Genomic DNA, 107,016 nt, shown 5'->3' on the forward strand with positions numbered 1-107,016 from the left:
CGTTAATCTGATCACTGTCCACTTATATCTACTCTTTTTATATTTTGTATTTTTAAGTTAAGTCTAAGCTTTAAGTTGTATTTAAATTGACACTTTATATTTAGGTTAAAATGTTTTGTTTACTTGCACTGTTGTTAATTTACTGCTCTGTGTGCCTTTGAATTGCCCCCCGGGGACAAATAAAGTTTTTTGAATTTAATATTGAATTGAATTGAATCACTCCAATCTTAAGTCTGTACTGCTGAGATTTTACAAGAATGTGGACATTAAAACAAGGGACAGCAAGACACTTGACCAGGTATTCACAAATATCCCTGGTGCATACAAGGCACACTCATCCCCCCATCTTGGACAATCTGATCACTTATCCCTGTTCCTGACACCAGCATACAAACCCCTCATCAGCAGATCAAAATCCACGGTAAAGACAGTGCAGGTCTGGAGTGGTGTAAAAACAACAACCTGCAACTCAACACAACACAAGAAAACCAAGGAAATAATTATTGACTACAGAAAAAAAACAAAAAACACTCCACGACAGTCTGCACATAAACCAGGAAGAGGTGGAACGTGTCTCCAGCTTTAAGTTCCTGGGAGTGCACATCTCAGAGGACCTGAGCTGGAGCCTCACACATGAGGACCCTGAGACGTAACAGACTTCTTCGCATTCTGTTGAAGAACTTTTACTGCTGCACAATCGAGAGCATCCCGACGTACGGCTGTACTCTCTGGTACTCGAGCTGCACTGCAGCAGAAAAGAAGGATCTTCAGCGGATCGTCAAAACAGCTCAGTGGATTGTTGGCTCCCCTCTCCCATCCCTCAGAGACACCCACTCGCACCGTCTCCACAAGCGGGCCTCAAACATCCGGAACGACACATCTCTCCCCGGACACTGTATGTTCACCACCCTTCCCTCAGGCAGACTCAGGACCATTCGCACACGAACAAACAGACTAAAAACAGCTTCTTTTCCCAGAGCTGTGGACAAACTTCCACTGATAACAGTTCAATATTACTTGTGCAATAACTTTGTAATTCACTGCTTTATAATTGTTTATTTATTTACTCAGTCACTGCACTTTAACTGTCTATTTATTATTCATTCATTGCACTAAAACTGATTATTTACTCATCCAGTCACTGCACAATAATAACTATATATACTCTTTCACTGCACTATATCTTCACTTATTTGCACTATATCTCGATATTTATATTTGTTTACCTAATCAGCCACTGCACAATAATAACTGTATGTACTCTTTCAGTCACCTCAACTGTCTATTTATTTATTTATTTTTATTATTCATTCACTGAACAGCAATAGCTCTGGCCACTTTTCACAAACATATTTATCTTCATATGACCACAAATATATTTTTACAGAGGTGAACTGTTTTTTGGAAAACGCTGATGTATAGGATTGCTGCTAACCAAGTTTCGTTGTATCTATCTATCCATCCATCTATCCATCCATCTTTTTACTCACATGAAAATACGTTTAAGTGAAATGTTTGAGCAGACAAGGCCTTGAAATAAATCCCAGCAGAAATGTGAAAAGACTACAGCATATGGAAAAAAAAGAACAGCCTTTTGTTGTTCTATCACAAGGACATTGCTCTTGTATGAGGATGAAAAATAAGAAAACCCTATGCACCTTGCAGAACTTGTTAAAAAGACATGCATATATTTGTTAGTGGTGTTTTTTATGTTAGGTTTTAAGAAAACAGTCTGTCCCCCAAACGATGTTATTCAGTTTTGACTTACACGAAGTTGCTGATAACTGAAATGGCATTATGACTTGTCTAATTTGTTGTGCATGCAATGATTTCTATTGGATGTTGGATAGGCCAGGGGCCTATTATTGACCATTTTTGTGTTTGTACACAAGTGATGAAATGTTTCTTAGGCGGAGCCCAACTGATGGCAGAAAGTTAGCGGTTTAGCCTGCGATCAATACACATCAGATATGTATACTATAGACCATCTGAACACCTTCTCCAATAATTCAAATAATTTAGCAGCGCAAGACAAGTTATCTTACAGCGACAAGTTAACTCGTAGCAATGGGGTGAGGTCACTTTAAGGTCAGTTGGTCAAGGATCCAACCAAATGGCCTCAGTTACAGAGAAACCCAGCATCTCTATACTAAGGAGAAACTCAAGGACGCTGTTGACACTTACAATTTTGTACTTAGAGGTCATGTTCAGGACATTGAACACTGAGATTTGTCCGATTATATTTTGGATTTTAAGAACCAACATACTTCCTAGCCAACAGCAATGACATAAATCACAGCTATACAAGACGTGGGCTAACATTAACTATCAAACAAATACATTCTGGCGGCAAACTGCACTTCTATAGCTGGGCTAGTAATAACTCTTTCGTTATTTCATGAATATTAGAAACATTTAAATAACTACAGGCTACCGTTTCTCTGTGTTTCTCTCCTCTAGCTTTGGATGTTTTTTGCCCCTAATGGCTCCCGCAACCAGAATGAAACTATTTCTGGTGCCGAGATTATATAAGAACGGCAGCATGGTGTACATCTCTAAAACAACTGCTTATAATCAGTCAGTACACATTTTTTCAGACTTTTGTTTGAATTGCAATACATTTTAATGAAACGCAGTGTAGTCATGCAGTTAAATGTAATTCGGTCACATTGTTCTTGTTCTAATGTTTTCGATAATGAGGTGTATTGCTGGAAGGAGAATTCAGTGCTGCAGGGTGTTGAACAGATTCCCTCCCTTCCTTCTTCTTTCATGATATCAATATTTGACTACAACAAACTACAGTAGTGGGTTTGGCAGCTGTGACTCATCTCATGTCAACCCAAAAAAGATGACCCATGAGACGTCTCGCTCCTCTCTCTCTCTCAGGCTCTCCGTCTCTCTCAAAGTGCAATCTCAGGAGCACAGATTAAATCACCGCCCATCATTTCGACAGCCCTTACATAGACAGATAGCTTTTAAATTGCTGTGGAAAATCAAAGAGATCATCAAAAGCGTTCCTTGTAATTCACACTTTTTACCAGAGAAATGATACAGTGGAGCCAATAAATTTGACTCGTTACGAGACGTCTGAAGGAGTCGGAGCGTACCTGGCGGCTACTCTGCTGTGGAAGAAATATGATCTTGGTCTTTGGCTAAAGGATGTTACAATTGGACTGAGTAAAAAAGGTGACTTTAGCAGAAATTGAGGGTGTGGAAAAATGATGATGCAACCGCTGTGAGTGTGATCTTTTTTTTCTCGTCATCACTATCTCAAGTGATAATTCTTGGTAATTACACCTCAGTTCTTGAGCGTGAAAGTTTATCTTGACCTTGAAGTTGACAATGTTATGATGAAATAGCGGCCTAGTGGCCGATGCTTTTGAGCCTAACATCTTATTATCCTCACCTGAGCTGTCTTCATGATGACTCAGAAGTCCATCTGATTTAGCTCCCCATGTACAGAGGCTGCAGTCCTCAAAGCAGGCAGCCCCCCCTGTGGCTCCTTTACACATGTCATTCCTCACTGTGTCTTTACCTTATTCACAACTCTATTCAATGTCTTTACACAATAAGTGTATTGTTTTTTGAACCAGATTGTAAACACATTTTTTTCTGAGTTCTGAAAATGAGCATTTTAATATGGGAGTGAATAGGACTTTGGGGCTTTTGCAGCCAGCCTCAAGTGGACGCTGAAGGAATTGCAGTTTTTTTACGCTTGCTCATTGGCTTCACTTTTCAAAATGAGAGGTTGCCACTTGGATGTAATAAAGGAAATAAGACATTATAGACACAAAGGTCTGTTACAGTTGTTATAAATAGAATGGATTTTTTTCTTGAATTTCGAACAAAATTTGCAGAAAAAACATGTGTCTCTTATCTGCCAAAGATAACATAATTTCAAAATAAAATGTAGGTTAATTTATAAGACATACAGTCCGGGGAGCTAAATGCTCACGTTAAGAGTTAAAGAGTTTAAAGCAATATCTAGCGTCATAGAGAATCTCTTAATATATTGTTTGCTGCATAATGTAATATATGATCATCAATGAAGAATCTCTTAGTCACTTTAATGTCTTTATTGTCATTGTTTAGTCACTGTATGCACTGTTTTTCGTAGAATCACTGTCATTTCTAACACTGTCTTTTACTTATTGACTGGAAAGCATGTGCACAGAAGAGTTAACCTTGGTGTTTTTAATAAGTTAATCTTGGTCTTTTAGGTTTGTGTCCTGTTATTGTGTTGTTATCATTACTGTTGGTATTGTTATCATTTTGTCATTGTCTCTTTGTCATATTGCTTTAAACTTTTGCATAATGACATTTTAATTTCATGTTTATGTGGACCTATGGTGACATTTGGATGAACTCACTAAAACTAAACCTCCAAGTACTGTGATGTAGATAATCTGCTGGTTAACAATCCGCATGATTGTCCGTCTGCTCTTCTTTCACGTCCTATTGAAAGTGGTTGTACGTCACAATGTTCCCAGATCTTAGCAATTACTTTGGTGAGTATAATATATTTAAAATCACCCAATGGGAATGACGGCCAAAGCTTAAACATATAAGACCCACGTTGATATAAACCAGATTCATCCTTTAACTTTCTGACACTAAATAACTTCACAGTCATGCAAATACCTCCAGTTTAAAGACACCCCAACTTTTAAATCCTCTGCAGAGAAAGTTAGTCTATAGCACTTGCCGCTGCAACTTCACCATGCAAGCCTCTTTTCTCGCCTGCCCTACATTCAGCAGCCATATTGTTTGCATTCAAAGGCTGTGCCCACACAGCTGGAGGATAAGCCAAGTCTCTCGGCAGATAAAGTACGGCGCCACTGGCTGCTGCTGCACCCTCTTTTCATTTCCCTCTGTCTGCTGGGGTGTCAGAGCCTCCTGGCCACAGCTGGAAGATGAATAGTGCTGCACCACTCTACTTTGTCATGGTGTCCAAGAAGGCTCTAAATGGCATTGAGAGACTCTCAGGCTCTTACAAATGGGATCTCTGCAGCCGTGGGTAACCTTGTATGCACAGTACTGCCTGAATCTTTAAAGTTGTCTGATACAAACAGTCCCAGGAGATTTAAAATCTCCTGTGGGTTCTGTTGCTTGCTTTGACTACAAGCTGTTTAAAGCTGGATTTGTACAGTAACATGCCAAGCTCAATACACTTTCATTATTTTGAAAATCATGCAGCGAAGGAAGAGATAATTACGGGATATGTCTGCATTGTCTTTATGCAGACCCTGACATGCAAGATTTTCCAAAGTGTATATGTCTGTGATGGTAAAGCCGAGCACTGTTTTCATCTGTTTGCACATGTACAAGGCCACACGTCTGCACAAATCAAGCCATGTATTGAATTGCCTCGCAGTACTTGAGCTGGAAAGACATAGATAACAATAATCTTCCAGTACTGCTGCGTCTCTTCTCAGTTTGGTTGTTCCTACACCAGGGGCAACAACACCTACCTGCTCTGTCTCGCTGTTCTCATGGAAACGCATCAAAGGAGCAGAAAGATAGACAGAAACTGAGAGAGAGGGAGAGAAAACAAGCCTGAGATACTTTGTTACTCGACTGTTGCACTCTTGATTGTCCCTGTTGCTTTTCTCGGCAGTGACAGAAAGCCCTGTCATACATCTCTTTCCCTGTCTGTTGGAGGTGAAGACCAAAGCGGGAAACAATGTGTAGCTGCTGTGATGCTATGTTAAAATTCAAGGCAGCCGAGTCACCCACTCAACCAGCACAAACTGCACACTTTTTTGTCGGTTTCAGGGTACACCTATACATATTTCAGTGTTTTGAAGGTATTCCTCCATGTTTGGTTTTCCTCGTTGTGATGAAAGCAGGACTGACACAATGGAGAGCCGGCGGCCGGGGGAGTTTGGAACCAAGATAAAACTAGAGACGGCCCTAGGCCTACAGGCGGGGATTACAACAGCACCAATTAAAAGCAGACTTGATGGAAATCCAAAGCGGCATGTCTCTATTGGGTGGAGACAGGCAGGGGGTGCGTTCACGGACGCCTTGTAGACATAAGGTAGTTGTTCAATGTTGAAGGGTTGAGTGTTAGTGATAGTGGAACTTCTGCTCATTTATTTACATGCACAGTTAAGTCGAGCTCCTGTTATAGCTTGATTAATCAATTTACCTGGATTACTGTCCTAAATCGACTCCTAACCCCATATTCTATGTAGTAGGTGTCTTAGTGCCACTTTGAGAACTTTTGTATGATTTCAGTAGGACTTACAGTACATGTTTGCATGTATTTTAAAAGTCCAGATTTGTTTTTGGACTAACACTAAATCTGCTTTTTTTTTAACATCATGTAAATAACACTGACTGTCACAGCAGTTCCTCCAGAAGAATTGAGACAACAGAAAAAGACTATATTTTTGAGGATGAGGCATTAGCTGTTCAGTGGTTTACCAAACTGTAATCATATTTATTTCTGCTTTAATGTTGGGCTTTTAATACGGCGTCTAATGGGGATTTTTGTTTTTTTGGGGCCACTGGAGAAACTGCAGCTTTTGCACTTTTGCATTGACTTTATCTGTCAATCGATGGGTTGGTACTTGTTTAAAAAAACACTAATGAACAAGTTCCCTGATGTCTACTCCTCTTACTAAAAGTGTATAGACACCTTGAACACTTTGAACTTGCAGACTGAACCACTGCAGACTTCAGTGACATGATAACACTCATTATCATTATTTCAGATCTGTTAGGGCTCTGGGTTGCTAGGGCATGAGATGTGAAATATCCATTTCCAGGCATACAAGTGCCCATTACAAACCCTTTCATCAGTCTCAAGGGTTTTAAACATGATTCTGTAGGGTATGGACCTTTTCTAATTCATGCTGTACAAGTTTATGATCTTCAAATTAACTTGTAAAACTTAGATAAGCATCATCAAGGCGATAAAAAAATATAGTTCTAATGTTGGACAACATAAAATTCAACCTCTATGCTTAGTTGGCTTTCCTTATTTTTACAATTATTCATTTCTTTTACCGTCACAGCCCTCATGGGAACTCTCCACTTAAAAGTGACTCTGGAGGTCAGTGGGAGGTTCATTTAAGGGTTGTCAGCTTGGCCGAGGTAGGACCCTGCTGACTTGATGATTTGTGAATTTGAACATCCCTCAGTGCTTTAGGATTTCCCTGAAACACGCCTGTTAAGTCTGCAGGCCCAGACATATAGAACCAGTTCCACTGTCCCCGTTATGACCTCACAGACTTTGATGTGTGGTTTGGCAGGTCGACACAGTGTCCCTCGTGATACCTTTAAAGTTGATGATTCTGCACCTCAGGATATACCTCCAATGCAGATATTGAGCACTGAGAAGAGTTACAGCCCCACATGGAGTTGTTTTAAGCCCCTCATGCACAATTTATTTAAGTCAGCAGCAAAAAGCAAAGCTCCCTCCCAAAAAACAACACTCATGATCATTTACCTTCATGTACAGATCTGCATATTTCCCCTGGTTCTACTATTTTTAGTTTTCTGTTTGAATTAAAGGAATTTGCAAAAGAATAAAATGAATGAGATTGTATACAACATTTCTGCCAACCGCTCAACTTCCAGAGAAAAAATGTCTCATTCAGGCATTTTATTCACAGAGAATGACAGCTGGTTGAGAAAACAAAAAGCAGCAGTATTTGTACAAACTCAAATAGTACAATAGCAGAATACTAATGTTTCAGAAATCAATATTTAGTGAAATAATCTAGAATTTTTAATCATAGCTTTCATGTATTGTGGCATGCTTTCCTCCAGCCATTCATATTGCTGTTGGGTGACTCTTGGCTAAAATTCAAGCAGCTTGGCTTGGCCCACCTGCACTCACACATCATCAGTGATGTCACTGGTGATGACATCATTAATGTCTTCAATTGGGAAATTTAGGGACATTCAGGGTGTCATCACAATGTTACTGCCAAATGGACAATGGAGCATACATTTAGCATACATCCTTATTTACTCTTGTTTACAACCTAATTAGAGTAGTTATTGATGCATTTAGTGGATGACACTGGGCGTTCTTAGGGTAGAATGGCTGTTCAGGCTTTTTCTTTCTTTTTGCATTTACTGCATTGATTTTGACCAGTTTTATTGAATCTGGTTCTGTTTATTGTTTCCTGTTCATTGGTTTAACCTCAAGTGAAGCTAGTGTAAATGTCCTGCTTAACTAACCTTGTAACTTGGTTTGAAAGAAAACCAGGCTAACTTGGAATATTTAACGACAAACATCACTGTGTCAACAGGTTATGGACAAAGAATTATGTCCAATTAATTAAATGTTTCAACAAACAAAGCATCTCTTCCTCCTATATCCTAATGGACATAGGAGCTTTGACTAGAGGAAATGAAGGAGGCATAATGAATGAGCACAGAAAATGAGGAGGCGGTCAAAGGGGGAGGGAAATTGAAGCAGGGGAAAAGAAACCTTTCATTGCCTGCCATAGTTAATGCTTCTGGTGTGTCAAGGCAGCAAGGCGAATTAAGGTTGGGAGCTACTGGACGTAGAAGAAAAATCCCTGTTCATCGCTGACATTTCCAGTACAATTATTTCTGACACAAAAACTTTGCACATGTAATCATGTGAATCCTCTCCTCCCAGTGCTGGCTGGAGAGCTCACACCAACAGGCCCATAGAGGAACAAAAGATGGTTGGCATTGTGCCTGGCCTGTCAAAGTGTTTAACTGAACTGTTCCTCTTAGCTCTGACAATATGCTGTGTGAAGATGTGAAGCCTATCATTTGATCCAGTCTGTAGAGGAAAGTGTTCCATCAAGAGGAAGTCCTTCAGTTTGTTAACAAGTGAGTTCATTATTTCCACTTAGTGTGAAGAGATGCGGGAAGGAGCCCCACGCCCTTGACTGCAAAAAAAAGAGCAAAAACTGTTTTCCTCACATTTATTATTCCATGTTGCACTCAGAGTCCTATCTGCCTTACCAAACTACAATTTGAGACATATCGCTCAAGACACCCAAGTAATAGTTCAAGGTTTTTCAAAAATAATTTAATGTGTCTCTAGTCCATCTGCAAACCCCCCAATGATGAGAAAAGTCCATACACTTTTTTTTTTTGCCTGCTCCACTTTTTAGAAAATGTGTGCTCGAACAGGCCATTTGGAGATTTTCCCTTTATGACATCACAAAGGGCAGTAAACCCTGACACTCCCACAGCTAGGGGTTTGTTCTGCCCTCTGAGTCTGCCTTCTCACCGTAAACAATACAGCATGTTGCAAGAAAGCCCGAGCCAACCAATCCCTTCCAGAGAGGGGGCGTGGTCAGACACAGCTCATTTACATTTAAAGGTACAGACACAGAAACAGCCTGTTCTGAGCAGGGCTGAAATAGAGGGGTTTATAGGCATGATCAAATACAGGATCAGAGTGGATTTACATCAATAAACTTAAGGGAGCTCTGAGACTTATTAAAACTTGTTGAAAATAAGTATGATATGTGACCTTTAAAGCCGATGGAAACCCAAGTACACAACAGCTTTCAAACTCTGTTAATTTGCATCCTAGGTACATGATAGTGACCATCTAAATAGTAATAGAAAATTGTATTCAATACCAATTGGAATTATTGTCATTTAGGTTTCTGTTCAGTTTCCTGACATCGTGTTTTAAACGTGCCTCTTTAAGCTTCGCTGTTATAACAAAATGAAATGATGGGAAAAGTAGAATGGCAATTTTTACACTCAGCGTTTGTATCTTCAGTTTGCCAATTGTTCAATGTGCTCAGTGTCTCTGTTACCTTTGTAGGTCATAATGAGACATCCGTATTCATTTTAGTCTGTTTCATTAACAGCTAAAAACTCTCATCATAGAGGCTTTAATTTGTTTCCTAACTTTAATTTTGTAAACCCACTTTCACTATTGTAAGCCAAATATCCAGAGACTTTAATGAAATACAAAACAAAATGTAATTAATAAATAAAGATGCTGTAACATGGCAGGAAGGTAACAAAAATGCAGCTCCTTCCCCCATGATGTTATTTTTAGCCTAACTACCACAACAAGGATACTTCAAGATGCCACCAAAGTTTCTAGTGTTATTGAAAGTCCCACCTAGGAGGATTTAATTAGCGCTTTGAATGAATAAAATTTCAACCATTTCTCTCTCTGTCCCTGGTAATCAGTTCTGGGCCATTAATGTGAGGATGACTATCGACTGGAGGAGCAGGCTGCTGATAATTGAATGTGTGGAGGCCATTAAACATTCCTAATCAAAAACAAGCACTCCAAAGCCATGGTTCCTGCAGAACAATAAGATGCAACAACAACTGAAGCATGTTTGTGGAAAGCTGAAAAAAAAAGAAAAAAGAAGCTCACTATCTATCCTCGTCTACATCGCTTAAGTTAGTGTTTTCTTTATTCGGCTATCTGTGCCAAGATGTTCAGAATGTGACAGGCCAGAAAATAGGCTGAATTTCTTGGGGCATGGCACCATATTGAATTTTCCAAGTTAGTGTTTTGATGCAAACAGCTGAGAGGGGACACATAAGAAAAACACTGTAATTGAAACGTTCTCAGAGGCTCCATTCCACATGCAAAATCACTAAATCACTAATAGTGACCACAATGTTGGACATCACTGGCCTTCTATTGACCTGCCACGATTGATCTAAATTCTACATCACCACAACTCATGAAGTCTAGAGTCAATATTACTGGCTGACACACACGACCCTGCGCGGCCTCTTCTCGAGCCTTGTTTATGTCCAGCTGAAATGTGCAATAAACTCTGCGTGTTTTCAAGTCTTCATGCTTGTGGTTCTCTGATCTTAGTGTTTTTCTGTAGAGTTTGTTTGACTCCTGTAGAGATGGGGCTGGCAAAGGTTCACATGTTCTTTACAAAAAAAAAGTAAGGATACCTGTGATTCAAGTGCTGAAAAGTGAAAAAAGTGCAGGTTTTAAAAAGTACTCGAAGGCAAAGTAGCCCTGTCAAAGAAGTTTCTTCTGGCTGTGTCTGTGCAGAGCTATCCGATCATTTTGTCATATTTGGTAGACCATTAAAAGACTTACCGAAATGAGCATTGACGTTGGTCTAATGTTCAAATCAGTGAATGGGGATTGCGTCTCTGGATCTGCTACAACTTCCTCTTTAAGTTGGTTACTTAATCTTCATCCAAATCGATCTAGTTTCTAAATTTTGGTCGCAAGCGTCAGACCCAGTAGCGATTTACTTTTCAGTCTTGTCATGTTGTTTCCATCATGTTACGTCTGTCAGCACTGATATGCACTGATACATACTGTACACCTTGTAATTGTATAGCCTACAGTAGGTGTTATTGTTCCATGCATTGAGGTTGAATTTCGTCCTGATGATGGTGAGGCGTCCTGCAGTGACGCAAAGTAGAATTATTAGTGATTTCCCTCAAATGCTTCAGAGCTTAAGTAAAGATAATGGTTGGAAATTTTCAAGAATAGAAATGTTAAGTGGATCCCACAATTACAGATAATGGGGACAATTTTGGTCCAATTCCACCCATACGATAAAACTTCTCAAAGTCCTGATTTTCTGATGGTTCTAAAGATGATCCTGTCAGATTTAATGTGGTGTCAGGTGTGTTAAGACTAATCTGCTCGTAAGAGCATTAGCGACGGACTGATTCCAAATCTCAATTATTTAACACCTTTAATATTTAGAATCTGATCTCCTGTTGTATGGAAGGAAACCCGATGACTGCTGAGCACTCTGAATTTCATAAGAACAAAACTATAGCCAATAAGAAAGCGAGCTGACTGAAAAAAGAAGCACAACAACTGCAGCAAAGGCATTTTTACCTCCAGATCCCACTACATGTACACTTTTTACTGAAAGTTACTGTAATGAATTACAGTTACTTTCAGTAAAAAAAAACTATGATTGTCAATTCCTCCTTCCCATTGTCGGCCATTTGTGTTTGTTTGTCTAAAATGGCGTTTTAATGTGAGAGAATGTGAGATTTCCAGTTTTTAGAGATGTGACTCTGCTTGTTGGTAAAGTGAATCTGTTAGTTTGTGGAGTACTGTTTTGGTCAAATCATTACTCTGCACATTTTTGAAGAGGACAGATGTTAAATCTATTGTTACCTGTTGACGTAAGTGAGATCTCTCACATTATCAACATCTTTTAAGATATTAAAATCTTTCAGTGTGGGCCAGACTTTAGAGATGATGTTTGAAATGTGAGGCATAAAAAATATAACTGGATTATGGATATATAACTACTTTAAAACTCTCCATAAAAACAACTGAAAAGTATTTTTACATGCTCTGCCCAGAGATCCACAATTTGCCAAATGAAATGTGTATTATTACATCAAACATTGTGATACTGTCATTGGTTTAGTTGTTTCTTTTGTGAACATGTGTGAAGCTGTCAGACAGCTGTTACATGACTTTATATTGTTGTTAACGATCATTGATTAATTCATCACATGAGCATGTATAATTGACGAGTGTGTTATTCCTATTCCCGCGTTACTACTATAAATATGTTAATGCATGCTAATGTTGTTATATGCAAATCTATGGAGGCCTATTAGGCTTTTATGGTGTGCTGAAAGGATTATTGGCCCAGGGTTATTGGAAGAGGAAATGTAAACGCCCTCACAAACTTCCATGCTGAATCAGAGGGTTACATCTATCAGCATGTGAGATCAGATAAAGACACGTATCCATGGGAAAATGTCATTTTTAATTAACCTTGTGATTGTCTCATTAGGTATGTACAGTCAGACATGAGTGTGAAGGCTGCAGGAGATTGATTTTCTTGAAATCAGCCGGTGATGATCCATAGGAAGAAGCTTTAGAGGGGTAAAACTCCTCAGTCTGAATCATTATGAGGAGCACGTTGCATCTTCAGTAATTACGTGAGGGACCTCGATGTTGCACTTGAATTTGTTTGTGTTGTTCTTTCAAGGTCCGCTGCGCCTCAAAAGGACAGACGCTGCTTTGCCTTTCTGCAGCAGCTTGTCAACATGACTCGCTGTCCAGCGGAGCAGAAAAAGGGGTCCAGCCCGTGTCCCGTCTGACTGGCATGCGGCTCACAGTGTCCGCACGAAAAGAGCAAGAAGGGAGTTCTGCTTGTAAAATCCGAGCAGAAATCCATGTGGAACACGGAGTTATTTCAGAAGACAGAGTCGACTGCAGCAGTAGGTCAAGCTTGTATAATACTGCCGGGGTCTGAGGGCTCACCTGATTTGCACATTTTTATCATTTTGAAATATGGAAGCTCTTTATCTGTACGCTGGAGCAGAGCTGCTGTTAGGGGCGCTGCATTTCTTTTCTTTTGCATTTGCAATTGATAGGCTATTGTGCTTACATGATTACGTACTTATCAAGTTTGATTGCAAGCTTTTAAGTGAAGATTTCTGCACCCGCACTACCGCACTGCTAGGTGCTGGAGCTAAAGTATGAACATTGCAAAAGGTGACAGAAATGATAATCATGTTATAGTATAGTATGTATTTTTTTTACTTTCAAATAACAGGTTTAGACTTTCTTGATGCATTCATTTGAAAAGGGGGGAATGGTTCTTCTTCCACTCCTGCTCTGCACTCTTAATCCGTGTTTCTGCTCTAACCACAGGTGAGCTGTAGGTTCTGCTTCGGGAAGCACCACATTGGTTAGATAGAAAGCCCTCAAAACAAACATATCCCTTCACCATTCTGAACTAGGTTTTCTTCATGGCAGAGTCAAAGATACTGAAGAAGCAGAGGAATTTCTGGCACAACTTCACCAACTACCAAGGTGCATGAAGAGTGAAAGGCTTACTGCAGAAGAGGTCAAAAATCTCCAGCAACACAGATCAACTTTAATAACAAATTAGACCGATGCATTTCAGCTTGTGGCCTCCATCAGGGTCATCAAAAAACAGATGGCAGATCATTTAAATAGAGCAGGTACAAAATTGAATGAAAGGAGCAAAATTCAAAAAGGTAAAGACAACCAATCAAATACATCCACATTTACTGTATGTATTTCAGCCAATAGGGAGCATGCAAAGGTGGGCTGGTTAGTTTTGTTGGCTAGATGACATGGAGGTGAGGGGCGTGTCCAACAAAAGCAAGGATGACACCACACCTGGTCAACAAGTAGGGATCAAGGAGATGGTTAAAAGCCTGCACAAGAATCGTTTAGAACGCTCCAAACAAAAAGAGTAAAAGATAGCAAAAGAAATGGTTGAGAGAATGGGTCGAACAGATATTTCAACAAAGAAAGGAGGTCTACTGTACTTCTTGAACATGTGTTTCTCCAGTATAGCCCGGAACCACGAACCCAAACACTGGCTCAAAGGAGGACATTGTGGAATTGTTTGCAGAAATTTACCGGAGAAGGTGAACTGAGGGGTTAGCAGTGTTTCTACTGGATGCCACTAAATCTAACAAATCTATCCTGAAAAGTAACCTCTGTAAGGTTTATTAATCTGAATATTTTGCTCACACATTTACCATCACTTTACAGAGTTTGATACGGACATTTTGATCAGATTCATGCATTCAGAAGAACTTTTAGTTTGTGTGGATTTTGACGCCCCTTATGGACAAAGAAGTATCTCTTATTTCTTTCTTCTCTTCTTTGTAAGTACTTAAGCATACACATCTTGTACTGCTTTATTTTAACCGTCAAATGTTTCACTCACATTTAATCTTTGCAATGAAAATTGAACAAAAAGGATATTTCTGCAGGGTGCTGTGAAGAACCTTGTCTGAAACCTACCCCATGGCTGTAAAAATGACATTACAGAGATTATAGAGTCTTGTTGCCATAGTTCTGGTTTGGTTTTTAAGGCCAAATGAGCATCAGTATTTAATTGAGTCTTTTCATAAGCAGCTAAGATCTCCACACAGGAGCTTTAATAATGGGTGTTCTGAGAGAACATGGGGGGTTTTAAGAGTGGGTTTGATTGGATTCAGAATCATTCAAGAGAAATTACTACACCTGAATTCACCCCAGCAAGAACTGCTGGGATGATGCATCTGTTGACAACAAAAAGGTTTCACTTTGTAGGGTTCTGCTACGTAAATGTACAGAGTAGAGAGTTAAAAGACAAGAGAATGAAGGAAAGCAGCAGAACGAGGCAGAGTTTTGTTGAGTTCTGAGTTCAGTCAGAGGATGAGCTGCACTCAAACGTACGGTCGGTCTCCCACAAACTCAGTGAGTGTGTTCGTTTGTTGGCTAAGTTTGGACTTAATGGGCCGGTCTAGTTCCGACACAGACCAGTATCAGTATGGAACTTGGCACTGGTTGCTGGAGACTGCTGATGTCCCCTTAAACGAGGCACTGAACTCCCCTCCACTGGGGGCGGTGTTCAGTGTGCAGCCCCTCACTCTGACATCTCTCCATAGTGTATGTCCATAGGATCCATAGGATATTTCTTGCCTATGTGTGTATAGCATGTTCACAAACAGAGTAAACATTTCTTATTTCCCTTCAGGTAATAATAAAGTATGCCTTCTTCTTCTTCTTCTTTTTCTTTTACAAACTGGCAGTCCAGAAGTCAAATTTTGCGAGCTGAAGTCTGAGCCTCCTTTCATGTGCTCTTCTCTTTTGATGTGCTTAATACTTCCTGAAAGGTTTTTATAGAGGCTCTAATGAGAGGAGATTTTATCAATTTGCCAGTTTTAACAATAAAAAAGATCTAAATGTACATTCATGCACTCTGTCACAATGCTCAGACTAAAAAAAAAGTATTACAACAACAACTTCCTGTAATTCGCATTCGTTTCCAGCTTGCAAAAAAAAGGAATTGGCCGCACAATGAATGAATGGAAGCTTTGTAATTTGCCAACTCTGTCCAAACTAACAACATATCTCTCCTTAAAGGTGCAGCAGGAGTGGGTTGAAGTGTCTCTGCAGAAATCCTCTACAAACTAGTAACAAACATTTAAGAGGCTTGAGTATTACTTACAGATCCCTTTGTAAAAACAAAAACCACAACTTCAAAGTGTTCAGTTTTGAATCTTTTAATAAATGTACAGTAGTTCCAGCATCCGCCCACTGTTTCAATATTTAGCAGAAGAAAGGTCCATTTGAACAGATGCTTTGAGGCACCATATGCTCCTCTCCGGCGTGTAAGTAAAGCCTGTGAACAGGCGGTGACTGGAAACGAGAGGAGTCGTCCGTATGCCTGCATATCCTTATGCTCGTGCTCAAACTTTTGGGGTGTCTCTAAATTGCTTTTTGTCACCAAATGAAATGAAAAATGTTTCAAATTTACTGTAACAAATTGTCCACCTGTTCCAGTGAAACCACGTTAATGTGCAAACTAGTTTACAGGAATAATTGACAGAACAAAACATGAGCTACAGAAGAAAAGATTGTGGACAGTGAAATACTTAAAATATGTCTTTGCTTGGAGTTTGCGTTCTAATGTTTCAGTCTGAACTCAAACCACTACCGCCCTGTCATCTGATCTACAGCTTCAGTGTTGGCCACGACCTCTGACCTTCCTCCAACTTCAGGTACAAACACACATAGGCATATCATGACATTACTCATGGATAAAGTGAACAAACGCTGCATTTTGTATCTTCGGCTCAGAAATGTCACTTTGAAGAATAACACATGAAAATCATTTGTCTTTATTCTTCCTTCATGTCTCTCTTTTTATCGGCAACCTTTTGGTAACTGTACAAGGTGGAACATGGCATTCAGTGTTGAGATTATTCTTTGTGGCTTTTCATTTGTGTCTGCAGAGTGAAATGAAAAGTGCTGCAGCTTCCTGAACCTCAAACTCACAATACGGTTAAAATAGTTTTCGATTCTTACAAATTTGCAATGTGCTTCCATGATTTGTTATGATGTCTTCATCATGATGCAACTTCATAAAGGGACATCAACTTTTGTTCTAGCATGCATCTCTCAAGAACTTTAAAATTAAAGCAGCCTAATAAGAATTCAGCCCTTATAAAACTTTTATATAAACTTCATAAATGACACTTGATTCAGATTCAAATTCAAATTCCAAAAAAACGTTATTTGTCCCCGGGGGGCAATTCAAAATTGATTTCTTGCATTAGTGCCAAAAATGCTTCCAAAAATAATCAGAGTTGCAAAATAGCCATGCATGAGATAATAACTGGCTTTACAGCAGCCAAAGGGGACGAGAGAATCAATATTTTCTTTATTTTTTCTCCCCTTTGGCTCTTTTGGGTATCCACCATCTACTAAAAAAACACCCTGCTTTTTCCCTGCCATGTGCTCCACTATGTTCATAGACTAGACGATAACTTTGTCTTCTGTTTGGTGCCATGCAGCGGGCATAGCCTGGTAAAAAAACATGTTGGTTCATGTGGTGAAATGTTTACAGTAAAATGTTGTAGCCACTTTTGTTTAAAGTACAGAAGTAAATGCATTAAAAAAGTACACAAAGTAATAAAAAAAAACTATGTTACAGTTTGATAATATTTAACTGGATTACCAATGTAAACAGAGATTTCCGGTTTAGTTGGAAACAAGTTCAAACAGTCGTACAGTTAAAGCCATGCTTATTTAAAAAGGATGATTACATTTTAAAACATGATATTCTGTTGACTCAAACTGTAGCATGTAAGAGTAGACGTTTAACTCAGTATATGATGATTTAATCATAAAATCTAAACTTTTTTGCAGATCAGTGCTTTAGTTTATTTGCTATAAATACCCTCCTCTGGAGAAACCACACACACACACACACACACACTGACATTTAGTCCTGATCAAAGATGGCAGCCAAATGACACACTTGCATGACTGACATAAGAAACACAATAATCACAATGACAGTTATAATGCGTGTGCTCAAGCATCGCGCATGAATAAATCATAATTTTACTCCATTTTTTTTCTTTTTTACAAACACAGCTTTTTTTGAAGGGCATGCAAGTGTGTCACCGACATTGCTATTATTACAATCCACGTATGCACAAATGCAATTACAAATAAGTCTGTGTATTATTGGTAAACACTGAGATAGATATGATGGGTGAAAATAAACTGGCAGAATTTTTACAATCCTGCCAGTCACTGTGATTTATGATGATTAATTACATCGCAACCCCAACTGGGACGTCAGTTTGACAGTCTGAAATTGTGGTTCTCAACTCTGATAACTGGCTGAGCCCTGCTGTAGACGAGACAAGAAAACAAACGTCGCCTCAGCCCAGAAACTCTCCCTGTAGTTATTCCACCATCGGCCTTGTAAAGTAAAGTGCTGCAGCTGGTTAAAGGGGTGCAGGTTTAAAGATATGACCCTCTGATGTGGCAGTAAGGTGGAAAAATCTACAAAAAAAAATCATTTCAAGACTCAACAAATGCATCGACTGTGCCGTGTGAGTCTCAGTCATTTTTCATATAGTGGTGATGTGACAAGCCAATACGTCATCATAAAAGCCATTCAGTGGAGGGCTGATAGCACAGCAGCACACTGAGGGACTTTCTCCATCTGCTAATAAAGTGCACATTCACTGGTCATGGAATTTAGTGTGTGTATGTGTGTGTGTGTTCAGTGCGGGCAAGAGGGGTTTGAGTTATAGTAATGGTCCTCAAGTGGCAGGGGAGTCTTAAATGGTCCTCTTTCAGAAGATAGACTGGCATCTGCAGGGCTTTGGCTCTCTCTCTCTCTCTCTCTCTCTGTCTCTCTCTCTCTCTCTCTCTCTCTCTCTCGCTCTCTCTCACACACTCTAACACATAATGTGATTTTATGCCGTAAATTATAATGGAACTTGTGCTGTAAAGAGCTCTGAGGCTCTGCACATGTTATACCTGTCAGTCCCAGAAGGAACAGACCTCTTACATTTTCCCAGAATGCAATGGCAATGCGGTGCTGCTAAATGTTAACAGTATACCATGCAGCCCTAAAGGGTGTTTTCCACCTTTGGAAGAAGATATAAAGACATCAAGAGGAAAGTCGTAATGAAGGAGGAAGGCATGGTGCTGCTTTGTGTCTGGCTTTAGGCTGAGATGGGACATGTAACTGTGTAAACAAGAATCATCATCTACAGTTTGGATTCATAGCCTGGGAGCTCAAAGTTTGCTTCTCACTTTGCTAAAGGAATTAGGGCACTGTACGTATGTGTGTGCGTGTGTTTGAGGAAGAGGGAGAGTGAGATGGAGAGAGAGAGAGAGAGCCGATGGAAACATTGTAACTCAAGGCGAGTCAGGGTGCAGCAGCAGAGGCAGAGTTTCTTTCCATGGATTGAAGAGGAGGGAAATCCTCTTCCTCAGCGTCGCCTGCATGTAAATGAAGCAGACCGGGACAGAAAAAAGGTTTAACACACTCTCATCTGTAACCAGCACTTGACTTTGTGAGGAGGAGAGCTTTTTTTTTCTTCGAGCCCGGGGTGCCAGGCATCATCACTGACAATTTTCCAGAGCCTTCTCAAAGGCTCATACAGGTGACAAGTGTGTCTAACTTCACTGCAGCGCCTGGATCGACGCGCTCACAGTGCGCTTTGTCCAGCGGCACTTGCGCTGCGTGAGACCCGCCGTTTTTTTTGTTTTGACGTGACATTTCGCCTTCGCTGCTGTGCATATGTGGCCACATATGACGCATATGCGCCTTGAGCTGTTTTTCCAAACGCTTGTTTTAGAAGCTGGAGAGATGCGTTTTTGAGGACAAGTTTCCGCGCTGATTGGTATGTTCGTCATGTCTGCGCGGGTTAACTTGCGCGTTTCTCTGTAGAGTCACACACAGACCCGGGCTCTGCTCGGCGCTGAAGTTGGTTGGGAATAATATTAATAACCGTGCGGAGCGCAGAGGAGGGGGAAAGAGGCGACAGCGGCGTTCAGGGGATGTTTAGCGGCTAAATTTTTTACCAACATCATCAGCATCACCGAGTGAGGATCAAAACTGCGGGGGTCTGCTGCCGCTCACTCCTCTTCCTCGACACACTTCTAGTTTTTGCAGAAGCCAGTCTGTGAATTCCAGTCCCTGAAGCAGCAGCTGCGTAAACTTGGCCAGATCTGGTGACACTGTACCCTATGTGTGTGTGTGCGTGTGTGTCTGCCGATCAGCCCTGGATGGATATGCGTCTCACCGAGGGGATTTGAAAAGCAAGGGGGGATTTCTATCAGTCCCTCTTTTATTATAACCTCAAAATGGATGCCGACGACAGGCTGTGGAGACGCCACTGGATTAGCCACTCTTCCACTGATCTGTTTGACATCTGAGCTGCTCCAGGGGTTCAAAGTTTGGATAATCTAAAGAAGGTTGAAGGTGTAGGATGCAGTCTGGAGCGAAGACGCTCTCCGCAGGTGGAGGTGCGTCACTCTGCTGCCTGCTGCTCCTCTGGCTCATCTACTCCCATCTGCTCAGAGAGGGTAAGAACTCTTAGAGCTATTTATTACTTTGTCAGCAGCATCATTGTCTCAAAGGGGGTTTTAATGTGATGCAGCTGCACATGGTGTGGTCAGGTTCCCTGAGCCTGTAGAGAAGTCTCTATAATGTTCAAAATAACCCCCCTGCAGGGACTTCACATGTCTCTGCTCATTATTTGTCAATTTGTGGTGACCTTGTTGTACCTTATGGTATTTTTTGTAATCTGATTTAATAGCTCTATAATCATATTTGTGTAGTGAGTATATGATACCAAACAGCTTGATGTAGACTACATTTATTTTTCATTACTGCACTCATCATCTTTTATATTTCTAGACGCCTGTAATATAATGAGGAGGCCAAAAAAAGTTCTTGCATCATTAAAACAGAGAATTTTGTATTCAGTATTTCAAACATTTGTGCTAAACTAACCTAATGTTAGTCAGGTTTCTGACCTTAGCTCCTCACTCCCCCTCAAATGATAATTTGAGAAGCTCTAACAGATCTTCAGGTGGAGAAGCAACAAGGTTTGCTCGTTTTAGTTCCAAGTTTAGACTGAAAAAAGGGCCTGACTTCTGCCTTCAGAGCTTTATAAACTCACTGGGGTTAAGGCTATATTCAACCACAGCATGCTTTCCTCTTGAATAATACATCTGCTGGTGCAATTACACCTCCACCCTGACACAGAATAGAAAGCAAAAGGATGTTTCCCTGCACTTCATTGGCTGTTGTCCATGATGAAAAAAATGTGGATTCCAGCGTTGCAACAACACAGAGAAACAGGCTTAAAGCACTGGATCTTGTTGGGAGATGTTGAACACAAAGTTTGCAGATTAGATCTTTTAATCAAGCACTGGCCAGCAGCGTAATTACTGCTGTGGAGGAGGGATAGTGCCTACATCAATGTGTTTGGCAGCCTGCCGAGAACAAAAGTAGACACTGATGTGAAAAATGAACTGCCTGTGTGCTGAAATGTGCTCCCTTTGCCTCTCATTTGCAGTGTTTTCCTCCCAAAATGCTGCTGTCACCGTCCTCTCATTGCTGCACCGTGAACCGCATCTTATCCAAGGAGAAAGAGCAGCCCTCCCCTTCCCCTAAGCTATTTACTATTGACTCATTTTTGTATGAAAATGATCTCATTAATGCATCATAGTACAAAATCGTTCAATCAGCCTCTTGTGAACTCTGCTACCCTTGATGTGTCATGATTAAACAGAGGCTACTGATATTTAAAATCTCTGGATGAGATTTGAGCTTTGACATTCCCTGTACGTCACTAACTCATCACCCCAGCTCTGAGCTGAATTTTAAGAATGGAATACTTTTTAATCCATAATCTTCAAATCTTATTAAAATCCACTTTGAAAGTGGTCGCTTTGACCAGCCAGGTCGCTACAGAAGTTCTGACCACTACTGATTTTGTTATTTCATCAGCTAGTATAACTCTCATTTGAAAGGATTTTTTAAATATTTAAGACCACTCCCAAATATTTAAAGTCACATCACCCATCACCCATCAGAGCAGCCCCTTTCTTCACCACTTCCGCTCCTCTACCACGGCCCCTGGGGGCCCTGAAAGCAGCAACCAGTGTTTTTTGAATGGTGGGCAGAGAGGTGAAGCCTTGTGGTGGTGAGAGGCTGCATCACCTCCACCCACTCTGTAACCCATCTGTCATGGCGGTCAGGACAGGAAATCAAAGCGCAGCGGCCCTGTCCGCGCACGCCATTGGGCCAGCAGCCGCCACGATGAATGGCCTGTCAGCCGCTCTCAACGTTGCCAGTTTATTCAACGATAAATTTGGAAATGTCTGGATTTCCTCACTGGACCACATTCCGGTTCAGTGGTGCAGTCAGAGAGCGATGGCAACTCCTCCCCGCTTTGTCAACCTCAAACCTTTGGGACGGTGTGTGCGTGTGTGCGTGTGTGTGCGTGTGTGTGTGTGCGTGTGTGCGTGTGTGCGTGTGTGCGTGCGTGCGTGTGTGTGTGTGTGTAACAAACAATGAGAGGTGGACCATTTTGAACCACATTTGTAAGTTGGAGGTGGACAGACAGTTGGCCTTTGCTCTAACTCAGCTCAAAGATTTCAAACGACCCGAATACATTTAAACTTGGAACGAAAACATCAAAATTCCTCCTTCTCCTTTTTGTAATACATTATTGTGATCACAAGCTACATATTAACTTTGTCTGCCTTTTGGTCCCTGGAAAGTAAATTATGTTTTGTCTAATGCTTTTTGGCTAAAATCAACTGCCTGTTGAAACTTGAAATTACAGATGAATTGAAAATGTTCTTGGTAACCGACCTTTCACTCAGTTACATAATAGTTAATACATTTATTTTCCACTGTACAGTATGGTTGACATATGAAAATCCAGTGCAAACACACTACAACAATAAGTGTTGGCCTAACCATCAGAGACAAATGAAGAACTTGAAAATTATTTATTCTCAGATAGATTGGCTGATTGGTTTCAAAAGTGTTACCAAATGGAAGTGCCTTCTTTAAAACGACTAAAAGTGGGCCATTAAATAAGTGTATCATATTTAACCCCACCAGAATATGTCCCTATGTACTTAGTTTTCTTAATATCTTCAGACAACATTTTACTGGTGAGTTTATGGGCTCAATAGACAGTTTTAAGTCTTCTACAAGGTGCTACCAGTGATTGAATAAAATCTGAATAAAAGCGTGCAGTTGTTTAAAAATACAGTCACGGTCAAAATGCCAAACTCAAGGCTCTGAAAAGGTAGAGCTCCAACCAATGAGGTGACGCCTTATAAACAGTTTAAGCTTCTCAAGAAAGTTTAACATCCAGCATCTACAGAGCCGGAGGTTTTCTCGGGAGTTGGTCGAGTCCAAAACATTAAATTAGATATTGGATTTACATTCACCAGAAAAACTGCTTAATGAATGCTAATGCTCTGCATCAAGGTAGTTTGTAAATAGCCAATTGTTTGATGCACTTGAACAACTTTTTGAATGGATATTATTCCAGTAGTTGTGCATTCACCATGTTCTGCTGCCCCAAGTGGAAAAAGTTATGAAGTGCAGCTTTAAGGTTCTGATAGTTGGCTCTTGTTTTGTTTGTCTGCTTAGATATCACATGCTATGATAAGTAGCTAGCCCGTTTTGCATATTGTTTTTGAGTTATTGACGATCCTAATGAACATTGATTAATGATTTAGGAAGTGGGCTAATGTTATTAATATTTCATGCGACTTGTATAAATCACATGACTAGAAAGAGTCCACAGTGTTATGGTGTCATATTAGTGCAACAGACAGCAACGCATCTTTTACAACACTTGACACATGTCATAATGAACGTGTCACTTTGATTTGCTTGAATAATTCAATTAGCGCTTCTGCCCACAAATAACAGTGTCCCCAAGCCGAGATGCAGAAACTACAATCTGCCTTTGCAGTTCAAGCTGTCAATGGCAATGACATGAGATACGTCTACAGGCTGTGCCGCTAAATCCTGAGATACGTCTACAGGCTGTGCCGCTAAATCCTGAAATGATTCACTCCAGCTCCACAATCAAAACAGAGCTCCATTGATGACGATCTCACTCAGTCAGTCTGCTATTTGCATTGTGCTGTATTACAAATTTCATTCTCAAACTCACTGAAAATATTCTGCATGCTATACAACGACTTTATCCATCTTTAACAAATCCGCTGTTGGAGATAGCAAATCTTCATGGGGCGACAGAGTGATGAATTTAAAAATCTTGAGTTGGTATTCTCTTTTAACTCAGGGAGCAGGGCCTATCCATCCAAGCATTAAACTAATCAGAGTAGCTCAGAATTACGGACTTTTTGAAGTGAAAAGGATGATTTCCATTCCAGTCTTCTTCAAGGCAGCATTAGGCATGCAAAGGGAGCCCCGCTTTGATTATGACCTTGGTTGTAAATTCTAAGCAAATCATTGAGGCCTGCTGCTATAGGCGGCGGAGCTGTAAAAGTATGAGCATCTTTATGGAACAAAATGAAAAGAATTTTTACAGCTAAATCAATTTGGCAGCACACAAAGCTCATATTTCATAGCTCCCTTGAATATGAATTCTTTCCCGGCGTCAGCTTTGACCTCCCTTGTGGTTGAGTGTAGTGCACTGCTCAGTGTTTTCCTGCATTGTTATTTTCTCTACGGAAAGCTCCGGGCTTGAAACTGCTTCATCATTGGCAGAATGGTGTAAATGATCGTAGTTATGTGCCTTCAGTCTTTTGTCCTGTTCTATTTTTGCCTGATGCCATGATGATGATTTTCTGAGAAGGCTCTTCTTGAATACTAAAGCTGCAGTTCAGACAAACACGCAGTACTGTACAGTACACACGGGGTCATAATAGTCTTCTGTTGCTTACCATTTTCTCTGTGTTTGCATTAAAAGAGGGCATCCTGGAGGGCTATCTGAGTGAGATTTGAAGTGAGTCACCGTGGCTTTACTGTCCTCTCTGCATTTCATTCAGCAGAGCCACTGTTTGCTTTTGCAAGGCATATTGCACAATCATTCTTTATGCCTCAAGCCTGTGTTCATCCACAACCAATTGTCTGAGAGTACTCCACATTATAATATCTCTGCAGCCCAGACCGTGCTGCATCACTGCAACAGAAATCCATCATAGGCCACCTCCATCATGTGTGCCGAACGAGGCATGTTGCAGAACAGACCTGAATTACAGTGTCAGTCCTAGCAGAGGATGCATGTACTGGGAATATTTTCTATTTTAATGCAGCCCTCGGCAATGTCAAACAATGGCAAAGCTGATTGTTAGAGAGCGTTAACTTTGAGACGAATTGTACTGCAAAGACCCAAAAGTCCTGTGATGTGTTGTAAGCAAACTCTATATGTAGCCGCTCCTGCTCTCCAATGAGAAAGGAAACAATCTAACAGTGTTATGTCGGGCTTCCTCCCAAGGGAGCGCCATCCTACTGCTGCTACGAGAAGTTTCAATTTGTCATTCCCTGTGGGTGAAGTAGTGCACACACCTGACACAAGAATTAAATTTGGGCAAATAGAGCACATTTCCTGCTTCTCAGTTGGTGGGGATGCTATGCTTGTCTCTGTCTCTCCCTGCTGTAGCCCCACTGGGTGTTCAGGATTGCAGAAAAAATCGAGCACTGTGCAGCTTGAAAAAATCCCCTCTGCATTTGGAAACAACACAGGTACACTTTTGAGTACATCAAGAGCTTTTTAGAGCAGAAAGTCCAACCTGTATTGTCATCAGGATATAAGAGCTGCTCCTCTGAACATTATAATGTGGACTGACTCCAGGCCAACATAGTGCTTTTTGTATTGCTCGTGGATAAATGAGCCTCATCCAGTAATGGCACAACGCAGCGATCATCTTCAGAAGTCACTCTGGCTGCTCCCACACTTCCCTTTTCCGTCGTTCCTGATTCATTTCTGGCAGCTTCAGATTAAATTGCATACTTAAGCACCATTACAGGTCCTTGGACTTCAGCAGAGAGTAGTTCACCAGCATAAATATTGATCGTTCTACTGTAGAGTATTCAAATAGCATGTGAAATCAAGCAGCTATATTCCCTTTAAAACCAGGCCTATTAATATAGAGCACATGTTTCGCTCCAATGCTCTGCTGCCCCACTTGTTTAGCGGCAGAAGATCACGGCGGCGTCAGGAAGCGTATAGCATGGGGTCAGTCAAACATCTGCCTCTCTCACCTATTAAATGCTACCTGCTGCTATGCACGCGTCAAATGGTGTTAAGGTAATGAGAAGCACTTGGCTGTGGCTGCCTTGACTAGCATATGCTCAGTCCAATAAGATTGCTGTTTGATGTCCTGAGTCGTTAATAACACAGAGAGCTGTGAGATCAGAATGGGAAGGATGGGAAGATAAGGTCGGAGCTCTGCCATAAAAAAAAAAAGCAGTGGAGAGTAAATCCAGATAAACACATTTAGATTAGGCTTTTTATTTGCAGAGTTGAGATGATTAGCCTCATAATATTTTACTGAACAACACAATCGTGTCAAAGTTAATGGTAACAAACCTCAGCATGCTGAAAGAGGGGCTGACATCTAAAATCAATAAAATGAAAAGTAGATCTTGAGAGAAATAATGGTGAATAATGTGATATTATATGCTTTTTTTGTTCTTCTCCTCTCATGGGAGTGATGTACAGATCGAGCTGTTTTGCCCTTTGCTCCGTTGTCTGAGTTAATGAGCAAGAAGATTGAGCTTTTAAAGCTGAACATGCATGAAACAGACGTATAAATTGGACTACAGATTCTGTGATTGCCTTCTCACAAGGTCAATGAATTTATTCTAAACGAATCAGCTGAATGGTTGATGGAATTGTGTAGTGTGCTCAAGGGCACCTCAGCAGCAACCAAACCAACTTCAATATTACGGTCCGCATCGGCGACCCTCCGGTTCCCTGTCCAAGTCCCTACGGACTGAGCTACTGTGTTATAATCCATATAGCACACTCTGCTGGTGACAGCCAGAAAGAGAACTGTAAAACTCAAATCAAATTCTATGTGACTGGTGAATAAATCCAGTTATAGCAGCACATATCTGCGAAAGAATAAGCTGCTACGATAGTCACTTGATGTGCTAATATCCGACGATATTATCGGCTGGCTGATGAATCGGTCGGTCTCTAGTAATGAGTCAGAGGTTTTTGTAGAAAAGTTAAATTCAATCATTCCTTCAAGTGTTTTTTGTTGTGGGAAATAGTTGAACACAAACCGAAATGAACACATAAAGAAAGATAAATTCCTGTATGTCAAACATCAAGTGGACAATTTGTCAATAATCTGATTAGTCACTCTGCAGAGAAATAATGTGGGACTATTTCTTTATTAATTAATTAATGTTATTCTATAAAAGAAACCTCCCTAGAGCGTCTAAATTGTGAGGATAAGCTCCCTTTTGTTTTCATAAATGCTGGTAAACTGAATGCTTTGGGAGCTTGAGGAAATAAGCAGGTTTTGAATTGTGTGACATTGTTGTGTACAAAGACTAAGCAGGGATTGATTGTAAAGATAATCAAAAGATTATTCAATAATGGAACATAATCTCTTACAAATAATCATTCGTTGAAGGCTTAAATTTCATCCTTCACGTCTCTCTCTGATTTTAAAGATTTGCTCATTTGAGTCTTCCATCGGAGTCAGTTCACCTATTTAACTGCAAACACCTGTCTTTGATCACTCGTTTACACCTGATGAATACCACCTGTTCACGAGTGTTGCTCATTTAAAACATTTATTTATTCTGCCTCTCTAAATGGTTTCATAAGGTTTTTTTTTTCTTTCTGTGGGAGCGCTTCATTCACAAAAAAAAAAAGTTCAAATGGAAATGTTGAACTCCTTTTAGACACCAACAGATGAAAACATTACAAATACAGCAGCAGCATCAGTAGTCGTATTAAGAGACCAGAAAACATCGGCTGTCATTATGATGTCCCTGCAGAGCTGCTGTTCTGACAGAAATTAAAGGGAATGCTTTGGCATGGAGTAACATGCTAAAAAAAAAGATTGAATGGTTTAAACGGCAACACCATTGTCTGAGTCAGCATTTCCTGATTCAGAGAAAAACGTCTAATGTAATGAGACAGATATTAGAAAGAGAAAAGAGAGGAACATTTAATTACAGGTTGTGTTACAGCATAGGTTTTCAACCCTGCTCACCTAGGCAGATATCAACATGCTTTAAGGTTCTGATCCTCGCATCCACATAACATCATATAACAAACAAATTAGACATGATTAGTACTCTTATGTTTTGAAGATTTAATTTTGAGGGGAAGCCAGTCATCTAGTGGTTGGTGTGAGTGCCCCATGTACAGAGGCTGAAGCTCTGGAAGGCAGTCGACCTTTGGTTCCTTTTTCACATATCTTTCCCCGCTCTCTCTCTCTCTCTCCCCCAAATCCTGACTCTGTCCACTGTACTCTCGCTCGATAAAGGCATAAAAAGTGCCCTCAAAAATGGTGGGAAAACAATGGATAGAGTAGGACAGTGGGGAGAGAGAGTGGGGAATAACATGCGGGAAAGGAGATGCAGGTCGGACTTGAACCTGGTGGACCAGCTTAGAGGACTACAGCCTCCGTACATGGGGCAACACCTAACTGCTCGTCTATCAGCACCCCAAACTAAACATTATTATTTAGGCTTCATTTAGTGTTCAGTTAAGTTTTTTCCAGTTACCTACAGTATTTAAACCTTTTGGATTAAGGCAGGTTGATGTTAAAGTCAAAAAAGCGTTATTTAAATAGTAAATTAAACTGCATAGTCAGAAAGATATCTGAAGCACTCTTGTCACTTGTTTGTATCCAACAAGAGACATTTCTTGAATGCAAGAAAGCACTTACCTCTTCAGCACTTACCGCTGTTTGTTTGTTTGTTTGTTTGCTTCTTACAAGAAGATCATTCTCTGGTATACACTTTTGACTTGAGAGGATTTGCTGCTTTTTTAGTGCAAAATTTGAATTATGTGGCAATTTGGACTGTTTGTTCGACAAAGTGACACACTATTTTATTTCACCATTTTGCATTGGCTGTTCTCCCATGTGAGCATCGGGCAGACGGGCGGTCATCAATAAAACGTTAGTTTGCGGTTTGATTTCTGCTCCTAACATCTTCAAAATGTCTTTAAGCAAGATGCTGATCCCTCAATTTCCCAGTTTTGGCCTGTGTTTGAATGCATCACTGAAATGAGTCATTTTGAACTGTTCAATTACTCCAGAATCGATAGCTATGATAATCATAATGCGTCAAGAGAAAAGAATAAATCTAAGCATTGTGAGGTCACTGAAAGATGAAGATTTGTGGTGGAACTGTATTGGGGGGGGGGGGGGGGGGGGGGGGGTAGTGACTGCTCATCATATTTTAAAAATTGATAACTGCTGCCTCTGCAAATCAATTGTGCCTGATTACCTGGGCTATTAATATTCATGTGGTCTCACAATGTTTTAAATCTCCCATGAATCATCGGTTGAACACATATCTGATTTGACGTGTGTTAATATGATTGTCATGCTCTCTAAACTGGCAGCCCCATTTTCTTCCTTGATAACGGCTCTTCTTTCAAGACGGGAGCATACAAAGGAATGGAGATAATCAGGCTGACTTATTATTGTTTGCCAGTGTCGTGATTAGAGTGTGTGATTGGCTCTCTCATGGGGGGGGGCGGGGAACAACGGTTAGATTCAATGCCAGGGTGTTAAAGCCAAGCCAGCATGTAGCAGCACTGCGTTATAGCTGTGTGTTTATGGGGAATTATACCGAATACAATGCATATTGTCGTGAATAATCAACAGGACCAGCTTTACAAGAAGTGGAATTTTTCATAAATACGGTTGGACGGTATAGTTTGAAGGGGTGCTCTTTGCAATAAAACATTGTTAAAACCCGGCTTCTATCTTTAGCGGGCCCGCAAGTAATTACAATCTATAAAGGAAGATTGTTTTAATATGGAAATGGAATCCTTGTCATAGTTCATTCACTGCAGCCTGTCATATAATTTTATGGCAAATTCCCTGAGGAGAAACAGAGCCTTTCTCACAGCTCCCAATCTGGTTTCAGTTGTACGGGAGTGGTGCCGAGCTGTGTCTGATGTGTTTGTCTGTTAGATCAGATAAAGGGAGTTGTGTTTTTTTTTTTGTCACATAGGACTAGCTACTTATGTGTCTGCATCGCCTTAATTAAAGACACAAACAAAACAAAAGAGACGCCTAAATGCAGTGAGCGCTTTATTGATAATTATAACCCTCTAAATAGTTTTTCCTCAGTGTTTACAGGAGAGATGATAATTGGTTGTTTTTGTCTGTGTTCACCGCGCTTTGCCAGGGTCAACCAGCACCCAGAGTTTAATAACCTCACTGCGCACACATGTTCTGAGCCCTGCAGTGACGCACGTTGAGTCAAGAAACATTGAGAGAGCGAGTGTGCAGTGTATTTCAGGCAAGGTATTAAGATATTTCTGCTGCTGTACTTCGGTGATCTGTACAGCGTCTGATCAAAGCGCTGATATGAAGAACACAGAGTCACGTCTTTGCTTTAAGCTGTGTGTGTTTGAACCCCCCCTCCCCCCCGCCCTCCCCCGAGTGTATGTGCTGCTGCTGTGCACGTGTTCTAGTGTTGTGATGCACTGATAAGGTCATCACGCTGCCAGTCAGTACTGAGAGGAACGAGTCTCCGTCTCTCTCGGGCTCTGTATCACCTTCCTGTTCTAGACGTTTTTCCTGACGGGATCCAGAGCCTGGACAGCAGCCTGGCGCCATCCTTCATTCTGTACGCTCACCGCTGCTGCCGCCGTGCGCGCACTTCATCATGTGAAATAGAGACGAGGTCAAGTGTCTTCACGCTGCTGAGTGACAGAAACCCCCCTGTCACATGAATTAACTCCTGTATGTGTGATGGAGCACTGGCCGTGGCTTTGGGCACTTTGCAAAGCCCCCCCTCTCACACACACGCTCCCCACAAACACAACTCGCTACTTTAACTCCCCCACCCGACTTACTATTCTCCTCCTTCAGGCTCATAACATGAAGCCTATTCATCTGTTCAGTGTTGAAACATGGCACAGAGCACTGATATGTGATGGCACCTCTGTCCTCCGAGCAACCACCAAGTGTGCACGGACTCGTCTCAGCGAAAAGGAGACAGGAGGGTGGGCTGAGTGGTGGGTGGGTGGGTGCAGCCAGAGAGTCTGATGGTATGAAATGAAATGCGCATAGCTGCTCTTCCTAGAGGTGATTACTTTTTATGAGTCACAAGAAGGCTCTAGGTAATTTTCTTATGTAAAAGTGCCCCAATCTTATCAGTGTGAATGACAAAGTGCGACCGCCTCATACCTGCAGATGTCTCCTTAGTGGCAAAAGAATATCACTGACAGTAAAAAAAATACTAATACTAGCTAAAATGTTGATTTCTATATTTAATTCTGATGTCCCTTTATAGAAGCTTTGCATGATTCACTGTTTTAAAAAACCTGTCTGCACATACTCTGACCTTCCTGAGTTCAGCCTCCGTCTAAAACAAGCGTCTTTATCCCACTTTCCTCCGATTGGTCAGGCGTACAGAAGCCTGCGAAGGGGGACATTACCTGTAACCTCAGTGAGTATAGCTTGAAACTCCAAGAGTATAGTCCTGAGTGGAGCGGTCAGAAACCTTCCTAGACAGACTGATGTGGAGGGTTATCCGTGCACTTAATGTGCTGCTGTGCCCGGAGCGGATGACTGGATACAGAAGCTGATGTCAGCTCGTCTAAAGTCTGAGCTTTTGAAACCAAAAGGGATTACGCTTAAATATTTTGACCACATTGTTAAAACTTCTAATATTAACATCCTAAACTGTAACCATATGTCAGAACATAAGGACTTATGGGTCTCCTTTAAGCTTACAGGCCCTGAAGGCCACATCGTTGAGGTAGTGAACAATTCGAGGAAAACTTGAAAATGAAAATGGTTTCACCTTGTTGAGTTTACCGACCAGGCAAAGCGGGCATCAGAGCCTGAAAGTAACCTGAATTGCTGTCATTTGATTCCTTGATTTGTTGAGGGATATAGCACATCCAGATCAAAGTCAACTTCAATGAGAAGGGTGTTAAAGGAAAAGCTTGAAGTGTAATCTGCTTTCTGGATAATTGGCCAAGAACAGTTTTTATCTTAGTTTTTATGTTAGCTTTAAAATTCCTAGAACTGGCTTTGTCACTACAAATGTATATTTACTGTATTTGGATAAAACATTCCTCCATCCATCGATCCATTATCTATACCCTTTTCCTCATTTGGGCGGCTGGAGCCGATTCAAGCTGTCATTTGATGAGAGGCGGAGTTACACCCTGGACTGTCGGCAGTCAATCACAGGGCTGACATAAAGAGACAGACAACCAGCCACACTCACGTTCACATCTATGGATGGACAAGTTAGAGTCACCAAATAACCTAAAAGCATGTTCTTCTGGGTTTTTTTTGACTGTGGGAGGACGGCTTGTTTATCTGGCACACCTATAGATTATTATTTAAAAAGCACTTGAGAGTAACTCCAGTTTGTGAATCAAGATTTCATAGGGGGCTGAGCTACAACCAACCTTAGCTCAGCTTGTTTCAAGGTGCTTGGCTCGATTTTAGTCAGATTTCTTAGGGCCAGATAGACAAAAGGATTGTGCTGCTTTAGCGGGTGTTAAACCTGTGTAATGAGAGAAACAGAGTGTGGAATCCACAAAGCACGCTCAAAGGATGAAATGTGCGTAAACTGCTCACAAACTGCGCTGCCAAGCAGGTAATGTCCTGGATGTGCCTTTCTCATTTGCCTCTATGTAAATTAGGGAATATTCAAAAATTCTGTGCAAATTTGCCTTCTTCCTATTCAAATAGGAATTGTTACAAATACCATCTCATCCACAAAGTCCAGCCATAATTTCCAGAGGCAGTTACACTGGTGCTATTTAACGTCATTGATACCCGTGTATTAAATTGGTGCCATTTGTCCTTATCTCTGTTTTTTCTCTCTCTGTCCACTTACTCAAATAAATGAATAAACACAGCACATTGCACTCAGCAGGTAGTTACTGTGACGCAGTATTTATAAGCGATGTCTCATCCAAACTTTCCAATGATCAGGGAAACAATTTGGCCTTTTTATGACTTTAAATTAACGTATCTGTTAAAATCTGTTGATATTACTTTGATTAATATATTCAAAGGCTGTCAGTGACTCGACACTTTATGTTCGGGGAGGTTTGGAGCCGTTACACACGAGGATATGAGTCGTCAGCTCTATCAGCAAGTGCAGCTCTGTGCACATTAACACGATAAAACAAGAGCAGTCTGCGCGGAGCAGGACAACTTTGTGGTTGTTGTTAGCAACGGCATATCATCTCTGCAAATTCTTTTGTGGATAGGGTTCTAAAACGTGGTAGATTACAGGGGCTATTTCTGTGCAATTCTTTTTAGTGAGCGCAATCCAATCTTACTCGATCTGGCCCATTGTGTTCAGTGTTTGAAGGTTTTCTCTCTGCACTCCAAAACAAAAAGAACCAGAGATAGAACTGGTGTAGATGCCTTAAATAAAGCAATTTTCCATAAAAAAAGTTTGGTCCTCTCTTACAGTCTTTGGAGGGGCTTTGGCTTTTGCTCCAGCTAAATCCAATTCGACCGCAGAAGCTTTAGTCTGACCGACATGATTTACTCCTTGGTTTAACCTTCGCCGTAGCTGATGTGCATCAAGATTATTTTATATTTTCATTGCACGGACATTTGGAGTTTTCAGTAAAGGGGGGCCAATGTTTATTTCTGCCAAGAGGACATTTTGACCGATGATGTAACTTATAGAAAGTTACAGAAAGGTCACAGAATCAAAGTAATCAGTGGTTATCATCATCTGGAATATTTCCAAGATGTCTTACTCGGAAACTTGGAAGTCTCCACACTTAAGGAGGTCATTTGTGTTGATCAACAACCCCTTACAACCTTTGCCATTATTACATCCATTTTAAGCCGTTGAGCAGTTAGCGGCTCACTTAATGAACCTTTGAGGGTGTCGAGAAGAACAAGAAACAGCAGTATAAAGGCGATTGACCTTACAGGTACTGCAGCACACACGCTCCTCTCTGTACTCGCTGAGCTGATTTTATTTCAGTGTCGGCCTGAATGCTTTTCACTGGCAGCTGTCCATTCAATAAAGAAGAGAAGGGAGAAAGTGTGTTACTTTTTCCACATCATTACTAGTTTCCTGAAACTTTCTCTCTGCTGTATTGTTCGACCCGGAGTCAGTAAGTTGTGATAAAATCTTTAAATGACATTTATATTGTCCTTATTAAGAAATGTGCTGATTTCAAGCTGAGTTAGCTCTGATGTACTCTCACATATTATGGTTGCTCAGCCGCGGTTCAGCAGGTTATTGATTCGTCTTTTGGTTCTGCTTTGAGGCTGCAACAAACCTCCCTTTGATTTTAGATGACGAAGGTGACAAGGGAAATGTGTCATCTTCATATAATGCCACGTTTGTTCTTCCAAATAGGTTTTTTTTTAAAACATCAGACACCCTCAAGCAATTTACTGTGATTAAAGCTTGTTTATCTTTAAAGCATGTGCCAATTTACAGTAAGTAGTTTCTTCTCAAACACACCAGGAAGCCCTAAATAAAGAGACAATTAAAAATGTTCCCTTTGGTTTCTTAAATAATTTACCCAAACAAAGCTGCTGCCTTAACAATAACTGTTCAATCAAATTGTCAGCAACAAAAGGCCACAAAGAGGTTTCATTTAATGGATCCAAGCATTGAAAACATCATTGTTACAGTCTTTTTTGTTTGCTCAGTTTTCATTGTGATTCATTAAAATTTATCATTCAATCTGTGCACAAGCTACATCTACAATTCTACGCACAAAGCTAATTTCTTCTCTCTGACTCAGGTTTACTTTTTTATATATATGTAGAATTCCAAGCAGCTCTCGCTTCTAGACATTCATATAAAATCTTAAATTAATTCATCCAAGCCCATTAAAATTGGAATCTTGTTCATTTCATCACGCAATCTGCAAAGTAAAAAGTTTGAAAAGTGTTTTATCAACTCTTTTAACTCCCCTGACGTGATAAAGTCAAGATGAAGAACATTTATTTATGTATTATCTTTCCCCTCCCCAGCAGTCCATTTGGAGCTGAAACACCCTGGTGAATTGTATGTTTCTCCGCTCTGTGTAATTAATTTAGAGATTACATTCTGACAAACTTGATACTTAAAAAACTTGCAAAACCACAGGCTCCTGCCCCGGGAGTCATCCATCAATTTGTAATGCCTGGAGAACTCTAAAGTAATTCTCTTTGCTTGGAAAGAGGTATAAGAATAGCACACACACACACACACACACACACACACACACACACACACACACACACACACACACACACACACACACACACACCATGGTGATTTCATAGCAAGGTAATCATCAGAAGAGATTCTGTCCATTTGCCGTCTCAGTAGAGCTAAACTCTGCTTGAAAATTGGTCTGTTGAATGAGCACAGAGCCTGGCAGCCAATGTCATGTCAACTAAGTCACATTATTTTATCTAGTGGACCATGCTTTGGTAAAAAGTTAAATGGTTCAACTAACAATAAAAAAATTAAACCCAGATTCCTGAGTCGTCTTCCCAAAGCTTCACCCCAAAAAGCTGCTGGGACATTATTTTCAGTGGCGATTCTAGAGTCTGGTTGGGCCCTTGGCCAAAGTCAATTTGGGGGCCCTCTCTCCTAAAGTAAAGATGGATAATTACTTTCCATTTTTCTTTGTTGACTTTCATTGTTGACTTTTCACAGCAATAATGCGTTCAACGCTTGGCAACAAGAGTGATTGCTGTCAGATGGGCCCCCCTTAGGGAGGTTTACTAAAGTCATTAAAAGCTTTGCACATTTGGGCCACTGCTTTGGTTTAAGTTTGTGAGCCCTCAGGGTCCCCCATACTGATCAGGGTTCCCAAGCAGTTGCCAACCTTGCCTGTTGACAAGCAGCGCCTCTGCTTATTTTGCAGGAACTTAGTCTAAAACAAACACAGTGTTCATAAGAGGTACCGTATTTCTATGACTAATGATTCAACATCTGTTGGGACATATCTGTTGTGAATCTGAGGTGGCACAAGAAGAAGCCATGACAATTCATCATCTGGGTAACATTAATATTGCAAAATGATAATAATAATAATGGTAATCCATCTAATATTTGAGAAAATTCAGTCTTTGCCAAAGTGGTGGACCAACCAACTGGCATTGGGATTCCCAAAGCTATGCTACTAGCCTAGCCAAAAATGTTTCAGCTTGTTAGTGTCGAGGTCTAATTATTGTGAAGTTGATTAGTCCATTCAGCCATCTGTCTATATGTGTATTTTTGCCCAACATCAAGGTTTCTTAACAACCGTTGGCAAGGATTCTGTGAACATTCTTGTAAACAGAGGATGTCTTATAATTTGGGGCCCCTTTGAGCTTCCTGCCAAGACGGCCAGCAGGCCAAATTTTTACAAGTGGATACAGAAAATCTCAAAATCTGATGAACACAGCAGGTATCTGGTATTTACACACATTCAGCAGCTGTAGTTCAGGAGGTAGGACAATAATGGTTACAGTAAGAGAAACCTGACATTGACACTTTGTAGAAAACATGAAACAACAAGAAGTTTCTCTTCGTCTAATTATAGCTGTGCTTAAAATGTCAGTATTTATCACATACCCATGATTAAGTCAATGTAAACACAAGTTATTTGGTGTATTCGAGTAAATTTCCATTTCACGTCTCATAATGTATTGGTAACTGTTGGATTTTCCTTTTAGGTTCACTTTCATATTTTGGAGCTTTTAACTTGTATTTTTTGTTAACTTAATGTTAGGAGCCAAACAGAAACTGCTCTTTTTAACAGATACTCGACTTGGAGGAATGTTTCCCAAACACAAACAATGGGACAGTTTTATCAACAGAGCAGCCAGTCGTGCTGTATTCAAACTGGAGAAGCATTCAAACCTGCTGCTTGTAAAGCCCTTTAATCAGTTTTACATTTTCTTTCCCAGACCTTAAATGAGTATTAAACTTTTGAGTGGTACACAGACCAAAAAAAAAAAAGAGCCCTGTGTCCAGGCTGCCAGTGTTTTGTACCTTCGCACACCAGTTGCTCCTCTGAAATGTGTTCATTACAGTCTCATTATGCTAATGTGATGTACTTTGTTCTCGCTGCTGTGTTTGGCAGGCCAGTTGGCGGTGGGAACCTGCGAGATAGTGATGCTCAACAGAGACAGCAGCGTTCCCAGACGGACCATTGCTAGGCAGACGGCTCGCTGCGCCTGCCGAAGAGGCCAGATCGCCGGTACCACCAGGGCGAGGCCGGCATGTGTAGACGGTGAGTTGAATGACCTTTTTGGCATAATGAGAGTCGAATGTCCTGTGGAGAATATATTTTATTGTGGCCTTTTTTTTTTTCTTTTGAGGAATGCAAGAAAAAAAAAAAGCCCAAGGGGTATCAACATAAAGCTGGGTAAAACTAGAAAGGAGCAACCAACAGTGGATAAATGAATGCTTGATTAATGAATAGGGTTCCCGAGGTGGCCCTTAGGAACATAACAAACAGTTTAATTTAGCTTTAATTTAATTCACCTGAAGTAATTTCATTTACTGACGGTCCAACCATTACTATTCCTATCATATGCAGCTGTGTCTCCTCCTGTAATAACCGTATAATTCATCTCAAATGAACAACAACATGCTGGCAGCGGGTCAGATCCCTGTAATATTTGTCTTTATGGGGTCCACTGCATGGATCCCTGCCTAACAACACTCTATTACTCGCACAGCAGGAAGTTGTTTAAACTAGAATTACTCTCTGAACATTTATTTTGTTTGAGGCAAGGTTTGCCTTTAATGTGCACCGAGTGAGCACTGAATGATTGCTTGACTCCTGGATTTATTTTTGACTTAGTGGTAAATAAAAGGTAGACGATGTACTGTGAAGTTATAGATTTATGTGCGTTGAATAAATAGCTTTACTTAAGGGATAATGTATAGCGAGCACATTGTTAGAGTGGAATGGATCGAGACAAAACCCTGAAACAACGGGGTGCCGCTCACCCTGAATGGAGTTCCTCCACGATATCAACCCAATCACTATACATTATCCTACTTATTACATGGATACTTTATTAATTAATTAAAGGCAGGGTTGGTAACTTTCTCCAAATACACTTTTAAAGATTTTGGTTGAAATTGTCTTTAGGTCCTGACAGACATTAACAACTCATGTGCTCTGAAAAAGGAACAAAGAAATCTGTAGCAGTTTTAAGCCTGTAAAAACTTTGACCAATGTCTGCCACGAGGTAGCAATCTGATGAACCAGTCACACGCCTCCCTGACTCCCTGCCTGTTCTCTACCTCTTGTGTGCACGAGCCCACACTCAACGCATGAGTTGAGGTCCAGTTCTGGACCAATGGCGCTTGTGCATGTAAGTGAGGGGGCGTGGGGGAGGGGGTGGGTGCACACGGGGCACTGAGGGAATGCTACTTTCAAAATCATGTTAGTTTTCGAAAATTACCAACCCTGCCTTTAATCAGTAATTTGACATGAAATATTAATTACATTGTTTTGAAAATGAAACATTTCGTCTGCTAAACAAATAGTCCGTTGGTATCCACAGTGAGAGATGGGTATATAGTGACAGTTTACTCCAAAGCCTTCTTTAAATGACCTGAATTAGTTGCGATTACTCACATTAAACTGGACACTTCCACTGATGGTGAAGTGAGACGTGGTGAACAGATCCGTATGAATCAGAGCAGCACCTGAATGAGTGTTTCTGTCTCATCATTCATGAACTGCAGTCTGTTTAACATTTCAACATTTCACTTTGAGTCCAAGACAAATTTCCCAAAGGGGACAATAAAGTATATTGCATTGTATCATATTTTCTTTTCCATTCACCATTCTTTTAAAACACCACCATATCCCAAACCACATTCTGTTACACATTTACTTAATGATCCATCTTTAGTTTATTAGATTTCTTTGTCATAGCATACAGGTTTTGCATTTAACCTCTTTTCCCTCAGCAAATGGAAAGATGTCAAATTACCCGGACTACTTTCGGCGGATCGATATGACAACACTTAGTCCTCCAGAGTCTGTGATTAAAGCCGCGTCCTAAGCAACATCTGCTCTTCATAGTAACCGTTTGTTCTTCTTAGCAGAGGTCTGCTGTCTGGGGATAGCAGACTGTTGATATGCATATTTGTATGCACAGTATTTAACAGAGTCGTGTAATGTATTTTTGAACTACACTTTCTTAAGAGAAAGTTAGATAAGGAAAACCATACCGTATTCTCTTATCTGTACAGTAATAAGAAGCCATAGAGAGCAGCTTGTTAGCTTAGCTTAGCATAACATCAAGACTTGAAACTGATTGTAAACAAGAATTTAAAAAAAAACCCAAATCATATTAAATGATAGTAGAGTACAGCAGTGACTAAAAATAAATGTAACAAGGAGAAGACATGGCATTTAATGACATGATGAATCATGACCTCTGCTACAACATCAGTCATGGACCTTTTTTCACTGCAGACAATTTGACACAACAAGAACATCATGAAAAATCACGAGAGGAAAAGCACAGGTGTAACTGTTAATGATAACTCCTTTCCATTATTTGTGCCGTTCTAGGGAAGCTGCTGGATACACAACACCACCTTGTGTACCTGAATATATTGTAGTCATTAATGTACTGTCAGGCAGAGACACTTACATCCAAGTATTGTCCATTTATTCTTCCTTAGTCCGCCCTGATACACACAAACATGGCCATTATGTTTCGTTTAATCAACGACTCGTGAGGAGGAAGAGGATGAGCGCAGACAGAGCTGCAGCAGCAAACATTGTCCACATTAAGTGTGAACATCAGAGCAACCGTTCTTATGGGTTAGGGTTATAGGTTAAGGGTTTATTAGGCTTATAAAGTCAATGCTGTACACCTGCATGAATATGATTGGTTGTTTAAGGAACACCGCTGTGAATAAGCCAACTGTGGCAAAGCTGAAAAACTGCTGCTCATCAGCCAATGCAGGCACCACACTAATGCACTGCCTGAATCACAAAATGTATTCATAGTTCTATGAACTGTTGGACCCCTCCCCCTTTTTGTTGATTCCCCAATGCAGGTTTTTTAGATCCTAGAACCTCTTTAGAGGAACCTTTTGAGCTCCTGCATCAGAGAAGTTACTCTCCCAGCTCATGAGGGACATAAGTTTAAGGTGATTGGTCCATACGTGCGTTTACATTGATTGGTTGAACACAAGACCCAATCCAGGACCACTAACTGCCCTTTTTAAACACACTGTATGTTAAATCCGCCACCAGGGGGCTCTCAATCAAAACAATAACAAAAGATGATGCAGAGGCTGGCGGGGAATCATGGGAGTGCTCCTCTCTGCTACTCCCCCCACCTCGACCCCCTTGTGAAAACGAACTCTGTGTTGACTGTATTCAATACGAACGGGTGAAACTGACCTGAGAAAGAGAATATGTTTAGCGACGATTTATCCAGGTATAATTGACATGACGTTTTTTATCACAACAGCACATACAGCAACAGTACGACAGCTTTCAGTAGCAGCCGGTGTTTCCTTGGCAACGATATACATTATGTGTTATGTCATGGCGGTTCATCATGGCGGCTGCCGCAACAAGACACGTCCCGTTACAACTAAAAAATTACTGATTTCTCTGGCTTTGATAACTGTTGAAAAAATGTAAGGTAATGTAAATACTCAACACAATGATATATGTAACAGTATTTGAATTTAAACATTGTCATAAAGTTCTTCATATTATACCTTTAAATCCCACTAGAAATTGTCGGCCGGCTTACGTTACTTTAAGTTTCATGTCAGCCATCACCATGGTGGTCCGAATGCAGACAGAATGAAGTCCCCATGGTGTGTCGTTCTCTGGGAACTCCTGATCGGATAGTTCCTCTTCAAAAAGTCCCCAGAACTGTTCGGTCTGAAAACCCCCAATAGACAAATCATGTGACACGTTGTTCTAATAGTTAAGTACATTTTAAAGAGTTCATAGTCAAATGCTCAGACTGTCTTGTATACTATCATAAACTTATTTAAGACAATATCATCCATTTAGGCCGAGACACAAAACAGAGTGCAACCAAAAAAAGGTCCATTAGAACAAAATCTATGGGCTTCCCTCTTACTCTATTAAAAGTAACTGCCGATGTAATGTGGTTGTTTAACCAACGAATCAATAATCACTTTGCGTATCTCCCTATTTCGATGGCTCTTAGACTGTTTGACTTCCAACTATGTGTTTGGTTGTCGGTGTTAGACCATCTTCAGTTAGCCGGCGTGACATCAGCAAATTAGAAATCACTTCTCATTGTCTTTTGCTTTCTTTGGTTTGTATCTTATTGAATTTTCTCTTTCCCCCCCCTCTGGTGTTTTTTTTTTCTACTTCAGCTGAGTGTAGATAACTTGCAACTTGTTCATCCACTTTATAGATAAGATTTGATACTTTAGAGCCCTCTGTGTTATTGGACAGTATCTTGAGGATGTTGATAAGACAGATGAGAGGTCTCGTGGGGGGGGGGCACAGTCCATCTGTGATACTGATTGGATCTTACAATATCACAATCACACGCATCAGATACGCCATTAGTTCCATCACGCAATGATTCATGTTAGCCTTAATCTAATGGCCCTGACACGACACTGCAGTCCCCCTGCCTGTGTCACGCTCTCCACGCTGGTTTCAACCACCTCTCCTTCTCTGCAGATGCCTCTCCATAACACTCAACAGATGCTAATTAACTTGCAGAGAACTATGATTACAGCAGCAGGAAATTGATTATTACTGGCTTCCCGCCGCACCACACCCTGCACTCCATTAATAGCCAGTGCATTAAAGATGGAACCTGTTGCTGGCAGCCTCATTTAAAGGCTTTCTACTGTCAGCTGAAAGAGCGTCCATCATCACAAGGCTTTAAAGTGGAATTTCTGCATGAGTATGCAATGCCACTGTTCAGATATCCTCTCTGACCTTTAGCTCAGAGTTGATACCCAGTTACATTCTGTGTTTATATAAATTCCTATAAATGCCCCTTTTGCCCCTCTAAGCACATAAACTAATAAACCGACTCGTAAACAAGTTCATTTGTATCTCTCACCCAGGCTTTGGCATTCTTCACTGAGCTGTTATTAACACAGCAAGGGCTCACTGTCCTCTGGGTCAATTTAATATAAGTCTTTCACAGCAGCAGTAGCAGGAGTGGATCACTGCCTCTTTGAGATGAGTGCTGATAGAATAGTGACCTTTAATGAAAGTGGGACCACCACTGGCTGATTGTAGTGAGTGAAAAGGCCAAAATTCATATCCTCACATGAACTTTGGTAATCTGATGATTCCTCACTTTCCACACATCTCATGTTGGAATTGAATGTGAAGCTGCAAAGCCTGCTCCAGTTTGAAATAGAGTGTGTCTTTTTGAGTAACCTTAAAACTTCAAATCAAAGCCCGCCCTAATTTAAGGCCCAGTCCCTTTTACTATCCTGGTCTTGCTGCACGTTTGGACACATAAAGGCAGGCCTCAGTTAGAGGTCCTGATGTGTCTCAGTGCAGCAGGCTGCTATGGAGGGACTGTCTTACAAAGAAAGATCAAATCAGTGATTTGTAATTGAATTTGTTCATGGATATCCTACATTTTTTGTGCTCATTTAAATATTCTCTCCAGTGTCATTTTGGAGAGAAAATATAACATAGAATATATCTATATAATAACTCAACAGAAGCATCTCACAGCTAATCAAGATGGTGGTCATGTGATCATACAAGTCATTTATTCTAGGCTAACATTATGGTACATAGACTTGAGCTTGTATAGTTACTAATCCATTCATTCACATTCATACGCCGCTGATGAAGCAGCGGGAGCAATGTAGATGCAGGAGCTGGGGTTCAAACCCCCGACCTTCCCATTGAGATACGACCGACTCCACCACTGATCCACAGCCGCTTCCTCTATTATTAATCTTAGCAGAAGCAGCGCTGGAACTTTTTCTGACTATTTCTGTGTTTCTTTTCCTGTGGATAGAAAAAATGTACATTTGGTGATGTTCCTTTGTGCTTTACTGTACTCTAAAGTGCAAAGTAATGCACATCCTGAAGCAGGCACGGCCTCTCTGTGGTGAAACACAAAAACAGAAGGCAACCCTCAGCAGAGTCTGACATGAATTTTGTGAAACATAGCTCGATGTAAAAAAAAAAGTGCTTCACTTTTTTAAGGCAAAAGGGAAGGTTGCGTGTATTTCTCTTTTTGATTTATAAGTCTTAGTCATGTTATAACGCAAGCAACTTCTCCAAGGTCTGTTCATTTTCTTTTTGTCCTTTCTGTCCTCTAGAACAGAGAAAGAACATTTTGGAATATTGCCTTGATCATGACCTCCTAAAAATACAAAGCAATGTTCTCCCTCGATGTTGCCAAGGCCAGCCTATGGTGACACTATGGTAAACGTAAATTAGCTTTCATTGTCTGCAATGTAACATGTTTAATCCCAGCATTTGATCTCTTGCTCTGTGCATGGTGTGGCCTTGTTGAAGCTAAACAGTTAGTACGTAATAAATGCAAAATGCCCCCAAAAAAACTAAAGATGAAGATTTGCTGTAGAAATCATCAGGGAGACATGTGCAGGTTTCTGGTCTGTTTTTGCATCAAGAGGTGTTTATTTGTCATTGAAGGTATTTTCTGTTGTTGTTAATAAGCAAATGTTTTTCATAATTAGTTGATTCACAGGTGAAACAATACAAACCTCACAGTCTGTTCTGCACAGTGCGTCTTTGTTTGCAGCAGCAAAATGACGTCAGAACCTGATTTTTGGATTTTTTTAAAAACAGCATGAAATCGTGTAACTATAACAACGCGAAACAGGACCGAGGTACAGAAATGGACCAAACACAACACAAACAAGAAGCTTCTGGAGGAGTGGGTGTAAATAAATTACTAAACTTTCTGTAGATATCATAAAAAAACTTCTACTTTCTGATCATCCATCCTTTAGGCAACAGGACTTAGTGGAAATAAGGTCACGGAGAGCCTCACTGAATAGAAATCTAATGAATAAGAGATACACAATGAGCTGATTGGGCATGGCAGGATGATGATGCTTATCAGTTAAGGCAGCCTATTGGCCATCACTCCCAAACACTGGGATTGCATCCTGCCAGCACGAATGTTCAACAAGACCCAAGCCAGCTCCACAATCAGCACCATGGACAGCAGTCCTGACAGCTTCACTGAGTACAGACTCTCAGGTGTGTCCCAGTTTCAAACTAGATGCATGCAAACAGTATAATTATATCTGGGTGTCTTGATTTTTGAGTTTGGACACTTTTGTTTCATCTTATGAAGTTAACATGATTTTGCACACGTATGTTTGAAAACTATAGTTGTAGTCAGACTGCTGAAAATTGTTTTATGAGTTACAGCGAAGGAATGAAACATTTATTTTTGTTGTAGACGACACATAGGACAGAAAGTCTTAGGGAAAAGGGAAAGCACTGACTTGGAGCTTAAAAACGTTGCTAGCATTGCACCTTGACTTTACATTTAACTTATAGCCACACAAAAAAAAGGAATTAAGGTCAAGTATCTCTCTATGTACCTATGAAACGCAAAATGAGTCTGCAGCTAGAAGAATGTGTCTTAGTCAAAATATATTCAAAGCCAGGAGTAATCACATCACCAAAGTTCAGAGGAGGATCCCGTTCTTGCCCTTTCTACTCACAACAATCAGCCGGTGGTGGCCCCTCTTTCATTAAAGGTCACTTTTCTGTCACAACACATAAAAAGCCAGAGATTCTCTCCTGCTGTGATTGCTGCTGGGGAAGTACTGAAAGTGCTAAGAACAAACTCAAATTACTTGATTTTTGAGTGTAGTATTGATAAATATCGTCTCCCCTCAGTGTTTGTACAAAGATAAAACTAAATATGCCCAATTATAAATGGTGTGACAGCGGCAAGAAAATCTTTTTTTTAAAAATGGCATAATGAAGTATTAAGTGAGTCATTGATGTGGCAATGATGGGAAAATTCAGAATACCAATATGAAGTTTAAAACTGGATCAAAAAGGGAAAAGTGTTGAATTTGGTAATCCAACTCTGTCATGTCTGTTAAGCAGCGTAATCTTGCAGAATGGTTAAGCAACACTTAATGACATTAGCCTCCATTAGCCTCCATAAGCTGCTATTAGCAATGGACTGGACTCAGACACTATGCATCTAGCATTTAGTAACATCTAGAATCTTTTTCATTTCAATCTAAATAAGTGTCTCAATCATATGCACAAACTGTTTATTTGGTCTCTTGTGTTTTAATAGTAGTGCTCAAAGTCACAATTTAATTGGTAGTGGTGTAACTATTCACAGTTGATTCTTGATGCTTATGTGAGTCACAGATCGATGGAAAAGTTATCATCAGTGTGTAAGATAAATGTGCTGCAGCTAGATGCCGTGTGCAGAGTGTCAGTGAAGAGAAGGCTAAGTAGTGCGTGCAGGCGTCATGGAGAGCTGCTGTGCCAATGAGAAGACAATTCAGATATATAAAAAAAAAAACGTTTTTTGCAGACTTCCACACAGAAAAAGGTCGTAAAATGTTGATATTTAATTTGTCGTTTGTTTGTGTTGAATGTTTCATCTTACCCTTTCTGTATTCATCGTGCAGGTTCATCTGATGGCTCAGTTTAACTTCTATCAAACTTAACCTTTGCTGCGTTACAGCCTGTGGAAGACTGTAGCTGTAAACTTAACCAAACAAACGATGATGCACACGCTCGGTCAGACTCACATGTGCTGAAGGTGCTGTTTCAGGTGTAGACACACACATCCGCTAAATAAACGATGTGTGTATGTTATCTGGTAAACATTGTCAAAGCTCATACAGGAAAAAAATAGTTTTGGTAGATTTCAGCGAATTTGTTATTCACAGAAAGATTTCTATTTCCTGTTTGTAAAGTTGTGTCCCTGGAGGGAACACAAACTGGTATTGAAAAGATGCAGCTCTAAAAATTATCCAAAAGCATTTTCTGAAATGTAACTGCTTCTAATATTATTTATGAACCTGTAGCAATGTGCATATACAGTAGTGAAGAAAATGTAGGATGTATTTTGATTTGTATTCGGTTAAATTGCACAGTTTGAGTCATGAGCCGCGGAGAAGTAGAAAAGTTATAATAGAACTAAATATATTTATATTTTTGGGCCAATCTGAAATCAATGTCACGGGGAGATTAGTGATCATTTGCTTACATCAAGCACATTTCATATATAATATCCTGTTAGCTCACAACAGTTAATTGCATTCATGTTCCTATATTAGCTACATAAACAGTACTCATGAAGTTAATTACGAGCTTTAAACCAATGGTTCTCAACTGGTGGGTCGGGTCCCAAAAGTGAGTCGCAGAGCCATTTTCAGTGGGTCGCGAACATGTGACTGGAAAAAAAAAGGTGTAAAAAGTTTATGAAGCGCTCTTCAACATGTTGGTTATGTTCCTTCTCTTTATTCCGTCATATGTTTCATACCATTTGAGGTCCAAATTACACTTTTTTCATTCAATAAGCCGGGTTGTTTGAACAAAAATATCAGAAATTTGGGTCACAATTTTCATGAAAGAGTTAGTGGTTGGTCCTTAGACCAGTTGCGAACCACTGCTTTAAACTTTCTGATAGTGATTTGGAACACAGTGTTTAGTTTGCCCCGAGCTGCTACTTGACCGTTGTGAATGTGGGATTAAATGATTGGGCACTATTGGGTCCGCCGGCTCGTGTGTGTGCGTGCATGACTTTGATGTGCAATATCAGGTGCCACTGGCTGTTTAAAAAAAAAAAAGTAACTTACAGAAATGACTCATCTTTAAATGCTGTTCAAGCGTCTCCCCTGTCCATCACAGTGACTGACGTACTTGTGATATTGGGGGGATTACAAATCTTGAAGGTTTGACTGAAGTGGAATTTGGTGCACATACATGGAAACACCTGCATAGCAAACACACTTCAAAGACCGTCACTTTGTGACATATTGATATTTATTTCTCTCCATTTTAAATCCCTCTCCATTAGCAAAGGAACAGTAGCTGCAGCACGTGCACAGAATTATGCTAATTCTGCTTTTCACACATTTTCACTGATAACAAAAACTTTATTATATATTTCACTGTGTTTGCTATTTAGCTTTCAAATGTATCCAACTTTGTGCAGTGAGTTAAGGTTGGGAAAATCCCATTTGCACAATTATAATCACCAACAAAAGCTCTTGGAGTTGAGTCTCTTTGCTGTTTCCTGTAACACATTGAAACTCAAATCCAAGGCTTGGGTTTGACGCAGCCTTTGGGACATTTTCCAAATGTATAACAGTCTGCAGCTGGTAGTTTAAGGAAAACAATTGGACAAATATTACTTTGCCATCCTGCAACATTCACACTTCCACAATGACACACCAACCATCATTCTTAAGCCCTGCGGCGAATAAAGTTTGTGATGTGCGGCACCTTGCACAGATGGCTGCTGCTGTACAACATGTTTTCCTTGCTGCTTTTTATTCCTTTTTCAAAGAAAGAACAATTTCTCACCATTGGACAAGTGAGCCGTATTCTTCCACAAAATAACTTCCTTTGTTAGTCTTTTTTCAGGACACATTTCAAGCTTTCCTGCCCTCTTATTGTGCTGCTGTGTGTCACTGTTGTGAAGGTTTAGTCTGCACACTGTACACAGGAGGATTATGTGCTTTTTCCTTGCTTGTCTCCCTGCTCTCACTCTAATCTGCTCCCTGACTCCCTCCCCGCTCCGGTCTCCCTCTCTCTGCCTGGCCCGTTGTTGCCATGCCACCACATCACACTGTAATCGTGTGAAGCCCGATGGCCTCCGCGATAAGACTCTGCAGGCTGCAGGGAGACTGTTCATATGCCGACCGCAAGCTCCTGCTTTCACACCCGCTGAAATGATTATTGACACTAAATGAGCAAAGAGGTGATGTTAACAGGAGATTAAGCAAATGGAAAGCTTTCATCAGATTTTAAAGGATTTATTAAACTCTATATATCTAAGCCGTAGAAAGGACCTAGCCTTCGTTTAAAACAAGCTTTTATTTCCTTTAAAGATAATTGGTAGATGGACTAGAGCTTGTACAGCGCTTTGCTAGTCTTCTGACTACTCAAAGCACTTTAATAGTATAAGTAAAGTATATACGTTTAAATTTAATATGATACTAATGCTGTTTAAAGAGAATGAAAATTCCACTCTTCCTCTTTGTTTAACTGTAGTGGGGACAAAATAAGTTTAAAATACATGCACAGCTTTAAATCCACAACAACATGGTCATGATATATTTGATTAATAATTAAAATGAAACTTTTTCTCAGAGTCAAGGAAAAGCTTAAAGCCAATACATAAAATAATTATTCTACAAAGCACATAATACAAGTTCTTTGTTTATATAAAATTAGAATATAACTTAAAAAATTAGGCAGCTGTGCCGATGTTTCCAGCTGGGATTGGTAATGTTTAGGGTTGTCATGTTACCAGAGTTTAAACTTGGGGTTAAATCAGTCCGTCGGCGGTCAGCGGCTCAACTCTTCATCCACATGTATGAAGACAGTGTGGAGCTGTTACCCATGGTGACGATGTGAGTGTTTGTTTTTTTTTTCTTCCAGTTTCCCTGCTGGCTTCATTCAGGGAGGACGTTTTGCCTAAATGGGTGAAAAAAAGTTAGGGCTATTTTTTAATGTGAAGTTGCTAAACTTAAGTAAACTAAACGCAGTGTTTTTTTGTCTGAACATTTAAAGTGAGTGGTCATAATTTGTGTGGATGCGGGTGGAATTGGACACACATGTTGCGGGCGGGAGAGGATGACACGCTGTGGGAGCGGGCGGTAATTTTCAGAAATCCAATCGGAGCAGAATTAAGGGTCTACAATGATGAGTTAGAGCCCTGAGATTTGTTTTGAACCTTGAAGCTCCATGGTATAGTATCCAGAGATTTTAGGCATTGAGAAGATGCATGCATATAAAACATCAAACGCTGTAATCGATCAGGGGCAGAAAAGTAGCAGCAACAAGATGGGGTTTTTTTGCAGCAAAGGAAAGGAAAAACAAGACTTATTTCTGAAATAAAAACCCAGCCGCAACTTTAGCTTCTTAAGAAGTTGCTGGCTTATAGTAGAAAGCATATCATAAATTAGGAACCCAAGGTATTTATAAGATGATACAGACTCAAACACATCCTCCCGGGACATGCTACAATAGAAGGCAGATTCAGTGGCTTTTTCAAAACGTGGTATCTAAAAGGATCAAAACAACTCTGGCAACCTTTTTGTGTAGTACTCTTTCTAATGCTGGATAGAACCAAGATGGTTTCATTCCCCCGAGGCGTGAAGTTGTCAAACACATTCATACACAGGATGACTTCAGACAGCTTAAAGAGTATTGACTCAGCAGTCACAAACATTTCACTTACTCTGCACCATCTAGGTGTCTTTACTGATATTCTTAAAGCGTCATTATAAACTTCTGGTAGTCTGTGTAAGCCTGCAGTCTTATAGTTTGTCCACAAGTGCAATGCATTAAAATTGTGTGTGCAATAAGCTCCAAAGAGAGACCTCTTAACTCCATCTGTACACATACTAAACCTGTGTGAAGCGATGTTTGTGTGTGCTTATATCTTGAAATATTTCCTGTAAACAACATCGTCAGTCATTTTAAAATGTCTGAGTTATTTGAACCTACAGCAGACATCAAGTTTATTATCTCCATCTATGCCACAGAGGTCACAGTCTTCGTCAAGTCCTTGACCTATTAATGCATTTCTACTTCACTCTCACTTCCCGGCATTTCCTCGATCAGCAGCTGAACAACAAAAAAACATTTTTTTTTAATAGCTTAGCAGCGAAGTATAGAAGTTCCATTTTGTTCTTCCTGAAAGTGTTTATAATCCCTAAAATGCTGAAAAAGTTTATTCATTTAAAATATATAAAGCATCGCCCTCTGCACCTTTAAGAAAAAGCTAAAGACCCAGCTATTTCATGAATACCTATGACCTTAATGTTGATGATGACGATGGTCTCGATATTATTAATGATGATGATGGTAAAGACGATGGTTTTTGTTTGATAACTACGACTTATAAGATGGTTTCTATACTGATTAGAGCTCTCAAGAACTGCCGTCAGTGTTGTGCTTTGCCTCTGGTCACTTCCTGTCAGCACCTGTGTGTCCAATCAGACTCAAAGCTGATCATTTTCACTTACTGACATTGTTCCCTTTTTTTCTAGACCCTTGCTTGTGTTGTACTTACTCTCTGATGTACGTCGCTTTGGATAAAAGTTTCTGCTAAGTGAATTGTAGAATTGTAGAATCATTACCTCTGGCAGTGAAATGTAATGGTGATACCCGACTATTGTTGAGTTTAAAGAACCTATACCAATAGTGATTTAATAAAGAATAATTTATTTGATTATCCAAAGATGGAGCGCCAGTGGCCTAATGGTGAGTTCTTGGGCCCCCATGAAGCTGCGGCCTGGGTTTGGGACCGACCAGTGGCACCTGATGTCATTCCCCTCTCTCTCTCTCTCTCTCTCTCTCTCTCTCTCTCTCTCTCTCTCTCTCTCTCTCTCTCTCTCTCTCCATGATTTCCGACTCTATTAACTGTCCCTTCTCTATGAAAGGCATACAAAATAGAAATAAATCTATAGAAAAGCAAAGGTACTGTGCAGGCCACTAACTCATAAATTATGATATATTTTCAAATATTTAAGCGCAGATACCTGCCTATATCTGTTGCATTAGCTCGAGTGAGAATATTGCGGCGTTTTCCCCAAAGCAACACATGACCTGTTACTCAGGAGGGAAATCATCATGAAATAAGTTGGTGGAGTTTCATCACTTTAAATCTTAGTCATGCTAAACTTAACAACACATACGCACGCACGCACGCACACACGCACGCACTGTAATCACTGAATCAGAATCATTAGAATCATCATTTGTGATCCAACTTCTAAACTCAGAGTCATTCAGCAAGAAGCTCAAAATGCAACAGAAAAAAAAAGCTAATTTAATCACAGCCACAGCTTGCTGAACATTAAGCACGTTTTATCATGAAGTATAGAGTCATGTGTTGCTTGGCTGCTGGCTGTATCTGAAATGTGTTTGTGAGATTCTTCTGTTGTCATAATTAGGAATGAAAGACCATCAGGGCTCTGGTAGCAGGTTGTGCTGTGTGGAGGACAGAGGGTTGAAAATCTGGCCGCTACAAATTGATCCATGATTGAAGCTTAATTAACACAGAAAGCCTGTAAAAACCTGTTACAGTGTTTCTGGTGCCCAGCTAAGCTAGTGAGCTAATCTAATGGATACTTAGCAAAAGAATCATCCGTATATTAGCACGATTGTTAAGTAACCAACAGAGAATGTAGTTGTGATTTATTTGTGTGATTCATGCCTCAGTATGTTGTCTTTTCAGTGCAATGAACATCCCCTCTGTGTTTCCCTTTTTTACCCTCTGAGTTACTGTCACCGAAACTGTGTCTTTTTGTTCCTCATCTAAATACATTTTAAATGAGCTGCCTGTGGCTTTAGTAAAAATTTCATGTTATTTTTTTACATCTACAGCGGCAGAGTTTCATCAGAATAACAGTGCGTGTGTTTCAGGGCTCACTGTCGTGCCTCCTGCCCGGCTCTGAGTCGCGTCTGGCAGTGCTGTGTTGTGCTGGGCAGGGCAGGGCTTGGCACTGTGCACAGGGGGACAGATGGTCTTACATGTGATCTAGTTGGAGGTCCAGAGTCGTACTACCCCAGCAGGGACCCTGGCAGCTGACAAGCCTGGCCCCGACATCGGCGGTCCCTGGGTGGGACTCGGGCACTGACTTCAACAGGACGGGCCACCCAGGTGTTAACCAGACAGGCTGACTCTCTCTCTCTCTCTCTCTCTTCCAGCTGTTTCACCTTTGCTGCTGCCAACATCACACACAGGAAAATGCTCACACACAACACTAAACAGATACCTATCATAATAAAACCTTAACGCCAGGAATAATTCTCCTCCATTTGCACCAGTTGAGTGATCCAACAAGGCAGCTTTATTACAATAGCAGCATGTAGGAGATACTTCCACATGAAATATAACAGCCGACAGATATTTTCAGACACTTTGAGCCCAGAGCTTCGAGTCAGCTCAGGATACTGTTAATGTGTGTGTGGGCGGTTGTACCAAATAAGCTTTTTTAATGTGTCTTCTATAATGTGTGCTAACGTATCGGACAGATAAATGCGATGGATAGAGACAGGCTGCAGCCAAACTGCAGCGATGCCTCGTTTATCGTCGCTTGTGTTATTCATGATGTCGCTGTTGATGAAGTTATCACAGCAACACCCCAATCCTGATCCAAGCCAGTGCGACCTCTCCACGGCTTACGGCACCAGGAGAAATTCATCAAGTCATCATAGATCAAGTCACGCTGTCGTGGATGGCATTGAAAAAGAAGCAAGGGCGAGCCACCGAGTGCCTGGATTCTGTGGCTGAAAAATGCATTTATTTTAGCCAACCTCCGCGACTCTGGGCTGGCCGGGCTGATGCACTCCACGGTTAGTCAGCACTCCACCCGCTTTGCCAGCTCAGCTTTTATTCCCTGCCCTGGAAATTGAGTTTTGCTGGCCCTGTAATGTACTCAAAACTACATCTGCAACTGACTGATAAATCTACGCTTTGTTGCGCCTGACGGATGGCTGTGAAAATGAAAATTCACCACGGCATGTTGCTGTGTCAGGAAGAAGGTCACTTTAAATTTTCCCCCTCTCACTGAGGAACCTCTGCTCGGGGGGTGGGGGGGGAGCCAAAATGACCGTTTTGTCTGAGGTTTCAGTCGTAAAGCTTCAATATTTTCTAAGGGTGTTTGGCTCAATGAGAAGCAGGTTCCTGGTTTGTTTCGTTCCACCGCTGTGTCTCCGGGCTGCCTGCCTGAAAAAGCACCGCTCTCCTTACAATGTGACAACAATATCTATTATTTGCTGAAGGAGAAATGCTTTATATCAACAGAGCGGGTAATTTTGTACATGTGTGTCCTTACATACAGAGGGGTGCAGCTCAGCCGGCTTGATAAATACCATAAGATGACAGATCTTTATAGCAGAACAGCAGTCAGGGTTCTGACACTCCAAAGACCAATTTCAGCCTGTTAACAAGGCCTGTAGCAGGAATACCTCACAGCAAAATGTCATAAGACCCCCCTTTCCACACCTCCTTACTCTCTCTCTCTCTCCTGCCTGCTCCCTCCCTCGCCTCTCCCGTGGACATTCAATGAATTGTAGTTCCTCTCTTTCAATTTGCCGGCCATGTTACCTCGTTCCACAATGTGCAGCCCCCTGGGGGATCGTGGGGAGGCAGGAGCAGCGGCCCCGGCCAGGTCCGCAGAGAGCTGATAACCTTTCAGTGTTGCTTTAGCACACTGTGTAAAGAACAATCAGTGCTTATCAGCATCGACTACAGGTGCATGCTAATTCAATGTCACGCAGTCAGACTGCAGAGGACTAGAACTAGAGCGTCGCTGGATTTGACTCTGACAGCTTCATGTTTCCAGCAGACTTCTTGACGTTGTACTAATCTGTAATCCCCTCCCTCTTATCTATGTTGGAATATAAATAAATTAAAATATTATTAAAATGTTGTGCAAATTAATTCCAAATTCAAAAAAAGTTATTTCTTAAATCTCATTTAGATTTGTTGTCCTTGGCCGACAACTTTCACGGTTTACTTTGCCCCAAGTTACGCTACATTGTTGAAAATGTTAACTTCACCGATAGAAACAAAACAATGTGGCTGGAAAAAAGCCAACTGTAGCACAATAAGTGTGCAAATTAATAAAAATATATATCTACCAAACACTGTAAATGCACTTCTCCTTGAGGATCGTGCGAGGGCTGGAACAAATCCCATACTGGTGTAGGGAACAGATTTGTAGTTCGTCCCCTGTGACACCTGACATACTCTTTACAGACTCACATCTAAACCTATAAAACAGCATTACTAGTTTGGACGACTCTAATGTCTTCATTTTACAAACTACTTGGGATTATTTTGTTTGACATCTCACTCCCTCTCTCCTCCCAAGCTTCACGTCATGACATCATCATGTGTCCACATATTCAATGCATTCTCAATTTCAGAACGACTCTTCCTTTGCAAAGACTCAACATTTTCTCTGATGTCTTGATTGTTTTCTTTAAGAGAAATTCTTCAGAACTTGGTAAATGTTGCAGCCAGGGCTGTAAACCCGGTGTTCTTGTCTTTCCTGCCACATTCTGCAGCTACATCCACTGCTTTAAGAGATCCCAAAGATTCTTGTTATATAGCCAATGTGTCCTTCATGGTGAACAACCAGACTTGTTGAAAACATTTGAAGCTCTCTAAGGGAAACTATGTTGGGTTTAACCCAGGAACAAATGTGAGGAAAGAATAAAAGTGTACATAAAGAGCAGAAATCCAACACTATTCTGTTGTTTAATGGTACAAATTACTCCATACCTACAAATTCTTGTCTTACATACTGAGAGAAAAAACCTTTTAGTTGGAATATTCTGAGTAACAAAATGTCAGAAGGAGATCTTTTCATTCAGCCACAGTGAAAGCTAGCATTAGCGGGAGAGTAATTTATGGACTGCCAGCTGGTCTGTAAAGGTTACTACCACAGGCGATCCAGACATGGAAGTTCAACGAGGAGCTCATTAAAAAACTACAGGCTTGTAGACACATCAACATACAAAGATGTTTTCTTGTCTGGTGAGCATAATAAGGACAGTTTAGTTGTTTGTTCCAGAAAAAGTTGACATTTTGAAGCCTCTCTCTCTGACTCTGTGAATCCATCTGTCTAATTTGCCTTTCTGCCCTCTCGTCTTTTTTTTTGCCCTCCCCCAGCGAGGATCGTGAGGAGCCGTCAGTGGTGTGAGATGGCGCCCTGCCTGGAAGGGGAGGTCTGCAGCCTCCTGTTCAACCGCTCCGGATGGACCTGCACCAAGGGCAGCGGTCGCATCAAGACCGTCACGGTAAGTTACAAAATATGATTTTAAAATGCTCTATATGCACTTAACAGAATGGAGCATTTTTTTCAGCATCTGTCACCCTAGAAGCTTATGTGGAACTACAGCCCGGGGCAGGAGGCTGCACACTTCAGTTAAACAGCAGGTCAGCTCCCGGGTTTCAAAGGCTGCATCGATGCTGAATCACAAAGGCTGGCAAACTTTTGCTGACCTGCTCTCTGTGCTCACTCCAATTATTGTCGTTTTTAAACCACCTGGAATATTGCTCTGATGTTTTTTTTGCAGACAAAGCAGCTAGATTAGCTCTACACTACAAATATTACATTAACATTGTATACTGAGCCATCTCCAGCAAACTCTTATTTCTTCATGAAGCAGCTCAAATAAACCAATGAGAAACATCTTACTACTCATACAATTTCTAAAAATATTACTTATGCTACCAACCAGACTTTATGATTTATGTGTTTTGCATCATCTTCTGAGCCAAATATGCTAACACAGGAAAGATGATGTTGACCCCTGTGCTACAGAGGTCAAGGATAGATGGTATATTTCACTGCCGTCTAGTATACCATCTAATTTTTCGTGCCTTTATTGTAGAAAAAGGACAGCGGATAGAGTCGGAAATCAGGGAAAGAGAGTGGGGAATGACGTGCGGGAAAGGAGCCACAGGTCGGATTTGAACCATGGGCTGCCGGCTTGGTGGTCTATAGCCTCCATACGTGGGGCGCTTGCACTAACAACTGCGCCACCTGCGCCCCATGTATCCCATCTTTAAAAGCGGGGGGTTGAGTAATGAAGTCATCCACAATCAAGTATGCATTTAACAGAATGTTATTAAGTATAGCCATGATGCTTTTCCTTCTCGCAATGCCGCTGATTTCATCATAAACTTTTCACTGGAACAAGTCATGATGTCACTGTAATCATCGACCATCAAAGCATAGAGGCAGATGTAACCCGAGTGTTCAGGTAGGGAATAACAAATCAGGAGACAGTATGTGGGTTCTGGTTCTTGACTTTCAGCCACTGTAGTCACAGATAGACAGAAACTCATGAGCTGTGTGTGTCGGGGTTCTGCAGCAAGCATCTCCCCTGATAGAAAAAAGGTGAATCATTAATGAGGGATGATGGGGCTTCTCACCTAGCACCTTTTATTTGAAAATTAAATACAGGCAAGCAACATCCACTTGACAGTATACAATTTAACAAACAACAACAAAAAACAAACAAACAAGCAGAATTAATCTGACAGTTAGACAGAGAAAAACAAATTAGACTAAATTAAATTATTAGGATCCCTTCAGTAGTCATAAATTCAATCCCAGTACAGTTTACATACAACTCTACATGGCATGCAGAGCTTGCCCCAACCCCCCCAGTCAATCCACAGCAACTGATCCAAGTGCAACTGATGCAATGTATATAGGACTTGTAGCCATGGCTAATTTACACTCCTTTTCCCTGCTTAGGCTTTTTGGAAATAAAACATGATACAACAACACTGTAAAAAAGACATCAAAACTGACGATTGCAGCAGAAATAGATAAGCTAGTGAACCACATTTTATGTTTTTTTATGAAAGACTGAACATCCAACCTCAAATTAAACACATATCATCCAGACGAAATCCCAATAAAAACTTTCCTGCACTGGAAATGTTCAGATCTCTGCAGATTTGAGCCGCTCACTAACTTTCATCAAATACGCTGTAGATACAAAAATCTTGAAATCTGAAGTGAATTATTGGCAGATTTAACATGTAAGATGCGATGCTTTGCTACACACCAAGGTCCTGCATCCCCCTGTGGGGGTTTATTTCTGCTGTAATGCCCCCCTCCTCACTGAACATTATTATTCTTATTACACAGCTACTTTGGAAAGGAATCAATAATTAAACACAGAATATTCATCTGAAAAGGATGATTTTGATTCTCCCTCCCGATTCTGCTTTCTCACTGTAAACAAAAGGGAATGGTGCAAGAAGCTGTTCTTTTTTTAGGTTTCAGATTTCTACGAGTCCTATATAGTCAATTTTTTACAAATGTCACACAAGCATCTATTTAAACTGGGCAAATGAACAACTGTGTTTAATGGTAATTGGGGTCATCACTTTATGGTATGTGACCATAGGCACAATTTGGGGGGGGGGATTCTTTGTCATTCTTTTAAATAAGAACTGTTTCACATGTGTTGCAAGTTATCCGATTCTGCACCTCAACCGTGTAAAAAAACTCCTGACTAATGCTGCATAATGTGAATTCAAATATCAATCTGAGTGGATGATTAAATCATTCTCTCAAATTACAGATCAGAGGTTTCAGATATCTGTGCAGTGGGGATCTATAAATAACAATTGCTGACAGTCTATGACCTCTCACTGACTTTGTGTGCGAGATGTAAATGAACAGAAAACATGTTAAATATTTAAAAGCTTCAATATGGTGTCATCTGCTCTCGCTGCGCAACATGCTTTGAGTGCCTCATAGCTTGCAGAGCTGCAGACTGAGGCTTCATTTGTGATTAAAGCTTGCTTGATTCGACAGTGAAAGAATACACAGGAAACACAAAGGCATCGCAGTGTATCAGCCTGCGTGAGAGTTAGCTTTCAGTACTTTGTATGACTAGAAAGAGTGAGTGTCATTATGAATGTGTTGGAAAAAGTCAGGAGAGAAAATAGCTCTATAGGCGCCTACAGTCTGGCCAACAATCCTTCTCCCCTGGTCAGCAGCTGAGTCTCCATGGATACAGGTCTCACTATTGTGTGTGGTTCACACTTGGCAATTTAAGAGTATGCTACTTTATGCTCCAAGGAAAATGGACATCTTTGTTCCTTTGATACACTGCTGACGTGTTCACTAATTATACCTGTGGAGGTGCTGACAATTATATCTCCTCTCTTATGTATGGCTCATTTAATGCTGGTGTGAACATGTGTTTGCGTCACACAAGTTCAGCTTCTTCTATTTTTAAAATCTGGCCTGAATGTTCTCTTCTGCAGCCTCTGGTTGCTTGATCTCTGAACAACAGTTAGTGAAAAACTTGAAAATAGTTTCTGAAGCCATCTCAGCCGACATTACATTCAAGGTAAATAATTCAATAATAATATTTTAGTAAATACTCCCCTTTTTACCATAAGCACTAAACAAACATCAGGCTGTCTTTAAAGGGTCTAGAAGTAATAGGTTTAGAATAGGCAGATTTGAATCCACATTTCTATCTGTCAGTGTTAGAAACGTAGTGTGAAAACCGCCTGCAGGCATTACAGATACTCTCTGTGACTCTGGGGCGCAGCTGCAAAATCTGTTGTTCTTCTGGCACCAGCATCCTCATTGGACTCAGTTGGTGGATGCGAGAACAACAGCTGGGATTTTTATACTCTGCTTTTTTAAGGGTTTAGCAAACTAGCTGCAAAAGTACGCTATCAAGGGAACCAGGGCTTCCTAAAAACAGGGATTCAGAGGATATAAACTACAAGGATGCAGTTCAGTTTCTTGGTTGACTGGTTAGTCAGTAAGTTTATTCAAGACAACATTACTTCTCAGATATCAAGAGATCATGTGCAGCGTTTCCCCTAGGTTTACAGCGTTGGGGGGGGGGGGGGGGCATGCCGACATGCCGACATGCTGACATGCTGACTTGAAGGAATCTTGGTGTTCATGTGTTACTTTTAATGACAGATGTCCTTTTCTATCGGAAAGGTATCCTTAAATGACTTCTTCCCCTGATTTCCGACTCTATCCACTATCAGATCTCTACAATAAAGGCACAAAAAGCCCAAAAATAAATCTTTAATATATATAATGGTAGGGGAAACACTGATGTGCATTGCAGCATTGCATCTTTTCACACGTAGGCACTATACCGACATGAGAACTCAGCCGTCTCTGTCAATACAACACAGAGTGGAGACTTTATTGCTCATTATTTATTGCTTATTGATTATTTGTTTTACTCTGTTTACCATCATCACTGATTGGACATCCTCAGAAAATTGTACATCAGTATTGCAACCTTAGATATGCCCTGAAACAGGAGTGGACAATTTAACCACTGAAACCTAAATTTGTCTTTCTAAAAGCAGCAGAGCAGATTGAGCCATGCTCTGAAAAACCACGCTCACTGGAGGGGAAACATTTGGCAGAATAATATGCAGCCACGTGCTGAAAGACTGACTAAATGCAAAGCTAAAAACACAAGTTAACAGCATGTCAGCGGATTGATCGAGGTAAAAAGGTGTATAGACAAACTCCATATTGTCTCTCTGTCTTCGTGTTTACTTTCCTGTCATTGCTTTCTTTGAAGAAGTCATCCCACTGAGTGATCAGAAGTTAAATACTTTGATGTTTACATTTATTTGATGGAAACTCAAGATCCAATCATTTAACCAAACCGACATCCCTAACCAGGCTGTGTAACCTTTAGTGTTTGTTTGACCAATTTACAAAGTGTCAGAGTTCAACAGTTTTCCTCTCTTTCTTGAAAATGTTCTCGTTGTCTTAAAATCTCTTTTTTCCTGTAGACGTGCTTATAAAAACTCAGATCTGGGTTGCATTCTTTATCCTGTTGGTAGTGCACCCTACCACAGTCAGCCTTTTGATTTCCTTTAATGGCGAATGAAAGCGAGGAAGAAGCACTTTCACACAGCACAAATAATTGGATAGCCTTGAATTGTTTTCTCTTGCGGAGGGGGCGGGACTTGTTTAGTGATCTACTTTCCAAAGACATGACCACAATGCTTTTAAGCTACCTCAAACATGCAGGGAAACTAGGAATATTCATCTATTTTATGCAATGCAGTAACAGTGGCTGATGCATTACCCTGGCTGATGTGCTCAAAAGCATTTCGAGTAATTTTCTACCTCTGTTTATATAAAGTGGATAAATCTGTTCAAACAGCAGCAAATGCACGGATATCTGCCTCGGGCGAAGGATGTCAAGATAAAGAGAGGGAGAGAGAGAGAGAGTGGAAAGGGAAGAAGCAGAGCGATGTAACTTACATAGACAGAGCAAGTGAAACAGCACAATACAGCATGTTGATGTCAGCAAGAGATGACAGGACGGACAGACCAGGAGAGACTGCTGATCATCGTCAGGTACATCAGACCAAAGGTCAACCTGTGACTGGCTCTGTTGCTTTTCACTCTCTCTCTCTCTCTCTCTCTCTCTCTCTCTCTCTTTTTTATCTCTTTCTCTTGCACCACCGTCTGCACCGTCCATCCGCCCTGGGCAGCTGCGTCACATTTCACGCACGCATTCCCACTGTGCTGTAATCTACCCTGACAGCACACTTAGGTTCCTGTTTGGCTTTTGTATATACATTTAGAGAAAAATGCAGATTATGCTCCACTTTATACTCCCAATTAGCCGCTGCTGAGGAGAGTTTTATAGCAGAAGTTAATCACAAGTGATGCTGGTGTTTCTTTGAGGGGGCAGGGATAGGGAGGATTTGGCAGCAGAAGAGAGGGAGGTATCCAGAGGTATTTGTTGTAAGACCTGAAATGGGAGGAAAGCGCATTCTGGAAGATAAATGGAAATGAGAAATCTATAAAGGGGATTGATCAGACTGGAGTGTGGAGAGAAGGGTGAGAGAGAGAGGGGGAGCAGGCTGTCGCTCGGCCACTGGCCAAGCTCCCTCTGCCCACATCTGTGTTCAAGTATCCATGAGAAATAGAGTGTGTGTGTGTGTGTGTGTGTGTGTGTGTGTGTGTGTGTGTGTGGGGCACACAGGCACTTTTCAATATGTGTCTCTGATAAAAATGTTCATGCTCACACTTACATAGGATGGCTCAGTGTGAAAAAGTGGATTTCTAAAAGCTGATAGTGGCTGTGCTCATTATTGTCACTGTGCTGTGTTGGTGTGATGTGGGTGGAGTTAGATGCTGAAATGTAAAGCCACAAAATGTATCTGATGGTGGATCGCACAACTAACAGAGCATAACATCATATTGTTTCTATAATGTAAACATACAGAGCTGAGGTTGGACTGCATTTTGTAAATCCAGCATCATGTGTCCGATTGCTTCAAAAAACGATTTGTACTAAAATATATTTAACACAAAAGAGCATCTCATACAGGTGAAATATAAAACCATGAACTATATTATGAAATGCAAAGTGAGGAGGGTTTTAATGCCAAGAAACACCACCAAAAAACGAAATGAGAAGAAGCACAATGGAGGCTTACTATCGACTTCCAGAGCAGATATTCAGGTTAAAAACAAAAGCTCTCTTCCAAGCTACCCACTCCCCTCCTCTCTCCACTCCACCCCGCCCCTCCTGTGTCCACACTCCTGTTTCACTAGCAGGGACAGAGACACTTAACATCTGAATGTAAGATTCTGCGATCAATTTCAAGTAATGATATGCATCTCAAAGTTGATTCAGTTATTTTGAACAGTATATTTACATTCAGTGTATTTAACATTTATTGATATCCTGCATGTTGTATATTATATCTTTAGGTAACAACAGTAAGCTGTTAAAAGTGATGGCACAACATCCTGAAACTTCCTCTAGGTTTTCAGAATGAGCTGCCTGAATGAACACAATCAGGTGACTTTTTTTCAACAATCTGTCATCATAAGAAGAGGCGCTGCTTGTCAACAGGCAAGGCAGGCAACTGCTTGGGGCCCCAGAGCATTAGGTCAAAAACATTGGAATTTCGCAATGACTGTAGGAAACCTCCCTAAGGGGTTCCCATCTGAGAGAACTCACAATTGTTGAACGCTGGTCGGAGGGATGATTTTTGCCCAGGGCCCCATCAGACTCTAGAATCGCTGCTGATTTTAAACGTTGGTTTCTGTCACTTCGTCCTCCATGTTTGATTTCTCTAGCGTCTTTTTTTACAAAAGAAAATGAAAGTGATTATAAAAGTAATATTGTACATTGTTTTAATAAACTTAATGAATCATTAATGGATCCCATAGTATTACATATTTGCCAATTTAATATAGTTTAACTAAAGATCTAAACTATATTTTATTAATGTATCTAAAGTTTATAATGACTTAATGATTCATCTGAGATCAGAGACTCGACAGTTCAGTTTGAGTGGCAGTTTAATTAATGCTCATAATGTGAAGGGTAGCTGCATCCTGACACGGGATGAGCAGCAAAAAGATATGAAATGTTGATTAATTTGATCTGACACAGTAACAAAAAAAATTGTTTGCTCACATTGACGTTTACACCCTTTAATAAAAAAAAGCTAATTCAGAAATATGAAGTTCATATATTTGACCCAAATACCACTTAGGATGAGTTTTGGTGACTCAATTGGCCCAAGGTGCTTTTAGGGCTTTATTTCTTCATTCATGACATTGTCTGTCAAGTTCTTCCTCGTGACTTTGTACAATTATAATCTTGAAGGGATCCCCAGTCAAAAGCACCATATTCTTTACTCATTATATTATTTGATGGAAAAGCCTTTTGAATTTGTTTTTAGCCTTCTCCAGATGACATGAAACACGTTTTTTCTTTGGAAGAGATTGGGTCAATATTTAGCTCGTGTTTGATTCTCACTGAATGTTTGTTATTCACTCGTCCATGGAACGTTTAAAATCGTATGTTTTGAATGATTACCTTAGAAAATATCAGAGTAAACAGCCAGATAAAACCAGTTTAAACTTAATTATCCAGTAATAACTTTAATAAGGAGTAGTAGAGGAAAAGATGAACTGGTACATTTGAAAGCAGCTGTGTTGTGTGACAAAAAAATAAAAATGCATCTTCCTCTGGGGAACAATCTCAGTTGTCCACTCTTATTTTTCAAGAGTAGCACGCTTTTGTTTGCTTCATCTTTTTTGCGTCAGTGTTTACATTTTACATTTTGATTCTGAGTGATGTTGGCATTAGGAAAAGTGACACAGATATTTGTGGAGTCCTTAGAATGAAAGAAAAGGAAAGCTACTGGTTGCCTCTTTTTCTCAGCCCTGAAGGGATTCACTTATCAAGACTAAATATGGATGGTACAGTTTACTGAAAACTAACAGCGAGTTTCCATGGAATTGGTGGAAAATATTCATTGTACCTTATTATATTCAGTTTTGTTGTTGATCTCCTGACCATTCCTCTAGCTATCTGGCTGAAATGTAGATAAGAAATATTAAAATCTAAAATACAGGAGATTTTTGTATGCAGGTATTTGTGCTATTTAGTTCATCTAACACTTTGTGCTAAAAGACTTTTTCACTTTTTCATTGAAACGACTCCTAGTGTGTGAAGTATTGAACATTAACATTTAAGCATTCGTTCAATGTAAAACTTCCACAGATTGCTACAACATGAAACAAAAACAAGTACATTAATATGAATGAGACTGTGTTTAATCATTATATATTTCATATATTATGAGTGCACGAATGAACATGAATGTTCCAGATCATAGCCATAGGCGTATTTCCATCTGACGTCCCCCAGCGGGTCGATGGTACATTAATGTACATAGAACCTCAATACAGACAAGTAGCACAACAATTATTAGAATCCAAACAAACCAACGTAAACTGGACGTTAGTTGACAAAGACACACATGTAATAATTTTGCTTAAAATAAACCAGGGTTAGAGTTTGTGCTTTAGCATTTAATGCTAAAGCACAAGTGCTGATGTATTTCACGTTATTTGAAAGTGCTGATGGTAAATGGACTTGTTTAGTGCTTTTCTAGTTTTCTGACTACTCAAAGTGCTTTTACACTGCATGTCACGCCCTGATGGTAGAGGCTACTGTGTAAAGTGACCATCACAAGTCACTAATCCAATTCATAAACATTTACACTCTGCTGATGAAGCAGAGGGAGCAATCTGAAGTTAAGTCTCTTACACATTAGACTGCAGGAATGTGGTATTGAACCTTTAACCTCTTGGTTGAGAGACAATGATTCTACCAACTGAACCATAATCACTGACAGCTAGTTAACAGGCAAGCAGGCAAATGTTTGGGGCCCCAGACCAGAAGTGGGTCCTAGAGGGCTCACAAACTTTGAACCAAAGCCGCAACCCAAAATGTGCACATTTTCCAATGACGGTAGGAAACCTCCCTATAGGGGCCCCATCTGACAGCACCTACTCTGATTGCCCTGCCAAATGCTGGTGAGAGGGCCCCACAAATTAACATTTGCCTAGGGCTCAAAGGGACTACTACTGGTCGCTGGTTGATTACACATCATTGTAAGGGGCTGGTGTAATGGCACGTAGCCCTTTTGCACATACAGACACTCACTGTTGCACAGGGGTTGGCATACATAACGTCACGTCATGGCAGAAAGGATGTCTCTCCCGACTGCAACCTCTTTATAAAGATGACTTGTACAATCTTAAAAAATCATGACTATGAGTAAGTAATTAAGTGTCAATAGAAAACAGTTTGGCTGTTTCCTTCATTGTTGTCAAGAAGGCCCTATTAAAAAATAAAACCCAAAAACAATGAGTGTATAATGAAAACCTCCCTACCTTCAAAGCCCTCTGACAGTCAAACAATCCTTGAAAACTCCACAAGCTTGAAAGGCTGTGAAGATAAAAGAAAAAAGTTCATTGTTTTAAATTTGGTGTATTGTGTTAAATGGTTAATTAGACATTTTTTTATGCAAAAAAAATAATGACTTTTTTTGTACTTGTCTTCTGGGAAAAACCTTTTGAAAGAGCTTGAAACAAAAAAATATCAAAGCTGAATATTTAATCCAAACTTTGTGGAATCGTTTGATCGTTTAGTTCAGGGTGAGGTCTTTGAATTTGTAACATCACCCAGTTCTCTGATATCACAGCAGAACTTTATTATGAAGATCTTTAAAAAACCATCTATATTGATACAGTCATATATGGAACTAAGTGCATCACACACTGATTTTTTAACACTATTTGAAACTCTTGGTAAACACAACCACTTCCTCCTCCTCCTCCTCATCCCTGCAGCCACCACCCTGCTGTGTGTGCAGCTCATGGTGGCACTGCCAGGTCACACACTCCAGCCTAACCTGCTAATGGAGTTTGCATATGCAGCCCTCTCTCCTCTGCCAGCTAGCCATTAATATGAATCACTCTCTGGAGGCTCCCCCAAACAAGCTGGCAATTTGTCTTCACTAGTGAGCCGCTGAAAGGTCTACATATGATATTCTCCGAGGTGGAGAACGCAATTCTGAAGGGGTGGGGCAGGGTGTTGTGAGGTCGGTTTTATGCTCTTGACAAAGATGGTGGTGTGGGTTTGATTCGCTGGGTTGCACGTTAGCGCATGTGTGTGTTGGGTGTGCATTAATGTAGAGGGAGGAAGGAAAGGCCGTCAGGTAGAAAATTGATAAGAGAGACGGACGGAATTCAGGACAGTGAAATGATTTTTCTCCTTGCAGGCAGGCGAGAGGGGCTGTGAGATTGCATCACTTGCTTTGTGATAGCTCTGTTGAGAGCACGACTGAGCTCTATTATCAGCCTTTTCTAATCAAATGACGGGCAAGAAGTGAAACTAGGCTTCATCACTGCAGGATAAGACTCAACTATTTTCACAAATATTACATGCTGTGCCACAGGGAGCTTAAATAATGAAATGTAAGTATAGTTGAAACTCTAATTTGATTATATTCAGACTGCGGTTTTTACATGTTCTTCCTCCCTCAGACAATACTCGACAGTATAAAAAATATCTTCCTACACCCACACAACAAATGCCATCGCTCTGCTAGTGTGTGGCCTGGAGAGAAACAGCACAGTTGCTGTCGGGCTTTTTTTTTGCCAAACGAAGGAGAGTTGCAAAATGAGCAGCATACACACACACACTCACACACGCAGCATGACCCAGTAGGTCAGAGAGGTTTGCATCATATTTTTTAGCATTTTCTATTTCTTTCTGCTCTGGTGGCCCTCCTCCAGCTATGCACTCTTTGTTCCAGCGTCAGCCAGAGCAAAGAGCTGGTGGAGTGTGTGTAGTCCTGCCAGTGCTGCTGTAAACATGAAGACATCATAAACCCGCAGCTCGACAGGCTCTCTGAATGAACACCATACAACACATATTACTTGATTTGAACAGGTAAAAAAAAAACAGATGCATCTTTAAGAGAACTAAAGAAATAGTAAACAAGTGTTTCTGGGAGAAAGGTTACTTACTCGATGCAGACATGCAAAAGACAAAAAGACAGAAAAACTGGATTTATGGCACCACATCTAAACAAATGCTCCTATCTGCTGTAGTTAAGAAGGAGTTGTTTAATTCTCACCTCTTATGAAAGAGGTGAGAAAATGACACAGACAGATTATGTATCTTCACAGCGTGGTTATGTAACGTTTGCTAGCACCTCGCTTATAAAAGGCTTCAATGTCTACGGCCAAGTCATGTGTCTCCATGGTCACTGCTGTGCTGGCAACCCATCTGACCAGAGACTGACTTCTAATGAGCTCGCTGCTCAAAGGGAATGCCGCACGCTCCCTCGTTCTGTCAGATACACAACTGTTAGAGTTCAGACTGTGGTGACAGATCTCAGTGTCTTTGAGTGAAAGGGTAGAAAAAGACGTGGTGGTCATTAAAGAGAAAGACAAAGGAATATGGTATTAGATTGAGTCTTACATCCTCGCTGACAGAAATGTCCAATGACTTACTTTTCTAAAATCTATTTTATACTATTCGATTTCAAAGTGTAAAACCCTATTGAACCTATACCAACTATAAATATCAAATATTTTAATCAGCCACTTTTGCACTGAGCAATGTGTCTCTCTATCAGCAAGATGTAGAGGTTACTTTTGGGTCAACTATACATGCACCTTCCTGTAGCTGTAATACATACAAGAGCTTTAAATGTGTATTCATCCGCAGCTGAAAATAGACCCTGATATATGCACCATTTTCTCCTGTTTGAGGGTTTTCATCTGCCAAAAACCATAGTTACCAGATGCTTTAGAAACAGGTAATCCTACGCTGCTGAAAATAGTCCCAAATATATGCATTTCTGTTTGAGTTATGTTTGCTAAAAAGATCTTCAGCATGCGATGAACTCCGGGCTTAGGGCCAATGATAGGGAAGGAAGTCAGAAGGTAATTGTGTGAACTTACTCGTGAATTAACGTTTTGGTTTTCTGAAGGTATTGGTTGAATATTGTTAAGATATAGAAAACTAGAATAGTCTAAAGTCTTAAAGGTTGTCAGTGAAATAAACTTCAGTTGTTAGAATCTATTGCCCAATGATTTAAATGCACAGTAAGAAAATCCGCCACCAGGGGGCAGTCAATCAAAACAATTACAAAAGATGATGCCAAGGCTGGCGGGGAATCATGGGAGTGAGTCTCTCTGCTATGAAAAAGACGCTGTTGTGAGCGGGCGGCCCGGGTTCAAATCCAACCTGCAGGGCTCCTTTCTCACTCGTAATTCCCCATCTTCTCTCTCTCTCTCTGATTTCTGACTCTATCCTGTGTCCTTTCTCTCTACTAAAGGCATAAACAGCCCAGATATAAATCTTTTTTTCTAACAGTGAAAACTGCATTTGAACTTTTTTCATAATGCTTCTGCAAAATCATGTCTTTTAGGCCACAGCAATCACAGAAAAAGCCAAACTGAGACTGAACTGACGTCTAATATGTTGCTACTTGGATCTTAAAGAAACACGGTCGTTAAGGATGTCGCATAAATACATCTGAGCCTGTTGAACACAAAAATCTCAGAGAAACCATGCTCTATCTGTAAAATGAAGAAGTCTTATCCTGGGGCTATATGCTCAAATTTCCCCTTTTTCAATATGCTTCTAAAATCAAACAGATGTGGACCCTCACACAGATCTCATACATACTGTATTGCTTTCTAGCTGCTGATGCAATATAACGTCTTAAGACCAAAATACAACATTATTCAGCCAGAAGAAGAAAAAAAACCAGAGGTGCCTTTGCTCGACTGATTTATGGTCTGAAGAGCTGCTCAGTCTCTGAAACAATGAATGTATGTTATATTTAAACCCCTGATCTGCATGTTGTGATTCATGTACGCTTCATGCGTGTGCACAGGCTGATCTATTACCACAGCCCTGCGGAAAACCTGCGACCACTGTTTGTTCTCTGCTCCTAAAAAGTGATTTTCATGAAATAAATTAAAGAAAAAGTTTCTATAAGAGAAGACAAAAACCTGCTGGAAAAGCTTGAGCTCTGCTGGTGGTCACATCCCTCTTTTATCTGAGAATGTGATTTCATTTTTACAGACACATTTTCCATTTCGATTCCAGCAGATCTTTATCTAAACAACTCATCCCACAGAGAATAAAATCTGTTTCAAGAGGTCCTTCAGTGCTCTTTTGGCTTTCAGCCCAATTTGCAGCATGTACACTTCATTGCTCCGCTCTTTTATACTATTTGAGTGCATTTTTTACAAGGTTATGTAAATTGTTGCTGTTCCTTTCCAGCTCTGTATTTGTCACAAAGCTGCCTCTTGAACCCCTTGCGAACAGATTTGTATTCTCAGCGCGGTCTCATCTTTAGATAAAGTTGGTCTTTCACTTTCATTAGGTGCTTTAGCGCCGTGACCTGCAGCATCATTTAGTCTAAACAAAAGCATCATGAGAGAGAGAGAGAGAGGGTCGTTTCTTGTACTGAAGGCTCTGAAGTCTTTCTAAAACATGCAAAAAATCCAAGAAATCTCGACAGGGGGTTATTAGGGAAATGTTTGCGTCTCCAAAATGCTTTGAAAAACCGGGCCAACACATTTTCAAATATTAGGAATGCATGCTGTGCTCCGTGTCCTTCAATGCTCTGCTGGCTTTCAGTCTCATTTGCTGCAGAAATTATTCAATTCTGTGCACCAGCAAGTAAATTCCCAAAATTGTGCACCACTTATACAATATATTTCAGCTGCGTGAGGCTGAAAGAAACACAGTTTTACTTTACAGGAGTCTTTTTTTTTTTGCAGCAGTATCTGGAAGAGGAGCTGCAGATCTGTAATTAACTGAGACTATAATTTTGAATTCATCGTTAATCTAATGCCTTGAAAGCGCCGCCATTGTTTCTTTGATGCGGATAAAGACAAAAGACCATAGGTCCATCTTTTTGTTGTACTGGCTCACCGCCAGGCTTTCCTATACATTTCTGTTAGTGAAGCGGCAGCACTCTTGTCATATCGTATCTGACAGCCTCCTTCAGCGATAACAAGCTTTGCCTTTAGATGTACGTCCTATGAAGTGATTTACCTTCACAAAACATACACATGCCCCCTGCAGAACATACACAGGCTGCACAAAAGGTTACCCAAGATAAGCAAATATACTCTTTTATTTCAGTTTCATTTACACTATACTTCTATTTATCAAGTGGAGAAGAAAAATGCCCGCCTTTGGTTTCGACTCATCTGTTTGTCGGATGCTGTGGCATGATCATCAGTCTTGAGCCGATAGCGCGTGGACTGATGCGGAAAATATATTGAAATAGGTAGGATTGATAGAGACGCTCAGAGAAGAGGAAAAACAGCTAATTTGAGCCAACCTTTCCATTTCCACCCCTTTTTTGTATTTGTGTTATCACAGGTGCTGTGTTATGGAACATATTGCAGGAAGCATGATTACTTTGTGGCATCTAACATTTCCTTTGGTATGCGTTCACTGGGCGTAAAAAAAAAAAGCATGTATTGTTGTTTTTTTTGCATTGTCGTTTCGTGCCATCTTCTATTAAAAGAGACGTTTTTTTCCAGCCCGCCTTCAACAAGAACTACCTACCCCTCCCCTCCCCTCCCCTCTCTCTCTCGCTCTCTCTCTCTCGCTCTCTCTCTCTCTTCTCTCTCTCTCTCGCTCTCTCTCTCTCTCTCTCTCTCTCTCTCTCTCTCTCTCTCTCTCTCTCTCTCTCTCTCTCTCTCTCTCTCTCTCTCTCTCTCTCTCTCTGTCTGAGACCCGCAGTGAATGTGGTCCCTTCTGCTGTCACTTCCAACACACTTTACCCGGCTCCTCTATTTGAAGTTCTGTCATTGCCGGGCTTTGAACTGCCATTTGTGTTTTACCCTGAACAATGCTTGTCTCCAGAGCTTCGTCTGCTGTGAAATTGTCAAAGCCATAGGCCACATCAACACAGAGGGTTCTGTAGTAAGTTACAGACTGGACACATTCAGGCATGTGAAGCAGCATCCTTTATTACAAGCCCTGACGCTTTCTGTGACCTTTGGAACAAACGTGTGTGCTTATTAATTTGTTTGTGCTGCCGGTATGTATGCAGACATATGCAGTATTTTTTCTTTTATTGTTTTTTTGTTTAAGTTCATACTCTTGAAGCATCACCGTTTTCAGTGTCACTAAACATCTCAATAATTCTGACCTAGTAGACCTTCTGTTTAGTTTATTTACTTCACATATAAACTTCACAACATTTCATATGTCAAAATGACTTCACAATATATATTTGATAGCTATAGTTTACTGTGTTTTTGTGGGTTAAGATTTTATAAAAAAAATAAATAATGATCTGAAGATCTGTGTTCAGATATTTCAGAGATAATTATTAGACTGCGTGACATTGGCAGTGAGTGTATTTTTTGTGTGTGTTTTCCTCCTTATTTATGTGGAAGTGAAGTCATTGATTCTAAATTGGCAGATTTGTTTTATGTTGCCATGGTATTGGTTGCCAAGTGATTGTAATTGGACAGACCATCTAGATACTGCTTGCTGTCTTTTTGAGTAAGGGGCAGGGAAAATAAGATGTATTCTTCTCCCTGTTCCTTGAATTATAACCTTAAAATAGCGTGCACTATTTCAGCTAATAGTGTTAACACTGAAAACTGACCTTCATTTTGCTGCTTGACGTAGTATGAAATGATTTTCATTCTGAAATCGAGTATCTCACTTTTTTGATTATTATTATTCTTAAAATGTATTCAAGATGGCAGCATGCACAAACGCAGCAGCTTTGCTCCCTACATTCTCAAACCGTTTCTATGCCGGTGTCATCAGAGAGCTGAGCTCAAGGCTCATTTTAACAAAAAGGAATGACTTCATATATTGATCTTTGGACGGTGCAATACTGACTTTATTTTATGAGTGTATTTTAATGTGCTGTATGATGCTGCTTTTATATTTTATGCATGAATCACTCAAGAGAAGCGGCTCATTTCTTGTCCAGCTGTGCATTGACATTAAAAACATTCTGACTCTTAATGACAATACCAACAGTTTTGTCATTTTCCCACCAGTCAGCTTACTATTTTGTGTTCTCTGCTTTTACAAATCTGAACTTTTCTTTTCTTATTCTTCCATTGCAGGCATCGTTTCCTTTTCATTTATTTTCTTTGGACATGAACATTAATTTTCTGGCTTTTGAAACTTACTCTGTTTGAGTTATTCATCAAAGTCAACCTCAAGTCTGCATTAATATTTAAAATTTGATTAATTATTGTCATTTTTCTTAATGTAGATTTGTTAAATCAATCCGTGACTAACTTGCATGATTATGCACCCGTAGTTTAAAGCTAGCAAACATTTATGCAGACTTTCTGTTTCATGTCATAATCACACTTCTCAAGCCAACGGCCTTCTTATTAATTTTCATACAACACGCAACTCGTGTCGGCCTATAATGGATTTTTTTTTTTTTAAATGTTCAACAAGAAGTATTAGACTGTACATGTTTTACAGCACTCATTCAAATCTGTTCTACATCTCATGGATCAAGATGATGTCTTTTTATGTGAAAGGGTTGATTTAAAGAAACAAAACCCCAAAGATGTATCACCAACTTTGCAGTTCCTCAGTAACAGCTTCATGTAAAACATTTCTGGTACACTCACAATGTATACCTGCACAGCAACACATGGCAGACACACAACATTTGCACGCTGAAAATAGTGACGCTCTAAGAAGCTACACCGCCAAATATTCCCCCCCAGGATTTGTTGGAGACTAACACAGAGTTAGGACAGTGAATGTCGGACTTAGTTCAGCCAGGTGGCCAGCTCCAAACTTATGCCAGTGTTGTTCTTTGTCTGCTGGATGTGTAAATGAGCAACTGTAAATAAGCTATTGTTTGCTGGCACATTAGCCATTACAACTTCATTATCCCAGAATGTCACTGATATTAGCTCGTGTGCTTAGGGTATAAAAAACAAAATCAATGAATGTAGCTGCAAGTTATCCAAGGGTTTTTCCCTCGTTATTGACTTTTCTTACATTATAATGTTGCACCTTTGATGTGACTATTGTTCAATTTGTAGATGCTGGGTATTCTGTGGAAATGAAGCAGCACCTGCATCCATGCCCAAAATGTGTTTTTTGTTCATACTTTTAGGTTATAGCTCAGGGTCTGCTGCTCTGATGCTTTCGTACATCAGGGTCATTCCCTGCATGAAGCATCCACCCATAGGGTCTTCAGCTGGCTGTAGCTGTGCTTGTTAGCTTAACAACAACAGCAGGTCTAGCAGAAAGTAATGACTAGGACCTCCATCAGTCTGCAGTTAATAAAGAACAAACCTGTGCAGGAGTCCACTTGTTAGAAGAGACCCCCAGGGGGACGATTTTTTTTTTTTTGGTCGCTGCAGTGATGGCACAGTGCCTGCCTCTGGGTGGGTGGGCTCACTGGTGAGAATTTTGCAGCTTGAAGTGCTACCAAATATGCAGTGTCTGCTTTGTCTCCCCCTGAGCAGCGAGCAAACAGGCTGTCTGCTGTACCTGCACTGGCTCTGCCTCTTGGCTACAGAGGTTTCTAGGAATTGTAAGAGCGCCTTGGCTGAGTATTTTATTTTGTGTAATGCGAGGAATACTGTATCTTAAAAGTGCTTTGATCCTGAAATATGTTGTGTTGATGATAAGGGAGAGAGTTAATTGAATCCCTTAATATTTTTTGCCAATCTCTGCTGGCACTCCCTCAAAGATCCGTGCTGCACACCTCATTTGAACTGTGAAACTTTATCATTCATGCACAGTGCTCAGTGTTTACAAGTGAGGATGAAACGAGGGCACCCCGAGCTCAGAGACGAGGTCCAAATGTTTCAATTTTACCGCAACACAAGCAATTAGCCAAGCGCTTATTAGTGTGCGTGCTCCCTGATTTCTCTCTCTCTCTATCCCTCTTTATCCGTGGATCTCCCTCCTCCCTCATGCCAGCGGGAGATGAATTTGTCGGTGTTGTCCTTGGAATCCGTTCTTGTAAACACCATAGGCGGTGAGCAGTGTTTACCGGTGTGCATGGCGAGCAAACAGGCCGCTCTGTCTCTTGCACAGTGCCTCCCGTGGGGCCAAACTCACCTTGTTACCCTTTTAATTAGTAAGAGCAGTTAATAGTGCCGGCCGCTTCTGCAGCCTCAGCACTCTGCTCCGACTTCAAGAATCCCTCCAATCGATCGTAAAGAGTCTGACTGAGACAGGGGGGAGGAGGGGATAGGAGGGGATGGGGGGGGGGGGGGGTCCTGTTGTGGGGAGAAGCTCAGATACGTTCATGGTAGTTTTTGGAGAGAAATCCAACAACATACTATTTTCTCGGAAGGAACCTACACGGCGGGTGTATCAATAACGAGTCTTTCTCTTTTTTTCTTGTACAATTGCAGGTATAACAAGGTCTCTGGGACCCGTATGCACATTCTTCTCAGCGTCTCTCCTCTCTCACATTTCCTCTCTCTTGAAAATGAATGTAATCAAAAAGCTAAGGCACATTCTATTGTGCCCTTATAAGCTTTTATCCCTCCCAAGCGCTCGCCCCATGCTCATTTCTTTTCTTGTTTTGATTTAAAGATGCAGTGGAAGTACTTAGCATTTAGATGACATGCTGCTGGAAAGGTGTGATAGATCAGCGCCTCTTCAGAGGACTGAATTTCTTCAACGGCGTCGGGGGCCGGTCCGACGCCGGACGGACAGATCGCGGGACGACAGGCCAGGCGGGCAGAGGAATACCAAGTCTGCCTCTGCTGCAGATAGCCTGGCACAGCTAAAGGGGAGCAGTGGCTGCTGGGAATGCCAATGCCTTGCCCAGACAGGCGTCTCGCTTTGGCTGCTCTGATTGGCTAAACAGACCATTAGCTTCCTGATTATGATTAGCCGAGTCATTATCTACACAAAAGTGGCTCATTCACCAATATTAAGAAGGCAAGGGAGCTGTTTTCTTCCCCCGGTCAAGAGGGAAAACAGCGTGTTTTCATGTGTTCTTCTGTTGATGAATGTCGGAGACAAGAAGTTGTTATTCACAGAGAAACAAAGTGTAACAATGTTTATCACTCCGCCCTACAGCTAGTGTAATAAAATGTTCTATCTGTGCGATGCCACTGATGGAAGAAAGGAAAGGTCTCTCAGTCGTTAACATGGATGATGAGGTGCCCATTACTCGCTCGTATTTTCTGGTCCAGAAGAGAAGCGGTCCTCAGAGGTCATAAAAACTGGGAGAGAACAAAATAACCTTCAGCTTCCATCGTCCCACCTTAGATATAATTGGAAGACATGCCATCTGTGCTTTTTAAATGGACATATGCTGCTCTGCGTCCGAGGCCAATATGCTGAGAGAAAGTTGAACAAACCGTTAGTGAAGGCTGGCCCTCTGTTCCTGCCATGCTGACCTTCTACTTTTCTGTTTCAGCCTTTGCCCAAGGAGCCGTCGTAGGATGCAGAGGAAACAGCAAGTATGTAAGTTTGTATTATGTATCTTTTTTTAAACTTTGAATACAGGTAGTACATTCTGCTGCCGTTATTCACCAAGCCATGCCTCTATTCAAAGCTGTATTAAAGAGGAACACCTGCATTTTAAACCTGCCCCTAACCCCCCTTTTATTTTATTTCTTACATAAAGGGTCTTATAGACTTATAGGTCTTTATTTGTATAGCGCCAATTCATAACAAATGTTATTTCAAGACACTTTACACAAGGATGTACGAGAACTTACTCTGTGTTATATTATCTACAAAGACCCACCATTAATTCATCATTTATCATTTATTCATCACATTTAGCAGAGTTACTACAAAAAAACTTCCTTTAAGAGGCAGATACCTGGAGCAAAACCAGACTCATGTTTAACAGCCATCTGCCCCAACACACGCCTGACAACATTACAGAGAGCATCCCAAGAAGGATAGATCTTTCTGTGAGTTCTGTGAGAAATTAATTTGACGAGCTTAATCCTGAGACCGAGTCAGTGGCAAGAATCAGACACTTCTTTGGGTCTTACTTTCACTGGACAAAGTTGCCCCAAAGCATTACATCACAGTCATTTCAGTCTGCTACTGTTGCTGCAGGCTGAAATCATCAAAAATGTATGAACCTACAAGTCATAAAGACCCAGCATTGTATAACAAAGGGACTCAGTTTTCAAGAAAATACTCAAAATCCCCCTTTAAGGTTCAGTGTCGCTGAGACCTGGAATGAATCAGTCATTAGTATCTATTCATCATGCTCCTTCCAGTCCTGCTCACTGCTCTCTCTGCTGAGCTTAAATAAAGATTTTCCAGGTCTTGGAGAAGACACAATGGAATTCCCCATTTCTCAGATTGCAGTCACTTTGATGTATCTGAGAGGAGGAAAAAAAAAAAGTAGGGGGAATCAAAGGGGTTATTGGAAGTTTGAAATGCAAAAGGCGGTGGAACTAGAGAGCACCATTGTTGTTACATCAAAGAGTGATGCTACTTCAAGTGCCCATGTTTCTTTTTAGGACGGAGGTAGATCGTGGATATGAACTGGGGAATGTTCTTGAAAAAAAAACAAAAAGAGAAAGTGACATTGTGAAAATCATGTGGGCCACACAGAGTCCTCAGATTCCTGAAATACTCTCCTCACAGTCCTCCTAATCAACATTCACTTTACAAAAGTTGGTGGTAAACCACGACCAGGAGGCTCTGCTGCAGGTTAACTTCACTTCCTCAAACACTTTTGTTCTCCTGAAACCAGTTTTTTTTTTCCTAAAGATCAAACTGAATTCCTCTCCGTAGAGCATCGACTGAGTTTCTATGAAGCTTTTTACAACCTGCACAACCACAGGCATTTGGAATCTGCATGCTCCATGTCTCCTAGCCAATATTCTGAGATTGATTTTCCCTCTTCCACCGAGAAAACAAAATGAATCACGCGCAATTACCAAGGACAGAGAGAAAAGGGGGAATTGGGGGCGTCATAAATATTTATTTGCATGCCCTGAGAATTTGTGCAATTCTTTGTGGAATTGCAGAGTCATATTTAAGTGTCTAAATGATTTATACGGGTGTCACATTTGTCCACTGTCACCCTGGATCATTTATGAATTAACATTTATGGATTTATCCATATAACATATTCATGGCAGAGTTCTATTATCATTCAAATGGATTTTGTGATCAAATGATTGGCTAAATGAAGTCATTAACTGCAGAGTTTCACTGGAGGTGAAATGTATTCCACATGGAAAAGATAAAATGATCACCTTCACGTGAGGGGCCTGTTCCTCTACAGCGTCCTGCATGGAGTTGTTTGTTCAAAGCGTGAAATTTGATGAAAAAGCGAGGGGATAGAAGACATGACTTTCTGAAAATGTCTGATTTTAAAAATCAGTTGAGGAAAAGCTCATCATTATTTAGACCTTTGTCATAACAATGCCTGCAGCACAGGATTAAAAAAGGTGTTTTAACACTTGGATTTAAAGATCTATTTATTTTTTCAAGACCAATGACCAGCGTGAGCTCTACGGGATTCTCACCACCTTCTCACAGTGAAGCCCCCTCATGGCATTTCTCATTAGTCCCATCATTTATTAGATAAAGTTAATTACACAAGTGATGAAATGTAAAAAAAAAAAAGTCTGTTGCCTGTTTTTTTTTTTTTTTTTTTAATTTAATATCCAATATTGCAGCAGCGTAGAATGACAAGACATTAATTTGGGGCTCTCATTTAATCCTTAATTAGCTCACATGCTGAATGTAAAGTGTTTTGCGGGAGCTGACACGGATGAAAATTGAAAATACATGGAGGGGGGCTGCTGGTCTAAATATTACTCTGCGTGTTAAGCTTTTTTTAATTTCTGGCCCGGCACTGTGAGGGGAAAAGAGAGCCGCATCTAGAAGAGACTAAAACAGAGTTATTTAGAGTTCGTGGGTTTATGAAAGTGTTTCATTTTTTTAAATTGAAAAAACAAACAAACGGAAGGTGCTATTTGGATTCAACCGTGATATGACAACACAGGTGCTCCTGTTGAATAGGTGAAATTAGAATTTACTAAATTCCATCTTCTCTAATGATGTAAAAACATTGGAAAGCTTTTTCAGTAGTGGCTAAATTATTTATTTTTGTGTGTGCTTTAGAAATCATAATGAAGATGTTTTATATATTTATACCTTTTCTTTCAAGCAGGCCTCTTCATCCTCTTTGTGCAGTTTAGTAGCCTTTATGTTATCTCTAAGAAAGCACTTACATATTAAGAAATCAATCAAACCAAAGCAAACCACACAACCACACAAACAGAAAACACAAATAAGATTGAACCAAATCCTGGAAACACCACCAAATGTAGACAATACAACCAAATGTAGGCATCAGGAAGAAATACTAACAATACCTGAAAATACACCAAACAACCAAGCCAAACATATACATGCATGACCACTAACTATTTTATTTTTCATTGAATTTATTTGCATCAGGACTGTTCATATTAATCAAAATATGAGCAAAATGTGTCAGTGTTAATATGCCAGAATTAGCAGGAAAGCTTAATTTCATCTGTGGTTGGGTATCTGGTTTTTGGTTATCCACACCTGTTTCGATACCACGGTGACAAAAAATGACATCAGGACACCTAATAATGGGTGCTTATTTATTTTTTATTAAAATGTTTTATTAAGGTCTTTTTGGGTTTGTCTGTATAAAGTTGCATTGCAGGCACTTTGCTTTAGTTGTTGTTTTGGTGTTTGGTTGTGTGTCTGGTGTTTCTGACAGGTTGTCAATGTTTGGTTGTGTTAAAAAAAATACAGAGAGCAAAAGATTGAGCTTTGTTGTCTTGGCTACTTTACTTTATCTGAACTTAAAATGGTCTTTCTGAAGTCTTACCACAGCATCCCAACTAAGACAAACATTTAGTGCTTATGCTCATTTTGTACATGTGAAATAATAACCAGTACAGTTACATGAAAAAAATGCTGTCTATTGATTTTTCCTCTTTCCATGTTCTTTTTTTCTTCCATTCCTCTGCAGGTTCATTGACATCAGTGCTACAAAAGAAACGGAGGCCCATCACTACAACAGAACATTGTGTCCATACAACAACAAAAACGAGGCTCCCAGAACTTGACAACAGCCTTGACCTTCAGTAAAATAAAAAAATAAAAAAAACAACCCCAGAGCTTTTCCAATCACTACAGCGAAAGACTCTCTGCAGACACTTCTAAGAACTCTGAGAAGTCTCAAGTGAGCAGCATGGTACACCATCGGCATCAAATCTTCACCGCAGCCAAATTCACAGACTCATCATAGACAGAAAAATCTCTCTGAGGAACAGTCATTACCAGGCCAGTGGAATAATCATTCAAGTACGTAACCTCTTTTTTTTTGTCCACGTTATCTAACGTTAGGTCGGCAAGGGTCGTCTCCTTGAAGATTTTTACCTTCGTGGCTTGATTTAGACTTGTCAAAAGGTCTTTCAAAAGTCAGCCCCTTCATCTTCTTTACTACCCCCCGCTATGAAGCCTTCCGGGGTTTTATTCCAGCCAAGTTTCTTTAATGACAGCCCGCTGCTAAAGAGTCGTGACTTGACTGAGGTTGAGCCAGGCCATACCGTCCATTGGATTCTAGCCTTTCACACCTTTTTCTCATTCGGCTGAGTGAAACTTTACAAGGCCTCCAAGATCTCTGCATACACACACACACACACACACACACACACACACACACACACACACACACACAAACACACACACACACACAGAAACACACACACACACACACACACACACACACACACATACACACACACACACACACACACACACACACACACACACAAAGGAAGGACATTGTGAAAACGCATGAAAGTCTTTTGAATGCCACTGAAGAGGCGACAGAGAAGATGTGACTGTCTTTCCTGAATGAATTAAGGATCAAAAAGGGGAAATGTGGACATTTTTTGGGGCGACTTAGCTTATAACTTATGTTTTGTATGTGGTGCCAACATAGACTAGAAGAGTAGTTTTTGTCAATGAACCTCACACATCTTGTACACACATCACCAGGCGCTTTTAGCAGATGTGGACCCTGGTTCATTTTAAAATGATCTATACTTTGTGTGGGTGTATGTTTATGCTAGTGTGCCGGTGCATAAGTGTGTGAGCGCATGTTTGCATCTGTCCACGTGTTCTGGGGACGTGTTTGTATGCTTGTGTGCCTGTGTGTGGGAGCGTGTGCACATCCTGAGATACACTGTGAAATAAGTCATGTCCAATGCATTATTCATACTCTTGTATAGTTTTGGGACACGCCGAGACCAGAGCTCACCATCTGGCAAAAGAAGCATTTGTGATTTTACAGATGTTGGATCTCATTTAAAACCTTCACGGATGAATCCTGGGTTTGCCTTCTCTTCTCTTTCTTGTATTTTCTTTAGTACATAGAGATATTTATATCGGGGGGAGAAATATTATTGAAACTGGGGACAGATCTACAGTATGTCACATAAGTTCAATTCTGTAATTAAAATAACTAATGTGTGATTAAATGTATTCAGAATACTCGTCTAAATTGACTCTATTTTGATATGAAATGTTTTGGCCAGATGGAAGTGCTATTTGCTGATTTCAGATGCTTGATATATTTGAAATTGTGTACATATATATACATATATATATATTCAATTAATGTATTTTATGTTCCGTGGGTCTTATTCCAAGAGAAGATAAAGTAAAGGAGGGGCACAATTGGTATTCTTCTGAGAGAAGTATGAGATGTGGACACAATAACAAGAACACCAGTAAGATATGTGAAAAACAAGAAACACACAACACACAGGCCGCAGCGAGATGATGAATCCTCGTCTCGCTAATGCAGCATCAAAAGAATCATTTTCACAGAGGAATTGTTTGTTGCTTGCTGGTTGCTGCATTATAGTGTGCAGGTGTTCCTGTTAATGTGTCTACAACCTGTTTCTTTTTTCATTTCTTTGTATTGAAAATCCTGTACATCTCCATCTTAATGTATGCATTTGAGGATATAAAGAGAGCGTCCGCTCCCTGGAGCTGTGGAGTGTGTATTCGGCGTGTGTGTGTGTGACTGTTTTCCAGGTCAACAGTGGCCCGTGTAGTGAGGAAATACCAATTTCCTGCTGATCTCATATCTTTTGATTTCATGCTACTTTTATTTATCGCTCCTTTGGTTCGCACTCACCATAAATAAACTGTCTGTTTGGTTTGAGTCGCTGTCAGAGCAGGAGCCGCTGCTACAACAGATCTACACTGTGGGTCAAATCTCAATAAGAACAGGAAAGATATATATCATGACCTCGTCCTCTTACTGTAAATTGGTCTACAAACTGTCAAAATGTGATGGAAGGTACCGTCACATATCATCTAAATAAGTTCAGAGAGTTCACTGCAGTGAGCCGCTGACTCTGGAGGAGAGAGCAACCAAAGCCCCAGGCTGTGTCCTTAAATTGTCAGGACTATAAATGCCTTTTGTGGTCCTCAAATGTCTTTTTTATAAATAATTTAAACTTTTATTTCAAACTGTCCTCGTTTTAAAAGAGGCTTTGGTTGGAAACCTCAAAACTACAGGCCAATTATTTCCCCAAACATGACACAGCAACGGTACAAGGCAAACTGGGACAAAAAAAAAGAGAGAACATTTTCTTGTGAAGACTAAAAATGAAACCCGGTAACTCTTTCTGTGAAGCTCTTGAATCTGCTGTGTTATAATGTTACGACTGCTAATGTGTCATATAAGCAGCATATTACTTTAAAAATGTTGATTAAAGCTCCTGTATGGAGTTTTTAGCTTGTTACGAGACTGACTGAAATGAATACTGATGCATCTTTATCACCTCCAAAAACAAAACATACTATGAGCTAGACTGATTTGTTTCTTTATTATCATCACTGGTGTAGGGTAGGTTCCAGACGAGGAGATTAACAGCAGGCTTTTCCACAGAAAAGATGTGTGATAAATGTGAGTGTTTAAAGAAAGCAGAATGAGGATTTTTGTGTGTTAAAAACGCTACACAAAGAGAGAGAAGGTGCGACTTTGTCCACAGGGGGTGCCATACCTACACAAACTAGAAGTTCCTCACAGGAGCTTTAATGAATAAAAAGTATTGAGAGCAGTATCACATTTTTATGTATCATAACTGCATGTGCATCACATATATTCCCTCTTACACCATTGCCACACTGTTCTGAAACTAAAATATTCAATAATGTTGAAAATGAGCATATTGAATGAATCAAATCTAATTTTTCAAAATCAAATCAGATTTTTTTACTCAAAAATCCGCCTGGAAGTAAGCTTTTATTTTATTAAACTTTTTTTCAATTTGGACTTTAAAGGTGACCTATTCTGCTGATTCCCATTTCAAACTCACATATAGTGTTACAATGCTGGATGACCAAACTTAACATGAGTTTCAGATCAAAGTATTTTGGAATAATCCTAGGATTCATCTGCAGATGGCGCTAAACGACTTCTTCTGAAAATCATGCGCTAGTTCTCCGATATGAAACAGAATTTCAAAAAAGGACTTCAAGTCTCTACATAAGCCGTTAGAAACCTCTTACATAGGCTCTGTTGTCCCAGCACTGGAGAGCAGCCCTCCCCTGGCAGGAAGGCTTCCTGAGAGCTGGCCAATCAGAAGAAAGTGGACATGTGGGGAGGGGGGCCTTAAAGAGACAGCAGCTATAACAAACCGTTTCAGGCGGTGGCTAAAATTAGGGCTTTTACAGACACTAGTATGAGATAAATAAATAAATAAAATAAAATAATTTTTGCTTTAAATCATGCAAAGCTACTCTAAAAGTTTCACAGACTGGCGACATGAAGGCTGGACATTAGGAGAATATTGGATCTTTAAGTAAGAGGCTTTTTTTCCATTTCCTTGCAAACCCTTAATTTAACCATCAGGAAATAAGATGCCAGTACATTAAACAAGTTACCATGGTTTCCATAACCATTATTGACGGATCAAAATCATGTGCTCTCTTTTCAGGATAACTGAAGGTGATATTATTTATAAGAAGGTGAAAATGCAGCACCATAGCATACAGTATCATCAAGAATATTACGCATGTGCTCCAGTTGGCTGTGGAAACTGGCCTTTGTGTTTGCTGCCGTGCCAGCATTCCCACTCAACTCCCACTCAGCTCGAGATGTTCTTTCAATGAGGCCCCGCTGCTGCCTGCCTCCATTTCCAATGTCTGTCTCGCTGTCTAAGGGTGTTGAACGTGGGCTGCTGTCAGGATCAACAAATGGTATGAGGGTGGTATCATGCTCCCTGCCATCCACGATACACAACACTATCTGATATAAAAAGCTGTTACCACGCTCGGCTCTCTCTAATGTTCTTTAGATCTTGTGTCACCAATGCAAATAAGGTGATTTAGATGAACAGCTATGACACCCAATTAATGTGATGTTTCTTATAATACCTTATGACCTTATAAATCATAAAGGCTTGTTTTGAATTATACATGTTAATGTGCTTATTAGGGATGTAAAGATTATTCGTAAAATCGAGATAAATCGATTCAAAGGTGTCAAGGTTTACATCGGTACTCTGAAAAATGAATTAGAATAATATGGTGAGCGTCAGCAGCTGTAGAGCAAGATTTAGAAATTGAGGACGCACCACCGTCTTTTAAATCGGAGGTGTGGAAGCGTTTTGGCTTCCCCGAGACAGAAAATGAAAGAGGTGAGAAGATAACAGACGAGACAAAAACTGTGTGCAAATATTACAAGAAGACAGAGAACTACACAAATAGCACAACCAACATGATGCAGCATTTAATCAACACCACAACGAGAAGCTCCAATCACCTCTGCTTGTTGTGAGGAGAAAAACATTAAAAGGCCAAACCACACTGACAGGCGGGTTAGCAGCTCATAAAGGAATCTTTTTCAGTCATCATTTGTCTCATTTTGTGAAATAAATCTTGAGAGAATCGTATCATGAGTTCAGTGAATCGTTACATCCCTAGTGCTTATGCATATCAGTATGAGACATCATAAAAAGGGGCTTCATAAAAAATTTGAACTGGAATCACCTCCCAACACAGATAATGATCAGAGGACTAAACCGGAAAATATGATTATGATCACAGCTTAGCACTTCAATTGAGATATGCCAAGTAATTGAAGAATACAAGCGTTTTTGATTATATTAGAGAAGTGGATGATATGCAAAAACAACTCATGAGGAGGGGCTGAAAGTCAATGCTCCTTGAAGAGAAATTCATATTTCAGACACAAAACGTCTTGTGTTTTATAAAGTAGCTCCACTTGTGTCAGTGTCAATCCCTGATAGTAACAAACCAACACAACAACACCTGACAGTCGATCTGTTTTGGTCTTACAGGCTGTTTTCAAAAAGTAATTGTGTCCGCACTTGTGTGATATCTTCCCGATCTTCAATAAAAGCTTCAGGTGCAGGATGGACAAATGTTTCAGCACAGTAGGCCTTCAACATTATATCTCAGTTTTGCTCTTGAGCTCTCCACATCCGCAATAGATCCCCGGCCGAGCCTAATGAGACACAAACACACCCCTGAGGCTCCGGCTGACTTGCTAAACACTGCGTTGTTGAACAGCACCGCAGTGTAGCAAATTAGCATTTATGCCCACATAAAAATCCATTTACTGATCCATTAGCTTAGCATAGTGCTAATGAGTTGCTGGTGATGACACGCAAGGGACTTTGGTTAGCAAGCGGATCGTCATTAAAGGTAGGCACTTACAGGGCAGCAGCTTCAGACGTGAAGAGAGGACATGGTCTGGGCTGTAGAAAACCTGAACTTCCTTTTTGAAAAGTTAACAACAAATTCTTTCTTTCTACTCTCCTAAAATGCTGCCCAGACAGCTGCATGTTCGGCTTGTGGGAAGTGAAAGTGCTGCTGTCTCATGAAATCTGTTGAGCCATCCTTCAAACTAACTATGAGGAGGCGGCAGCACTCAACAATTACAACCCGTCCCAGAAAAGCAGAGCAGCACTGGCTGCAGAAGACAGTTGGTAAGTGAAAAGAAGAATACAATCAAAGGTATCAATGGACTGATCCCTGAGCAGCTTAGAGATTTCTGGAGAGATGTCTGACTTATTTTCGTGGCCCGTTCCTCTCTATAATCACAACAGACACTTCAATGTCAGATCCAGACCTGCTTAGCTGAAGGTAGCATGTGTAAAGTGTAGAATCATCCCATATCTGCTTGACAACGATGAATGTGAAAAGCAGACATGCAGCTGAATTAAATGTCATTCACACCACTCCGAGCATTCCTATGAGGAGGGGAGCTGGCAGAAGGATATCAGCGTCATCTGGACAATGTTTCCCTTCTGCCAAAGCCTCCCAGTCCAGGTCCCTTTGCAGTGCTTCCACAATGCAGGGAAGACGGCTCCAGGGGGGAAGATGAAGGTATAAAATGGTCGTTTTGCTAGAGCAACACAAGCTAATTTATCATTCTCCAGGGGTCAGGCGACGCTCCCTTGGTTGTGAATTTTAATGTTGTTTTTTATGGGTCTTAATAAACTCTATTTTGCTGCAAGCGTTTATGCAGAAGAGCACAACATCCTTCACTCGGCTCATTTAGTGAGTCAAGGAGAGACGGGCCGGAGCCAAATTTAACCAATGGAGTCATCATTTTCTTACTCGAGCAGGACAAAGTCAGGTGAAATATAGGAAGGTATTGGAAAAGTTACGGGAGTCGTTCACATGTTTTCTGAAGATCCTTGCTGAAAGTTTGATTCTGCATGCTACATAATAATAGGCTACACATTAATCAAAAGAATTAGGCCTAATATTTCTAAAGTAATAGCATTATTCTGGAATAATGTATGATAACAGAATCAGACAAAATGTGGTGCATTCTCATTTTATCAGGAATATTCAGTCATCATCAACATTTTTAAGTCCAGGTTTATGATCCTTTTCTAGATTGACCATACTTTCAAAACCCAAAAGCAGGACTCTGATTGGACCATTCTGTCTTGCACAAATCATGTATGCACCTGTTTATGCATCGGGATTGTGTTTTAACCACAATACTTACAATTACTTCAGCACTTAGCGCTGCTACCTTGAGCACCTTTCAATGGCATGGATTATACTAAATAAACAGCTTTTCCATTGCAATGCTCTTTACAAAGGTAGGAGTAAGCTTTCACGACCTATTTGGAACAGACCGACTTTCTTTTCATCTTGACAGCTAAACATTAGCATACTGACAGGCTATGATTCATAGCTAGCAATGGCCTTGACAACAACACATTGATGGATTGACACACATACAGACAAATCAATGTTTCATTCCTGATGCATGGGGCATTTGATATGTTTTTTCTATCGGCTTAGACACAATTGGTTCAGAATATGATAAATGTCCATAAAAGTGCATTATAAAAAGTGTAATTGTTGTGAAAATCTTTCTAACGAATGTGTGTGAAACAGGACGATCCCTGACAAATTGGGATGTCTGATGCACCATATCACATGCTAACGTTACAAACAAAGATCGCAAGCAAGGTAAAGGATGGCTTACTGTAAATTCCACGTTAGTAGTTGTGAGCACATTAGCAAGTCGATTTTTGCAGTTTGCTACCATCCTATGTTTCCTCACAAAGAAGTGAGAATACTGAAAATTCAAAACAAAGGTAAACATTTTTGTGTGTTTTTAACAAAGCAGAAGTCTAAAAGTGAAATGACTCACATGACAGAATCGTAGGACGACTGCAGAATTTTATTTTTAAAGATTCTCCAGGGATAATTTTAAAGACCCCTCGGGACAAGTAGTATCTCTTCACTGATATTGTCCTCTACACAGATTGTCACAAAATCTACTAGTTCTTTCTTATAAAAGTCAAATGTATCGCTCTCTTTGAAATGTAGCTGTGGCTGTTTTGGCAGCATTCATCATTTTGTATGACACCTGCCCCCCTGCCGCAGCTTCAGACATTAATAGTAACTAAATGGAAATTGTCGATCTTGCTGCTTGATTGCTTTTGAAGATTGTAAAAGGCATCTTTATAAATTAACAAGTGTTATTGCAGCTGCTTAAAGCTGACGTTGAGTTGTTCCTTCATGTGTCAGGCCGCCTCTCAACCGCCGTGAGAGCGCCAAGTCAGGGGTCACATTTTGCCATTGACCCATTTATGCAGCAGGAAATGCTCTGTGATAAGGGTATGGATCTATATGCAGGCCTACTTGACTTGTTTATTGAATTTTAAAAGGTTGAATGGCACCATTTAACACTGGGGTCAATTCATCACACGATTTCTTCCTGCCACATCTGTCTAACTGATCCCCCACCCACAGACAATTAACAGGCCTACTGCTGAGGACACGACTGCTTATTTGAACGATTATTGCCTTTGGACTTGACAGCAGCTCCTCGTCTCTCGTAGCCACACAAAGAGAACATCCAGATGTCACAGAGGACACAGAGTACTCATGTCAGGGGAAGGACAAATGTTCATTTTATTAGAGCGACAAATCAGAGACGTAGCAGGCTCCAAGTCAAGTGCAAGGCCTGATAAGACCTCGACAGAATCACAGTACACTACTCGAGTACGGCCTTTAGTCATATCGCCTTTGATGAAATGAAACACAATATGTGCATTACGGATAAGAGAATGAACAGCCCTGGAGCTGCAGGACACTGATTGTGTTATTGCATTATTTGGTGAAGAGGTGCAGGGTTATTAATTTATTGTGTCAACAAATCTCATGAAAAGACAAAAACTAACAATTATTCCTGAACATACTACTAAATGTTTTCTGCAAGGCATGATCTAGATTATTGCTGTGTTTCATGAGACCCATTGTTGTCCCAAAACCATTAAAATCACACTAATGAGCCGAGCTGTTGGACAAATTAAATGTTCCTGCTTTGCAAAAAAAAAAACTGCAGTTTATTTTTATCCAATTTCAACATATACCAACTTGGTGCTAAAAATACTTTCAAGCTCCAAATCTTAATTAATCTGCAATGCCTACAGTGCTCTACATATGCTCAATATATATGCGCCCCCCCCATGTTAGATTATTGTAAAGAGTACAGTTCTTACTTCTTACATATACATTTGCAACCTGCTGTTTATCAGATTTATGTCCTCAGTAAGAAAAATAGGCTTTAAATTGAGAGCTATATATAATCATACATGGCCATTGAAGTGCTCTTAATGCCTTGCTGGTTTTATAATGAAAGAATCTCTTGGGTCTTTTGAGAAACAGATCACACGAATGAGCGCCTCTTTGAATAACGCTGATTGGTCCCCATTCTGCTCTCCTTTAGCCTTGATTAGCAGTAATTACTTACCTTTATTTGTTCTCCGTTCAATAACTGCTTGTAGCTTACAGTGTTGACCTGCTATGATAATAAAATCTGTTCATTCATTTTCCTTGAGCCAGAAAGAATGCAATTCATTATTATAAAGATGGTTATTGTTCATGTGATTATAGTCAGTAAATACATCTGAATAACCCGGAGCTGTCTATCCATTCATACTTGCGCCCACAGTCCCACGACGGGTGATTAAGCACGATCCATATTCGCCCACCAGTACAAACTTCCCTTTCCATGCCTGCAACCAAAGTAACCAGATATCCTCAACTGTGAAATATGTAAACGAGGAAAAAAAGTGTCCGTCATTGCAGGCAGTCTGTCATTGCCAGTCTTGATTAGCTCAAACTCTGCTGAGCTCAGTGTACTGTCCCGGCCCTCCTGACTCCAAGACGAGGTCCTTTGGGTTTTAGCTGTGACAGATTGAGGGTGTCAGGAGGGACTCCCAAGTGTGTGTGTGTGTGTGTGTGTGTGTGTGTGTGTGTGTGTGTGTGTGTGTGTGTGTGTGTGTGTGTGTGTGTGTGTGTGTGTGTGTGTGTGTGTGTGTGTGTGTGTGTGTGTGTGTGCGTGTGCATGTGTGCAGACTCTTGCAAGTGTGTGATATCCGTTTAAGTGTGTGTGCATGCATTTGCCTTTGTGCAACGATGCATGATCTAATGTGTGTTCATTTGTGTGTATATTCTTGCTGCCCACGTACTGCGCTAGTGCATGTATGTGTGTGTGTGTGTGTGTGTGAGTGCGCGTGTGTGTTTGGGTGTGTGATTGGTTGGAGGCTGAGTGTACCAGGGCCAAGATCTCGTCTGTGAATCACATGTCTCCCATCAGTCTGACAGCATTAAGCCGAGCCCAATCAATACCCCGAGGGCCTCCAATCCCTCTGACTGAACGACAGAGAGAGAGAGACAGACACACCAGAGGGTGACTGGGAAAGGGTGAGAGGGGGAGACAAAGAGAGTGTGATAGAGAAATGACTTGTAAAGTGATGGATAAGACGGCTGAGTCCAAGGCTGCGTTCACATTGCAGCTAAAGTGTCCCTGATATCATGTATGCCCTTGCACTGGACTCATACATACATGAATGTGTAGTTTGTAGCATATCCTGAAGAGTGCAAAACATGTTTAACCTGAGTTAACATGCTTAAAGTTAAAGTCATTTGCATTAGATGAGTTTTAAACATGCTACACACTGAAAAAAAAATTGGAATTTAAATTGAAATATAATTGATATTCAGCTCGCGAAACAGGTGCATAGAAGTGGAGACAGAAAGCAGACAGATGCAGAAATAGACAACAATCAATTTTGGAAAGTCTGAAAAACTGACAGAAAAATTACACAGGCATAACAACAGAGGAGCTACACACCTCACATCTCAACAAACAAGCCAAACAGACAGAGACTGCAGAAAGTTCCTGGGAGAAAAAAGTTGCATCTTTAGTGACAGAGTAATTCATCCAGGAGTTGCGTTCATTTATCAGCTCTGAATTACGCTTCTTTTCTGGTTATGGTTGTTTTTGCAGGAGGTGTTTTTCTTGCCCTGGGCGCAGGCCTTCCCTCTGGCTATGCTAACAGTGCTGTCAGGGGTTTAAGAAACACCAGAGAAGCTGCATGCCACAGTCTCCTCTCCATGTTGGGTTTCTCTCTCTCTCTCAATGCCTGACTTCACTTTTCCATTTGCAGTAGCTCACGGTTGCTCTTGACGCCGTTGTTTGAAAATGAAACAAATTTAATCATGCTGCAGTTTACTTAAGGAAATTGGATTCTGGCAAGTGAAAGGGAACAGACATAAATATGTGCAGGGTTGAACAAATTTAGGCAAAAACGTATTTTCTCTCAAACTTGCAAATTCTTTTTTTTTTTTAGAGCTAAGATATAGAACTGGTTTCAAATGGTCTATCCCTCTGAATCGTTGCCTTCAGGCCTATCAATTCCTCTAATCAATTCATGGTCTTCTGACACTTGCACTTTGAACAACTATGGTATCAAAATCAACTGTGCTGTCATGTTCAATGATCACAGAATTGTTGAATGTATTTTCAATGATCATTTCAGTAAGGGTGCACACTCTGATATTGTGTAGAAATATAACTTTATTCGACATGTTTTTAATCCACAGGAATGCCATGAATTTCACAGTCAATGCACAATGCCACTTGCGTCACAACCGAGCAGCACTTTTGTTTATAAGGGTGAATATTCTGCGTCAAACGTGGAAATGATTGTCGAGCAAATATTCTCATTTCATCCATTGTGTCCAATGGTGACAGACAGTTTTTGCCCCTCTGATCAGGTAGTTGACCTGACTTGAAAAACCTGAGTTGGAGCATAAACCATTAAAGAGTTAGACATTTCCCTCAGGAGCTAGAAAAGGTTGGGGGGGGGGGGGGGGGGGGATGCTAAACTGACTAAATATTGGACTTACATTGACCATGTGAATAGAAACAGTAGAATACCTTTCACTCACAACAACTCAACTCAGTTTGCATTAATGACAGGCACAATTGTTGTAAATTAAATAAATCTGACATTAAAAAGTAGGGAGAAAATTATCAAGTTTAAAATGTCTACCTCAAATGGACAAAGAGGAAAAAATTATTCACCTTAAACCAGACATTAAAACAAAAAAAGCTGGAAGACAAGTATACATACAGACATACACACATAGAAGAGGGGTAGATGGATGGATGGATGGGGAGGAGAGAGAGAGAGCAGAAGAGGGAGAGAAGCAGACAGATCAAGCATGTTTTCCTCTGTGTCCCCGGGGGGGGGGACATGTCCAGATGGCTCATTGGAAAGTATCCTCCCTCTTCCTCGTCCACAAGAGTCCTGTCTCTCATGCAACACAGAGGGCTTTTTATCCACTCAGTCTTCCTCCATACTACTGTCTGTCAGCGGTGTTTAATCTTCAGGAGCTCTCATACTTTAGATGTTCTTTGCTCTGAACTCGGGTCACTCACTGGTTTTTCTTCAACCAAACAGAATAAAGTAATTAAGCAACTTTGGTGTGTTGATATGGGAAATCACGTTCGGGGCACAAATGTCAGCCCATAAAAACATAATGAAACATTTACTCCCTGCAAGTGTTTGTGAGTCTCTGCGGAAGATAAGGAGGTATATTTATCGTTTGGTTCACAAATGGCTGACTATTATTTTCATTTAACTATCAGGGGATGCATGCTCGGTATGAAAATTTAAATCCTCTCCGTGCTTTGATTTAAAAAAAAAAAGAAAAAGAAAGGTCCCAGTCAGCAGTGTCGCTTTTCAATCGAGTTTATAATGTGTGCGTCTTTAGCATGCAAATCAATGAGTTAGCAAAGCGGTGATTGGAATTCCACACTTATGGGCATTTGATCAGAATTTGCACCAGGATCCACTGGGCGAGTCGATCAGGGGTAATTCACTATGAAATATCCAGAGTTACGCTTCGGTGGGTGCATCTGGCCCCTACCATTCATTTTGTTTAGCCATTCCAATGTGGCAATCAAAATGAATTAGCATGACAATTTTATTTCTGAAAAGGCTTAGGGCGGCCCATTTTTATTGATGAATTTCAATAAGGACTCGACAAAAGGTCCTTTGAAATTGACTGCCCCCTCCCCCCTTCCCGTTCTACTTGACCTTCAGGTATCTGTGTCTCTTCTGTGTATGAGTGTGGGCACCGTAAATGTCCATATCAGCTGTAATCGTTTTATATCACCGTCTAGAGCCGTATTAGTCAGGGCTTGAGAAGGTAAGCACCCGAGGTGATGAAAAGGTCTGAGTAGATGATGATAATCGTCATAAATCTCCTCATGTGTTGTGTTAGACAGCCGAACTGCTCATTCTAATCTTTTCCTCAATTTGTCAGAGGGTTTAATATTTTGTAATTTGGATGATTGATGATTAGTTTTCGATGGTGTTGAAGGTGATATAGGTGTATGAAATATCACTCCTGGTAATGCTATAAGATTTAATATAGTTCTGTTATAAGGCAGGAAGTGAAGTGAGATTTGAGCCAAAAGAGAAGTTATTTAACCAAAGTCTAACAGTCCAGGGGAAAGTGTTTAAGCATACTGGATTCACAAAGTGAGTTTTATTACAAACACAAACTGCTGGTTTTTCATAGTATTTGGTTTTCTATTTAGTTCAGAAGTGCTGCTGTAAGGCCCACTGAGAGATGTGGTAATTGGCTTTCTAAATAAACTATGCTAGACACCTTTTACAGTAAAAAAAAAAAAAAAAGAAGCTGGAGCCTTAATAGCCAAAGAAAGAACACTGTTTCATACACAAATGTCGTCCCAACCACCGCCTGACGCCCTGCCACTACCATCGGACTGTGTTGTCCCCTAAACCATCGCCGTCCTCATTCACACACAGCCTGCTCCGGCCTCCAGCTCAGCAACAAGGAAGTGTGGACAACAGGAACACCAGGAATACAAAGGAGAAATCCTTCCTGCATATTATCCCAAATGCTCTTTTGTAAAGCGTCTTGAGATATTTGTGAAATGGCGCTATACAAATAATGATTAATTGATTGATTGATTGATTGATTAACACCCTCCTTGGCTAATGTGGGTTAACAGATGAAGAAGTCTGCTTTGAATATTTACTTACTATTTATTTAAGTGAATTTCAATGCATGGGGTCTTCTCTCTAAAGCAGTGCTGAAATGGTAATTAAATTAATCAAAAACAATCAAAAGAAAATTTACCCTCACAATTGGAGTAATTAAACTCTTTATCCTTTATCAAGCAAGGCATTTTAAGTTGTGGAAATTAAGTGAAATTAAATTACCAACATTATTAAAAAACTGATTGTGTGGTTGACGTGGTTACAGGACTAGTTTCCATCTCACAGTTGTAAGGCCAATTAATGCAAAACATCCTCTTGCATCCCCGCTGGGACTTCAAAAGATGAAGATCACTAACTTTTAAGGGTGTTTAAGAGCCATGAAAGTGTGGCATCAATGAGATGTTCAGATATTTAATTGAAGAAACATCTAACAGATTTATGTATCTGAACAACAGTTAGACACAATTCATAGATAAATGTTGAGACATTTCAGCCTCTACTAATTTTGTGGATTAACCATCGGCTGTAAAAAAATAAAAAATAAAACCCACATGGACGTAGTCTTAGTTACATCACCCATTGGTTTCTAAAGCGGCGTTCTGAAGCCAAACAGTGGCAGTTACCATATTTGAAATGTTGACTTTTTTTTACTTTTGATCAAACTAGTAACTGACAAAGACGTCGAGTTGAGGTGAATCTTTAGATTCCTGACCAACAGTTACAATGTGCCCGCTGGTCAGTCCACTCAGCCACGCCTCTGATTATGTAAATGTCTGAATATCTCTATGAATTAATCATGTTAAATTCCACACCCGTTCAGTGTGTACCAGTAATACAATGGTTTTTGATACCAAATTCATTCTCTGAAAAAGGCTGAAAAATGTAAACATCTGCTGTAAAAATTGATTTTTAAACAATGGACCTAACAAGGACTAATTGTTCGTTGCAGCAGCCCTCAAGTGGACACTGAAGGAACTGCAGTTTTTTTCACTTCCCCATTGGCTTCATTTTTTAACACCACAGGTTGTCACTTGAGATTAATCAACTGCAGCAATGATTTCCACCAAATCAAATAACACTGTTGTAGCGCTCGAAGAAAAGACTTGTGGACATAATAGGCAGTAAAATCAATCCTCTGGGCAGCATGAATGTATGAACAAATTCTCATGCCAATGCACTTTAACTGTTGAAGGGTTAGTTGCGTCTATATTAAATTGGTCTGCTGACTGACCAACGAGCCAACAAACACTGCCGTTCTTAGAACCGCACACAACGATTCATAAATAAATAATGAGAACAACTGCGAGATTCAGCCATTTTTAGAATCTCTCCATTTTCCTCACTATACCCTAATCCATCAGACCCAAACACATTTATATATGATAAGTGCATGTGCATGGAAGTCCTCATTTCTAAGCATTACAGATACCACTTTTCAGAACTGTTGCATTTGCCTGAACTTTATTCTGAGGGCTTTCATGGGATGGCTCAAACATCCATCGATCATTAAAAATCATAAAGTGTGTGTCTCCACCACCTCCATCACAGCGTTTACCCCAGCAGAGCAGCTCCGCCAACACTCCTCGAGGCGTTACAGCCAGGAAAATGTACAACCACATCTTGCATCACCACAGCTAGACGGCCATTATTTACGGTGCCTCCCGCTAGGAGCTGTCAACAGCATAACTACAGGCCTGCTGCTACAGGTTTTTAGGGTTTTCCAATGATAAACCGAGGGGGGATCTGATGCCCTGGAACGCTTAGCACTACCACCATCTCTGCTATCATCAAAGAGCAGCTGGTGTTTGATCCGGCCTGGATCAAAAGGTGAAGGACAGCACTGTCCTGCGGTGCTACATGAGACCTCTGGATGCCATGCTGAGAAAGAAAGAGAGGAAATGCTGAAGTACCGAGCAGAGGACGGTATAATTGAGACCAAGGGGAGTCCATCTTGGGTCCATGGGGGAATCCCCAAAAGGACTCATCTTTGTTTCTTCAAAGGCGAAAGCTTCATGTCACTCTGCTCACAGATCTGTATCCTCTACAACCCTGGAATCCGATAAAGATACAAGCAGAATCAGATCATTATCATAAAGGAGAAAAAGAAGACTTGAGGGGTGGAAGCTCTAACAAGTTAGAGACTGTCCCTCATTGGTTTTCCACAAGAGGGTTCTTAACCGACTTCTGAGTGAAACATCTTTTCTATCTTTTTAAATCTCAACTCTGTTTGTGTCCAACTGGCTTTGTTCTATTGATGTTCGATGGCCGAGGAAGTAGCTGCTGGCCCTAATCATTTGAAAGCACATCATATGCCTCCCGGAGGCGCGTTCTCATTAGCTTCAAAAGTGTATCAAAGAAAACAAAGTGAAGACCAAGAGAAAGAAAGGAAGAAAGAGAGAGAGAGAGAGAGAGAGAGAAACAACAAGACAGAAAGAGAGAGAGAGATCTGGTTTGCCTCACCATTCATCATCATCCATCTGTCTTAAAGGCTTGGCTCAGATCCCGCATGGTGGAATATGTTGATTAGCAAGAATGGAGGAACAACAGCACAGGGAGAGAGAGGGAGGGAGTGATTAGCAGTGTAAAGGGAGGATAGGAGGAGGCACAGTGGATGAAAGAGAGGGAAATCAAATGAAGCCAGAGGAACAGAAGACAGATGGATGAAGAAAGACACAATAAGAGACAGAGAGTGTTCTCCTTCAGATCAATGCTGCGTGTTGGAGGCCGCAGCAGCAGCACTGAATGCAGAGACTCTGTCTACAGTCAATTAGACGGGATGCTTCACCTCCTCCTGTCAAACCCTGATTAAAGCCCCCAGCAGTCATGGCAGGTCTTCCTCTTTCTCCAGACTCTTACTTCCTACTGCTCCGTGTTTGTGTCTGAATGAGGTTATGTGATGCGTGTGTGTGATTCAAGGTGTGAGCACAAAAGAGTCAGTGTGTAAGTCTCAGAGACTTAAAGTTACAAAAGGACTTGTGTGACATGCTGCTGACGGAGATCGTCCACTAATGGAAGCCCTTTTATTTGCTGTATTCTTTGTAATTACAAAGTGGCTGTTTTTCAACATCCCTGGGAACAATAAAAAGCACAATCCATCACCAAGAAGTGTTTGGCGTTGCAGAGAGAACAGGGCGAAAGTAGTGGTGTGTTATGTCTGGTCACTTCTCACTTTTGAATTATCAGTTACTATGAGCAAACAAACAAAGAAAAAGGTTGTTGGTTACTGTCTACAGTAAAAGTAGGTTAAAAAAAATGTATTTGGAAATGAGGACATGAGATACTTTCACATGAGATGCTGCCCCTGAAATCTTCCGGAGTTGCTTGTTTACTCTTGTCCCTCACAGCGGGAAGCTTTTCCTGTCTGACGGGAGGGGAGGGGGGCGTTGTCAGTAGGAAAGACACGACATTAAATCAGAAGACGCTGTGGAAATCCAAGATTGCGGAAGAAGGGGCAGACTCTGACACTATAACAGCATTTTTTTTGGCTTTATATCAATGCTACATGTAATAGACATTTTCACAGTATCAACAAAACTAGGGGAAAAGATCACTTTGGAGATCAAAAAAAGCGTACGAAGCAACTTTTTTAAATTCATGAAAATCTAAATCGCTCATATATGAATTCTCTTGACTATTTCCTGCTGCTTTGACACATCGGCTCACCTCGACTTCACCTTGAACTTTTACTGGTGGTGCTGGCTGGAAGGAAAACATCCTGGTACAGTCGTAGTAAAAATGTTGTGTCCATTTGGATTCACACATTCATCTCATCCATTTTCAAAAGTTTTGTGCATGTGTCAAAAAACACCACAACCGTCAGAAATATCCCAGAGCAGCCTGTATTTAAGATATAAGAGTGAGGTCCAAAACAGCTCGACCTGCAGGGCAACCATCTGAGTCAGTACACATCACACTGAGGAATTTATGTTTCTATTGCCCACAAACACTGAATGGACAAACATGGAAAAAAACTTCTCTTTAACCATAGCCAACAATTTAACCATAGGAGTACCATTTAGCTTACTTGATAATTGGTTGGAACAGCAGTTGTAATGTTGTTTTCCTCCATCTGCCACAAAGTACACAGATAAGCTACAAAGTTTGAATTCATGCAATACCTATCAGAAGTTTTTTTCATACATCATGTTCCTATGTTACATAAGAAAAATAATTAAGGGATGGAGACTATCTGATGGTGCACTTGTCATTAACCTCCCTGACCTCTGATGAAGAGCAGCAAACAGTTGCCTCCCTAAACATTTTAATGGGAAGCATCCTCACAAGAAGGGGGTGTAAATGAGACAAGGATGGATGCACCAAAATGCATATTCATTCCATACAAGTCTGCCAAAAACACTGAACTGATTTTTACTTTGAGGTAATGTGGAGGATTTAAACTGCAAACCAACAGAATATATATATATATATCCCTTAAAATAAATAAGTAATCCCATTACTGCAACGCTTAAGTCTGTTTTAGGTTATTCTGTCCAGTATTGAGACAAACAGATCCATGTGAGATTTCATGCAATGTTCATGTACTTTTTAATGTCACATTTAGTCAACTCAGTATTACCACTATATTCTGCTTGACTGTTTTTTTTGTCAAGGAATCCCAGTGAGGGCCAAATCACACAGAGACGCACCGCTAGAAAAGCATCGCCAGCAGAATCATTGCTGTCCTATGGCACGGCGCGTTTGCTGGGCGCTCTTATTTGCTGCTGTCCACCAGTTTTTGGGCGTGCATAAAAGATTAAAAATGTTCAACTTATCATCTCCAGTTGCAAACTCACAGCTATCAGCAACATCTCTTTTGGTAGCAAATCAAATCAAGTACTCATTTAGGACCAAAGCAACCACAGAGGTTGTTAAAAATCAAATTTATTTTGTCTGATACAGCCTTATTTGTATCTCTCTGGTGAGATCATTTCAAACGCACTTTGTCAAAAATGTCCTTGAAAATCACATTAAGTCAACTCAGTAATACCGCTATACTCTGCTTAATGTGGTTTTTGTCAAGGAATCCCAATAAACCTGTCCATGCATTTAAAACAGTTCAAAGAACTCACCTTATTGGCTTGTTTTACTTGTTTTAAATGCATCCTGAGCGGATTTCCGCAGTGTGTGGCTTGTAAACACAGCCAGCAAAGTGACCCATCTCTCTCCAGCTCAACAAGACGAGAAGGTCACTGCCCCCTGAATGCAGCTGCCAGAATTCAGGGGCAACTGTGCCACCGACACCTCAGGGAGCTGCTGGAGAAGGACACACCTGACCGAGCCTGAGAGATGAAGCGATAAAGATAGTAACGGTTAATATGCATGTTGTTATGATGGCTTAACATACTAACCATGAAGCCAGCCGGAAAAGTTAATGTCCAAATATATCAGCTTCAACATAATGGAACTCATAGGAGTTGATTTAATTCCACTAATTAAGTGGAATAAAAAAGGTTACATGCACTGATACAGACTACAAACAGCTCTGGAAAAAATAAAGAAACCGCTGCAGCAATGTGTTTTTCTCTGATCCTACTTCTATCGGTTTGTTGTTTAATTAAAGAAAGAAAAAAAAAGTTTTACTTTCATGCAAAATATCTTCCAACTTCCAAATAATAAATTGTCTTCAAAGTCAGGGTTGGTAATTTTCTAAAACTAGCATGATTTTGAAAGTAGCATTCCTTCAGGGCACCGTCTACACCCACCCCCTCCCCTCTGTGCTCCCTCAAAAGCCACGCCCCCTCACTTACATGCACGAGCGCTGTTGGTCCAGAAGTGGACCGCAGCTCATTGATTGCATTGTGTAGAAACTATGTGATCTCATGTATCATTCAGCGGTAAGTGAACACTCAACATTATCATTATACATGTTAAAAAAAAAAACCTTACTATTTAACTACTCACAACAACCAACAACAAACTCATAGTACAAACTCCATCATCGGTGATGAGCTTTGAGTGTGGGCTAGAGGGATAGAGAACAAGGACACAGGGAGGCATGTGACTGGTTCATCAGATTGGTACCTCATGGCAGACATTGGTCAAAGTTTTTACAGGTTTACAAACTGCTACAGATGAAGGATTTTCTTCGTTCCTTTTTCAGAGAACATGAGTTATTCATTTCTGTCAGGACCTAAAGACAATTTCAACCAACATCTTAAAAAGTGTATCTGGAGGAAATGACCAACCCTGCCTTTAAGGTAAGAAACTGGGTAAGAAAAAAGAGGGATGTAGTCTTTCTCAGGCTGTGAATAATGCGATGAAACAACAAACTAATGAACAAAAAAACTAATGTTTTATCTTAGGAAGGAGTCCTCTTAATTATTTTCCAGAGCTGTAGTTGTGCAGAATAATAGGGAGAAAAAGAACAGAAGATTTTGCTCAGGACATTTTATAAATGAACCAAGAAAAGAGTGCAGCACTGTTTCATCAGTAGAGTAAATCCAGTCATGGCAGTGCCTCTTACATTTTAAACCACGCTCGTTCATTAGATCAAACTCGTGTCATTATCTGGAGAGACTTATACAAAGAAAGGAGAAAGAGTTGCATAGACCTAATGGACAAAAATGAAAATTTACATTTAAATACAAAACTTAGCTGTATATAAAGAAGATAATTCTGGCAGCATGATCTCACTGAAGCTTTAACGTACAGGTTTGTGTGTGTCTGTGTGTACTTACATATATGGTCCTGGTTTTTTATCATGAGTGGTCGCCACATAGGAGGAGGTGAGGGGGAGAACGTGTGATTGATTGAGAGAATGAGTGAGCCCGACTGAGTTTGAGGGAGTGCGTGCACACCAGTAGCCTCTTATAAAGCATTAGCAAGACAAGCAATTTGCTTCTTTGCCAGGCTCCTTGGCATGAAAAGAAGGACTTTTACAATAATGAGAGGAGCAGAAGAGGCAGTGGAAATGAACTCTTATCTCAACTAAAAGAGGGAAAGAGGGAGACTTAAATAGCACAATATATCAGCATAGCGCAGAGGAGGGAGAGAGAGAGATAAATAGAGACAGAGAAAGAGGAAAAGCTGATTATTCATACGTTAGCCCTTTTTAACCTCTGGTTAGGATGAACCAATTACTCTGCAGGAGCACCTTTGCACGGGGAATAGTATGTTTTAATTACATTTCATTATAACATCGACAATGAAAAGTTGAATAAGTCAAACACATTGTTATCATTGTTATATGAGACTTTGAATCGTAAGGAATAAGATCCACAACTCATCTAAACAGCTTGATCATGTGATGTCATCTTGATTTAAGATCAGGAGGTCTAACATACTGGTAAACATGAGCCTGATTTTATTCAACGCACAGAAGATTTTTTAAGAAGGGCCCCACTGCAGAATCTGATTATGTACTGGTCTACCTGGAGGAGACCTAGGGGTGTTCTTTCACCTTCCTAATGTGTTATTCATACCTCTATTTATTCATTTAAAGGCAGGAAGTTTCCATTTGAAAGAGGACTTTCCTTTTTGTTATTTCTTTTCTCTTTATTCTTTCACATCAATTCATTCACTACAACACTTATTCTTGGTGGAAATAGTAGTATTGTACTGTAGTACTCGAAATCAAGACCTGTCTAAAGACCACTTTTTGAAGGTCTCAGTCTCTTCTCGGAATCGAAAGACATGTTTACCCTGTCTTGTCTCGGTCTCAGACTATGCGGAGTCTGGATTTTAAATCAAGACCTTTCAAGACCAACACTGAAAGGCTGTTTTTCCACAGCATTACTGATGGAAACGCCCCTTCAATAAAATAACTTCAATTCATATGTAGTTTGATTTTAATCCCCGGTTACGTCTGCAACCTTGTTACAGTCTTAAGTGAGTGACACGCCAGCTGCACACAAGTTGATGATTTTTCAGTGATATTTATGGTCTTGGTCTTGTCTCGCTCTCGTCCTGCCTTGGTCCTGGTCCTGGTCTTGGTCTCGGCTTGGTCTCGATCCCTAAATGTCTTTGTCTTGTCTCGGACTCAGAGCACTCTGGTCTCAGGTATGTCTTTCTTTGTCGGTTTCTGTGGTCTTGACTACAACACTTATTCTTCGTGGCAATAGTAAGATAGTTTTGTATGCACAGCATGCTAGCATAGTCATTGTGTGCAAATGAGGATTCTAATTATTATTACCCAAACGATTCAGAAGATAAATCATAGTTTCTAGGCAGACTTTTGTCTTGTATTAACCTGCTGCCTTTTATTTCCTGAAAAGCAGAAAGTTTTCCTTTTCAAAGATTGATTATAACAAATATTTCACAGTTTATTTTGCTTCTCCAGAACAGTGTGTTGCATTTATATTTTTTACAATGTTTTAGGTTCATCAAGAATATATTTTATATATATAAATATATATATAACTGTAGCTAGCGCTCAAACAGATAAAAATAAACTAATAAATATAATGCTGTGTTTAAAAGATTGATGGTCAAAAACTACAAGACTGAGAACTAGCCCCTCTGTTGCTGTGTCGCAGTCTGGGCTGCCCCTGGCCAAAGCAGGGTCCTGAGAATCAACCCCTAGACACCAAGTAAAGCTGAGGCTTAGTCAGTGGGAGTCTTCCATATGGAAATCTTTTTGTTGAGATTCATGGAGAGCCATCCAAAAAGATATTTAGAAATTTGGGGCTAAACAAAACGGGTCGATCATCTATTCGTTTTTTTTTTTGGCTGATTATGGCTGAATAATTTTTTTCCCCCATTAGTTTAGTGGTCTTGAACTACATGAGCAGCAAAATGAAGAAATGAATTCAGGATTGGGGTCAATAGGGTCCTGTTTATCAGTATATAATGTGAAAAGAGATTTATGTTTGTCTGATATAAACTCCTCTGAAGAAATACACAGGTCCCATGTTTCAGGGCAAAGTTAAAGCTTACTGTTAGCACGAATAAACAAAGGCTTAACTCACTGAGGCAGAGTTGATTTTCTTTCAAACACATTTCATCAGTTGCTTTCGCTTTAAAATTTGATGCATTGGGAGACTTTGAGGTGGTGGGTGGGTTGGACCAGAACAAACACTGGATGTGACTCAGACTAGTTGGAATCCAGCCTGCATTCAGAAAAAGAGGACAACAGGCCTCCTCCAACACCCATCACACCAGGTACTGAAAGAATCGCGCTGCAGGAAGCCAAGAAGGAGGGATGGGAGCTGGGAGTTTTGTCTTGGGTGTGAGGCCAAAAATAACAAAATGTTCTGCAGCAGCTTTCCGCTTCATGTGTCACTTTGGAAACTGCGAAGCTGCAGGTGATTGGGGTCGGGGATTGGTGTTTATTAAAAAATCTGTGGTGGTATTAATGATTGGAATCTTTCTGTTCACCCACTGTTGCAGCATATGGTGTTTTCTCATGAGCCTTGAGTTTGTTTTTTTGCCATCAACATCTTGGATTTTTCAAGCCAGAAATCACCGTAATTATATGACAGTGTTGATAGCTATCTATCTTGGTTAACTGATACTGTGGAAGCCACTTGTCAGACACAGGTAGCCTGGTCTCTTTCTTGGTTGTCAATGGACCATATTCCCATCCTCTTCTGACACCTGTTATTTTTTTAGTATTGGCCCAATATAAAATGACTCTAATTATAAGACAACCCTAACTTTTTAACATGGACACCTCTCTCTCTCTCTGATTACCTACACCTGCAGAGCATGTGTCCGCAGTATGGGGGGGGGTGCAGATTGTCCACTAGTTTATCGTTCCTAGATGGCAATCATACATAGATATAATGCTGCTTTGATAACTATTATCTTAAAAATTGGCGTCATTACTCACCCTCAGTTGGTGTTTAACTTGACCTACTCATGAGCCATTTTGTTTTGAACGATCACCTGACCTCCCCCTGGTGTCTCACACTAGCACTGCAGCTGTGAGTGACAGCTGGGATCAGTCATGAATGGTACACTTGCTTTACAGAGCAGCAGCTTTGTACATTGACATTTAAAAGTCTGACCCTTCTTTATAAAGGAAGAATATGCAACTTTTTGATCCAGTAGATGTCGCCCTTGAGCACTAGCATGAAACCAAAACAACTGAAGCTGCATTGTTGTGTTAGCATGCTAATGCTAGCGCTCTTTATTTTGCTAGTATCTTCACACTGCATATAAATTTACACGAAAAGACTGGCAAATACAAGGCAAATTGAATCAGGAGGCATGGAGGAGGCAGCTCCATGATTTGGCTTCACTTTCTGGGAGCTGTCATCTTTTTTTATATAGTCCATGTTTAAAACTAGCAAAGATGATCATAAACCTATTAGGAAAACATAAAAGGTCATAAGAATGAAGTAAGAGTTTGGGCCTTTTCTGGGCGACTCGTTACACGTTATAAGCACGAGTATAGCGCAATCTGGCAGATGGGTTTTGGGACCAAACAGCCCCACAAATCAATCGTTTGTTCCCGTTTGGTGTATCATAATGCACAACAATCGAGGCCAAAACTGGGACATCATACAATCCTCTCGCCAGAATATTTAGGTTTTTTTTGTACCCTCAATTATGTGTTCCGCTCTGCAAGAGTAAAAGTCACAAGCATTAAAAAAACGAACAAACAAAATGGCAATGTGAAAGAAGAATGAAGAAGTTGGTGCTGTGACATGTGACTACTAAAACTACCACAGAAAAGTTTGTTGAACTTTGGCAACAGCTTATCTTTGTTTATAATCTCCTATCCAAGTGCTGTGTAGCCCCTCTGCTTTTCCTTCCAACGTCTTCATGTCAGTCGTGGTGATTGGTCGGGTACCACTGTGTAGTCTGTCATGTCTGTTGGTCAAGTCATGACACAGGTCTTTGGTTCTTTGGTGCTCATTCCGACACAGTGACCATCCAAACGGGCAAGAAGATTGTGAAGTCTGACCTCGACATTGCACTTAACTTAAATGTATGCAAGTGGAGCCGCCCTGCTGGTCATTAGAATGATTGCAGCCCCGGAGGCTATATTCACTTTTTTTCCTTTTGCCCTTCCGGTACTTTATCACCTGTAGCAGAAGGTACAGGGCTTCAAACAAGCACCAAGTGTTGGACTGATTAACTCCGCCGAATAATTAATCAAAAGAATCTTATCCTATCAGATGTGGACTGAACAGAAAAGCCGATAGCTGATCGTTTATTCTTGAAGTTTCTTTGAGCCATATATCTCCTCCTCTGTAATATTGTACGTCCCATTGGAACTTTTTTTTTTTTTTTGCTTCAAACACATATTTCCTTTGCAGTCAAATGAAGTGAAATCTTTGAAAGTCATATTAAAAAAGATGAAAACAAGGACCAGCCTGTGATATCGTATACTCATACAATATCACATTCAAGCTAACTTTATTGTTCGTTGTCATGGCGAGGATAGATGAGAATAGAAGGAAAGGTCAATTTTCTTTTCTTTATCCTTCCCCCTGTTTTCCTTTCTTTTTTCTCCCTCATTCCCTCTGTCTCCATCTTTCTTTTCACAACTTTACAAATGTAAGGTTTCACCATCATTCTTCCTCTTCTCCTCCATCTTCTCCGGCCCCCCTCTTCCTCCTCCTCCTCCTCATCTCATCTCTCTATCTCTGTCATCCTCTCGTCCCTCCTCCTCTCCCTCTTTGCCCTCCCTCTCTCTCTTCTTTCCCTTTCTTTCATGGCGTGAAATGTGTAGCTCATTAGTTTGCTCACCACACCGTCTCACGTCAGTCTGTCCTTCACATCTCGCTGCACTGCTAAGAAGTCATTTACGCCGCTGTGTAGCTCTCCCCTCCCACCCCACCCCTGTCTCCTCATTTCCCTCCCCGCTACCCCACCGCCACCAACCTCCATATGGTTTCATCATCATTTTGCAGTAGCACTAGAAAAAGACATCGCAGCCCCTCCGACCGCCTCCCTCCTCCCCCAAACACCCTGTAAAACAGAGGAATTTGAAGAGTGAGGCTCAAGACTGGAAAGAGGAGGGAGGGGCGAGGGGATGGAGATTATCCCAGGCGTAATGATACAGCACTTTGATAGAGAATAAGGGGGAAGGCAGGAAGTGGGAGAAAGCAAAGGGAGGAGAGCATGAGGGGGACGAGAGGGGAGGATAGAGGAAGAAAGCTTAAGCTGCTCCCGAAAATCATGTAAATGCAGAGATAATAAAGGAACTGTTTGGCATTCATGGGAGTGGGTGGCGCATCAGTGGGGAGAAATCTCAGTGAGAATGTTGACTAATGCCAGCTCTCTCTCTCTCTCTCTCTCTCTCTCTCTCTCTCTCTCTCTCTCTCTCTCTCTCTCTCTCTCTTCTTCAGAGCCAGCAGTATGCATGAGTATTTTTAAGGAGGAGGTGGGCAGGAGTAAGGGATGGGGGGATTCAGGATAAAGGCCTCGAAGACATGAGACGGCATGAAAGTCAAATCTCTCCCAGATGAGTTAAAGTTTTAACTTTAACTTTAAAGTTGATTTTCTATCAAATGTACTGGAATACACCGTTCACATAATAATCAAGTATATTTATCATGTTTACAAGCAGTGTAGTACTTATTTTTAAGTGGAGTGACGCTCTGCTACTTTACTTCTACTTAACTTTATAGTTTATAGTCCAAACATTTCAATATTATCTAATAAAAGCACAAAGCAGCCAATCATTGCTCCCTAAAACTCAAGCCTGTAGTAAAATGCAGAACTTCCTTTTAATCAGTCCAATGATTCTTTATTAAGGTACAAATCTCACAGAGTACAGCATAGACAACTAAAGAACGCACAGATATTTATACACACACGAACAACTCAGCTGTTTGACCCGCCCAAACTTCATGAGATAAGAAGTTTCTCTTCCATAATTGGAGGTCGTTTTTCATCAAGGGATCCGAAAAGGTTGTGGGAGGCTTTACACAGGATGGTTGCATATAAGGCTGTGTTCATCAAGGTTACATATTAGTATTTTTCCATCATATACACATTATTGCTTTTTGGGTTACACCTCTGACACTCCCAGCAAATGAGGAAACTGAACCTTAAATCCTGGTGCAAGCTGTATTCTTAGAAGAAGAAAAAAAGATGTTTAACCTGGAAAAAAACAGAAAACAGGATGTGCAGAGCCTTTTATTTGCAAAGGGATAAGTTACTATGCTGAATTTTTTTTTAAAGATAATAAAATATTGTCAACTGAAATGTAATTGATAAAAAGCATAATAGCCATATAAAAGATTTATTTAAATTATGTTAAAATTGTGCAAGGAATATATTTAAAAAATCATTGTCAGTAGAAACATTTAATACTAATATTATAGTGTTTATTTTATTAATATTTCAGAGTTGAACGTCAATCTTCATGAGTTTCTGTTCAACATTTCCTCATCATCGCGTCACAGTCTCACTCCGAGCGATCACAAAGGTGAGGCAGCAGAAGAAGAAGCATTTAGCTAAAACAAAAGATGTGATTTTTCAAACCAGGCATTCAACAAAATCCATTAATGTGTCAACTTTGTTTATAATGCTCTAAAATGAATTATGCTAATCATGCTAATTAAGCTAATTAGGCTTGTAAGCAGCAAATAATTACCAATGCAGCTCATTTTCTAAAAAATATGAAAAACTTTCTTAATATTCAAGTTAGATAATAAGGTGGTGTGATTGAAGCTGGTTTAAACATATGTATACACTGTTTGGTAGTAAGGGCCTCTTTATTTGCTCTTTCATACATTTGATAGTCAAAGCCCCACAGAGACGCTATTAAAACACAGTGTATGATAACATAAGAGAAAATGTGACAGAAAGAGGTGTTACAGGCTGAAGTCGTATTTGCATTAGATAATCTTTATCAACATTTTCTGTGTGGCTACTTACAACCAAGCAAGTGCGAAATCCTGCAGTTCCTCGAGTGTCCACTAGAGGCTGGCTCCATGAACACCGAAGTCACATCCACACAACAGGCAAAAAAGCAGTTTTAACAGCAGAAATTAACATGTTTACAGCCTGGTATAAAATATGAAATAGGTCGGATTAGTTATTGTCATCACTGGCACACGCTGTACAGGGGCTGAATTTTAGAAAATGGCTGTGTTTTGATTTTAAAAAACGATACGTGTTATCCATAGTTAGGTGTGTAGCTGACATGATTGGCAGGTGGGCGTGATGTAATGGTTCGTCAAGAGGCTTAAAACCGCCTCAGCTCCAGCTCTCAGTGGTTAGGTTGACTGAAAGTTAGGGTGAGACAGGATTTCCAACATGGCGGCTGCTGCCGATGAGCGTCTGGAGCCCCCTGCAGGAACAGATGGCTGACATCACTCAGGCTTTGTCCTTTAATTTTTACAGTTTACGCTTACATCCCATCTAATCCATGCAGAGGTAAATAAGGGCTTTACATCCCAACACCTCTCAATATGACTGTGCTGATGTGCTCATTCAAACATTTACTGTCACCTTTCCCTCCACTTCATGTGTTAACTTTTCCCTTGTTGATTTAACAAAGATTTGTGTTCATGTTTGTTTATCTAGAGTGCAGATTAGTTCTCAAACTGAAACCTTGTTGCTGTTTAGATTCTTAGAGAGCTCCTTCATAAAGCAGAGAAAAACCTTTTCAAGTATAATAGCTTCTTCTGTCATTGTCCTTGATGCGCCCCTGACTGAGCAGAAACCCCTCATGTAAATGCTGTTCATTACTTACAGCATATGTATTGTGAGAACGCTTAACAAAAACATTGAAAAGAAGGAAACACGACTACACATATAGTATCAATAAAACTGTGCAATATAGGATACAATGAGTCAGACCTGTTGAAATGCAAATAACTGATATTGAGTTTTGCAGCCTTTATGATGTTTCTGGATGAATTTCAGAATACACTGGACCTAGCATTGCTAATGTGCCAACTTGCTACGCCCATGTTTCCCACTAATGCTTTATTCATATGTGACTCAGCGTCTAGAGCAAGGCGTCACTCTAAAAGATGGTGTGCACCTATTAAAGGGGATACTCAGTGTGTCGCAAAATGTCAAGGGCAAGTTTGCTTTTATGTAAAAAAAAAGAAAAAGAAGAGCTGTTCTTTTTTTTGTACACACATGGAGAAGATGACATTTTAGTGACACAGTCAACCAAACTAGACCCCTGTTCACTCTTTCACCAGAGCCAAGGCTCACTGACATTTAAGAATATTTTTCTACTTTTGTTAGTGTTTTGAAGAAACATTAGGTGAGTTCTTGCAATATGCAGCCCATAATAAATGCACCCTCTGCATGC

General features: G+C 40.5%; 1 protein-coding gene across 2 annotated transcripts; it reads left to right on the forward strand.

The window, feature by feature from the left end:
• The first annotated feature begins 18,906 nt into the window (after positions 1–18,906).
• Positions 18,907–80,013, forward strand: tafa5l (TAFA chemokine like family member 5, like). 2 transcript variants are annotated; one of them, XM_020635988.3, is made up of 5 exons: positions 18,907–20,305; positions 37,012–37,161; positions 54,773–54,900; positions 74,393–74,435; positions 77,969–80,013. In XM_020635988.3, exons 1-4 carry the CDS (start codon positions 20,209–20,211, stop codon positions 74,414–74,416), a joined length of 399 nt encoding a protein of 132 aa, XP_020491644.1. In that variant the 5' UTR covers positions 18,907–20,208; the 3' UTR covers positions 74,417–74,435; positions 77,969–80,013. The 2 variants fall into 2 exon arrangements, with proteins under 2 accessions (XP_020491644.1, XP_020491642.1); XM_020635986.3 differs by having other exon boundaries at positions 18,914–20,305; positions 74,393–74,439.
• The last annotated feature ends 27,003 nt before the right edge of the window (positions 80,014–107,016 follow it).

The sequence above is a fragment of the Labrus bergylta genome, chromosome 12 (genome assembly GCF_963930695.1).
Source record: "Labrus bergylta chromosome 12, fLabBer1.1, whole genome shotgun sequence".
NCBI lineage: Eukaryota > Metazoa > Chordata > Actinopteri > Labriformes > Labridae > Labrus > Labrus bergylta.

Coding starts and splice junctions, on each gene's coding strand:
- tafa5l (XM_020635988.3), top strand. CDS start 20,209: ATGCAGTCTGGAGCGAAGACGCTCTCCGCAGGTGGAGGTGCGTCACTC. Junction 20,306..37,011: donor CTCCCATCTGCTCAGAGAGG/GTAAGAACTCTT, acceptor TGTGTTTGGCAG/GCCAGTTGGCGGTGGGAACC. Junction 37,162..54,772: donor GAGGCCGGCATGTGTAGACG/GTGAGTTGAATG, acceptor GCCCTCCCCCAG/CGAGGATCGTGAGGAGCCGT.